Genomic DNA, 142550 nt, shown 5'->3' with positions numbered 1-142550 from the left:
CAGTGACCAAAAATCATAAGAACATTTGAAACATCATGCATGGTCTAGGGATGAATTTTCAAACATTTTTCGACAGGTGGTGTGCCTACGTTTTTGTTAAAAAGAAATGAAATGTGACTAGGCTCAAAAAGGTTGTGAAACACTGTTCTGGAAGATGTTCCTTACCTCAACTCTTGTTGTTACCATGCCGGTGAGTATTATGATTAGGTGGGCTGGGAGAGGTGAGGCCTTTGCTGGAGAAATTTCAAGGGGGAGAAATGATGAAGACGCCAGCTAAGCTAATAAAGAAGGAATATGGGTACACGGGAGAAGGTAAAAAAATAAATAAAAGTATGAGGTAACGCGCATGGAATTTTTATTTAAGTTTTTCTTCTTCGTTGTTGTAGATGCAGATGCAGGAGTTGATGTTGAAGGCACTGAATCAGGTAGTAGGTCTGGTAGCGGCTTCTCTACCATTTTGAAGAACCTCTCAAGGTTTGATTAAAAAGCCAACTTCTTCTCGTTCTCACGAATGTTCTTGAGACAACACAGGCTCTCCATAACCTTTTGAAAGACCTCTCATAAAAAAAAAGAAAATATGAAGTAGAGCATTATCTTTTTCAAGGATTTCTGCATCTTTGTGGTAGATATAGATGCAGCATGAGGTGAAGAGGGAGCTGATGTTGAAGGGACTGGATCAGGTTTCTTTGCCATTTTGAAGAACCTCTCAAGGTTTAATTAAAAAGCCAACTTCTTCTCGTTCTCACGAATGTTCAAGGGACAACACAGGGTGTTCATAACCCCTTTGGAAAGACCTCTCATAAAAAAGAAAATATGAAGTACAGCATGTGTATTTTTCAAGGATATCTACTTCTTTGTGGTAGATATAGATGCAGCATGTGGTAAAGAAGGAGTTGATGTTGAAGGGACTGGATCAGGTAGTGGGTCCGGTAACGGTTTCTCTACCATTTTGAAGAACCTCTCAAGGTTTGATTAAAAAGCCAACTTCTTCTCGTTCTCACGAATGTTCTTGGGACAACACAGGCTCTCCACAACCTTTTGAACGACCTCTCATAAAAAAAATACAAAATATGAAGTAGAACATGTATTTGTTTCAAGGAGTTCTACTTCTTTGGGGTAGTTATAGATGCAGCATGTGGTGAAGAGGGAGTTGATGTTGAAGGGACTGGATCAGGTAGTGGGTCCGGTAACGGTTTCTCTACCATTTTGAAGAACCTCTCGAGGTTCGACTGGAAGGCCACCTTCTTCTCGTTCTCCCAAATGTCATTGTAACAACGCAAGCTGTCCATAACCCCTTTGGAAGCCCTTTCATACCTGGCCACGTCTGGGTCTTCAGCCTGGAACTTGGCCAAGCCTTCCTCAATCAGCAAGAAACCAGCCGCTAAGTTCTTGCAGGTGAACCTCTTGAGCTCCAAAGTGGGAGCATCCTCCTTCTCAGTCTGGCTGGGTTCCGTCACTTGTTTCGTCTGAGACTTTAACAGCAAACCATCCGTCAGCATTTGTTGAGCACAACACTTGTCCACCCCCTCCTTGATGATCTCCGCCAAGGCTGTGGGGAAATCAGCCGCCGTCTCGGTCTCCTCGACGGCGGGTTCACCTTCTACTTTCATGTTGTGCAAGTTGGCGCGAGCTTTAAAACGCATAAACCAACCTCGGCTGGCCACGAAGGATTTGCCCTCACTGCCTTCCCCTTTTTGACTTTTTAAAGTCTCAAAAAGACGTTTAGCCTCCTGTTGAATGCGAACGAGGGTAACGGGGAGACATTGCTGATGTTGCTCCTCCAGCCAAATAAGCAGGAGTCTTTCCATCTCCATCATCAGGCCGCTGTTCTGCTTACTGATGATGGTGGATTTCATGTGCGGCGACGCTTTGACGTGCTCCAAGATGCGATCTTGATCTTTAATAATCGTAGCGACGGTGGAGCGACTTAAGTCGAGCACGCGACCGATATTCGTCGGTGTTTCTCCCCGCTTGGAGCGCTTCACTATGTCCAATTTCACCTCCATGGTGATGGCTTTTCTTTTCTTCGAAGCACGGGAGTCGGGTTTTAGTTTGGGGGCCATAAGGACGCGTGGGAAATCACTACGGGGAGTTAGAAACTAGTATATAAAAGAACAACGAACCAAAATGGCGAACGGCGGAAAGTGAGTGCCGTAAGTTGCTACTGTTATTGATGGGTCGTTTGCGAAAGAAACGGCTCTATGAGCTGGCTCAATGAAATGATCAACAAGAGCCAGCTCACCACTAGTAAGGAGTCGGCTTAAACTCTCTCTCTTTTTTTTTTCCTCTCTCTCTCTCTCTCTCTCTCTCTCCTCTTTCTCCTTTACGTTCCCTCTCACTTTCTCTTTTAAACATTGTCTCTGTCTCTCTCTTTCTCCCTGTTACTGTCTTTACATCTTGCTTTTTTTATTTTTATCTTTTTCCATCTCGCTTCTTTTGTCTTTCTTTCTCTCTCTTGCTCTGTCACCCTTTTCTTCTTTCTTTATCTCTCTCTTTCTCACTTTCTCCTTCCCTCTCTTTCTCAATTGCTTTTTCTCTCTGTCTTTCTCTTTCTGTCCCCTCTTATTTTTTTCTCTTTTTCGTTTTATTTCTCTGTGTCTCAACACCTTTCTCTGTTTTCCCTCTCTCTTTTTTGCTACCTCCTCATTTTCTCTCTCTAAACTTCTCTCTCTTTCTGCCTTCTCCTTAACTTCCTTTCTCTCTTATTTGCTCTCTTTCCTTTTTCCCTTACACTCTCACTTAATCTTTTTTTTCTTTCTCTCCCGTTCTATCACTCTCCCTCTCTCACTAGGGTAGGGGGCGGATGGAGCCCATCCCAGATCTCTCCTCCCCCCTCTCTCTCTCACTCTCCTCTTTCTCCTTCACGTTCTCTCTCACTTTCTCTCTTTTAAACATGGTCTCTGTCTCTCTCTTTCTCCCTGTTACTGTCTTTACATCTTGCTTTTGTTCTTTCTATCTTTTTTCACCTCGCTTCTTTTGTCTTTCTTTCTCTCTCTTGCTCTGTCACCTTTTTCTTCTTTCTTTATCTCTCTCTTTCTCACTTTCTTTTTCCCTCTCTTTCTCAATTAGTATTTCTCTCTGTCTTTCTCTTTCTGTCTCCCTCATTTTTTCTCTCTTTCTCGTTTTCTTTCTCTGTCTCAACACCTTTCTCTGTTTTCCCTCTCTATTTCTTTCTACCTCATAATCTTTCTCTCTCTGAGCTTATCTCTCTCTCTCTTTCGACCTTCTCCTTAACTTCTTTTCTCTCTCACTTGTTCTCTTTCATTTTTCCTACTCTCTCTCTCTCTCACTTTATCTTCTTTTTCTTTCTCTCCCGTTCTATCTCTCACCTTCTCTCACTAGGGTAGCAGAGAGGATGGAGCCCATCCCAGATCTCTCCTCCCCCCTCTCTCTCTTACTCTCTCTCTATCTCTCTCGCTCTCTTTTTTTAAGGCGCTGGTGACTGGTCAATATGAGTGTTATAAATAGTATAAGTAATGTGAAAGTTCAAAGTAGGTAAAATTGTATTTAAAACAAAATGCTATCATTATATCTTTAAAAAAAATCAAAATTATTTCGTTCGATGCATTACGTTTTATTATTATGGTGATATATCAATGAAGCTAGACGAATAAACATGACTTGTCTTTACTTGAAATAAAAATAAACATCTGGAGAATCATTTGGGATAAAGAAAAAAAAAGATTCGGCTCCTTTCATTGAGTCAAATCGAAAGAGACAGTTCTCTAAAAAAGAGCCGGAATCCCCTCACTAGTTCCTGAGCCACAACGCGGCGACGTATTCCGAATTCGTTTCTACGACACCGACGTAACTTTTTGTGCGAACTTCAGTCGTGCAAGAAACACTCTTGCAAAAAAAGCTACAAAGGAAAATAATCTTGATCCTAATCACCTTTACCTGTCGCGATGGATTTACACCAAATGTCGCACATGGAGTTATTACATTGAGTTCCGTTCGCACGACGTCATTTTCAGGGTTGGGTAGGGTTACTTTAACTGGATTACTTTCAATTACTTTTGGATTACTCCAATACCAAATATGCTAATAAGAGACAAAATAAACTAAATATGAATCAAATGACTACATTTTGTGCAGGTTTGGGGAGTAACGGAACACATGGAACGGCAAAAATGATGTTGGCAAGCTGTTGGGATTTATTTTCATTTTGTTTCTGTCGCATTTTATGTTAGTTTTGCCGGAGATCAAAGAGATCAAAGCCAGGAAAGAAAGCTTACCACGTGTTGTGAGTCATCATTTTATTCATATTTAGTTTCTTTTGTCTTTTATTAGCATATTTGGTATTGGAGTAATCCAAAAGTAATTGAAAGTAATCCAGTTAAAGTAACACTACCCAACCCTGGTCATTTTTAGGATGAACTTTGTATTAAAGAGACTTGACTGCTCTTGCTAGATGATAAATACAGTAAATAGCGTGTCGAAAAATTAAACCATCCAAATTAATTTGGGTAGAATACAATAACACAATACCACATTACCTACAACGCCGACGTAACTCGTCTACGTACGCATAGTGGTGATCTTGTCCTACTATAATAAAACCATACCTGTCAACCTCCAGAGCTCCATGCCCTTACAAACTGTCGTATTTTCCCTTACAAAATACAAAATAATCTTACACCATATTTTGTTTCAAACGTGTTTATTTATGTAGTTTAACATGATATATTGTACATGTGTTTCGTTATATCATATATATTGTTTATTTAACATTTTGTTGTGAGATCCTGAGTTGCTCGACATGAATGAGGTTTATTATTTAAAAAAAGTTCAACAATTAAGTAGCTTGGACGTTCACTGTCGAAGGAAAAAATACATGCAAATATAATTAACTAGAATAATACATTTTTTAATTCAAATTTTCTGCATTACATTATTGTTGGTAATATACTGATTAAAGGGATAACCACAAACCTGTCTTTTTTTATTTTCTGCTTTTATACTTCCTTTTTTCTTAACTTCTTTATACAACATAATTTGTAATATAATGCATCAAAGCAAGTGGGCCGTTTGAGAGCCGGCTCTCTTTAATGAATTGAGCCGAAAAAGCCGGTTCTGTAAAAAGAGATGGACTTTCTTTAACTACATCGAACCGCTCACTTCGTTTGCAACGAAAAAAAACGATACCGAGACAGAGGCTTCCGGGGCAAACTCGTTTGACTTGATTGATTTGCCTTTTGGTGATAGTCGGTGTATACCGGATAGTACCCATAATTGACAAATTTGCGTTTTTCGTACACGTCTTAAAATCCATTATAAACGTACTTTGTACGGCAAAACCGTACAGGTTGACAGCTATGTAAAACTTTGAAACAAAGGGGAGAGTTTTCGTTACTTTTGTACAGTATTCTCTTAGTCTAATTTTCTTCCAATCCCGCCGACCTATTTTATATATTAAAGTTGACACTTTATCTGCGTCTTATAACACATTAATAAATTCATTATTACAGCAAATAGTTGCATGAAAGAGGAAAACCTTTGGGCATAACTGTAATAAGCAATCAAATGTCAAGTCAAGTCATTTTTTTTTGTATAGACAGTAAAGATAAATAAAGGTTTTTTTGTTGTCAATAATTTGTCTTTGCAGTTGATAACCTATGGAAATTCAGTTTTTACGCACGTCCCTAAGCAAACCCGTGTTCTGCCTGAAGGGTTTTATACATTTGACTATAAAGGATTTTATACGATTGAATACAAACTACATTTAATGCAAAAAATATTCACTGGCTGGGCTGTGGTGTGAGGTCAGGGCACCCTCGTGGAAAAGTTTGTTTACAGGAACGGCCGGAACGGGACGTACGGCTGAAAAGATATCAGCACATCCAGACGCCGGTGACGCAGAAAGGCCCTGATGACGTAGAAACGCTCGGTGTTGTTTTGAGTACCCCAGACATCGGGACTCTTCTACGAGATGGTGAAGCCCAGGGGGCTTCCTTGGCACGCCCATGGTAGGAGTCGGCACGCCATTATTCGGGGAGAAGATGGCCAATAGGAAAAAGCTAAAGGACTTGAGAAAAAGGCTTCCCAGAGACGCCAACGTCGCAAATTCTTCCGTTTTTGATGGAGTACATTTGGTTAAATTTTTAGGGGAAATAAATCTGCCCCCGTGTGGAAATTTCGGCTTCCTGTTCATCTTTTCCCTCAAGAAACAAGCGCGCATAAATTGTTGGGTGAATGTAGATTGTGTTTAGTTAATAGAGTCAGATAACTAATTCGAACAATTTGGTAAACGGTATATTTTGATATTTAATTCCAACATGCCATATTTTCCTACTCGGGCGAATTTTCCTACCGAAGGCTATTTTGGCTATAACAGTCATATAACATTTTCATTATTCGCGTGTACTGTATTTTATGTAATGTGTGTGGCAGGTAAGTCAGTTGTTGTTTGCAGATGACACAGCGCTTGTGGCTGATTCTGAGGGAAAATGGATAAGGTTGGTAATGTCAAGTCAAGTCATTTTTATTTGTATAGCCTTTAATCACAAGTCTCTAAGGGCTTCACAGATTAGTACACTATGTTACACAGACTATTTTTCAGCCGACAAGAAGAGTAGGTTATTATTCATATGCAATGGAGTAGAAGTGAGTTTTAAGTTTAGATTTAAACATTTCCACTGAGGTTGCAGATCGGATCTCAGGGGGAAGAGCATTCCACAGCACCGGTGCCCGGATGGAGAACGCTCTCGAACCAGCAGAACACTTCTTTGCTCTCGGGATCACCAGAAGACCGGCACTCTCAGATCGTAGGCTTCGGACCGGGACATAGGGGCAGATCAGATCTGAAAGATAAGAGGGAGCAAGTCCATGTATGATTTTGTACAATACTAAGAGAACCTTGAAGTCACATCTTTGGCTAACTGGGAGCCAGTGCAAGTTAGCCAAAATCGGTGTTATGTGATCGTACTTTTTTGTCCTAGTTAAAAGCCTCGCTGCGGCATTTTGTACTAGCTGAAGAGACTTGATTCTGGACTTCGGGAGACCGGAGAGTAGTGCATTACAGTAATCAAAGTTCTCTTAGTATTGTACAAAATCATACATGGACTTGCTCCCTCTTATCTTTCAGATCTGATCTGCCACTATGTCCCGGTCCGAAGCCTACGATCTGAGAGTGCTGGTCTTCTGATGATCCCGAGAGCAAAGAAGTCTTCTGCTGGTTCGAGAGCGTTCTCCATCCGGGCACCGGTGCTGTGGAATGCTCTTCCCCCTGAGATTCGATCTGCAACCTCAGTGGAAATGTTTAAATCTAAACTTAAAACTCACTTCTACTCCATTGCATACGAATAACCTACTCCTCTTGTCGGTTGAAAATAGTTTGTGTAATATAGTGTAACAATCTGTGAAGCCCTTTGAGACTCTTCGTGATTTAGGGCTATACAAATAAAAATGACTTGACTTGACTTGACTTAATCGAGACGGGAGGTAACAAATGCATGAATTATAATTTCCGCATCAGACTGAGACAGTATTGAACGGATTTTGGCAATGTTACGAAGATGGAAGAAAGCGGTTCTAGTAATTTTCTTTACATGCATCTCAAAGGTTAGATCAGGGTCAAATATGACACCTAAATTTTTAACTGAGTCACTCTGTGTGATGTGACATTTGTCAATGTTCACAGCAGTTTTTGAGAATAAGTCACGGCATTTAGATGGACCAATGACTAACATTTCGGTCTTTTCAGAGTTAAGACGCAAGAAATTGAGTGACATCCACTCTTTTATCTCAGTGAGGCAGGCCTCCAAATTTCCACAGTTTAGTGTGGAAGATTCCTCCAACGGAAGATAGAGTTGAGTGTCGTCTGCGTAGCAGTGGAAGCTGATATTGTACTTGCGAATAATGTCACCTAATGGAACCATGTAAATGTTGAAAAGAAGGGGGCCAAGCACTGAACCCTGCGGAACACCGCAGGTAACATTAAAGGGCTCAGATGTCATTTCACCATATTTAACACAGTGCGTCCTATCTGAGAGGTAGGATCTGAACCACGAGAGGACGGTTCCTGAGAGACCAATCCATTTTTCCAACCGTTCTAGTAGGATATTGTGGTGCACTGTGTCAAAAGCAGCACTAAGATCCAGCAGCAGCAAAAGTGATGAAGCGCCAGAATCCATTGACATTAGGAGATCATTTGTTACCTTGATCAGAACTGTCTCAGTAGAGTGGTTAGCCCTGAATCCTGATTGCATGGATTCAAAAAGGTTATTCTCGGATATGAAAGCATTCAGCTGCTGTGCCACTACTCTTTCGAGTACTTTAGAGAGGAAAGGTAGGTTTGACACAGGTCTGTAATTACTTAATATTTCTGGATCAAGGTTGGGTCGTTTCAGTGTGGGTTTAATAACGGCGGACTTAAAAGCTGCTGGAACTACACCTGAGGAGAGTGATATGTTTATAATATTTAGAACTGAAGGTCCAAAGACGCCAAAATACTTTTAATAAGTGAACCTGGGAGCGGGTCGAACTGGCAAGTTGTCGGTTTGGCCGCATTTACCACCTGTTTGAGATCATCAAGTGACAGTTCACTAAAACCGGCCATTTTCCCAAGGCAGCCACTCTGTCGTGCATCTGTAAATTTCAGTCCTTTAATATGTGTGGTATTAATAATTTCTTTAGTAATTTCTTCCTGTAAGCATTGAATCTTCTTAGTAAAGAAGGCCATTAAGTCCTGAGCAGAGTGTGTCGAACTATCTGCGATAGTCTGTTGCCTTGTAAGCGATGCTACAGTGTCAAAAAGGGCTTTGGGGTTGTTCTTTTGAGACGCAATCACCTTCGAAAGGTAGGCCGATTTTGCAGAGGCAAGGGCCGCTTTATACTTTAACAAGCTGTCACACCAGGTTTGATGGAAAACCTCAAGCTTGGTAGCGCGCCATTTTCTTTCCAATTTCCTGCATTCTTGTTTAAGGGTTCTAGTTTCATCAGTAAACCAAGGCGTGCGTCTTTTAGGACGTGATTTTAGTTTTATGGGCGCTATTGAATCCAGCACACTAGTCAGGGTGGTATTGAACTCATTCATGAGTGAGTCAATCGAGCCATTGAATGTAGGAAAGGACGCAACTGCTCCAGGAAGGAGTTCAAAGAGCTCAGAAACTGTGCCAGTGCTTATATTGCGTCCGCTAAATACTTCAGCTTTTTTAACACTACACTTAGCTAGCACCTCAAATGTAACTAAATAATGATCCGAGATAACGGTAGTACACGGTAACACCATAATGTTTGAGGTTAAAACTCCTCGAGTCAGAATCAAGTCTAGCGTGTTCCCATTTTTATGGGTTGGCAAATCAACCAGTTGATTAAAGCCAAATGCATCAATTAGAGACCTAAACGCAATAGTAAGTGAATTGAGTGGGGAGTTCATATGAATGTTAAAGTCTCCCATAATTATAATTTTGTCTGCATAGGTTACTAGTTCAGACAAAAGTTCAGCAAATTCGTCTAAGAAAGTTGTGTATGGCCCAGGTGCACGATAGATAGTTATTACATAAATTGACAATAGAGAGGACCGCATCACAAGAGCCTCAAACGCCTTGTAATTATTAGAGGTACATGGATTAAATTTGAGCGATTTTTCAGAAATTAGCGCAACACCACCGCCCCTTTTCAACGTGCGTGCTATATGGCTACTCTCGTAGTCTTGGGGAGAAGCATAATTTAGCGCTAAATACTCATCCGGGCGTAACCAAGTTTCACACAGACCCATACAGTTAAGTTTATAATCACGAATAATGTTATCAACAAGTAAAGCTTTTGGAGCAAGCGATCTAATATTTAACAGACCAAATTTCAGCTTTGCTGAATCATTTGACTTAGCTGAACTCTTTGTAGTCTTTGTCGAAATCTTCAAAAGCTGCCGCTCTTGTGGCTTTTCGTGTGGGTTGTCCGGCGAGGGATGAATGGTGGAATTAGTTACATCCTCGCGTCCATCTTGCTGCTTAGACTTCGCACGCTTTACACATCTACCTGCACGGCAACCACGCTTCTGTTTTCTGTCCTTACGGCGCCGTTGCCGTCGTTTATTAAGCGGAATAGCCGTCCACAAGGATGCCGGGTCTCTTTGAAGTTTGCTCGGTATATCATAGGCGGTATAAAAAGTGCCCGAAAAGTCGAAATTTAGACGCCCACCCAACCGAATAAGTTCGTCCCTACTGTAAGTATTTTTGGCCACACATGTGTCCAAAAGTGAAAGCAAAAAAGACAAGAGAACGGCAATAAATAGAAGATTAGCTGGAGAGCAACGAGCCGCAAGCATGTATCCATGCGCCGCCATGTTGAAGCCCTAATAATTTTTTAATTTTGTAAAATTTTTTAAAATTTTAATTTTTAATTTTTTTTTTTAATGGAGTTTGGAAGAGTGTGTGATAAGTGCAAATTATGTGTGAATGTTGGGAAGAGTAAGGTGATGAAGTGTTCACGTGATGGAGTGGACATGGCGTTAGAAATAAGGTTGCATGGACAGTTGTTGGAAAAAGTTGAAAGCTTTAGGTACTTGGGTTGTGATGTGGCTGCAGTTGGTGGAATGGAGTGCGAGGTATTGCACAGAGTGAATCAAGGAAGCAAGGTTTTGAGTACGCTAAAGAGAGTAATGAGCAACAAGAGTATGAGTATGGATGTAAAGAGGGGACTGTATGAGAGTGTGATTGTGCCGACTGTGTTGTATGGTGCAGAGACTTGGAGCCTGAACGCAGATTTGAAAAGGAAATTCAATGTTTTTGAGATGAAGTGTTTGAGGAGTTTGTTAGGAGTGACAAGATTGGATAGATTGAGAAATGAAATTGTGAGAGACAGAACTGGAGTAGTAGTGGAACTGAGCAAGCGTGTGGATAAGAGAGTACTTGGTTAGTGTGGACACATGGAGAGGATGGATGAGGAGCAAATATTGAAGAGGATCTACAGAGGTGAAGTAAATGGAAGGAGACGAAGAGGAAGGCCGCAATTGACGTGGATGGATGGTGTTATGAGTGCACTGGAGGAAGAGGTTTAAATGTAGTGGAAGCTGGAGCTATTGTTGGTGATGGGAATGAGTGGAGAGGTGTTGTAAAAGGATAGTGGGATGTTTAGACGTGTTCTAAGGGATGGGCAGGCACCTGTATGATGCGGCAGGGGTAAACCAGCTGTCGGGCCCTGCTTTTGAACAGAAGAGTGTGTTGTGTCACCCTGACCCGAGTGACATGGCTACTTTCTTGTGTCCTGTTTCATCTGGAGGGACGAAAGCATGACCAACTTGGGTGCCGAGGTGCTTAACTTGTTTGGGTGTTTGGGCATTTGGGTTGGCCATGGTCCAAAACTTTTTGTGTGTGTTTTTTTTTTGCTACTTTTTCCCTTTTTTCATTTTCTTTGTTTTTGTATGTGTATCTGTTGGAACCACTCTTTCAGTTTGGCAGTTCCTACCCCAAGTTCCCCCTCTATCACAGGGTCCCCTGTGTATATATTCTTATTCCTATAACCACAGTGAGCAAAGGTTTCATCTGTTGCATAATTTACCTTAATTCAATAATTATTTTTCTTAAAATAATTCAATACAATAATATAAGTCCTCAAAATGAGAAAAAAATGATTTGCCAAAACATTCTAAGCATTGTGACCGCCTTCAAGTATTTTTCAAGAGTCCTCATTTGAAAAAAGTGTCTTTGTTGTCACGAAGCGGAGCGGGAAACAGGAAATAAGGACCCATTCGGGTAGACGTACTCACAATTTATTGGGAGAAGAGGAGGAGGGTGCGCACACTCGATCCAGGGATCGATGGCCGCGGAGTGGATTAGAAATCCACTTAAAAGAAAAGAATGTCCAAAAACAAACGGATCAGACCAAAAATAAAACAGGGTCAAACACAGGCAAATTTACAGACTAGGCACTTCTCAGAGTTAAACAGAACTTGCAGAAATCTCACAGAAGGTTCACAAAAATCTCACAGGGTTTAACAAAGTTTAACAAGTATAACAAACAAAGCACAGTTAGAAGGAACGCATTTAAGTACTCCAAAAATCAATCAGTCAATGCGCCTCAGCCGGTGTCCATGGGTGGGGCCAATTGGGCGCCGCGGCAACCACGCCACCCGGCTGGGACCGACTGGGCGGCATGGCAACCGCGCCCGACGTGACATTCGTAGATAAGAAGTGTCCAAGCTTTTTTAAGCATCAAGCTACTTTTTGTTATTATTAGCGCAAATGACACCCACTTAAACATTGGTAAACATTTCTAAAATAGCAACTTAGCTACTTGGCTTGCTAAATAGCTAAAAAGGTAGTCTGATAGTTAGCTAGAAAGGTAACAAGGTAAAAACCTAAAAGGGAGCAAGGTAGCTAGCAAAACGAATAAAAAGACAACTAAATAGCCGGATAGAAAGCTAGCTAGAAAGGAGGTAAATTTAGCCCGATAATTAGCAAAAAAGGTAAAATGTTGGCTAGATAGCACATAAATTTTTTTAAAAAGCTAGCCAGATAGCTTGCAAAATAGCTAAAAAGGTAAGAAGGTGGCTCGCTGCATATCTAATAAGGTAGCCATATAGCTCAAACCCATGAATGGGAATTCAGTTTGTATTTCCTGTAAAATGAATCAATAAAAAGATCAATTAAAATATTGTTTAATAAGTGCCTGGATTCACATTCTATTTTCTTAATTGCTTAAAATAACTCATACCTGATTTTTTTTCCATCAAGCCCATAAAATCAAATTTATCTATTCTAATTTCTAAAATAGCAACGTATCATGTTATTACTATGTTGTTACTACTCTATTACCGGGTTAATTATTAGAAACAGGGTTAAATAATGATTTTACAAGAAAATCAAAATGATTCAGCACTAGTGCCTGCAGTCTATACGTTGGAGACCCCTGTAATGTAGATGTAGGGCAGTGAGCGAAAAGCATCACTAGGGGGTGCTCTTACACTGTCTGTTGTTTTAGTGTTCTCTTTCAATCAAAGCAGGGGTTTTTATTTTCAAACTGTTTCGAGACCCCCACCCCTCCTTTTTTAACCTATGTCAGGGGTGTCAAACTCATTTTAACTCGGGGGCCACACGATAGAACAAACATTCTCTCGGGGGCCGAACTAGTAGATAGAGAGAGAGAGAAAAAGAGAGAGGCTGCGACAAAGAAAGAGAGAAAGGGGGAAAAAAGAGAAAAGAGAGCGAGAGAGTGAGGGAAAGAGAGAATGTGATAAATAAAATAGATAAAAAGAGAAATAGTGAGAGAGAATGAAAGAAAGAGAGGGAAAAAAATCCAAAGAGAAATAGAAAGAGAGAAGACGAGGAGAGAAATAGAGAAAGGGTAAGCAAGAGAGAGAGAGATAGAGAGAAAATGAAAAAAGGAAGAGAGAGCAAAAAAAAGGTAAAAAGACACAGTGAGAGAAATAAACAAAGAGGAACAAAGAAAGAGAAAAAAAAAGAGAGAGAGAGAGAGAGGAAGAGAGAGAAAGAAATACAACTACATCGTTTTTGTGAGAGGCACCTGGCTTTGGCAACATCAAATGGACATATTTCAACCTGCAGCTTGTTTTTCTCTTGCGCTTCCCTCAGCTTTGTCTCGCGGGCCGGATTCAATCCCTTAGCGGGCCTGATCCGGCCCGCGGGCCGCCTGTTTGACACCCCTGACCTATGTGTTCCTGTGGCACTCTTTTCGTGTCAATGTTCATTTTGGTTTGATAAGGTGAGGACATCCTCTTTTGCTGTCTACTATACAAAGATCCTGTGCATGAGATTTATGTTCATAATTTTAGTGCTGATAAGCCATGTTTGTACATTTTATTCCATAAGTTAAATTTAGAAATTAGGTGTTTTATTTTTGTTGATTATTATTTATAAATTATTTCTTCGGTTTGATAAGGAGGTAAAGGTAAATGTCACGGTTGCCATGGCACCCAATTGGCCCCGCCCGTGTTGCGCCAGCTGTGGCTTGTTGACTGATTGGCTTCCCTTCTATTCAAGCTCAGGGCTCTCACTCACCCTTTGTTAGTCCGTCAACGAACGTGGGTTTTTACTCTGTCCGGTTTCTTGCTTGTGTTTCCTGTCCGGTATTGTTCCAGTCTATTTTGTCCTGTTTAATATTGATCTTCAGTTTTGTTCCCGTCTAGTTTGTCCCGTTTAATTTCGATATCTATTTTTGATATCTCCTGTCTGTCCTGTCCGATATCGACCCATTCTGTCCGATATTAGCTCGTGCAGTTGGTATCGACTCGTCGGCCTCTGGCTTCCTGTCATTCCACGCCAGACTGCTGCCCTACGTCTTCCGCCCAACGATCGCCGAATCACTGGCGTTTGGGTTAACGTGCAAGACTGGTCCATTTCCCCTAAAATTAAAGCTTGTGTTAGAAACGTCACGCATTTGGGTTGTTCTCCTGTTCCGGTTCTTGACAGTAAATGTCTTAGCCACATTTTGACCTCCGCGCCTGTTTTTTCCGCACTACCAACCCAGAACACAACGCAGACCTTTAAAGTGTGCAGGCGGCCGCTACAGCAAAAAAGGGTGACATAGACAAGTTTCCATTACATTATTAGTCACTTAAGATCCAAAATATGAGTTTAATAAGTCACCCAAGAGCAATTTGTCATCATTATAAAGCTGTATCTTCTGCTACTTATTTGTGATCTGAAGGAGCTATACGGATTTGAAATTTTATTACTCTCTACCGACATCTCGTGGCTTGCAGATCATTCATGATGCGCATGCATGTACACGCATTTCTGTGACACAGTCCAAAACACTTTTTTTGATTCTTCATGGGATTTGGGTTGGCGTTTTGAGTCTACTTGAAACAGACCTCTTATTAATTTCACCATTTTAATGCAACACTTATCAGGGCTAGAACGGAAACAGGACCCAATTGCGTGAAGTTTACCACAAGTTTTATTGAAGGAAAGCGGAAGGGCTGCGCCCACGATCCGGTGTTCGCTGGACGCGGTAAGCAAGTCGCTCTTGTACTCGGATTGGGATCTGAAAACGGAAGTGGATCTTCTGTAGTGAGCGATGTCAGGGAGGGGTAAACTGGTCGGTAGCCGGGACTGGGAGAGCAAGGCTTGGTCGGGGTCGGAAACGAGTCGTAAGCCAGGACGGGAGAGTAGACGTAGTCGGGAACAAAAATGGATCATAAGCCGGGACGGGAGAGCAGACGTGGTCGGGATCAAAACAGGTTGTAGCTGGAGACAAACGGGAGCAAAAACGGGACAGGTGGAAGTCAAGGTTGAAAATAGCTTGCCATTTATACGCTGAGGTTCGCAGACGGACTGACAACAGGGGAATGTCAGGACTGGGTTAAACTAGGGACAGGGAGCCAATCAGAGCCTGCCACTGTTGTCCCAAATGAGCGGGCACAGGTGAATCACATCGGTAATCATGACAAAACAACCTGCGCGGACGACTAAGACCTCACTCTCCAGCAGCCACCCCAGCCCCATTCCTTCACCTTAATATGTTCCGTCCAGAAAAGTCTTGCTAAAAGTAAGAACAAAGCAGACAGACACAGTGGGAAGTAAGGAATTAGGGCTCTTTGAACTCAGTTGGGCATTGTTAACAGATAATTGAGAAAATATTCAACTATTCAAGAGACGCACCTCACCTTTAAACCTATTTTCATGTTATAATATATAGCATTTATTGGTCTTCTGTTTTCCCGTCAGGATAATGTTTTTCCCCCCATTTATGCATAAGATTAATAGATTTAGAGCTTAAATCGTGATCTCTCCTATATATATATATATGAAACACTTGCGTCACTGGGCGAGTGAGCAAGCGAGAAAGGTAGAGCGAGGTAGCGAGGCTGACGTGCAGGATGCTGTGTCCATCTGTGTGCCCGGCAACATTAAGTCGGATCAAATCCAGTCCTCCTCATCAGCATCATCGTTATCATGCACAAAATCACGTGAATGCATCTTGTCCCGACAGCCAGGTTGCCCGCCTAGCATCGCCACCTCTTCTCTCTCTCTCCGGTCCCCTCCTCCGTGCTCCCATAAGGAATTTATGAGCATCGCTCGGCGCTTCACCTTGCAGCACAACGCATGAAAGGTAAATTTCTACATCACTGTTGCATGATTTAGAAATAGATTTTAACAAAAGGCAGGGATAATATACTGTTTTGTGGTGGATGTGAGTCTTTCCGGATGCTAATTTACTTATGAATAATTCATATGACGATCGGATAAACAAAGGAGTATAGTGGAGAGTGGTCAAGGAGGAAGGGGGGTCTTACCTATCTGACCCTTTTGGGCTTGTCCTCATTGCTTCTGTCCTCCATTGCACTCAAAAGGAGGTCAGACTCTAATTAACATTGCTCAGGAATAGGACAGAGGTCCCAACTTAGTTCCTCAGCCCCGTTTGCAGACTCATGATGGCATCATCGGTGGACGTCAGGGGGATCGGTTCGTGGCGTCATTTAAAAAATGAAATATAAACAAAAAATAAGCCAAAGTAGCTAAACCCAAGAAACCCAACCACTAAGTGGCCAATCACCCGTTATTATTGATAGTTTTAAAGAAATTTCTATGTGTAGTCAATGGAAAAATGTTAATACTATCTAATTTAACTGGTATACGAAATCATTATCTCAACCAATGTATTTACATACTGCACATAACACATTCTTCATATTATTTCGTAATACTTCTGTCATGACCCGCACAAAGGGTAGACCCAATCGCGTAACGTTCCTTACAAGTTTATTGTGATAAAGAGGAAGGGCAGCGCCCGTGATCCGGTGCTCGCTGGACGCGGGAAGCAAGCCGCTCACAGAATCGGAACGTGTTCCGAATGCGGAAGTGGATCTTCCGGAGAGGGAGATCGTGGTGTCGAGGACGGAAAAAACAGGTTGATAGCCGGGACAGGAGAGGAAAAACGTGCTCGGGATCAAAAACGGGTCGTAAGCCGGGACAGTAGAGCAAAACAGGTTGTAGCCGGAGACAAACGGGAAAATCAGGACGGGTGGAAAACGGGTGCAAAAGGCGGGACCGACAGGAGTCAGAGTCAAAGTGCTTGCCTTGCAGAAACAGAGGTTTGCTGACGGACTGACAAGTGAAAAGAATGTGCTTAAGTAGGACAGGGAACCAATCAGGAAGCCAGCAGCGGCTGGCGCCAAACGAGCGGGCGCAAGGGAAATTAATATCTCATCATGACAACTTCTGTTACTAATTAGCCTACTAATCAACTATACATTTTTGTGATAGACCTACCTATTTCAGCCCGTAAACCTTGTAGCACTGGGGGGCAAACTTTTTGAGTCGCGGGTTGCTGTGGGTTGAAAAAAAAAGGCAAAGGAGCCGGGCCGGAGGAACAAATGGCTGATGGATGGCTCTAATTTCTTTTGGTATATGCCGATAGAGAGTCCTAAATCTAAAACATCGGCAATAGATGAGGAAAAAAGCTACCATAAACCAATAATTTTTTTTCTTGTTTGTATTTACCTATGCGAGTTATTTTACACTGTCAATTTGTTCATAAAGGGACAATTTCATTCAATTTGTCAGGACCAGAACGGAAATTGCGTTATGTTTCTCACAAGTTTAAATGGAGGAAAGAGAAAGGGCTGCGCCCACGATCCTGTGTTCGCTGGACGCAGGAAGCAAGTCGCTCTTGTACTCGAATGGTGCTCCGAACGCGTAAGTGGATCTTCCGTAGCTAGCGATGGCGGTGTCAGGGACGGAAAAAAACAGGTCGGTAGCCGGGACTGGGAGAGCAAGGCGTGGTCGGGGTCAGATGCGAGTCATAAGCCAGAACGGGAGAGTAGACGTAGTCAGGATCAAAACGGTTTGAAGCTGGAGACTGACGGGAGCAAAAAATGGGACAGGTGGGAGTCAGGGTCAAAAAAGACTTGCCTAGTGTTCACTGAGGTTCGCAGACTGACTGACAAAAGGGGACAGACAGGATTCGGTTCAAATACTGTTAGGGAGCCAATTAGAACCCGCTGCAGTTGGCACCAAATGAGCGGCCACAGCTGAGTCACATTAGTAATCATGACACAATTGGTTTCGAAACACTCAATATAAACAAATTCTATATTTATTTAGAAATAAAATATTTCATAAAAAATAATAGCAAAGTAGCATCTCCCTTTTTAGGCTCTAAATTTGATCATTTGCATTGAAAAAGTATGTGCAGCAGGAATACTTCAGGAGGGTTTGTTTTGCATGAAATTTGAAAACCCGATAAAGAAAATTAATTTATAAAAATTTAAGTAGGCCATGGGCATAATGGAAAAATATTTTTTGATGGAGTTACACTGAAAGGATAAAAGAAATCCAGGTGAGTGCAATCCAGGGAAGTGCAATGGTATTGCCTTAAACAGCACTTCCAAGACTTTTATTCAAAGTCAAATAACTTTGGGGTTGGTTTGTTTCTTCAAATTTTCTCTGGTTGATAAATTATAGTCAGCAAATACAGCTATAGTGTTGGTTTGGAGTGGCAGCTGGCTTTAGCGACATCAAGTGGACATATGTAAAAGTGGAGGTCATTGTCTGACGTGATGCAGTTTATTCTTCTCTTTAGTTTTTGGGCCAGATTAAGTCCATTGGCGGGCCTATTCTGGCCCGCAGGCAGTAGTTTACGCAATACTGCCTTATAGTATAGAAAAAAGATTGAAATGACGCAGTAACAACGTAGTAGTAACATGATATCTGAGAATTGCAGATAAAACCTTTGATCTAATTAGTAACAAAGTAGTGTCTGTCAGATTAGAAAATTGTGGTAAATGTAAATGGTTTGCATTTCTATAGCGCTTTTCGAGTGAATGAAGACCTCCCAAAACGCTTTGGGCGGCAGTGGCTCAGGAGGTAGAGCGCTCGTCTTGGGATCAAGAGATCCCAGTTCGAATCCCGACTCCTCCGTGTTACATATCGAAGTGTCCTTGGGTAAGACACTGAACCCCTAATGCCCCCAATAAGCAGGTTAGCGCCTTACATGGCTGCACGACCGCTATTGGGAAATGTGAAGCACACTGTAAAGCGCTTTGGGAAGTCATGACTTGAAAAGCGCTATATAAATGCAGATCATTTCATTTCATTTTACAATGTGCTTCACACTTTTCCCTTTTACACACTACCAAATTGATAGCAGCGTCAGCCATGCAAGGCAACTACCTGCTATCGGGGGCATCAGTGATTCAGTGTCTTGCCCAAGGACACTTCGACATATAACACGGAGGAGACAGGAATCGAACCTGGGACCTCTTGATACCAACGACCACATATCTAGTTGTCACATCTATCTTTCAGGCTATATTCCTTCTAATGTTCTTGGCTTGACTCTCAGTTTGGAGTTTGCGTAATAGGCCAACTGAGGTTTAGTGGGGAATTTATGGAGCGACAGCATCAGAGCCATCATCACATAGGCCCAGTCAAGCAGGAGAGGACGGATCACACCGCAATAAGTAGTAGTAAAACAAGAGACCTGGTAGAACCTGTGCTTCTCGTAATTATAACTAAAGGACAAGTAAGATTTTCTCAGCATTTATTGTATGATGTTCTGTGCAGGCTGATGGAAGACACAACGCAAAAAACACTCCTTCACGGTCCTAAAGTGCAACATGGATCCTGTGCATTAACCATACCAGGTTCACCTCAGAGCCCACCTGTGGTTGAACTTTCAGCGACTGCACAAGCCAACCACCCTGCACCCACGGCGAGAGACCAAACCCAAATGAACTCTTGGTCAGTGTCAGTGCCACCGGCCAGCATAAGCCGACCACGACCCACTGCTCTTGGGACTAAACCTACTCCCAGACCTGCCAAGATTCCTACCAATGATATAGATTTGATCTCTGATTGCATCCCCCGACCTCAGAGCACCACCGTCCTGCCCCGTTCCCAATCAGATTCCTTGGTGTCACCTCACAGAGCTCCAGTCACCCTGAGACCAAAATCCAGTCTAAGTCCCCCGCCAGGTGCCTCTACAACTCAAGCATATACCGACAAAAGCAATGGCGATAATAATAATGACTTCAGGTAGGACTATGCTCATTGACATTTGTTTATTAAGCACAGTCTGTCGAGCCGTAGTATATAACTGCACACTCTACTCCGTGATGTTTTCCAATCCTGCTACAGTAAGCAAGCTTATGCACGCCAGAAAGCTTCATGTAAATCAAAGTGCATCTTTCTTTAAAAGCTTCTTGCTGAGTGAGTGACGGGCCCGCATTATATCGACTTGGCACTCTTCCCATTGGCTTGCTTGACCATAAACAAAGCAGCACCTTTTTACATGGATGGATGTTATCAGGATCTACAGGTCCAAAATGGCTGCTACTCTTGATATAAAAAGTCTACACACCGCTATTTTACTGACAGAAAGTGGGTTATTGTCCCACTAAGACTTGAGGAGTTTACCCAAATAATAAAGTCTCAATTTTTTAAAAACAGAACATCAATCTGTCTGTCTGTCTGTGTATCTATCCATCTATCTATCTATCTATCTATCTATCTATCTATCTATCTATCTATCTATCTATCTATCTATCTATCTATCTATCTATCTATCTATCTATCTATCTATCTATCTATCTATCTATCTATCTATCTATCTATCTATCTATCTATCTATAGTATCTCTCTCTCTCTAGTCTCTCTCTCTAGCTCTCTCTCTCTCTCTCTCTCTCTCTCTCTCTCTCTCTCTCTCTCTCTCTCTCTCTCTCTCTCTCTCTCTCTCCAGTATCTCTCTCTCTCTCTGGTATCTCTCTCTCCAGTATCTATCTCTCTCTCTCTCTTTCTCTCTCTCTCTCTACAGTATCTCTCTCTCTCTCTCTCTCTCTCTCTCTCTCTCTCTCTCTCGTCTATCTAGCTATCTTTCTCCAGTGTCTATCCGTCTGTCTGTCCGTCTGTCTGTCTGTCTCTCCCCCGTCCATCCGTTTATGTCAATGTCTCTTTTCTGACCTTGGGCATTAAATGACCCCCCCAATTAAATTGGCAGTAAAAGTTAAAGTGTAGTAAAATTAGGTTTGTTCCACTGGGAGATAAGTTTTGCTCATTTCATGTATTATTAAATACAGTTTAAAAAGAACATGAAAAACAGGTTTAAAATATTGTCGAATTCAAAATTACAGCATAATTATTACCCAAAATAAATAACTGCACACAGTGACCACAAATAGTAAGAAAAACTTTGATCTGGTAATTTAGGCAAGGGAATTAATTTTTAAAACATTTTTCCTCGAGATTTTTGATGAAAAAAAGTGTGCCTCGGCGTTTAAAAAAAGTTGAAAAACACTGCCTTGAGCCATGCACAGGGAACATTTTTAGATCTCTGGATGAAAAGGGGGGATTAACCATGCTTAACCATTTTTATCCCTAAGCCACACTTAGAACTGCAGTTAACACGTTCACTTAGACTGAAATCCACTATTCTGCTTGTGGCCCTTTGCAGGGTTTACATCGCCACCTGGAACGTGGGCTCAGCCATGCTGCCTGATGATATCAGCGCTCTGTTTGGACCAAACGTGTCGGACGGGGGCGTTGACATGTTTATCATCGGGTAAGCGTGATGACCGTGCCAGCGTGCCAACACGCGCATCTGTTCTTCTTCTTTTGGCCATTTTTGGGGTTCCATTTTCAATTGTCGCACTGTGCAGGTTTCAGGAGGTGAACTCCATGATCAACAAGCGGCTGAAGGATGCTATTTTTTCAGACCAGTGGAGTGAGCTTTGCATGGACACACTCTGTCCATTTGGATATGTCCTGGTGGGTGACGATTCAACAGCTTAGTTTCATTTGTTATATTGTTATAAGAAACTAAATATGAATAAAACTATGACTCACAACACGTAGTAAGCTTTCTCTCCTGGCTTTGATCTCTTTAAAATCCGGCAAAACGAACATAAAATGCGACAGAAACAAAATGAAAATAAATCCAAACAGCTTGCCAACATAATGTTTGCCGTTCCATGTATTCCGTTACTCCCCAAGCCTGCACAAAATTTTGTAATTTTATTCATATTTAGTTTATTTTCTCTTTTATTAGCATATTTGGTATTGGAGTAATCCAAAAGTAATTGAAAGTAATCCAGTTAAAGTAACCATACCCAACCCTGTATGTATGTAAACAGAATTACTGTAGGGAACTGTACAACTCAATCTATCGTTTAAGGCGGTGTTTGTCATGAACCGGAACAGGATCAGGACCCAAACGCGTGACGTTTCTCACATAAGCCTTTTATTTTACGAGAAATGGGGAGTCATGCACGTTAGGCAGCAGTCTGGCGTGAAATGATAGAAGCCAAAGGCTGACGAGATCGATGCCAATTGCCCGAGTAGATATCGGACAGATGGGGTCGATACCAGACAGGAAGGGCCAGACAGGATTGATAATGAAACAGGATATCGAAATAAAACAGGACCAACTAGACAAGAACGAAAACTGGAAGAATAATAAACAGGACAAAAAAAGACAGGAACGAAACTGGAAACCGATATTAAACAGGACAAAAATAAATACCAACAGGAAACAGGAGCGAGTCAGAGACAACGTCTTGCGGGCAGAGGTTCATTGACGGACTGACAAACAGAGAGTGAGAGCACTGAGTATTCAGTGGGTCGGGGGCCTTTGCCTTGGCTAAGTAATACTAAGAAAAATCAAGATAACCGAGGGTCATTTAAACTCCTAAACAGTAGATGGCGATCATTCCCTGAAAAGGCAGTTGACAGTCGCAGCCGATGTAGTTTGTTTACACATACATTTGAGTATGGCCAAACCCAAATATCGATTTTATTCTATTGAAAACCGAGCCACTGAAGTGAAGTGTTTTGGATTTCATTTAAAATGCAGCTAATTGACCATCAAAGTCGTTTCGGTTGTGCTGGTCTTATATCATAATATATTTTACTATCTCTGGTTTTGACAGTATCATCCATTCTTTCATTTAAATTAATAAGTGGATTTTTTTTTTCATGATTTGGGTCGTGACTTGTAATTAGGATGGGAGGTTAATCCTTAAGTCAGACTAATTGAGAACGACGAATTATGCCTTCTTAATGTTTTAGATCTAATTCTTTAATCAGTTTTTTTAGTATGAGATTTAGTTTGATCCCAGTGTGCCATTGCATATGCCAGTAAACATTAAAAAGTTGTCTTTTCAAAAGTAGGAAACACATAGGTAGGGTTAGTGTAAAGAATTATGGGGTTATAGAAAAACATGAACAAAAAATATGTGCGCGTAAAACAATATGAATTTAGATAAAGTACAATATGTTGTTTTTTAATGATCAAAAAATACTAATTGATTTGCAAGTAACAAATAAATTCACAATAATATTGGAAAACATATTTTCAAAACTTTACATTTTAAAGCCATAATCTAATGTTACTACCTCTGGTAAGTACCTACCTCTACTAGTTCTAGTATAAAACATGCTTTTATATTAAAATGACTAAAATCAATAAGGCAGAGGGGCCAAAAACTACAGCCGCTTTGGCTAGTTACGTAGAAAAAAATTGCTTTAAATTATATTTATTTGGTTCATAATCTAATTTGGTGGTTACCAATTTGGCTAGCAGGTGGTGCTCCCGATTTACCATCGGAATTAGTTCACAAAACAGCTTTTTTTGTCTTTAGTATCAAGAAAGAAGCACTGATTACAACATATTGCAATCTTTGCTTTAAATGATTGATTTTGCAGTTCATTGATATGAATAATGATGGTTCAGTCCAAAAGAAAAATAATGTATACGCACTTAAATGCAAACGTGGTTTGATTTTGACATACTATGTTTTATTTACATGGCATGGAAAATTAAATTAAACAAAAGAACATTCTGTAGTAGGAATTAAAGTACTGATCAATAAGCCTGGTTTTAAAGGAATCAACTCATTTAAATGATCAGGAATATATATATATATATATATATATATATTTATATATAGGTTGCCGACCCCTGCTCTAGATAATTTAAATTGTATCTATTCCTCTTCTTAATAAAGTCAAGTTACATTTATTTGTGACGACCTTAATCACAAAATGTCTCAAAGGACTGCACAGGTTACAATTATACCATACCCTGATCTTAAACCAACATGCGGGCAAGGAAAAACTCAAAACTTCAATATGAGGAAAATAAGAAACATTGAAAAGGGCCTCACAAGTATATTTGTGTATTTCATGATGATATTTGTTGCTGTTTTGTCCTTAGGTGGCATCCCAACGGATGCAGGGCGTGCTGCTACTGGTTTTCTCCAAATTCGTCCATCTTCCATTCCTCCGCGGTGTGCAGACGCAGAGCACCCGGACTGGACTCGGCGGATGTTGGGTAAGTAACGATTTATGATCTTGCACAATTTGCTGCAGCTTCAATACGGCGGAGAAGTGAAGCACACCAGCAAGGGCTTCACGTTTGTGTTTATGTCAAAGCGTGACCTTCCTCACAGTGTCGATGTCGGCGTCACACCGGCGTGATGCAGCAGTCTCCTTCTTTTTGAGGTCATTGCTGCAGAGGGCGTCTGTTTCGAAAATAAGAGAGCTCAAAGGGGGCACAGACTTCCACCATGTCTTTAGCATTCATCAAGGCATGGTGTGTGGGATTTGTAGTGAATTTGGTGCATGGCATTTTTTTATGATGCTACATCCGATGGGCAAACCTGTGTGCTTAAGGCCTTTAGATCAAATAGTTTGCAGATAATAATAATAATAATAATAATAATAATAATTTCCTTGTATTGTCATTCTGTGTAACAATGTACACAGAACGAAATGTCGATTGCACCTGACCCGTTGTAGCGAGCCGATGCAGCCGCAGCCAACAGAGGGTGCCGCCGACCACTTTTTAAGTCTTAGGAATGACTCGGCCGGGGCGCGAACCACCGACCTCCCAGTCTCAAAGCGGGCGCCTTACCATCTAGGCTACTGAGCTGGTTAGATGAGGTGAAGCATAATATATTTATAATATTTTAACATAATTATGTAATATATTAATGATTAGATAATAATAAATACATTTTTATAATTATAATGTATTCAAAAAACGTTTAACCAATTAATTTGAAGGTACTGTGTGTATTATTTAGCGCCTACTTGTGGTAGATAAACCTCATTCCTTAAATAAGCAAAGAATATCGATTAAAATCAGAAGAAAAAAATACATATACTATCATGTAAACATGCATTTTTAAACATAGGCATTATTTGCATTTATCTTACATAACATGAGACTCACCTAGAGGAGCTGACTTCATTTTTGGCCATCTCGCTGCTACGGGTGAATAGAAAAACTTTCCTTGTGCGTTTGAGCGCTCATTTTTTGTTGCATGACATGAAACAATGATATCTGGTGGTCAAAAAATACACACTTTTCCTGTAAAAGAATATGAAATAGGTTTATTTGAACAATATCAACAATATTAATCATTTATTTAATTACTGTTGATAAGTCAATATAGATATTACAGAAAGTAAAAACTATTTGTGTCACGATTGCCCATGGCCCTCACCTGGGCCGGCTCATTCGGCACCAGCTGCTGCTAGTTGCCCTCCTATTTAAACTCGGTGCTCCCATTCACTCCCTTTCAGTCCGTCAACGAACCTCTGAACTTGCAAGACGTGTATTTTGACTCTGTCCGGTATCCTGCTTGTGTGTCAGTATCCGGTATCAATCCCGTCTGACCCGTCCTGTCCGGTATCTTGCTCCAGTATCCAGTATCCGGTATCGATCCCGTCTGTCCCGTCCTGTCCGGTATCTTGCTCCAGTATCCAGTATCCGGTATCGATCCCGTCTGTCCCGTTCTGTCCGGTATCTTGCTCGTGTATACAGTATTGGGTATGGATCCCGTCTGTTCGGTCTCTTGCTCCAGTATCCATCATCCGGTGTAGATCCCGTCTGTTCCGTCCTGTCCGGTATCTTGCTCGTGTATCTAGTTTCCGGTATCGATCCCATCTGTCTGATATTCTGCTCGTGTATCCAGTATCCGGTATCGGTCCCATCTGTCCCGTCCTGTCCAGTATCTTGCTCCAGTATCCGGTATCGATCCTGTCCTGTCCGGTATCTTGCTCCAGTATCAGGTATCGATCCCGTCTGTCCTGTCCGGTATCGATTTCGTCTCCCTCTGGCTTCTTGTTTTCCCGCGCCTGACTTCTCTGTCTCACTTCTTCCGCCCAGCGATCACCAAATGATGAAAAATGTCTAAATTAATAGTCCCTCTCCATAATATGTAATTATTTTGAATAAAAATGCCACTTGGTGATTTTAATTAAAACAATTTTTTGTTAATCAATTACATTAAATGCAAATAACTAAAACATTTTTGGTCTGAACTTCAAGGGCATTGTACTGCTCTTTCTGGTGTACACAGTTTGCCCACATGGGGACAGTATCATACATATATCTTGGATGCTCAAAATGTACACTTTTGGCGAATGCAATTTTCTTTCTTCACATAGGATAAAGAGCATCCAAACACCACGACACAATAAATAAAAAAGACAATTGTAACAGAATATTTCAGAAAATATCCATTAATCATCTTCACCGCTTATTCTCAGTAGGGTCACAGGGGTGCTGGAGCCCATCCCATCTGTCCTCGGGCAGTGGGCAGGGTACACCCTAAACTGGTTGCCAGCAGAGTCGCAGGACACACAGGGACAGACAAACCACTCGCTCAGTCACACCTAGGGACAATTTGAACCTGCCAATTGACCTGACTTGCATGGGACGGGGAGAACATGCAAACTCCACACGGGGAGGTTGCGGTAGCTGGACGTGAACACTAAACCTCTGCACCGTGGGGCTTGTGCGCTAACTACCCAGTCGCCGTGCCCCATTTTAGAAAATATTTTTAAAGAATTTATGTTAAATAGAATAATGCCCATCAAAGCAAAACAAAAATGCATTTGTGTTGGTGTTTTTCATGCTTTTTAGATTCAGATTCAGATTCAGATTCAGATCTACTTTATTGTCATTCTAGTACACGTGTATACAGAACGAAATGTCGATGGATCTGACTCCCACAGTTTCCCTCAGTGTCCTTCAGTGTACAGATATAAATAAAGCTGTATTGTGTTATTTACCATAGTGCCGATAGTGCAAGAAGAGACGCTAACCAGATGTGCAAGATGGGCAGTCAGGTTAACAAGTCAGGTACACAGTACCATTATATTGTAAACAATAACACTGTAAGTAATAACACTGTAAGTAACAATAGTGCAGAGATCAAATGTGCAAGGAGTGGCAAGCTATAAAAAAAACTGCCACTAGTGCAAAAGTCAAATTAGCAGCCGTTTAGATTTAAGTTAACTATATGTTAGATTGACCATTTAACAGTCTAATGGCCAGGGGGACTAGACTATTGCGGAGCCTGGTGGTCCTGCACCGCACACTGCAGTACCTCTTCCCAGAGGCTAGCAGAGTGAATAGTCCATGATGGGGGTGAGAGGGGTCCCCGGTAATGTTCTTAGCATGGGATAAGCAGCGCTTCTGGCCAATGTCCTGAATAGCTCTCTGCACTTTATGCAGGGTAACAAAGGCGGCGTGAGTGCAAGGATGAGCGTGTTTGGACACCCCGTTTGCTTCCTCAACTGTCACTTGCCCGCTCACATGAGGAACCTGGAGCAGAGGATGGAGGACTTTGAGAGCATCCTGCAGCAGCAGCAGTTTGAAGGGGGGGTTGCCACTGGGGTGCTCGATCACGAGTGAGTATATTTTGTTGCAGCTGCAGAAAACAACAAATAGTTCAGATTTGACCTGTGAATTGTTTTGGTTTTTCTAGCGTTGTGTTCTGGTTTGGAGATTTAAACTTCCGGATCGAAGATTACGACATTCATGTGGTGAAATGCGCGATTGACAGTAATAAGCTTCCTCTGCTGTGGGAGCGAGATCAGGTGAGCTTCATCATCTTCATCAACAAAATGTAACGTTTGTTTATTTTATATTTGTATAGCCCTCGATCACTCAAAGTCTCAAAGAGCTGCACAGAGCAGTTTTTTTTGTTGTTCCATCCACTAGTAAAACTGTAAGACCCCTCCACTATATTTGAGTGTCATGCTGCAATGAACGGATGATTACAATTGGGATTTAAGATACCATTGTTTTCATAGGGATTTAATACCGATACTCAGTTCGGTCGTCAAGTCAAGTGATGTTTATTTCTATAGCCCTTACTCACAAAGAGTCTCAAAGGGCTGCACAGACCACAGATTATTGCAAACCACAGACAATTATTACACCATCTACTGATCTAAAACCTACATGAGGGCAAGGAAAAACTCAAAAACCTCAACATGAGGAAAATAAAGAAACCGTGAGAAGTTAGTTTCAAGGGAGGCTTTTCAAATGCAGAAGGGAAGTTACAGTTATTATTAACCACAAAAAAACAGAGATGAGGCTTCCACGGGTGGCACAAGCTCTTTGTGGGGAGGGAGCCAGGGCCCGTATTGCCCGCCCTTACCCAGCTAATACCACTTGGTGAAATCAGTTAACCCAAAAAACAAAACTCAGGAATTTAGAAAATATCTGGAAATCCCAACACAATAATGTATTTTTAAAATGACAAAAATTTATGACCGGATAATATTACATGTCCAAATTACAGTTCCTGGTTCTAATACGGCCATATTACCCTAAGAACGCCGATCTCATCCAAATATGGCCACTTGAGGGCAATTGATACCGTTATCAGCAGGGATTGCGGATACAAAGTATGGGTTCTTGCCTATTCCAAATTAAAGAAACAATTTATTGTGAATAACACTGATTAATAAGCGATGGATACATTTTACGAACAATGCCTAATTATTATTTTTAATTATCTTACAGTATTGAAATTGTACCCACCAGACAAATCATATTCATAAAATCTGCAAAAAAAGTGTGTACTACAAGTTAAATACATTTTATTTGCTCAAAAAACAAAATCAAAAACGGAATTATATTTACTATGAAGAAGCTTAAGTGATGCAATTTACTTTAATGAAAAATAAGATTAATAAAATGAAATAAAATAATTAAGATACAAACGTAGGGCCGGAATGATCGAATATTGAATATTTTCAGAAAAGTGCATATAATTTTGTGAATCTAATTGAACCTAGTGAAAAGTGTACAGATATGTTACTAAACGATCAGATAGATAAAGCAATATTTTCATACGGCACTGCCAGTATCTTCAATAGGCCCAAAATACAAATTTCCCACTATATGAAATGAAATTAAATGAAAAAAGGCGTTATTATACAGGCGTCATAAGTATTTTATATCATAGCAAAAGCGTGCTTAAATCACTTTAAAGAAATAAATAATAGCAATTCTCTATCATTCACCTAACCAGTGGTTTTTAACCACTGTGCAGCACAGTAATTCGTTGTCGTACTGTGCTATGGGGAATTATTCAATTTGTGTGCCTGCACGGTCTAGCGAAAGCTATCTTTCATTTGGATTTACTTTTACTGACGATGCATCGGCACTGACCAGTGGTGTCCCTTGGGATATTTTTCAATGAAGCTATGAACGAAATGTGCCTTAGCTCCAAAAAGGTTGAAAACACTTCAAAATAAAGGAAAAATATTGTAGTTAAAAAATACTCAACGAATTCAGGTGTAAGATTCGATAATGAATCAAGATTACCTCAAAAGTGGGGTAGGACCTTCTCAGGGGCCAGCTGTGCGGGCCTTGGCTTTGTTATAAGTGGATTTTGTGCTCAAATTTAAAAGTGTAATTTTTATATCTAATCGATTACTTGACAACTCATATATTTTCAAAATAATCGGCCAAAATTTTTAATAAAATATGTGTTAGATTGTTGTTCTGTGGGCTTAATGTTCAGTGTCAGGTTGGAAAGAGTGAAGAGAAATGACTGGTGAATGTTATTGTGTTCTTGACCCTTGACACCTCCCACAATGGGTATATGGCTTTGGTATATGGATGGATAGATGCATGGAAGGATGGATGGAAAGACAAGTCCAACATTTACAACTCTTTCACAATACCAGAAAAAATGGCCAAAGTAAAATACCCATTTGCAAAGGTTTCATTGTTGTAAACTGGTCGTCTCCAAATGGGGATTTTTGAAAATGCCAAAACCTACCCTTATGGTCTCATCTGTTTTCCAGCATTTGAATGCAAAAATAAATCAGGCGAGAAAAAAAAACTATTTCTGTGTGTTACAACTCAGATTACTCAATGTTAGTATTATTTCAGTTCAGGACCAAACTTCAGAGTCTTACACTTCAAAAACCATCCATATTCTCTAAACGGTTCAAGAACCGGAATCAATTTACTTTGGGTACATCTTGGATATGGATTTTTGGCAAATTTTACAGGCACGTTAAGGGAATGTTCTGACCTTGGTAACAGTTTAGCACGCTACAGCAGATGGCAGTAAAACAGGCTTCATCTTGACAAGTATTGTACTGCTATAACATGTCTAGAACCTAATCTTCTGCCTTTTGCTCAGCTCAACATGGCTAAAAGCACGGAATCCATCCTGGAAGGCTTCTTGGAAGGTCCACTAAAATTCCCGCCGACGTATAAATTTGATGTGGGCACGAATATCTATGACACAAGGTTTGCCCCTCGTCACTCTCCTGAATCTGAACTCGACTCTTTGAGCTCTTGTGCAGACTTCTTAACTGCAATTTTTTATGATTGCACATGTGTTTCAGTGCTAAAAAGAGGAAGCCTGCTTGGACCGATCGTATCCTCTGGCGCCTCAAGCGCACCGGATCTCCCGTGCCCACCCACAATGCAGCACTTCAGAGGGGTTTGACTTCCTGGCTTGGCGGTGCCACCAAAGTGACACAACACACATATGAGAGTCACATGGGCTTCAGCATCAGTGATCACAAACCGGTGTCGGCTTTGTTTTCTCTACAAGTGAGTGAATAGTCGCATACCTACAGGTAAGATCGGTCCTAAGAAAATCCAGCCCGACCCAGCCTGTGCCCGATGTATTAACTTGATTTGATGGACCGAGCCTGAAGAAAACCTGAATTTTCATTTTTAATTCATGAGGGCCGCGACGCTTACTTTTTTTGAAAAAGTGTGCTTCTGTCATTGTTATCTGTTCCTTTTTCTGTGTGTGGCGCGGAGGAGGATCCACGCGATTGGATGTAGTACCCCATGCGCAGCGCCGAGCACGCGGCCAAGCGCAGCGACACAGAAAAAAACAAAGAACAATGATGGGAAGACAATTGAAAAAAAAGTCAGCAAGAGAGAAGCCCGGCCCGAACCCGAACGCAATGATTGACATTTAGGCTCAAAATATGGGTCGGACCCAGGTCGGGCTTGGGCTCAAAATCTTACCTCTACTTGGAGGCCACATCAAAAACTTGACTTTAACTATAAAATACTTTAGTGATTCAAGAATGGAAAGATCCACAACAAAGTTATATTTACACCAGTGGTTCTCCAATAGGGGGGCCCCAGAGTGGGCGCAAGGCTCAATCAGGGGCAGGAGGGTTCACATAATGAACTTTTTGGTTTTTTTGCTGTCTTAGAATGAAGTGCAATTGCACGTCCTTTACATTAGGGGGCAGTGGAACTCTCATTGGAAGAGTGTGCTCTCAGCAGTGAAGCATTTGCGCTTTTCACACACATAGCGCAAAGAATGAATACGACGTGTCGGCACGAACTGTTGCAGATCTACAAGTAACCTCATTAAAAAATATTTAACGGGGATGAGGAGATGGGCGGAAGGGACGGGGATAAAGACGAAAATGAAGCTAGGACGAGGATGTTTGACAAAGTGTATGTAACGCATGCTTTCACTGCCGACAAAGAGGGGGGAAGGTAAAGGATACAGTCAATATTCAATGTAAATGATTTCAATTTCAGAAGGAAATTATAAACAACATCATAACGGACTCCAGACGTTAAGAGTCCCTTCAAAGACAAACAGGCTCAGAGACAGTTTCTTCCCCAGGGCCATCACCACCCTAAACAAGCGCACAAGACTATGATGAAATACATCTCAAGCCTGTGTATAGGAACATTTTTACAGTATTTGTACATTATTTTTCGACTTATTTTGGAAATATGTCACCACTTTTTATTGCACTATAGTTCTGATGCACTAACGGATATAATCTCATTGTAAACGATGTTCACTGCAATATTAATGACAATAAAAACAATAGTACTTCTATCTACTATCTACCCTGGTCATATCCCTCAAGAGCGGTGACCGACAACAAGACAAATACATACACAAAAACATAGAATAGAAAAAAGGAAAAAGTAGCAAAAAACACAGAAAAGTTGATGGCTTACCCAAATGCCCAAACGCCCAAACAAGTTTAGCACCTCGGGCCCCAAGCTGGTCATGCTTTCGCCCCTCCAGATTAAACGGGACACAAGAAAGCGGCCACGTCACTCGGGTCAGGGTGACACAACACACTCTTCTGTTCAACAGCAGGGCCCGACAACTTTCACTGGTTTACCTCTGCCGCATCATTTGGGTGCCCTGCCCATCCCTTAGAAAGAGTCTAAACATCCCACTATCCTTTTACAACACTCATTCCGATCACCAACAAGAGCTCTAGCTTCCACTATATTTAGACCTTTTTCCTGCAGTGCACTCATAACACCATCCATCCACGTAAATCGCCCCTTCCTGTTGGTCTCTTCCATTTACTTCTGCTCTGTAGATCCTCTTCAACATTCGCTTCTCATCCATCCTCTCCATGTGTCCAAAGCAACCGGGTACTCTCTCTCTTATTCACACACTTGCTCAGTTCCACTACCACTCCAGGTTTGTCCCTCACAATTTCATTTCTCAGTCTATCCAATCTTGTCACTCCTAACATACACCTCAAACACTCCATCTCAAAAACATTCAACTTCCTTCTTAAATCTGCGTTCAGGCTCCAAGTCTCTGCACCATGCAACACAGTCAGCACAATCACACTCTCATACTTTTAGAAGCCTAAATCACATAAAATAGCCACTGCCAGCGTATAAATGCTCTTGTACTGTTGCGTAGTTTTATAATATTACAACGTTTGATCTAATGCTGCAACTTTATCAGGCAACAATGATACATTTTGAGAAACTGGTCTTTCAGCCCATGCTTCTTTACTGTAGTTCCCATTCAGGGTGGACCTGCCACTGGTGGAGATAGAGGCCAACAAGGAATGGTTCAAAGTCTCCGATGCCACGGTTAGGTTTACGTTTGCGTCTAATTACCACCGCAGTACATGGGACTGGGTGGCAATATACAAGGTAAGAAGCGTTGTCCTTTACAGGATTTTGATTTCATGGCCCTTTTTTAATGTTCATGTCTGCACGCAGGTTGGATTCAGACATTACAAAGATTACCAAGCATATGTGTGGGCCAAAGGGGAACATTCAGGGCAGGTAGGCCATATTTTGATTTTTATTACTCTGGCATGTGAGATCAGGAGTCATTTCTGTTCCCCAATTCCAGGTGTGTTTTGCAGAGGAGGACTTGCCGAGAGAGGATTGTGACTACATCCTTGGCTTCTACAGTAATAACATGAACAGCATTGTTGGATTGTCAACAAACATCCAGGTAGAATGTACAAACATTTTATTCTTCAATTTATAGGAAAACAGAAAGAATGCTAGGTTGGGTTGAGGTGGTTTTTGATTCAGCATAATCAATATGCTAAATAGAAGAACTTATTTAGGGTAGAATAAGGGCATATCCAATTGAGTCCGTTTTTATGGAGGAAACAATTTAGAGATTCTACGATTCGATTGCGATTCAACGTAATGCAATGCAGCTTGGTATGTAAAATTGTACAAATTTTTATATTTACATTAGGTTTGATACAGTACAAAAAATGAACATGTCAATCCTGTAAATGCAGGCTCAGCCCAAGCCTTCATAGGGCCCTAGGCAAACTTAGATTTGGGACCCCCTATTACTTGATCATTTCTATACCCATCATAACTCATTCCATGTTCTACTCCAGGGATGGGCAACTGTTTGGAGTCAGGGGCCGCGTGTGACATGTTATGCTATATATATATATATTATTCAAATAGATTAGTTTCATCAAATTGGTTTTGAAACAACCACAATTAGAGTAAAGTAGTATATTAGGTCCTTGTTTTAAGCACTGCATTTCTTGCTTAGGTTTTAAGTATTACCGTAGGGTTTTTTTATTTAGTATTTCTGAAGTCTGATTTTTATTAAAGTTCTGTAGTTTTTTTGTATTGTTACTGTAGTTTTATTTTTGTACTATTCTTGTAGTATTTCTGTTGTACTTTTGTTGTATTTCGAAAGTAGATATTTTTGTTGTATATCTGTAGTATTTTCGTAGTATTTCTGTATTATTACAGTAGTTTTATGATTATAGTATTTTTATAGTATTACTGTAGTATTTTTTTGGTAGTTTTGTACTATCTCTGTTGTATTTTGTAGTATTTCCAAATAAGAATGTTTTTTTTATATCTGCAGTAATTTTGTAGTGCAGTGTTACTGTAGTTTTATTTTGGTAGTATTTTTGTGATATTTCCATAGGAGCATTTTTGTAGTATTGTTACAGGTGTAATTTGTAGTATTTCTGTTGTAATTCTCTTGTAGTAGTATTTTTGGAGTTATATTTCTCTAGTATTTTTTATATTATAGTATTATGTATTGGTATTTTTTTTTATATTTCAGTAGAAGTACAATTGATGTATTTCCAAGGCAGTATTTCTGTAGTATTTTTGTAGATTTTTTTGTAGTATTTCCATAGTTATATTTTTGTAATATTTCTTTAGTATTTTTGTAATATTGCTGTAGTTGTCTTTTTGTAGTTATTCAATCATATTTTTTTAATTTTCAGAATGGAAGCAAAATAATATATCAGGTCCCTGTTTTAAGCACTCACTGTTTTATATATTTAATTTTGTAGTTATTGTGTGGTATTTTCGTTGTATTTCTGTAGAAGTATTTTGAGTGCACACAAAGTGGGGACAATGTTGGCACCAAAAAAGTTAACCACCCCTTGGGGGCCTCCTAGTGTTCGTGGGGCCCTAAGCTCCGTGTGAATGTTCCAAGGAAAACATAGTATATTCAATGAATAAAGGGTTAATTCTGGTGGGCTCGAATTGCTATTAGCTTGATAATCTCATCTCATCTCATTAGCTGCACCGCTTATCCTCAGTAGGGTCGCAGGGGTGCTGGAGCCCATCCCAGCAATCATCGGGTAGTGGGCAGGGGACACCCTGAACTGGTTGCCAGCCAATCGCAGTAGCTTGATAATACTATCACTAATTATATTGCTTGGGGCTAAAGTGTGCGCCAAATCAGAATTCTTGATCTCGCTATCGCCCTCTGCCCCGAGCCAAGGGAATTACATGCTTTATTCTGGATCTGCGGACACTCAGCACTTTAATTTGTTACACACTGCAATTTTAAACTAGAAGATTAATAGATAACTAATCCTCCAAGTCCATGCAACGAGAAACATTTTTACTAGATAGTTCGACTCTAGGGTGGCTTGCTAATTCAATCACTTATTTTATTGTTGACAAGCATGAAACTGAGAGACTACAGCTGATGTGTAAGCACTTACTACACTTAAAATTAAAGTTACTGTTACTTTAAATGGACGTTCATACAAAAAAAGGTTACAGCACAATTTTTGGGCCTGTTGTAGTTTGCATGCGCAAACTGGAATGCCGATGATGGTGGTGAGTGGTCTTGAGCGGTCAATAGTGGTAGCGTCTGGGGATGCTTGTTACCTGGATTTTCTGTCCTATGCTGAGCCTGATTTTTCTTCCAAAAAAAAACACATACAGTATATCAAAATTGTCATGTTTAGAAGTGCTCGCATAAAGAGCTACCACAGTATTGTTGGTACAGTCCATGTGTTGTTTTAATATTAAGATGTGGACACCACGATCATAACCCGCTTTAAGTTTATTCTCATCCCGGGCAGATCAAACTTCCAATCCACAGCCCCTCGGCGCACCGCTCGGAGAGTTCTGAGCCAAGCTCGGAAGACGACAGCACCCTGGTCCTTCTGGGTCCGGATTCCCGCAGCCCGAGTCCCAAACCCATCAAACGAAATCCACGCCGCCACCGTCGTAGCCGGAGCCCTGCCGTCCAGGCTCTCTCGTCCAACCCTCTCCCATCCCTGCAGAACCTGGGCCTGTGCCCGTTGCCCAAAGAGACTGGCAGCCGCTCACCTTGTTCCACCGCTAAAAAGGAACGACTTATTTCCGGCGGCTCTTTGCCATCCCCGTCCGTCAGCCCGCTCAGTCCCCGGAGCCCCCTTTCTCCGAGCGGCGGGGTTACCGCGCCCGAGGCTCTGATTGCCGCTATTTTAGGAGACCATAGACCCACTCAAGTATGCCCTATTGGAGTCAGACGTAATGGACATACAGGGGGGAATAAACCTTTATAGAAAAAGATTTTAAAAAAATGAAGGAATAGGCAACCCTGTTATTTGTCTCTTTCTGGAGCAACTTCACTGTGTTTATCTGAGGGTGGCATCTCTCTAACAAGTGCTTTTTAACACTCACATGCCCCAAAGTGTAGAAAAAAACACATATTGAATGTGAGGTCAAATATGCAGACAAGTCCAAATCAATCAGGTGTGTTGTGGAGACTATGTATGCGTCAGCCTTTGTCTTGAACCGAATGTCAATAAAAACAGTGGTCGGCATCTACCAAATGACCCGCGGACCGGTCGCCCAAAAAAAGAATTGCCACATTTTTTTTGCTTATACCATATCTATTCGCATATCTAAAGAACATTTCTCACATCCAGAAACACTTAGAGTGTGCGTTATTAGTTGTTCTAAGGTACTATGTCACTGTCATTGAGATACAACTGAACATTCAAGAAATATCGCTGATCTCATTCGCTCAGCATTGGAGACAACAGGAATTGAACCGAGATCCCGGGGGTGAGAGCGCAGAATCTCAACCGCTAGGGTTACAGAAAGTAAAGGCATTAGATTTTATCTCATCATTGTCCCTCATTTTTATTCACGGTGCCACGTTGTACAATGTTGTAACGGGGCATTATGGGAAAGAGTTCAGCCAAAACAATGTTGTTCAATGCAGTACCATGAGTAAAAATGGTGTGATTATAAGATAAATAATAATGTTTTTTTCTATGGAATTTATGTTCCTTAGTGGTCTAGTGATTACACAGTGGATTATTATTGTAATTATTGTTAATAATATTAATGGGCCGGGCCGCAAGAATGTAGAATACAGTAATTAAACCAGCCTGTATTATAAGATTGCCGACCACTGAATTAAAGCTTCCATTTGGGTTTAGGTGATAGGGTCAAATTTTACCATACTTGTTCATTGACGTTATTTGTTTTTATTAAATGTCTAAAATGTACACCCTTGGACCCTTGTACTGAGGGTCTTCCCATTTGGACAAACCTTCAATCCCCTCAGCAAAATATTTGAAAACATCATTTAGGGTCTTCCAAATTGGAACAGTTCATATTATACCTACGTATTTTACCTTATCTTTCATTTTAAAGTAAAGGTCCAAATTCAACTGCGTACTTTGGGACCCCTTCACAGTATTTTTTTTTCAGTCATGCTTGTGGTTGTGATACAATTAGCATTCATCAAGTAAAGCTTTTTTTTAATCTAATCAAGTATCGGTACTTAAATGGAACATAATCCCCCCCAAAAAACACAGGGATATGAACTACTACAGTGTTTTATCGTTTTAAAAGAGCAAATTATTAAATAATTTAAAGCTTATATAAATGGCTATCTACTTGTTTTTATGATAAAGGGCCGTTCGGGCTCTTTAAAGGGAATTGTGTACTCTTTAGCGCGTCAGAGTGGAAAAAAACATTATTTGAAAAAAACAAAACAATATTGATTTGAATAATTAGCAAAAATACATAAGCTATCATATAAATGTGAATTTTTTTGAAGACTCAGAGGTCGAGAAATTCATATTTATTTTACGTAATAGGAGGCTCACCTACAGGGAGCTTGCCCGCCATCTTGCTGCTAACAGTACCCTCTAAGACACCGGTGTCAAACAGGAGGCCCGCGGGCCAGATCAGGCCCACCAATGGTTTAAATCCGGCAACACAACAGTGAGAGAAGCGCAAGAGGAAAATGAACTGTAGTTTTAAATATTTACATCGGATGTCACCAAAGCCAGTTAACACTTGCAAAACAATTGTGGTAGTATTTCTCCATTTCTCTCTGACTCACTTCTTTCTTATTTATTCCTCCCTCTATTTCTTTCTTCTGTTCATTCTCTCTTTCTCTCTCTTTCTCTCTTTTCTCTCTTTCTCTCTTTCTTTTTCTCTGTCTTGCTCTCTTTCGATTTTCTCTCTCTAATTTACACTTTAATTCTCTTTCTTTCTATTTTTCTCTTTCTTTCTCACCCTCTTTCTTTCCCTTTTTTGACCTCTCTCTCTCTCACCTCACTTTGTCTCTTCTTCTCCTGCTGACTCTTTCTTTCTGTTGTTTCACTTCTCTTATTCTTTTTATCTTTCTCTTTTTTCACTTTCTTTTTCTCTCTATATTCATTTCCCCCTTCTTCTCCATTCATATCTCTATTCTGTTCTCTCTTTTTCTCTCACTGTTACTCTGTCTCCCTTGTTCTCCCTATCTGTTTATCGCTCTCTTTTCCCTCCCTCTCTTTCTCTGTCTTTTTCTCCTTCTCTCTTTCTCTTAAACTTACTAGTCCGGCCCCCGTGAGATTTTTTTATAGCATTTGTGGCCCCCAGCTAAAACGAGTTTGACACCCCTGCTCCAAGAGCTAATACCCTGTGAAAAGCAGAGCATTAAACGAAGAGCGGTTTAGTCGCTTTGAGTAGTTTGTATTCTTTCTGGCGCTTTTTGCAACACTCATTTTCGGTTGCACTATACAATACAGCGACATCTTGTGGTCAAATATTAGACAGGGACCGAATAAAAGTTAGCCGAGCCTTGTACTTATCCAAAATATACCTATACATTTAATAAAAATGGGTAACCCTCGGGCATATTCAGTATATGATGGTTAAGAGCAGGGGTGTCAAACCTATTTTAACTCGGGGGCCACACGATAGAAAAAACATTCTTTCGGGGGCCAGACTAGTAGGTTACAGAAAAAGGAAAAAATAGAGAAATAAATAAGAAAAGAGAAAAGGAGAGGATGTGGGACAAGGAAAGAGAGAAAAGATAGAGAGAGAACGTGAGAAACAGAAGAGATGAAAAGAGAAAATAGTGAGAGAGGGGGAAAAAAGGGGAAAGAAAGAAATCTAAAGAGAAATAGAAAGAGAGAAAAAGAGAGAGAGAGAGAGAGAGAGAGAGAGAGAGAGAGAGAGAGAGAGAAATACAACTACAGTATCTATGTGAGAGGCATCTGGCTTCGGGAACAATATGGATTTGAACATGTAGCTCGTTTTTCTCTTGCGCTTCCCTTAGCGTTGTCTCGCGGGCCGGATTCAACCCCTTAGCGGGCCCGATCTGGCCTGCGGGCCGCCTGTTTGACACCCCTGACCTATGTCAATTAGAGAGTCATCATGTATGACGTATAAAAGGTGGTGTGCGGACATCAAACTTTGTTACTCTTTGCCTTAAAATCATAATGAATTTCTTAGACGTGCTACAATAAAATCCTCTTTTTTCGTGTTTTGGGGGTTTGGGTTGCCCTTTGGACTATTCGAAACAGGCCTTTTAATGTCATGAAACGGATCGGGAAGCAGGAAGTAGGAACTCATTCGCGTAGACGTCCTCACACTTTAATTGAGAAAGAAAAGTTGTCCGAAACACAAACGGGCCAGACCAAAAAACAAAACGGGTCAAACACAGGCAAAACTACAACTAGGCATTTCCAGAATTAAACAGAACTTGCAGGAATGTCTCAGAATGCTACACCAAAGTGCAACAAAGTCCAAAAAGTATAACCATGCATAAAGAAGTTTTCAACAACGATCTGGCAAAGCGCAGTTTAAAAGAGGACGTTTAAGTACCCACAGGAGTACTGTAAATTCCGGACTATAGAGCGCACCTGATTATAAGCCACACCCACCACATTTTAAGAGGAAAACCGATTTTGTACATACACAAGCCGCACCTGTATATAAGCCGCATGCGCCCACATTTAAACATGTAACCCAAACCCGACTTCAAGTCCCGCGATTGAAACTAAATGTCCTTCATTAAAGTCCACAGTCCAAAAATCACAGCCGGCAAAATGAACGGAAAATAATACCCGTACTTAAGGTTTGATGCAGACCTGCAGAGTCCGGGTCCCGTTGAAAGTAATCCAAGGAAAGAAAGTGTATATTTCCAAAGGTAAAGGTGGGAAAAATATATCAGATGAACACATTTACTCACGCAACTCCTAACCAACTTTTTACTCCCTCTTCTTTCCTTGTTTGTCCCTCACCTTTAGCGGTCCCCACTTAAACCCGGCTCCCCGCGTTTGTTCCGCCCTTCACTTTTTGTTCACTCGTGCAAAACATATTAGAGTATGTGCCTAAAATAAATACAAATAAATACCATACAAAAATATACAGTTGCAAATACATATTATATATGGGTTACACATATTTACAAAGAAAGACGGTACACCGAGAGAATTTTCAAAGCTTTAATAATAATAATAATATAGCTTTCATCCCAAACTGTGCCTGTGACAGGGCAGTTAATGGTAGCAACACTCGAGCGCCGCTGGCGGCCGTTAGAAAAATTACATAAATTGGTCGCATCACTGAATAAACCGCAGGGTTGAAAGATAGGGGGAAAAGTAGCGGCTTATAGTCCGGAATTTACGGCAATCAGAAAATGCGAGTCAGCCGGTGTCAAGGGGCAGTGCCAGCTGGGCGCCATGGCAACCGTGCGGAACCTGACATTTTACAATTTTTGAGCTACACTAACAAAAAACTTCAATGACGAGCATTAAGTCTCCCTCTTTCTCAAGGTTTCTTCATTTTCCTCAAGCTGAAGTTTTTCCCTGCCCTCATGTAGGTTTTAGATCAGGGGGTGGTCTGTGCACTTCTTGTAATTAATTGTAATACAAACAGGACTTAACTTGACATTCAAAGGGGGGAAAATATCTAAATCGTGTGAAATCGGTGTACACGTCACGTTACGGATGAGCCTACCGCGCCGTGTTTACATGCGCACACCCATCTGCGCACATGTTAAAACTAGCAAGTTAATAGGCCGTTCATGATCCTGCCCCCTTTCTTGAAACGACCCCAAGAAGTCCAACCAGTTCGCAGAGCTTTAACAGCGCCGCGTCGCCTGGAGAACAACGCGGGGTTTTCGCCAACATTTACCCGGTCGGAACCGCGTACAAAACTACTAACCACGCCGCGTTTCCGCTTTATTGCTAAGAGGCTATTCGAACGGCTAGCTTATCGGCTAACAGTGAGAAAGATGAGCGGCCAGCTGAACGGTTTCCATAACAACTCGGCGGTCCACGACGATTTCTTTCTCTTTACGTCCGAATCTGTCGGAGAAGGACATCCTGGTAAGTTTGATTATGGTTTTTAATTATATTTTTACAAAGTAAACTCATAGTTTTAATATACACGTGAACGACACAAGGGCACATGGCGTCTCCTTTGGAGTTTTCACGCAACTTTTTATGTCTGTGAAACACATATTGAACATGTGCCGTTCTCCACCACATACACTAACCATCTTTGGCGGTAACTAGCTACCCAAGATAGTTTGAAGTTTGATACATCCATTATCTGCACCGCTTATCTTCAGTAGGGTCGCGGGAGTGCTGGAGCCCATCCCAGCTATCTTCGGGCAGTGGGCAGGGGACACCCTGAACTGGTTGCCAGGCAGTCACAGGGCACACAGAGACAGACAACTCACTCGCTCATTCACACCTAGGGACAATTTGGACCAGCCAATTAACCTGACATGCATGTTTTTGGAATGTGGGAGGAAACCCACACAAGCATGGGGGAGAACATGCAAACTCCACATAGGAGGTTCGATCTCTTGACCTCAGAACTGTGCCGCACATGCGCTAACCACTGCACTGCCGTGCTGCCCAAGTTTGATACGAACAAATGTCAATCAATAATACCTCTTTTTATTGCCGTTGACTACGTTTTGTGTTTTGCTACCCACTGCAACATTTGTTACAGCTTGGTCATCTGGAAGCTTTTTGTGCGGCCCCATCTCAAGGTTTTTTATTAGAATAGAATAGAATAGACCTTTATTGTCATTGTTACAAAATGGGTTAACATATCGTGACAACAAAATTGGGCATGACACTCCAGGTTCACACATTCACAGTGAGGTAAAAAAAGCCAAGAAGATAAAGGAACAGAGAAGATAAGGTTATAAAACAAGGAGGATAAGGTTATAGTTATAATTTACACAATTTTTACACAAGAAATGTCGGCATGTAGGATGTTACATACAGTTTGGTATCGTAATACAGTTTGGTATCGTAGGGGTTTGTGCAATTATGCATTTGGTGCAGAAATAGTCATCATAGTGCAAAAAATAGTCAACATTGTGCAAGGTGAGCAGTAAACATAGTGCAGTCAACATGTGCAAGAAACATAGACATGAGTACCATTTTACGTTCGTATGAGGTAGTGTTTTTGCAAGAGTTTTTCAGTTTTTTGTGCGGTTTCTGTTTAGGCTGGTAATGGCTCTGGGGAAGAAACTGTCTCTAAGTCTGTTTGTTTTTGTTATGTATTATCTTCATGTTGAGGTTTTTGAGTTTTTCCTTGCCCGCAGGCCGGTCTCAGACCAGGGGATCGTGTAATTATTGCCTGTGCAGATCTTTGAGACATTTGCGTTTAAGGCAATTGACACATTCGAGGGGAGTAACTATCAAACCCGAAATATGTAACCCATGACGAAGAAATAATTGGGTTATGTCATCATGACATTGTAACTCCTACCGTTTTCACCACTCTTCAGCGTGTTCATTTCCTCCTTAATAAATGTCACTTTGCCTTCATTTACGTCATTGTTTTTTTACGAGTGCCCTCAAATTGCAGAGTAGTTTCCTGTCACATTAACTGGGTTAAAGCTTTGAAGTTTTAACACATGCATTAGTAATTATTTTCTCGCTGTTGTCATACTCACACTACTGCCATAAGTGTCAAGTCATGTTTATTTGTATAGCCCTTAATCACAAAGAGTCTTAAAGGGCTGCACAGACCACAGATTATTGCAAACCACAGACTATTATTACACCATCCCCTGATCTAAAACCTACATGAGGGCAAGGAAAAACTCAAAAACCAACAAGAGGTAATCCCCCTTCCAGGATGACAAGGCTGCAACAGATGTTGCAATAACAAATAATACACGGATATTGTGAACATGAAATATAGGTTGTTCATATGCTATAGAGTAGAAGTGTGTTTTAAGCCTAGATTTAAACAGTTCCACTGAGGTTGCAGATTGAATCTCAGCAGGGAAAGCATTCCACAGCACTGGGGCCCGAATGGAGAACGTTCTCGAAGTATTAGACACAACTGCTTTTCTTTCCTTAAAACTGCTATGGAATTAATAAAAATCTACCACTTTTTTTCAATTTTAAACTACATAAAATAATCTTAAATTGAGACCAGTATTTTAGCTAACAGCTGCTTTATTTCGAAGCAGGTATAAATCGCTCCAACGATCGCCTTCGATTTCCATTTTTGGTAAAAGCTTGCCGGTTTTACACATGTAGATTTTGCTGTCGTTTTATTAATTAGCTGGGGATGGATTGTGTTTCGCGTGTGAGATTGGGTGTGCGATAAAATCTACCGCTCTGTCATGTCAAAAGTTTGGCATGTTTGTGTCATGATCATAACATGTACATTCTTGTCAGACGTGCACTCTGTAAGAACTGCAGTGTTTAAAGGGACAGTGGAACTGCTATGGTTACCCCCCAAAAAACAAAAATATAAATATAGGCTGGGCAAAAAATAGGAGAAAAATGTCGCACTTTGATGATCACTTTGAGCTTCTGTAGTTTGTATTTTCCTTTTTAGCACTTGTACTTTGTTGCACTTAATTTACAATGCAATACAGTGCCATCTTATACTCAAATAATACACACCGTCCTCTAAAGTACTTTCGTGTCCTTTAATTGTTTTAAAGCTTCGAATTTTCTTTCTCATAGAGTATTATAATTTTTAAAAATTCTTTTCAGGGATTTTTTAAGATTGATCTTCTTAGTAAGAACTACAATGTTTAAAATTAACTACAAAATAAATTCTGAATTTGTCAGAGTAACATTTGAATAATTTCATTTCAATGATTAAGTAAATAAGAGGGGTGCTTGAAACTTTTTTTTCTACGGCCAATAAATGTTTAGCAGTCTTTCATAGGGCTAAATTTGCGACACATTTGACAAAGTAAATGCAACAATTATTTTGTACTAAATTTGGTCCATGGTTGATAGGCTAAACACAACCAATTTTAGACAACTATCCTTGGACAAAATCATGGACGAAACAGGATTTAGCCCAAAATCCACCGTTCAAAAGATGTGCTGGCCCAGTTAATACTGATACCACATACTGCATAAGTAGATAAGTTTCCCTGCCCAAGATTTCCAATATGATACTTTTAATAAGACATTAATTTAATGACAAGTTATGAAATGAAATGAAATGATCTGCATTTATATAGCGCTTTTCAAGTCAATGACTTCCCAAAGCTCTTTACAATGTGCTCCACATTTCCCAATAGCGGCCTTGCAGCCATGTAAGGCGCTAACCTGCTTATTGGGGGTAATAGGGGCTCAGTGTCTTACCCAAGGACACTTCGACATGTAACACGGAGGAGCCGGGATTTGAACTGCGATCTTCTGATCCCAAGACGAGCGCTCTACCTCCTGAGCCACTGCCGTTATCATTCCTTCAATGTTGGGTTCCTTATTGGTAAATGGCTACACCAAGGCTATCATAAATGGTAAATGGTCTGCATTTATATAGCGCTTTTCAAGTCACTGAAGACCTCCCAAAGCGCTTTACAATGTGCTTTACACTTACCCATCCACACACACACACACACACACACACACACACTCACACACCGATAGCAGCGACAGCCATTAGTTCAATGTGGCAAAAGAAAATGCAGGTTTTTTTTTGTTTGTTTTTGTCATTTTGATGTTAAGTAAATCCAAATTTTAGTTTACTGGGTAAAATATTAAAAACCTCTTTTCTAAATTAAAGTATTTTTTTCTTTTCAAGACTGTTGTGGCCACACTATAAACACTGAATTTTACTGTCGTTCATTGTTTCTATGAAATAAAAATATGAAGGTTACGTTTCTGTTCAATTGTTTTCCGATATACAGTTAACCATGCAACAAGCGGGAGAGAAGATGCACCTCGCTGGTGGGACCGGCCCAGAGATCTAATGCCGGATCGAACCCTAAAACCCTGTCGCGCAAGACAGAGTTTTATTTATATTATTTTTATTTATGGACTTGCAATAATGGTATCAATATCTTCACAACAGGCATTAAAATCGCATTTAGTAGATATTCACCGTTTTTGAAGTCAAAACAGATGAATTGTATAGATCCAAGGACAACATTTTTGGAGTGGGGTGCGGGAATTCTGTGATAAAGCGGAGTGGATCTGGTGTTTGAGGTAAATCATTGTACCTCGCGTGGGCAGTCCTACTGTATTTGTGTGTAACGTGTTGTAACAATTTGTCTTACCATTATCACACTATTTTCATTCACTGTACCAAAGACTCATGTTAGAGAATGGAGAAAACATTAAGTCGTCCCGAAAGAAAGAAATAAACCTAAAATAAGCACAACAAGGGAAACAACTCTTTGATGTATCTGATGATGAATTGGAATTTGAAAGAAATGAAATAAATACTGCACATTGTAAATTTTTTTGTAGGTATTGTGTTTATAGTTGTCAATGGATTTTAATCAAGGCTGCGTGTATTCAACAACGTTTGTCACTTTCAGTGCTTTTTTTGATCTGAGAAAAAGTTTAAAAAAAAAAAAAAAAGGAAGTATACTAGGGGTGCGCATTATACACAAATACATACAGTATTTCTTCCTCACAGTTCTAACCTTTTTTGACCCATTCTCATGGCTTTCAAAAAAGATAGTATCAGCTCTCACGCACACCTTGTAAATGCACACATAATTGTCAGCCTCCTACTATACAAACACTCCCTAGGTGTCTTTACGAGTACAAATTATGATTATCCGTCTTTGACATCTCCAATCATCCATCCACTCCTCAAAATATGTTAAGGTTTACCTAAATACCTTTCTGCAGAGGGTTATCCGTGCTTACATTGACCATTAAAGGCCCGGTCACACAGCCTTTCACGGGCGTATCGAGGCTGAATCACGGCCAGAAATTTCTGCCCGTGAAGCAGACGTTGTTGGACGCTTTTGAGATTGCGATAAAGACGAGATACAGCCGTGCTTTACGCGCGGTAAGAAATTCACACGCGGTTGGCCGTGCGAAAAAGTTTTGCGCTGCTCAAAACTTTAGACCACGGGTAACCACGGGCGGCACACCGATGCCGCCGCGGTTACCAGCGATAAGGACGCGGAACAGTCGCCGGAAGGACACGGAACAGTCGCCGGCCAATTTTGCACATTTTCCACCGCGAGCAACCACGGGCAAAAAAAAATCGCAAAATTTTACCCGCGATACAGACGCAAAAAAGGCTGTGTGACCGGGCCTTAAAGAAGACAAAAAACTCAGAAACCTCGTTGTCCTGATAGATTGGGATCTGACTTTCATCAAATAATTGCCGTCTGACAAACCAGATTAAAGGGATGCACGCACGCTCCGAGAGGACTACGAAGAGCCTGGTCATGCTTTTATCTCCAGGAGACGTGATTATGATAATGGTGCTCACAGACTGTAATCCCCTCAAGTGAGCATAAAACAGACACAGCTCATTCAGGGATCTGACCAGAACATACAGATAGGAACACTATGTTTTTTTTCGTTAAGGCGTTGCTCATTTAAGTCCTTGAATACATTAAATAAATGCTAACGATGTACAAACCCAGTTGTCCTTGAAGGTGTGCAGACTGACTTAGTAGTGCCCAGAGGGTAAGGTATAGATCGTTAATCCGGATCTAGCTGTAAGACCTTTTTTACATTTTTATTTATTTATTTATTTTAATGGAGTAGTGTTCATCCACTGCTGCTAAAACCATGCATTTGGATCATAAACTGAAGATCACATAGGTCAAATCAATGTGACATTATTGATTCCAGCCAGCGTGTCAGCCGCATGCACGCACTGCGAATGTGATTGAAAATAAAAATATTGGTTTGTTGTATTTTTGTTTCACGGATTTCAACACAGTCTTGTGACAGTTGTTGCGATGCACAAACAACTCTGTGGAGTGCAGCTGGATAAACATTGACATTTAAACTCCACGTTTAAGGTCCCACGCGTGATTTTCTCTTATCTGGTGTGAGAAGACGATTCACTAGTAACTATCTTCATTTGAAACCTGGAATGTCTCGATTGAGTTGACAAATCTATAGGAGACAGCAGTTTCACCTGCTCAAAAGCCGAGTATACTTGGAGTCTGTAATAATGTGTATTTGCAACACGTTAAGACCAAGGAAAAAGGCATTCTGCTTAAATATGATTAAAGTTGTGTGACAACTATGAAGGTACGGATGAAAATTGATTTTAAAAGCTTCAAAAAAAATAGTTATTTTTATTGTTTAAAAAAATGTAATTAGCCACAATAACAAGACTGGTTTGATTCTATTTACACCGAACATCTTAATGTGCTTTTTCTTTCTACAGATAAAATTTGTGACCAAATTAGTGATGCTGTTTTGGATGCACACCTTGCCCAAGACCCAAATGCCAAGGTAGCATGTGGTAAGTTCTTTCAGTTAATGATAAGACCCAGTTCTGATAAAAATGTAGTTTTAATCTCTGTAAGAACTGTTTTTCTGTGTTTTTTTCATCACTAGTCCAATTGAATCGTCATTGTAGTACAATTTTGGTTGTATTATCACAACTTCAATTTTATACTGGTTTAATACTTTTATCAAACTATTAGGATTCGAATTGTATTTGTCATTGGAACCATGTGTTTTATCATTGGTTATTCTCTGTATGAGTTATTTTAAAATACTGTTGAGGAAATGTGTACGTTTATTGCTTTAATCACAAAAAAACGTTTTGGAAAAGATGTTTCTTACAACAAAGGCACCAGGATCTTTTTAAGAAGCTCTAAATTCCACTTCATGCTTTTTTGAATCATGAAATGAAATGATCTGCATTTATATAGCGCTTTTCAAGTCAATGACTTCCCAAAGCGCTTTACATTGTGCTTCACATTTCCCAATAGCGGCCGTGATCTGTGCAGCCATGTAAGGCGCTAACCTGCTTATTGGGGGTATTGGGGTTTTAGTGTCTTACCCAAGGACACTTCGGCATGTAACACGGACAAGCCGGGATTCGAACTGGGATCCCTTAATCCTAAAACGATCGCTCTACCTCCTGAGCTACTGCCGCCCCATTTAATGAGGACGGAAAATGTCCTGCAGCACAAATTCCCAACGTCAACGCCTTTCTTTTACTAAAAGTTTTCCTATTCCTTTTTTACTTTTAACGGTATGAAAAAGTGTTTTCAGTTCCTTTTCAGCCCTCCTTAAAATGTTCATTCTAAACAGGCCTTATGTTCTGCATGTTTTAACGCTAAAATGTTGTATGTATTTGTTTTTTTTAACGCTGTTGTGTTTCTAGAGCAGGGGTCTCCAACGTGGTGCTCGCAGGCACCCGGTAGCCCCCTAAACATCTGCGTAGCCAGTGTACAGGTTCTAAAAGTGATGAGTTATTGCAATTTTCTAGCAAATTTGAACTTATAACTGACTTGTTGTTTTAGTGGTTGACTTAACTTTTAATTATTACAACCTGGTAATAACACAGTAACAACAGAGTAATAGCATAAGTTGGTATTTTAGAAATGTATGTCATAATGGTAGCGCTTTGCGCAAATCAGTAACAAAAAGCAGCTTTCAGCTTTTAAAAATTGTGGCCCCTGTTCTAGAGTGTATTACTGTACGTGAGGATGTTTTTAGATTTAAGTTAATCTCTGTCACCCTACCAGAGACAGTTGCTAAAACAGGGATGATCCTGCTGGCTGGGGAGATCACCTCTAGAGCTGTGGTCGACTATCAGAAGATTGTGCGTGAGACAATCAAGCAAATTGGCTATGACGATTCTTCAAAAGGTAAACATACAGTGGTGTTCAAAATATTAGCAGTGCAATGTGACTAATCAGAATATCCCTGGTTTTTAGTACAACAAACCAGACCCAGCAGTCACAATAGGCACACTCTGAAAGCTGTGCAATTAGGCAAATAGTTCAAAGGGGTGTGTTCCAAAAAATAGTAGCGTTAGCTGTTGACTGTAAGAACTCAAACTATTTTGTATTTCCATAAAAAGGTAGGATATAGCAATCCTAATATTTAGTTGCATGACCACAGTTTTTTAAAACTGCTTTACATCTGTGTGGCATAGACTACACCAACCTGTGGCACCTCTCAGTTATTTTTCTCCACAATTGCTTAACAATATTCCACAATTGATTTATACTTCTTAGTTTTGCTTCACAAACAGCATGTTTTAATACCACCCCCCAAGTTTTCGATTGGATTGAGATCTGGGGATTGGGCTGGCCACTCCATATTATTAATTCTGTTGGTTTGTAACCAAGACTTTGCTAGTCTACTGGTATGTTTGGGGTCTTTGTCTTGTTGAAACACATTTCAAGGGCATGCCCTTTTTAGCATATGGCAACATAACCTGATCAATTATCTTGACATACACAAACTGATCTATAATTCTTATGTATGTGGTCGCCATAGCGATTATTCAAGGTTGGAGTTTAGAAAATATTCCACTAATTAATGAAATAACAAAATGTTTTCTGGGGATATGTTAGAGCACTCTACCACAAAAAACAATTATTATTTAACAACATGTTTGTCTGACGAACAAAAAAATCAATAAACACATTTAAAGTGGTCCTTTAATCTAGGGGTTTTAAAGCCGTTCCTACTTATAGTGACAAAGACGAGAGAGATCGTTTTTGGCTTTATAATTACCATATTTTCCGCACTATAAGGCGCACCGGGTTATAGGGCGCACCCCGAAAAAATAGTTTTTGGTCCTATTTTTGACATACATAAGACGCACCAGATTATAAGGCGCTACAATGGGAACGTTGACAAAACGGATAGTTCAGTCCAACTTATTACCCCCTTAACATTCCGAAAGCTTGCAAAGACGCAAATACGTGTCGAGAACACGTGCGGATGCAGTGTCCGTACGATGTCACTCAAATGCATCGTTCCATCATTCGGAAGGTTAAAGTCTTGGGATTCAAGAAATGCCAACCATTCCTTAGTTTCTATTTTCTTTTTCGCTCGCAACTTTACTGTGCATATGACAATAAACACTTGGAATTTAGTTTAATTTAAAAATAGACACTCCATTCCATCCATTATCTGCAACGTTTATCACAGAAACATCGAGTTCAGTATGAAACAAGATACAGGGATAATATAAAACCCGGAGTAGCTCACCGAAGTTGTGTTCATAATAATGTGCAGCCAATGTCCTCTTATATCCGTGAGTGTAGTAAATCCAGGAGAAAAAAATATTTACAAATACAGAATAGTAAAAAATGCTTTCTGTATGCCGTCAACCACGTGCTATACACATTCATCTTTTTCGGCCAATTGCAGGCTTTGTTTTGCCGTTTAAGCCAATGCCAGCCTGTAAATGATAAAAAGGATCCGCCCTTTGACCTCCGAATAACTTTAGCCAATAGTGATCGATTCAACTGATGATTGACACATCTTTTTCGGCCAATTGCAGGCTTTGTTTTGCCGTTTAAGCCAATGCCAGCCTGTAAATGATAAAAAGGATCCGCCCCTTGACCTCCGAATAACTTTAGCCAATAGTGAATGATTCAAATGATGATTGACACATTGGTTAGCCAATGAAACGCCGGTAAATAAATCCCAGCATACACCCCGTACTACTTGGCGTTCGGGGGAAAATCTAGTCGGCGGCTGCAAGTTAGTTGGAAGACTTTGCGACTTAATGTTGATCCATAAATAAGGCGCACTGTATTATAAGGAGCATGGTCAGCTTTTGAAAAAAATAAAGGCTTTTAGGTGCGCCTTATAGTGCGGAAAATACGGTAAACTCAAAATACAGTAACCGCCATGCGCTTGGAGCTACAAATGGTACTGAAGAAATAATTGATCAAAAGTATTCAGAAAAAATATACAAGATCATCGATTCATCCGCCGGCCTCTCTTTTTGCGACAGAGCATTGACATTAACGATTGACCCAAATGATCGAGGCTTGCTATTCAACTGTAGGTTTTGACTACAAGACTTGCAATGTGCTGGTGGCGCTAGAGCAGCAGTCTCCTGACATCGCTCAAGGCGTTCACTTGGATCGCAAAGAGGAGGATGTTGGAGCTGGCGACCAGGTCTGATTCCCGCTTCACCCAATGTCGTGCGATTGTGATCAGTGATCGATTCCGACTGGTGTCGACCCTCACTATTTCCGCTCTGAGGAGTGACTGATCCCAGTGATGACTCCCACAGGGTCTGATGTTTGGCTACGCCACTGACGAAACGGAGGAATGCATGCCTCTCACTATTGTCTTGGCCCACAAACTCAACGCCAAAATGGCCGAGTTACGTCGTGACGGAACGCTGCCGTGGCTCCGACCGGATTCCAAAACTCAGGTTGCATACAAACTATGAGTAGTGTTTCTGTCTGTACATTCAAAAGAGGACAATTTGGGATTTATTCATCACTTTATAAAGTAATGTGTGAGTTTTAAAAAAATGTGCTTTACATTTTCTGCTCTACTGCAGTGCTCTGCAGCCTTTTCTGGACCACGGACCAGTTCGTTGTCTGGCAATTATTTTACGCCCGGCTTAAGGCAGCATTCAACATGTTTGTACTTATATAAAATACTTACTATGATAATAACAACAATTATAAGATTTATAATATTAACGTTATTAATAATAATGAGTGTAAATCCATTGTGTAGTCATGTGGCGTATTTCGATGTCCCCTTAACATCAGACCAAAATCACATTCATTTTCTGAACCATTTACCCCGTGGGCCGGTTCCGACCTTTTGGATGATAGTATCTGATCCAGCATAAATTTCCGAGTCTGTCTTAAAAAAGAAGCAAGTCCCTAGGTAATTTCTACCAAAAGGTATGATTTCTTTTTAAAATACATTTAACGAAATACTCTCTCGTTGGCTGCTAGAGGGCAGTGTTGAGTTTGTAAAGTGCTGTGTGTTGGTTCTTTATCCACTCCTGTTAAATAAAGCAGTTAACACATATCATGCCGAGCATAAAAATAGTTCCCCCCCTTTTGTTGTGAATAAATGCATACAAGCCACCCTATTGTAATTAAAAAGCAGTAGATTTTTATCGTGCGCTCTACATTTACACGCGAAACACAATCCGTCTCCAGAATATAAAAAAAAGTGCTTGTTTAAAACTGGAAGTAGCAAACTTACCAAAAATAGAAATCTAAACCTATCGTTGGACGCGCAGAAGGGTATGTACGTACGGGTGCTTAAAATCCTTAAAAATAATTGAATTTTAATGTTGTATTTTCAAGGTCAGGCAAATGCTTGAATTTTGGGTGAAGTGCTTTAAAATGTTGGAAATTATTTCAATCGCCGCGTTTCCTGGCAGTCTGACTCGATAGACCTGGCTTTTAAATAAATCAAAATAAAAAATAAAAAAAGTGTGTAGAAATGACGCCGATTGTGTCTCCAGTCCTCGTTATCGAGTTGTCATGTGTCGCATCATAGGGGACAGGTTTATCAGACTAGTCATGGGAAATCGGTCTCTTTTTAGAGATGCGGCTCTTTTCCGCTTTTTGTGATAAATTATAAATAATAATAAAACATTAGGCACCAAATTATTTAATACTTAGTCTTTTCATATGTTTTTAAAAGTGAGACTTAGTCGCGCTTCAAAATAACGCAGCTGTAGATCAAAATATTAGCCTCGAATCAAGATTTTTGTTTTTCAAATTTAAGAAAAAAAAAGCGCTAAGCGATTTTTAGAGGGCGAAAAGTGGTAGTGTAATGCATAAATTGTGTTGTGTTTAGAAAAGTTCCTCATCATCCGTGATTATTATATGTAAGGTAGGTTACTAATTTAGGCTGAATGACAAATTATAAAACTAAAAAACAAAGCTTAAAATTTGATGTTAACATTCTTTTACTGATCTGGCCTGTCTGAGAATAGAATGTATAGGTTTAGCTCCAAAGCCAAACTTAGCTTATCCTAACAAGGAATCGCAGGCCCATCCCAGCCATGTTTTTGGATGGTGAGAAGAAACCGTATTTACAGGGGGAACAGGCAAACGTCACACAAGAAGATCAGTAGCTGAAATTTTATTCAAGAACTCCTAAATGTGAAGTGCACGTGTTAATCGCAACAGACTCTGGTCCCTATTAAAAACATATAACGCAAAACAGCACAGCGATCCACCTGCATAGTAGTTAAAAATAAAAATGTGCCATATGAACCTCCCCCACAAAAACCTTGATGGTGTGTTCTGTGTGGTGTTCTTAAATTGGGGCATACTCCAACTTCCTTTGCTAAAGTCTTCTAGCAGGATGAAGTTGACCATACTCCACGCTGATTGATTACAAGCGCAAAAGTTTGGTTTGATTCATCCTTCACTGTGTCTTTGGCAGATGTGAATCCTTGTTCTCAACGAGACAGTTACACTGCCCTATAGGCAACTCCACAATCAAGCTTATTTTAATTCAAACCAACCACCTCAAAGACCCGCTCAAAGTTCAGTCTGGAATGTAGCAGTGTTAGTAAAACAAGAATAGGTAAAAATAAATAAATGAATAAATAAAAATAGAACTTGTTTTTTTTTCTGTGTGGCCCGGTACCAGTTGCAGCTCAGTAGTTGCTGCCCACTGCTTTACTGGACCTGATAAAACATAGTTGGCTTCATTTGTCCCTGTCTTTGCCCATTTTTTTCTCTTGCCAACAGGTGACGGTCCAGTACAGACAGGACCGAGGTGCGGTCATTCCGATGCGCGTCCACACCATTGTGATTTCCGTGCAACACGACGAATTCATCAGTCTGGAAGAGATGCGTCAAAGTCTGAAGGAGCAAGTGGTCAAGGCGGTGGTCCCTCTACGCTATCTGGATGAAAGTACAATCTATCACCTGCAACCCAGTGGTCGCTTTGTCATTGGGGGCCCACAGGTAAGACATGATACATAAATGATGATTGTTATCATATTGTTGCCTTTGCAATTATTCCTAAATATGTTATGCTTCCTTTAATCAGAAGATTGATCACTAGTTCACTGCCATCCCAGTTAGTATATCTTTGACGTCTATGTATCTATCAGTGGCTCTGAATTAAATAATTTTCTAATGGCATTTTTACTTGAGAACATACTGCTTTCACAATTCAAATACTTGTTTATCTTGAACAAATAAGCTTCACATCTTATACCATCCCCCTAAGCGCCCTTAAGAATTTCACATATATGCACGCGGAAAAAGGCGCTTGTCAGAGGCTGCAATGATGATTTCAACCAGAAGATACATAGAATACTTTGAAGTTACGATCACCAATTTAAATACATTAATTTTGAACATATTCTTTTCCTCATAAGTCCCATTGTTGTTGAAGTATTTTAAGATGTATCAGGATACTTATGTTGTCCAAATAAAATTTGTGCATATCATTAATGATATATCGTGGGGGTGGTGTTCCAATGCGCAATAACACTAGCTATCAGTATTTGGGGGAAAATGTCAAGTAAACTGATACAATACTCAACTTCAAAGCTGCCTTCAATAACTATACCAACAATACATAAGCCCTCGCCCACAAAATAAGGACTTTAAATCAAATTCCTAATTCTATTTTTGCTGAAAATTGCATTAAATAATTGTATATACAGTATCATTTGTAAAATTTTGATTATTTTTTAAATTTCATTACAAAACAGTCACTAGCAGGGTTTTAAGATACTGGTACTTGCTACAGTCTCAAATCTTAATACAGTCGCCCCTTACATACGAGATTAATTCGTCCCCGGATCAAGCTCTTTTCTAGAATTTCTCGCATTTTGAACACATTTTTCCCATAGAAAATAGCTAAAAACCAATAATACATTCCCGGCCTCCCAAAAACATTCAAGTTAACGCTAATAAGGTTTGATACATCTCCCTGATCACTAAAAGCCTATTCAAATTGTAAGTGAACACAAAAATTGAGTAAGAGATACAGCGTATGCATGCGATGAGCAGTTTCTAGCATTCGTCCCTCTAGTGGTAGTGTCTGGAAATTGTTATACCAGGAACTTTGGAAAGTTTTTTTGCTTAAAATCAACTGGTGTCTACATAAATATCTGGTATTGGTATGTAAAAAACAAAGAATATATCTGAGTAAATATTGCTTCTCAATTATTTTGTTATGCCCCCCCCCAGGAAAAAAAACCCTGTTTTGCTGAAGTAGGAGTCAAAAGTGGGATGATTGGTGGCAATATTTAAAACCCAGGACGTAGGTTTGGGGTGGGCAAAAAATAAGTCTAGCATTAAAGGGGAAAGGCAGAATACATTGCTACTCTGCCTCAGCATTTCAGGCGAGAATGTGGTTTAACCATTTCTGCACTGCTAGGTGAACAAGACGTTGATAAGTCAACCTTTAAGGAAAAAGTAAGTTATTTAATGTGATCACATAAGATTGGTAGAGACAAAACACTGATCGCTTGATATTAGTGGGGGCACGTCACCTCTGTCCATGCCAAATCTACCCCTTTTGATTGGCACGTTTTCGCTGAAAAAAACCTCAAACAGCTTGTCTGTGGGATTCTCTGTGTAACTACTTTAAGTGACATATCAATTCATCTGGCTTCATGCTGTCTGCTGCCAACATTTTTAGACACCATAAGAACCAGGCATTTATTTGTCTCCCATCCTAGTCATCAAAGCGCTACATACACTTCGTCATATTTTCTAGGCTTTTCGGGTAACTTTTGTTTTTCTCTTTATCTCCATCTCCCTGTGCCTGTCTTCTTATCCCTGGTAACTATTTTTTTTCATGGTGTCACTTGAGGGTCTACTACACTTCATGTCTACACTTCATACTCATGCAATGTGCAAAACGTGGATGCTCAGCGCAAACAAAACCCATACACCAGTTTACGCACACTCTGCCAATGAAAGCGCCACTGCCCCCTAACATAGTGGAAGTGCAAATTGCATTTTATTCTCGTACAGCTAAAAAACAAAACACATGCCGCTATTTGAGAAGCACTGTGTTTCAAAAAGACCACTAATCAATTATTTACCTTTATAATATGATATGCTTTCTTGAGTTAAAAAAAAGTTTCTATTCTATTCCATCATGTTTAACACCATTTATATTTCTTTTCAGGGTGACGCCGGCCTGACCGGGCGCAAAATCATTGTGGACACTTACGGGGGCTGGGGTGCTCACGGAGGTGGCGCTTTTTCAGGCAAAGATTACACTAAGGTGGACCGCTCGGCAGCTTACGCCGCTCGCTGGGTGGCCAAATCACTGGTGAAGGCAGGACTTTGCAAGCGTGTTCTGGTTCAGGTACAAGTCTAGCATAACGTAGTACAGAGGTCGGGAACTTTTCTGATTCAAAAGAGCCATCAATGCAAAATATTTAGGGTAAATATCAAGACAAGATTTTTAAAAAGGTTGCTACTCTTAATCTCCAGACAAAAGCCAACTCTTCAGTGTGCCATTCGGTAATTTTATGAAATATATGAAATGATGGTAATGTCAGGGCCTGCATCTCATATCAACAAATATGCCACTTAAAATTTGCCTCCCTGCCACAGTTACTTATTATTGTTGACATTTTTCTTTTTTGTCATGCATTATGATTTCAAAACAAGGTGCGAAGTGGGAGTTCTTTGGTAAAAATGTCACCAAATACTGCAAACGAAAAGGATACGGATTTATTTACCTTCAGCTATGTGGACATGGTCACTGTTCTAACCTAAGGATCGAGTGGTCATTATTTGTCTTCCATTCCATTTTTTTAAGGGTTAATCTTCAACATTTTTTTAAATTTACAAACACTCGTCTTAAATGTCCACAAGCACATTGATCATTTGTCAATTTTTAAGAACTTGCGCAAACTACACGCTTATGAAAATAACCAATAAACTGACAAAAGCGGATGTCGGACACTCATGCATGTTGTGATGCATCTCATTGGCTAAAAACATGGAAATAATCCTAATGATATATATACATTTTTAGCCATAATGGTAGAAAAGTGCCACAGTGCTCCTGCCGCTAGTGGTGGAAACGCAGTATTGCACTCCCGCCATTGAGGCATTAAAATAGTGAATAATATTTCCAAGCCAGATCTACTAATGAAAAGAGCCACACCTGGCTCGCGAGCCATACGTTCCCGACCCCTAACATAGCATATGAAAGTCCGGGGCTAAAACACTTTCTGAAAACCGCTCTCAGGTGTCGTACGCCATCGGGGTGGCACACCCACTTTCCATCTCCATCTTCCACTACGGGACATCCCAGAAGAATGAGAGTGAGCTGCTGGACATCGTGAGGAAGAACTTTGATCTGCGTCCTGGAGTCATCGTGAGGTAAATTTCCCTTTTTTTGGTTTCGATTGGAATCGCAGGCTCAAGATTTGTAACGTTTTGTTTTTTATGGTAGGGAGCTGGAACTAAGAAAGCCAATCTACCAGAGCACTGCCGCTTACGGGCACTTTGGCCGGGTCCTCTTCTCATGGGAAGTTCCTAAAGAGCTCAAATACTAATCCCTCTTCCTGTTTCTCCCTGCTTTTCCGCATTTTCCTCGACACAAACTAGCCCCACTTCCAGTAGGTACTTCACTTGGCAACCGTTTTGTCCACTGGTTTGACTTCATTTTTGTGAGAATTCCCGTAAATTCCAGACTACAAGCCACTACTTTTTTCTCTCTATATTTGAAACACTGCAGCTTACAATACAATCGGCTTGATTTTTTTTTCATTATACGTGCAGGAACGTGTTACTAACTAATGAGGAGTATTCAAAAAAATTCGGGCTAAACGTTACGAAGCTACTAACAGCCTTTAGGGATCAGCGTTTTCGTCCACACTCAAATATCCTAATAACTAACACTACTTTTTGGAAAGATTCTTATAATTCATGTATAATAAGTATTTTTTGTAATAGTAGCAATACTTGGTCTCCTCAATCACTTTGTCACGTATGCAAGGGATTATAGACTTTGGAACCGTCGCATGGATCATCATGCGACAGGCTCTTGTGATTGTAACGAGGTCTAAATTTTAGTCAGTACAGTACATTGAGTTTTGTTTTGAGAATGTTTTTGTTGCACTCCTGCGTATATGTCAATGCCAATTTAATTAGTATTGATTGCTATAGTTGATTGAGATTGACAGCCGTGGACACAGTCCACAAACAACTGTCTTAAGCGTGGGACAATGTGTTACTTTTCTGTACTGGACATTTCCCCGCTATTTTAAGAATGTAAGAAATGGACGTAAATGAGTCTTATGTTTATGGCCGTTCAAGCCCACGGCTTAAAATCTAGTGCGACTTGTACAAAAACAAAGCTGAGTTTCTTGAATTTACACATGCAGCCTTTAATAAGGTGCATTCTGTAGTCTGTAATTTATGATGGTTTCTGCTAAAAACACTTGAGCGCACAACTGCCTTGGGTTCCTTCTCCGTGCTGTCCCTTCACGCCATTTCTGACGTTGTACAGAGAAGTCAGAAGCTGCTAATGACCGTTTTGACTGTGTTGGGCTTCACGTTAACTTCACCTTTTTTTTAACTTATTTTATTTCGTCATTATTATGAATGTCAGGGAATCACTCTAAACAATGTGAAGTTGGTGTCATTTAGCTTACCTTGCCTGTTGCGGGACCAGAATTGTTGCCAACAGTAACTGAATAGTTTATTTGTGTTTCGGCTCGTTTTGAACTGTTGATCTGAATTTGCGATAATTGCCTTACGCCCAGCTAAATTTGACATGTTACGCCGCCAAAATATTTATTTATTCAGGTTTTATTTTGTATGTCAAGCAAAGCTAAGCTAAATCTAAAACCATGTTCACTCCAAAGAGATTTTTCATCTTGTTCTTGAGATTTTCAGCATTTTAAAATGCTCTTGGCCCCTTACCAAAGACAATCTTGTTGATATGTGTCAGTAAAGTTTTACAGGGATTATCAGGCCATGTGAGGCTAAACTCTGCTTCCGCCTAGTGGTTTCCAAAGTTTACAAAGAAACGTTAGTTTCACACTCACGAATAGATTACATAAAGTAGTACATATACCTGTACTGAATTAACAGATTAAAAGAAAATACTTCCTATTACACCCATAAAGTTGTGAGAGACCCTAATTTGGTTGGTGTTGTACAGAGAAACCAGCCTGTTTACGTAGGATCTCCATCAGTTTCTTTAATCGTGAAGAAGTTATTGCTTGCCGGTAGTTGTAAGTGCCTTTATTCCTCATTTTTTCACACTCCTTTTCCTTAGTTGTTCACTGTTGCACCCTTTCAACGTCTGACCTGCTGTTGATCTCTCCTCTCAAACCCTCAAAATAAACTGTGTGCTCTGCACTTGTATTACGTGTTCCATCTTTTCTTTACACAAACGCTCCCAAACTTGCGAACATTCCAGTTACGAATAACTGAAGACACAAACCTTTTTTTCGGGGAGTCGAAAGATTCTTGGACGTTGCTGTAAGTTAGATTTTGTATTGTACACCTTTTTCAGAGTACAGGACATTACTGTAGTGCTTCTTTCCGCCGCTACCGGCGTGTGGCGCTTTGAGAGCTCACTCAGCATCCAACCAGAAGAAGAAATCCGGCTTCCTCTTCCTAGTTCGTGTGTAAACATACTACACTCTATCTCCAACTTTGACATTTTTATTGTTTACTATCACATGCATTTGTTCAGTATGGTTGGTGTAAAGTGTAAAGAAGAGGCGAGCTGTTTTTTTTTTTTTAAATGAAATTGGAATAAGAAAGCTTGTTGCGGTTGAGAAAATGGTTGGATCCTTTTTTCCCGGCCACTTGAAGCTCATCTTCCAAAAGTAAGTTGAACTTAACTTTATTTATCTTTATAAAGCATATTATTTTATGAAATGTTTATTTTTTAGTACAAAACAATACAGGTTAGTTATACAAGCCTTAAAGACACTTAAACATACATTCCATACAAAACATTGCACTGAAGCAACTTACAAACAAATTCAAGTTACAAACGATCATCGTTTGTAAGTAGTGCAGCGTCTGTATATACAAATGGGTGCATGTCAGTGTTTCCTAAAAAATGTGTTTTCTGTTGCAGAAAAATTACACACAGACTCCAAATTTGAATCCAGAACTTTACATGGAAAGCAGGAACTAAGCTCTCTTTTTATATCAGAATCCGAAATCACTCAAAATTAGAATTCAGTTATGGGGGTCATATCAAGTTTTATTATTCAATGATGTAGGCAATTACAGACCACAAAGAAGGTGTACACACACTTAATACCTTGAGATAACAAAACCCGGAAATATTACAGGAGTTGACACAAGTACTTTTTTTTCTCCTTATAGCTTCACAGCTAGCTCACGCTTTAAGGCCTGACAAACAAACAAAAGAGAGAGAATTTAGGTTTTGGATTTAATCATTTAATTGATCACAAGCTTCGGTCACCTACTTGACAACCCTTCAAAGAGTGTTGTCGTTGTGTGTTTTCCAGGCAAATCTTTGACAGTAGAACAGAGTCTATATGGAATGGGAGAAACCTGCTTAGACATGTACGTTTTATTCCCTCATTATTGAGTAAAAAAGACAATGCACAAATTTGAATTGCATCGGGTCCATCAAAGAGGCAAAAATGTATCATAAATTCAAAGCAGGTATCTTTAAGTCGGTGTTTCTCAATTTTTTTTAAGCTACGGCACACTTTCTTATTTTTCATTTTTAAAAAAACTGCAGGCACACTGTTTTTTTTAAATATTTGCACCAGTTTTTTTTTGATCTTACACTATCATGTTGCCTAAATTGACAGTATATGGTGGTTATCATTAGTTGTCACCCTGGCTCAGAAGGTAACACAAGTTATTAATTTAAGTTTGCTGTAGTTTGTGTTTTTACTACATTTTCACATGTTTATTTCCAGGAAAAAACAAAAAGATCATACTTCAAATGGACAGATAAACCTACTAGTGGAAACCATTTTCTGTATTTATTTTAGTAAAATAATATGTACAAGATTTTTACTTTTATATATTTTTGCAGTGCCATCTTAAACGGCTTAATCAAGCAAAGTGAATTGTTTAATGCATTTCCCGGTATTCCGTTATGAGCAGATCAGTGCAGAGTTGGGTAGGGTTACTTTAACTTGATTACTTTCAATTACTTTTGGAATACTCCAATACCAAATATGCTAATAAAAGACGAAAGAAACTAAATATGAATAAAATTACTAAATTTTGTGCAGGCTTGGGGAGTAACGGAATACATGGAACGGCAAAAATGATGTTGGCAAGCTGTTTGGATTTATTTTCATTTTGTTTCTGTCGCATTTTATGTTAGTTTTGCCGGAGATCAAAGAGATCTAAGCCAGGAGAGAAAGCTTACCACGTGTTGTGAGTCATAATTGTATTCATATTTAGTTTCTTTTGTCTTTTATCAGCATATTTGGTATTGGAGCAATCCAAAAGTAATTGAAAGTAATCAAGTTAAAGTAACCCTACCCAACCCTGGATCAGTGGTATATAAAGAGAAACCAACTAGTAATTTGCTGCAACCTACTGATATCGAGGAAAAGTACATTTACTTTGCTGACCACTGGAAGAAAGCAAATATACTGAACAATGTGATGTTTTTTTTGCAAAGATCGAATTAGCCGTTTTCCTACAACACACTAGACAATGCTTTGCGGCACACTGGTTGAAAAACACGGCTTCATATGAAAAAAAAAAAAACCTAAATTTATCTGTTAAAGGTATTCCCAATTTCTAAAACATGCAAAATGTGAGTAAATAGTACCTTTTTTTTGCATGAAATCTATATATCTTTCATCAGTATATTCAAATTATTTTCCATGATTATGCACGATAATATATATAAATGTAAAATTGTTGGGAGTAACACTACACGTTCTGTGCCTAATTGAAAAAAATATATATTGTTTTTTTGTGAGTTGTTGCATCCATCCGATAACTTACCCCACAATTCAGAGAGGTTTGGAGGTCCTTGCACCTGTAAGTTTCCAAAGTGCAGAGGTCTGCAAAGGGAGAATTTTACATATGCAGGGATTACTTGGCAGGATGACGTTTGGTTCTTAGGGCCTGAATTCTGCCCAACTTGGGCCAGCTAAATATGTAAACAGACATATAAGTCATCATAATCCAGTGGTGACCTGTGAGGGCCTGCAAAGCCTTCTCTGCTGGCCTAAAAATACCTGAATCATGTGATGTTAATTATATTTTATTCATGAATACATGTCACTTAATGGTTGATGCTGTTTTTTTTGTCCTGTGCCTAAATAAAGCTGCAAATGATGGACAGCATAGCATACGGTAATTCCAAATTGTCAGCTTCCTTTCATTGCTTCTCCCCTGCTTGCACTGCTTCCAGACAGGTGCTTTTTTGTTTAAGCATTTAACCAATCACGTTTCAGGATTACTTGTTGCGAGGCTCAGAAATCTGTCCAAACGCCTTAAATACATTATGTGCAGGCTTCCTGCAGCAAACAATAGCTTTAATACTGCTGTAGGTCTGGCCAATCATATTTCGAATTGGTTAAAAGGAGCCTGCATGAAGTTGCGGAGAAACGTTACAGCTTTCACAAAGTCACCGGGCAATAAGTCACTAAAACGATAGCGCCGATAACCTGCTGCAGGAGCAAATACCGTATATTATGTTGATTTAATGGCGTGAATGGACACCTGCAATGGCTGAAGGAGGAAAATAAATTGAATTGCTCACAGATATACTGTCAGACCATTTCAAGACAGATTTTTTGAGTTAAGCGTGATAATGTTAAGAAATGGCAACAAGGAAAAGGTTTTGTCCGCCACTTTCAGCCTACGGACTATGAGTGCTACATAAAACAAATGCATCTAGGTTGAGTTTTTTTTCTGTGCTGAGAGAGACACTGATTCATGTTACCACCTGTCCTCTAATAAAGTTTTTAGTGGGGCCTCACAAATCACTGTTCATCTGTTATGGTAGATGAGACGACAAACGCGAGTAACCGCAGCTTGCACTGGTTGTGCGTTGCGTGTCGAGGGGTGCATTGTCATTTGTGAAAATGATAGCAGAAGTAATCCGATGACACTTCTGATCTTATCCGATATTGGGTGGAAAATGAATATCCGGGCAAAGTTGTGGCACAGTATTAAATCTTCTGCATTAAATGAGGTACAGGCTAAAGGAGAGCGCACTGCCGGCTTCCTGAAATTTGTTTTTCATGCTTCACACATCTAATGGCATTTTACACATAACACGTTTAAAGTCAGCAACACAAAATCACTGAAAAAAAAATCGTTGGCTCATCGATCCTCATTGTTGGCGGACGACACAACACTAATAAATTCACTGCACGCAATTCTCATAATCATAGAAAATGAAAGTCTGACCAATAGGAAGTTCCTCCTGAGTCTTGCACAAGCGGATGAGTGTGCAGATGGTCTTTGGTGAGGCGTAGCTGAGGAGAGCATCCAGCAAAGTTTTGCTAAACTGGCCGACGACAACCTGGCACTGATCCCGGTAGTGGACCGGCACAATGCGGCAGACGTTCTCCATAGCCTCCACAACGGCATCCTACAGTGTAGTTTGGATATTATTGGTACAATATAATAAAGACTGAACTCTTTAGCGGTCTCACACATTTGTTTCAACTAAGCAAACACATTTTGGGGCATTTTCTTTTTTTCTCTGTACTCAACCCTTAAATATCCCTTATACAGTATCAATATTAATACCTGCGAAAAATTATTTTGAGAGAGAAAAAGGGAGCGGATTTGTAGGATAAGAAAATAAAAGTGAAAAGAGGAGGATTCAAAAACACATGACAATATAGTATTTTCCCCAAAAGTGGTGTCCTACGAAACTTCAGTGGAGAGCATTCTGTCCTTTTTTGCTATGCTGTGGGCACGGCAGAGGACAGGAAAAACTGGTAATCAACACAGCCCAAAACATCATCTGCTGCTTTCTGCCCAGTCTAGAGGACATTGCCGGCTTACATTACTGTAGCAGAGACATTAACGTTACAAAGGAAAATTCCGGCTGGACATGTGAGTGGAGAAGACGTAGGTCAGGGGGAGCTCCCGCTACACATAGTTTAATCGGCAACTTCATGTAATTCAGGTAAATTTTTGGGCTGCCAGTAACCAACATTGAAGGCTGAGGTTGTTTGTCTGAGGTATGAGTGGAGGAGGGAAAAAGCGAGGGTTCGTGAAAACACGGGAACAACTGGCTAGCAGCATGGCGGATGCTAACGCTACAGAACCAGAGGTGTCAGAAGAGCTGCAGGCGCTACGCAGACTGCTGGTCCAGGACATGAAAAAAATGATTCAACTGGTGATCGGGCCAATTGAACAGGAACCAGAACGTCTTGAGTGCTCCGAAGTGGATCACGAGCAGCGCATCATGCACCCCAAGGGAGGGCTTAACTTACAGCGACAAGATCGCCTCCTTGGAGGCTACTTGTGAGATGATAACTGCCGAAAACAAAACCCTGTGCGAGTGCGCTGAGGACCGTGGAAGGAGATTCAACTTGAGAGTGACTAATATTGACGAGAAGTATCCAGAGGTGGGTGGACAAAATGCTACACAATTCATGTCTTCTCAGAAGTACTCAAGTACTCAAAAGTTCCCCGCTCTCCCGATATTAGACATAGCCCACAGAGTTGGCCCCCTTAGACGAGACAAAACCCAGAGCGATGATCGTCAGGTTACCTCCAGGATAAAGTCAAGGCCCTAACTGGGAACCCCAGAGATCTGGAATGGCACGGAGCCAAGGTCCCTTTTTCACCGACTACAGACAATATACTTCCAAGAAACACGCCGCCTTTAGAGAGGTGAAATCCCTACTGCACCACAGGAAGATTACATTTCGCCTTGTCCACCTTGCGTTGCTTCGGGTGGAGCATGGGGATCAAATTTGCGTCATTAAGTCAGCAGAAGCAGCCCAACAGTTCTATGACCAACACTCCATCCGAAGAGAGGATGTATGAGAGTGTGATTGTGCCGACTGTGTTGTATGGTGCAGAGGCTTGGAGCCTGAATGCAGATTTGAGAAGGAAATGAAATGTTTTTGAGATTAAGTGCTTGAGGAGTACGTTAGGAGTGACAAGATTGGATGGATTGAGAAATGAAATTGTGAGAGACAGAACTGGAGTAGTAGTGGAACTGGGCAAGCGTGTGGACAAGAGAGTACTCAATTGGTTTGGACACATGGAGAGGACGGATGAGGAGAGATTGTTGAAGAGGATCTACAGAGCAGAAGTCAATGGAAGGAGACCAAGAGGAAGGCCCCGATTGACGTGAATTGATGGTGCACTGGAGGAAAGAGGTCTAAACATAGTGGAAGCTAGAGCTCCTGTTGGTGATAGGAATGAGTAGAGAGGTGTTGTGAAAGGATAGTGGGATTGTGGACGCGTTCTAAGGGATGCTCAGGGCACCTGTATGATGCGGCAGGGGTAAACCAGTGAAAGCTGTTGGGCCCTGATAAACGATGCGCACGGGTAATTGCGATGTAGATGGATTAGTTCTCATTTCTGAGGCAGCCAAAAGATTGAGAAAACTGCAATATGACAATATTTTTTATTTCTACACTAGTAGTACTTTTAGATCGCAATATAAAATGCAAAATAATTCTTAATTTAAGGTAAAGCCTGTCTTATTTTTGTACTATTTTAAAATGTTCCTGTTGTAAAATAAGAGGAAATGATCCTTTTTCTCTGGTATAAGATATTTTTAAAGATTAAAAAATGACAATGAAATGCCACGGATAAGGTAATAGTTTCGTAGACACTCAAAAAGGGAGAGAAGACACCAAATGATTTTGAGCCTACTAGGAAAACGGTAAATGAGCGAATCGTGTGTTGATGACATGACTTACCTCAGTTCTCTCTTTGGGCAACAAGTCGTCTATTGTTTTGATGAATGAAATGCAGAATGAGCATGGAGATGTGGGTTCCTCCTAACAAAAAAGCATATGTAAATATTACCACCGATAAAATGTTCTATCTATGAGTGATCCTTATTAGTTACGAACTGACATTTTCCTTCATTGCAAGCTGGAAAGCCTTGATTAAATCCCCAAGCATCTTCTGCTGCTCGCCGGAACCGCACAAGCCCATGATTTTGCACATGTCCTCTGGCTTCTGGGGTCAGATACAGCAGGTGAGAACGTTGAAAATACATATTTTTTTAAAGATTAGTAGCCGTGTAACATACTACCACAACTGTAATTAAACTGATGGCCACTGGGAGGATTTTTTCCACCTCCTCCTTGCAAAAAGCTGCCATCCTGGCTCTCCCGGGCAGATGGTCACACAAGTTGCTGATGCCGTGTGTGATCCTTCTCTGAAAGAGATATGTGGTTTAGGGTTCTTTCACATTTAACTCTACATTTTGGATATTCTTTTTCTACATTTTCTTAATATGTTATGAATATTATGAATACAATCGGTATGTATTACTGTGCCGGGAGTGCAGATGCAGTGAGGCATGCAATTCTCTTGCCTCATGGCAGAGAGCACTAGTGAGACAAAGGATTTTGATTTGGGAGAAGAGAATTAGTGATAGTACAGAGACCCCTTCACTACTCTGCACTTCAGTTATCGTTGGTTTAATTCTTTGTTGGGAAAAAAAAAATGTAATTAAAAAAAAAGAATGAATTTAAAATAATCCAATGGATGCTTCCCACACCATTGAGGAATGTTTCGGGCAGCCAAGGTTCAAGTCAATTGGCCATTCAATATAAAAAAAAAAGATAAAAATAGAAAACCAACAAATGCTTCCTGCACCACAGAGGAACAGTCCGAACAGCCAAGATTCATGCTGATTGGCCAGCACTTCTTGACTTGGCCAATTAATATCGTAGTATCTTTCCTACTGTACTGTGACTGTACACATGCTCTGCGTTCTTCTGCATCTTGCTGAGAGGAGTTTGTGTGCCGCGCATTTTACCATGCCGTCTACCGAACCCTTTCTTTTTTCGTCTCTCTCTCTCCCTTTGATCTCTCCATCTCTCTCTCAGTCATCAAGTCATTCAATCAAGGTGAGCACCCCCCAAAAGATTGGCTAATTTACAATCTAAACCGTTTATACTGTATTTATTCTCTCTCTCTCTCTCTCTCTCTCTTTCTCTCTCTTACTCAGTCAGCAAGTCGAAAAGTCTTCTTTAATGATGACCGCAGATCTTAACTTTTAGCGCGTGGTTTGAGTTAATTAACTGCGAAAACCAAATGATCTTTATTTATAAGCAAGCTAGCAGCAAGTCAACCTATCAAGTAACTGTAGACTGTGGCCTTTTTTCCCATAATGGAAGATTACCTATCTATTGATGTTTTTATTCAAAAGGAGCAACACATAGACTTCATTTACAAGTTAAGGTTAAGACAAAATGTTTGTTATTACCATGCAACAGTTTATATATTGTTTTCTTAATAAGCTGTAGGTTCATTTATTTGTAATTCCAAACAGTTTTTGTCACTTTGCTCACACTGACATCAAGTTGTGCCAACCCAAATTCCAGATATTCCCTGTGAAATTTTCTCCCGATAATAAACAAATTCGGGTGTGAGTGTTCTGTGTACACGGATAAGGTCTGAAAAGGAATGCCTTTACCTGGAGTTCTGTGTTGGAAAGCAGGTCGATGAAGAGGCCGGTTATTTTTGTGCAGTCGTCGCAGGGACTCCCGGCCTGGCCGCAAAAATCACAGTGGAAATAATTAACGTTTTTATAAAATTAGCGCTATATTCGATTTGGAATTGTCTTCTTTCGTTAATTTGTCGCTGGTTAGGTTGTAATGTGTCCCATCAGTTGTAATGACACCCATCAGTTTCCACAGCCAATTGTGTCTTGTGCAGGGTTGGGTAGGGTTACTTTAACTGGATTACTTTCAATTACTTTTGGATTACTCCAATAGTAAATATGCTAATAAAAGACAAAAGAAACTAAATATGGATAAAATTACTAAATTTTGTGCAGGCTTGGGGAGTAACGAAATACATGGAACGGCAAAAATGATGTTGGCAAGCTGTTTGGATTTATTTTCATTTTGTTTCTGTCGCATTTTATGTTAGTTTTGCCGGAGATCAAAGCCAGGAGAGAAAGCTTACCACGTGTTGTGAGTCATCATTTTATTCATATTTAGTTTATTTTGTCTTTTATTAGCATATTTGGTATTGGAGTAATCCAAAAGTAATTGAAAGTAATCCAGTTAAAGTAACCCTACCCAACCCTGGTCTCGTGCAAGTTTTTCTTATTGTCATAGGCGCCTCCGCGAGCAGCAGCCTTTCCAGCAGTCTTTCCAGCAGCTCCGTGTTATTTCGCTCTTTTTGTGATTTATTGTTTTAAGTGTCTTTCAATCCAATTGTTATAGGTTTTAACGCACAAAAATGCGTTTATTCGAGGAATCAACTCCTTGCCCTGAAGAATTCTCGTGCCGGCATGATGAGGGGGCCCTATCGTGGATGCAGAGCCGGAGCTAAGGTGAAGGCTAAGCGGCTTATAAGCCTTCGGTACCGTCCGTAATCATGGTAAATGTGAACTCTCTACCAAATAAGACCGACGAACTGGCTGTGCTGGTGAAAAACATCAAAGCGTGCAGGGAGTGCAGTTTGCTGTGTTTTACGGAAACGTGGCTCACGTCCAGCATCCCAGACGCTAACGTGGAGCTACCCGGCTTCAGCGCTGTTAGGACAGACAGAGACACAAAATCCTGCGGGAAGCGGAGAGCAGGTGGACTCGCTATCTACGTGACCACGAGGTGGTGTAACCCTGGGCACAAATTTCCATCTGCTGCAGGTACGTCAAACATTTGGCCTAGCGTGTGACGTCATCCACTCCGCTGTTGCTAAACTACAACACAGCACCCCGAGGCCATCCTGTTAATCTGTTATTAAACAACAAAAGGATACTGCTGGAAGTGTGAATTTCCCTACGGGGATGAATAAAGTATCCATCCATCTATCATTAGCTTTTTTTGCATTTCTATATATACATCATTTTTTAACTACCGGTAATAGTTTTCCTCTTCACAGTTTCACAGTTTGATTTTTTTGAATATTTGGCGATCATGTATAACATTTTTAAATTGTTATTTTCACGAATGGTAGCACACAATAAAATCTTCTGGATCCAAATAAAAAACAAATCTTCCTCCATGTGTTTAAATTGTCATTTTGAACCCAATTTTTTAGGTTTTTATTCATTCCAAATTACATTATTAGGCTCTACACTCCTGTTGAATCCAATTTCCTGGATTGGAAGAGTAATTTTGGACCTATATTGTTCCCATATTGCTGTTGCGCATAAAGTAAAGAAAGAAACCAATACACATCATTTGAAAATATTATTCAACTTAAAAGGAAAGTGTATGTTATTTTACCACTATTTTACCACTTTGAGTTTTTCCTTGCCCTCTTGTTGGTTCCAGATCAGGGGGTGGTGTAATAATAGTCTGAAAAAATAGTGTGTGATAACCTGTGAAGCCCTTTGAGACTCTTTGTGATTAAGGGCTATACAAATAAAAATGACTTGACTAGATGTCGCTGTGTTGTAGTACAACCTAAAACGTGCGCTAAAAAGCTCAGGGAAAAATATAAAATAAGGACACTCGAAGTGGCAGAACTGCAAGTTTTTCTTCTCTTTTCTTGCCCAGCCTTTTGCAAATGTGGGGTTTTGGGGTACCCATAGCAGCAAGATGGCAGATAATTATGTAAACTTCCTTTTGTTGAGGGTCATTTCCTGATATAATTAGAAAACATTCTCTCAGGGGCCGGACTAGTAGATTAGTGAGAAAGAGAGGGAGAGAGGGCAGCACGACGGGGCAGAAGTTAGCGCGTGTGCGGCACAGTTCTGAGGTCATAAGATCGAACCCCCTATGTGGAGTTTGCATGTTCTCCCCGTGCTTGTGAGGGTTTCCTCCGGGCACTCCGGTTTCCTCCCACATCCCAAAAACATGCATGTTAGGTTAATTGGCCGGTCCATATTGTCCCTAGGTGTGAATGAGTTGTCCGTCTCTGTGTGCCCTGCGATTGGCTGGCAACCACTTCGGGGTGTCCCCCTGCCCACTGCCTGAAGATAGCTGGAATGGGCTCCAGCACCCCCGCGACCCTACTGAGGATAAGCGGTACAGATAATGGATGGAGAGGGGGAGAGAAAAGGAGAGGGTGTGGGACAAGGAAAAGGGGGAAAAAGAGGGAGATAAAAAGATATAAAAAGAGAAATAGTGAGAGGGGGGAAAGAGAGAGCAAGAAATCCAGAGAGAAATAGAAAAAGAGAAAGAGAGGAGAGAAACCAGGAAAGCGAGACAGGTAGAAAGAGACGAGGGGAAAGCAAGAGAGAGAAAGAGAGAAAAGGAAAAAAGAGAGCGCAAAAGAAGGTAAAAAGACATGGAGAACGAGACAAAGAGGAACAGAGAAAGAGAAAAAGAGAGACAGGGGGAAAGAGAGAGATAGTGAGAGAAAAAGGGAGAAGGAAAGAAATACAACTACAGCGTTTTTGTGAGAGGCCCCTGGCTTTGGCAACATCAAGTGGATATATTTCAACCCGCAGCTTGTTTTCCTCTTGCGCTTCCCTCTGCGTTGCCTCGCGGGCCGGATTCAATCACTTAGCGGGCTTCATCCGACCCGCGGGCCGCCTGTTTGACACCCCTGGTCCAAGTGGTAATTGATTATTGGTTAAAGTAGTTTTTGAATCACCCAATAATGCTTCAACGGTGTTCATTACGTTACTATTAATGACTATTAAGTCCATTTAACATTGGGACCTTGCTACTTCGCGGTTCCACGTTTGCGAGTTCAGAGCTTCGCATGTCTAAAACATAATAATAATAAAATAAAATAATAATAAAAAAAAAATTTCAAACATTTTTGAAGGGGCGTTGCTACTTTGCAGATTTTCACTTTTCGCGGGTGCTTTTGGTCCCCATTAACCGTGAAAACCGAGGGATTACTGTATTCTATTCGAAAAGAAACTTACTGGCATCAGTGCATCTGGTCCATGTTCTATGTCATCGCTGCTCAAAGTCAGAACTAAAAACCAAAACACTCAATTACGAATTTCAAATAACGATAATGAAATATGTTAAGCAGAAATACAGAACGTGATATTCTAAAAACAGTCTCACCGCATCCTTGGAGACTGACGATGAGAACCAATGCGACCGCGATGGTGTTCATCCTTGCTGGATTTTGAGAAGATGTCAAAAATGTCCTTGCTGAGCCTTTTGCAGCTTTTATGTGATAGAAACCACCTGACGCCTTTGAGCCTCCACCTTACTGGCTAAGGAAGAAGGAAAAAAAACATGTTTTTTTTGCTAAAGTTACTAAGGAATGTCCCCCCTCTTGTGAATGAGTCAGCGCGTAGTTATTCATTGCTATATTTGAAAAGAACATCTCTAAGAAATGCCTATTTAGCTCAGATAACGTGTACGGTATGCCGCGCTGCAAATTGATACAACACGATTTCCAGATACGGCGTTGGTAAAGTGTTGACAAAGCGGAGCTGCGCAAATGTCTGATATGCTCCTGCATAGTTGCGGTTACAGGAGTTAACCGAAAGCTAAGGTCCAAAGAATTGCAGTAGGGTTCGTGTCTCATACCTGTCAAGCTGTACGTTTTTGCCGTACAAAGTACGTTTATTATGCATTTAAGACGTGTACGACGTATGAGAAAATCTGTACGGAAAAACGCAAATTTGTCAATGATGGGTACCATCCGGTATACACCTACTATCACGAAACGGCAAATCAATCAAGTCAAACGAGTTCGCCGCGGAAGCCTCTATCTCGGTATCGTTTTTTTTCTGTTGCAAACGAAGCGAGCTGTTTGATGTAGTGAAAGGAAGTCCGTCTCTTTTTAGAGAACCAGCTTTTTGGGCTCAACTCATTAAAGAGAGCCGGCTCTCAAACGGCTCACTTACTTTGATGCATTATATTACGAATGATTATGTTGTATAAAGAAGTTAAGAAAAAAAGGAAGTATAAAAGGAGAAAATGAAAAAAAGACAGGTTTGTGCTTATCCCTTTAATCAGTATATTACCAACAATAATGTAATGCAGAAAATGAATTCATAATTTGAATAAGAAAATGTATTATTCTACTTAATTACATTTGCGTGTATTTTTTCCTTCTACAGTGAACGTCCAAGCTACTTAATTTTTGAATCTTTTTTATAATAAACCTCATTCATGTCGAGCAACTCAGGATTTCACAACAAAATATTAAATAACAATATATAAGATATATTGTACATGAAATGAAATGTTTATTGAAGGTATTGTTGGATACATTAATCAAAACATGACACAAAAAGAAAAACTAATGCTGAGAGTGAGCATGGCCAAATATGGTCACCTTACGCCCCCTCCCCTAAGGAAATTTGACAGATCTGTTTCTGCCAACCTTTGCTTAAAGGTTTGCACCGTATTTGCACTAATAACCCGGTCAGGCAAAAAATTCCAAATTTTTGGTATCCTGTTTCGTTATAACATGTTCAACTACCGGTAGGTATTATTCAACACCGGGTGGAAACATATGTTGGTTTTTAAAGGGATGGGCGCCTACAGGCTGTATTATCCCAAGACACACCACAGGAAACGGTGCCTCTACGACCCTATTGGTTAAGGGATCCACGCTACCACCCACCCACATATTATGAAGAGTGAAAAAGTTTATTGTGTGCCTCAATCTGCAACTGTTACATACTAACCGTGATAATAATATTCATGGGCGTCACCAGTCCATTTTGGGAGGTGCTCAAGCCCCCCCCGAAATCAAACCAAGCCCACCCAAAAGTCATAGCATTTTTAAAAACTCTATTTTCCTTAATAAAGGTCAGGATAGGCTTAAATATATTAGAAAACGCTAACTAAATTATAAAAAAAGTAAAACAAAACAAAAAATGTGAACAAATACTCCACTGCCTTTAAATGGTTCAGTCCTTTTTGATTCCTAGCACTGCTCTCACCCTCCGCCCTACTCACCTGTCACCCAGCTAGTGTCACTTGCGTCAAAGCGGCAGAGTCTGAGGAGGCTCTGGTGTATTACGGTGAGAGTATGTTATTACGGAAGCCCAAGAGTGCCATAATTCAATTTAAAAAAGGAACATTTTATTCGGAAAAAAAACAGCCTTAAAACAGAATTTTGATTAATAAAAATGTCCAGAAAATGATTGTTCAATTGATAAAAACGGCCTTTTAAAATAAAAAGCTTTTCGCAAAATATTTCAATTAAATTGTCATAATTGAATTTTACATGTTATATCACTTTAAGTGAAATGCAAAAAAAAAAATTAACCAGCTTAAACTCACCCCTGGTAATATTCATAATATCATGTAAAACATTCATCAACTTTGAAAAATAAAACCCTAAAATTTTGAAGTTAAATGAGAAATCATTTAAACACTAAATAAACATAAGCATTAAATCTATTTTTGATTTTGTATTTTCATGATGACAGGTGAGGCACGGCCTCACCTGCCTCCCCTGACTGAACGTTACTGGCAAGGTCTTCTAAGAGCCACTGTGTAGAAGAGACACTGAAACTCAAACCCGCAGCCCGGGAGCCAATTGCGGCCCCCGAGGTGATAGTTTGAGGCCCTCGCCTGAATATGAAAGTTAAAGGGACAGTGTGTATTATTTTCCCACTAGATGTCGCTGTGTTCTGTCTTGTTACTGAAAACGAGTGCTAAAAACACAACGGGTGAAGACAAAATACGGAGACTCAAAGTGAACAAAACACATTACTTTTGAAAATAAGAAATAAGTAAAAAATGACAAGAAAAGAAAAGAGAAAAATGAAAAAAAAGAAATAAGACAAAAACCAAAACTCAAGAACAAAAGTGAAATGAAATGAAATGAAATGAAAAATGAAAGGAAAATAAAAAGAGAATAACAGAAAAATGAAGAGAAAAAAGAGAAAATTGCTTTCTTCCCCTCAGTTTTTTATTCAATTCATTTGTTTTCTTTCTTTTCTTTTTTCTTTTTCTCAATTTTTTGCTCACTTTTCCACTACCTTTATTCCTAGTGTCCTTTTTTGTCTATTCTTCTTATTTCTTCTTCCATATTTTTATTCCTTTTAAAAAACGAATTTCCCCTTCTTTTCGTCTTTCTTTGGAAAAGGCTGGGGAAAAATGGAAGAAAAAGGTGCTTTTTGCTTACTTTCAGTTTCTGTGGTCAGTCGTTCGACTTTTTTTTGCTTACACTTCACATGACAGTGACATCTGGTGGACAAACATAAAACACTGTCCCTCTAAGACAGGGTTGTCAAACTCATTTTAACACGATAGAACAAACATTCAGTCGGGGGCCGGACTAGTAGATTAAAGAGAAAGAAAAAGACAGATAAAGAAATTAGAGAAAGAGGGAGGGAAAAGGAGAGAGAGCAGGCCAAAGAAAGAGAAAGAGAGAGAGGGAGAAAAAAGATAAAAAGAGAAGTCATGCGAGAGGGGGAAAAGAGGGAGAGGAAGAAAGAAATCCAAAAAGAAATAGAAAGACAGAAGGAGAGAAAAGAGAAAAGAAAGCACAAAGGGTAGGAAGAGAGAAAGAGAAAAGAGAGAAAGGAAAAAAGGAAATTAGAGCAAAATGAGTTAAAAAGACACAGAGAGAGAAAGAGACAAAGAGCAACAAAGGAAGAGAAAAAGAGACACAGAGAGTGAAAGAGACAGAGACATAGAGTGGGAGAAAAGGGGTGGAGAGAGAGAGAAATAAATACAAGTACAGTGTCTTTGTGAGAGGCACCTGGCTTTGGCAACATCAAGTTGACATATTTCAACTTGCAGCTTGTTTTTCTCTTGCGCTTCTCTGGTTGTTGTCTCGCTGGCCGGATTCAATCCCTTAGCGGGCCTGATCTGGCCTGCGGGCCGCCTGTTTAACACCTATGCTCCAAGAACAGTGGAACATTTCTATCAGCACTGTTTTTAATGGAAACCCCCATTTGGCCCAACCTCACCCGGATCCTAGCATCAGCCGCCACCAACTCAATTGAGTTTGATACCCCTGCTTTTAGGGTGTGATATACGCTATACCCAATCTTGCCAGCAAGGAGCGCTCGTGCTTACACTACTGGAAGTAGACACTCATTGAGTAAGATATCCATACAGCAGGGGTCTGCAACTGAATTAGCCTGGGGGCCGCTAGAAACAGAGTTCTTCATTATAATCCTGAAAAATCTAAGCCCGTTTTTCTTTTTCTTTTTCATTTTAAACTCTTATCACATTATCTTTCAACATAGTCATGGTAGATATTGCCAAAGTTTGGTTGTTCTGAAAAAAAGTCCCAAAAGTAATCACTCATAAGAATAGAATAGAATAGAATATACCTTTATTGTCATTGTTACAAAATGGGTTGAACATATTGTGACAACGAAATTGGACGTGGCACTCCAGTTCACATTTAACAGTGAGGATAAAAGAAAACAAAGAAAATAAAGGAACAAAGAAGATAAGGTTATAATTTACACAATATAAAGGAACAAAGAAGATAAAGGTTATAATTTACACAATATTTACGCAACAAATGTGGGCATGTAGGATGTTACATACAGTTTTGGGGTCGTATTAGTGCAAAAATGGTCAACTTAGTGTAAAGTGAGCATAGGCATGAATACAATTTTACATCTGTATGAGGCAGTGTGTTTGCAAGAGTTTCAGTTTTTTGTGCGGTGTGTGTTAAGGGTGGTAATGTCTCTGAGTCTGTTTGTTTTTGTTTTGTGTGACCTGTAGCGTCTGCCGGAAGGCAGCAGGTCAAAGAGGTGGTGGCCGGGGTGAGACAAGTCCTTGATGATGAGGTAGCAAGAGCAGGCATTGTCCTCCAGACTGGGTAGAGAGCAACCAACAATTCTCTGGGCTGTGTTGATGACCCTCTACAGTGTTTTCCTGTCTGCTGCCGTGCACCCAGCATCCCACACCGTAATGCAGTGTGTTAGAATGCTCTCCACAGTGGCTTTGTAAAAGGACACCAGCAGCGCAGGACAAAGACTAGGAACCTTCCCGTGGTGTCCTGCGAAGGGCTCTCTCCCGGGGGAGCCTTACGAATCCAACTCAATCCACTCAGACTCGCTCTCTCTTTCGTTCTTGGTCCTCTCTCCTTCTTTGTCTCTCCTTTTCTCTCTTCCCACTTTACACTCTTGTCTCTCATTTTCTCTATCCCTCTCTTTCCTACTCTCTCCCCACCTCTCTCACTCTCTTTTCCCCTTTTTGCGTTTTACTCTGTCTGTCTTTCTCTCTTTCTCTCTCTTTTACTCTACTCTCTCTGTTCTTCTTAGGGTGGGCAACTTCGAGAGCAACCCTGGCCCCCAGTCCAAATACCAGTGGTGCTTTCGAACCATTCGCTGCGACCACACCCCAATCACCTGTACTACCTGCCCACGGGGCTTCCATAAATCTTGCGCCGGCCTGTCCGAACGTACTAAGGACTTCAGAGGCTTCGTTTGCTTGGTTTGCTTGGGTCACACCCCGTCAGGCCTGGCGGCACAGGACAGTCGCAGCCCCCTCTCCTTTGAAAAACTACGGAGCCTCCCACGAGCGAGTCTAGCGCTACTAAGGATTACCTTAGGCGCCTTGAGTGACTCGACAACAACAACACCAGCAGCACCAGTGTATATTTTCACCGATGGTTCCACCCTCAACGGTACGGAGAATGGAGGAGCCGGAGTGGTCATCTGTAAAGGCAACACACTAATCCACTCCTGGCATGCGCCAACCGGGGCCTTTAGCAGTTCTTTTCAGGCCGAAATGATCGCTGCAATTGCCTGGCTAGACCACAATAACGACTGGTCCTCAGCCTCCATCATCACGGATTGCAAGTCCCTCCTCCAAGCTCTCTCCAACCCTAATATAACAGACCCCTCCCTCCTGTCCCTTAACTCCTCAATTGCGGCCTTCTCCCCATCCAAGAGCATTCGGCTTATCTGGGTCCCGGGTCACTGCAACCTCCCGGGTAATGACCTTGCAGACGAGCAGGCTAAATTAGGCTCGGCCCTCCCTCAACCTACCGCCCCGCTAGACCCACAAACTCGGCTCGCCATTATTCGCAGGAGCTGCAAAACCCCCCCATCTACCCACCCACGTCTCATTTCTCTTACCTCTTCCCACCACAACCCGGAGGAAGAATCCCAGCTCTCAAAGAAAGACCTTGTCGATCTTATACGATTCCGGTCCGCTCATCACCCCTCCCTCCGAAGATGGCAACATTTGACGGGGAAATGCGAAGACGATCGGTGCCGTCTCTGCGGTGAGAACGAAGAATCGGCCGAGCATCTCTGGCTACGGTGCCCTGCACTCCAGTCTGCCCGATACCACCGCCAGCTGGGATTCTCCATTGGAGAACTACGGAGCCTCCCACAAGCGAGTCTAGCTCTACTAAGGATTATCCTTAGGCGCCTTGAGTGACTCAACAACAACAACAACACCAGCAGCTGCTGTTTCAGATGATTTTTCCTGAGCACTCTCAGGAAATGGAGTCGCTGCTTCCCGACCACCGCTCTGGTGTTTGCAGACCAGGAGAGGTCATCGGAGATGTGTACACCCAGGAATTTGAAAGAGTGGACTCTCTCTACACAGTCTCCTTTTATAATGAGTGGTGCTTGGTTCCTGCCTTTCCTCCTGAAGTCCAGTATGGGTTCATAAATGGGTATAATGTGATTTCTGACTGTTTCTTGGACAAAATAACAAAATAGTTTCAGGTGGACTGTATGATACTTGGTCAATAAAGGGTTACGGAGGGACTGGCTAGTTGCAGGTTAGCATCAGTTACCCTCGAATTGAAGAAAGAGCTCAGCGATGATTAAAACAAAAAAAATAATAAAAAGAAAAACAAACTTTATGCTCAACAACACAGCAGGTGAGTGCAGTCGCAGCACAGTTCTGAGGTCATGCATTCAAATCCAGCTACCAGCCGTCCTGTGCAAAGTTTGCATGTTCTCCCCATGTTTGGGTAGGTTTACTCCGGGCACTCCGGTTTCCTCCCACATTCCAAAAAAATCAATTTGCTTGTCCCAATTAGCTCATGCTGTGAATGAGCAAGAGAGATGTATGTCTTGTGTGCCCTGCGACTGTCTGGCAACCAGTTCAGAGTGTCCCCTGCCCACTGCCCGAAGATAGCTAGGATGGGCTCCAGTACCCCTGCAACACTATTCAGGATAAGCCGTGGAGATAATGGATGGATGGATATGCTCAACAAATATAAAGTCAACAACACAGAATCCCCCCAAAAATGCACGTTGACCAATCATAAGAGATAAAAGGCGTCTCGGAGGTAAACAGCTGTTGATTGGTGGGTAGCCACCTCCCTTTGTTCACTTCCAAGGGCTTCATTTGCGAACGAAATGAGTCGAGTGCTGTCAAAACTCAGCCCTCATTCGCCTTTTCTTTCGGCGCATAGTAAATACTGCATTCGTTATCGCTATCCAACCATATTTTAGTCGCTATTTTGAATAGTGACATGAGCAAAAAACTGCGTCGCTGATAACTGCGTCAGGTGTATCAGGGGACACACACCGCCGTTGGCGTTTTTGACCACTTTTAATAGTAAGTAACGGTAACGGCGTCGTAACGGCGCAAAAAGTAATTAGTTACGTTACGGCGATATTTATAACTGTGTTATTCCTAACAGTACTATTTCTTACAAAGCTTTTAACTGCTCTTTGCTTGATGAAAATGTAGTTATTCAAAGACTGTCCTCGTACATTTTATTCCTCCTTGATTATGTCTTTGATTACGCCCCCCCTTAGAGGGTTTTTTTTAAGGGTTATTGATCTATCTTCGTTATTCATTATCCATTATCCGTTATCGGTCAGTTCATAATACGCTACAAAGCCTAGGAGCCGGGTTACCAACCGGGACACTCATTTCTAGTGTTTTCCCGGTATCTCCTCCATTCATTTTCTTATCAGGCGTCGAAACATGATGGGTTAATGGTCTTTTGTTTCCTTGTTATGTTCAGGAAATCGAATGAGTAAAACTGGTTTGATGTCTCAGAAATTGTGATAAATACGGGGCAATGTCCAGTGTCACTGTATTCATAGATGAGTGAACTTTGAGATCCGGCTCACTTATTTTTTTCTTCTCTTGAATGACAAATCGTTTCACGATCTTCCACAACGCCGCAGTGCAGAATAAAACAGGGTTGTTGAAACCTTAGGTTGTCCAAACTACGGCATGAGGACCATTTCTGGCCCCTTAGCATATAATGAAATTGATACTTGTTAAAAAAAAATCCCCCAAAATCTGTGCACTTAAATTTGGCGGAAAATATCCAAAGATGCCTCCATACTAATTTTAACTTTGAAGGTAACAATGACCGCCCCTTCCCCAAAAAAGAGACCTTTTGTCACGGTTGCCCATTGCCCCCAATGGGCCCTGCCCGTTTGGCGCTGGCTGCGGCTCGTTGACGGATTGGCTTCCCTCCTGTTTAAGCTCAGTGCTCTCACTCACCCTTTGTCAGTCCATCAACAAACCTCTGCACCCGGAAGACGTGTGTTTTTACTCTGTCCGGTATTCTGCTTGTGTATCCTGTCCGGTATCGATCCCGTCTTTCTCGTCCTGTTTGTTATCAAACTCCAGTCTCCTGTATCTGATATCAATCCTGTCCGTCCCGTCCTGTCCGATATCGACCCCATCCGTCCGGTATCTGCTCGTGTAACTGATATCGATCTCGTCGGCCTCTGGCTTCCTGTTGTTCCACGCCAGACTTCTGCCTTACTTCTTCCGCCCAGCGATCGCCGAATCACTGGAGTTTGGGTTAGCGTGCATGACTGGCCCATTCCCATAAAATAAAGCTTGTGTGAGAAAAGTTACCTATCTGTTCTGGTTCTGACACCTTTTTTCCAAAATTCTAAAATAAGCTTATAGATACTGCAGTTATTTGAATTTTAACTTGAAAATAACAACAAAATCAAGCCTATTTTTTAAATATATTTTAAGGTCTTCAAATATAAATATTCAATATGAAATATAATCTCAATAAAACTTGTAGTTCATTAAATTACATATATATAAAATTCTCGACATGGGACATTACACCTTAATTCAGGGTTTAATACGAGATAATGGATGTCACTTAACTTCTTGCGCCCCAACACTGAAAAGACTGAAATGTTTATTATTCTCAAACACTGCTCTGAACAATTTAATATAATCCAGAGTGACTCAGTAATACATTTAAGTGTCACATTTTCCTCCAGGTACACATCAAGCATATTACTAGAACAGTTTTTCTCCATATTCACAACATTGCTAAAATTCGCTCTATGCTGTCTCAGTCGGATGCGGACATTATAATTCATGCGTTTTTTACCTCCTGTCTCGATTACTGTAATGTACTACTCTCCGGTCCCCCAAGTCTCGCATCAAGAGCCTGCAGCTGGAACAAAATGCTGCAGAGAGGCTTTTAACTAAGACGAGATAGATTGATCACGTAACCCTCATCTTAGCCAACCTGCATTACCTTCCTCTCAGTTTATCATGTGATATTAAGATCCTGTTGGTATTATACAAAATTATGCATGGACTTGCTCCCTCATATCTTTCGGATTTAATTTCCCCCTTTGTCCCTAATGCTGAAGTTTTGAGTTTTTCCTTGCCCTCATGTAGGTTTTAGATCAAGGGATCGTGTATTGACAGTGTGTACTAGTCATTGGTCTGAGCAGCACTCTGAGACTTCTTGTGATTAAGGGACATACAAATAAACACAACTTCACTTGTCAAAAAAGTTACATACTTTTAAAAACAAAAATCACTGAATTAATAAAGAATTTAATGCTGATTGCAATTTCTTTGTTTGCCAAGATTTAATTGGAACTAGAACTGCAACAACTCACAGATTAATCAATATGAAGAATGTTAAGACTGTCAAGGTGACAGGACCAAGATAAGCTCTGTTTTTCCCATGAGCCCTTTACTTTATTTGCGTTTTTTTTCTTGGTTGAGCGGTTGGGAAAAAAATAAAAATGTCAAACAATCAATCAAAAATTAGTCTATGATTAAACAATCACAAATTTTGACAATCGTATAAACTTTGAAACTTTTTTCAGCTTATCCTCAGTAGGGTCACGGGGGTACTGGAGCCCATCCCAGCTGTCTTCGGGCAGTGGGCAGGGGACACCCTGAACCGGTTGCCAGCCAGTCGCAGGGCACACAGACACAGACAACTCACTCACTCATTCACCCCTAGGGACAATTTAGACCTGACTAACATGTTTTTGGAATGTGGGAGGAAACCGGAGTGCCCGGAGGAAACCCACGCAAGCATGGGGAGAACATGAAAACACCGCACAGGAAGGTTCGATCTCATGACCTCAGATCTGTGCCGCACATGCGCTAACCACTGTGCTGCCCTTCTTTAGAATATAAATCTCCCGAATTCTCTGAATTTGAATCCAAAAGATTCCTTATCTCAATTGTGAAAATAGCTAAATAATGTTTGAAAAACGAGTTGCTTATAGGGTCTCTGATAGAATGAGCAATTTTGAGGTAAAATGTTTGAGCCAAATTTTTGTAATTTGTTTTTATTTTGCATCATCGTTTTTACCGATTTTTTGGACTCAGATGCCTTTTTTCCACTAACAGGTTCTGGGCTTCCTCGCCTTGCTCAGCCTTCTTTGGTTTTCCATTATGAAAAAGTTACCAGTTCTTAGTCCCTGGGAGCCCGGTCTTAAGTATCTTTTTTGTTGAGGTTCTATACCTGGGACCAAGGACTTAAAACTTGCTATGTTTGGGCACTACCCACCAATGATTGTTCAAGTCAAGTCATGTTTATTTGTGACGCCCTTAATCACAAAGCATCTCAAAGGGCTGCACAAACCACAGATTATTGCAAACTTCAGACTATTATTACACCATCCCCTGATCTGAAACCTACATGAGGGCAAGGAAAAACTCAAAAACCTCAGAGAGGGTAGTAGAGAAAACAAAGTTCAGTTTGTTATACCCGACATTTTTAAAATAGTGTCGCGTGTTTGTATTTTGCAGCAACAAACACTATTTTAAAATTATGGCTACCCCATGAAATTCCGCCCTGTGGTCTTTTTACGGGGTGCAGTAAGATTTGTGCAAAATATGACACAGTCATGTCAAGTCATGTTTATTTGTGACTCCCTTAATCACAAGGAGTCTCAAAGGGCTTTACAGATCACGGATTATTGAAAACTACAGACTTTTATTACACCATCCCCTGATCTATAATGAAAAATGTAATATCCAAAGATGCCTCCATACTAATTTTAACTTCGAAAGTAACAATGTCCCCAATCTGCCTTTCCAGGTACACATTAAGAATATTACTAGAACAGTTTTGATCCACCTTCACAACATTGCAAAATTTTCCCCTATGCTTTCACAGTTTTACGCAAAGATTATAATTTAGCATTTGTTACGTCCTATCTCGATTACTGTAATGTACTACTCTCCGGTCCCCCAAATATAGCATCAAGAGCCTGCAGCTGGTACAAAATGCTGTAGCAAGGCTTTTAACTAAGACAGAACCGTGTAGAGATAAAGGAGCTTTAGAATGGCTCTTAGAATGACATACCCACACCAGTAGAAAAATTATGCTCTTCATTTCTAATCTAAAACCATTATCAACTTCACAAATTACGGTAATATAAACCTTTTTATCCGATCACATTCATCTACGAATAGTCAAATTTAATTACATTCCTAACAATCATTTGTTGTTGTTCTTCTATCTGTCCACAAAGAATAGTTACTGCCATCTGGCGCTGTTCCAGTCACGCATTCATTTTGCAATATGAGGAAAAAAACGTAACATAGCACGCAGGTACAATTGTTCGTCCCGGCTCGTTACGCTGTCTAATTATATAAAATTTTCGCATTGAACAAATAGAGAATGCTTTGAAACGTCGTTTCTTTGTTTTCAAAGAACAATAAATGAGTTAGCTGGGAAACGAAGACGCTGGTGAAATGTGACTTGCTACATGCTGAAATGTTAGCCAACGTGCTTTGAGAGAGAACCGCAGATTTCTGCTTTTTCGGGTCCTCTGAACGGGAACTCAAATAACTTTGACGCAACTCTTTGGGATGTTGCAAATAACGATGGGCAAACTGCTAGACATCGCTTATTTTATGAGGTATATCCGAAAGATGTATCTTTAATATAGAACGTATAAAGGAAGTGAATTTTTATAGGTCAGGATTGCTCAAAACATGTCTATAGATATAAGTGCATTAGTACTCAATTGATATTCTAGAAAGCATCAGTTATTTCTGTAGATCATAGATGCAACTCATACTGTTTTTTAATACATGTATCGCCATTCAGTCATTCAAATACCTAAATATTTTAATTGTAGATACAAAAATATATAAAATGCAAAGTCTTTTATGGGACAAAGAATCTTTAAAATGGCACAAAAGCAAGACATGTAACGTCATCGCCATGGAGTTTGTTTTTCAACAAAAATATGAAAGCCAAAAGTGATGTAATGCATATGGTGTCACGACCAGAAAGGAATCAAGACCCAAATGCGTAGCGTTAACCACACGTTTATTGATAGAAAGAAGAAGGGTAGCGCCCGCGATCCGGTGCTCGCTGGATGTGGGAAGCAAGCCAGTTACACGAAGTGGATCTTCCGGAGCGGGAGATGGCTGTGTCAAGAACGGAAAGAACAGGTCGATAGCGAGGACAGGAGAGCAAAAACATAGTCGGGTTCAAAAACAGGTCGTAAGCCGGGACGGGAGAGCAAATGTGGTCAGGGTCAAGAACAGGTCGAAGCCGGAGACAAACGGAGAGATCAGGAATGGACGGGTGGAAAAACAGGTGCAAAAAGCAGGACCAGCAGAAGTCAGAGTCAAAATGCTTGCCTTGTAGAAACAGAGGTTCGCTGACGGACTGACAACAGGAGAGTGAAAGGACTGGGCTTAAAAATGAGAGGGAACCATTCAGATAGCCCGCAGCGGTTGGCACCAAACGAGCGGGCACAGGTGATAGTGATCAGTAATCATGACATATGGTACAATGTGATACTTAAAATTTCAAAAAGAGCCGTTTCAAGTATCATTGTGTAAAATTTTGATATTTTTAGGTTGAGGTTAAAAACAACACTAAACTATCTATTTTGGGAAATTTGAATATTGTAGTTCTTGGAAAAATGCTCATTAACCAAACTGTATATTTGAATGAAGTAAATACTTGTTGTTGTTATCCCTCTATTATACAGTCTCTGCATTGTACAAAGTACGTTTATTATGTATTTTAAGACGTGTAGAAAATCTGTACGGAAAAACGCAAATTTGTCAATCATGGGTACCATCGCCGCTATCTCGGTATCGTTTTTTTCGTAGCAAATGAAGCGAGCGGTTTGATGCTACTGTGCGCATGCATCTGCCGCCTCTGATTTCATGTGGTAGTTATGTGAAAGGAAGTCCGTCTCTTTTTAGAAAACCGTTTTTTTTTGGCCCAACTCATTAAAGAGAGCCGGCTCTAAAACGGCTCACTTGCTTTGATGCATTATATTACGAATCATTATTGTTGTATAAAGAAGTTAAGAAAAAAAGGAAAAAATAAAAGGAGAAAATGAAAAAAAGACAGGTTTGTGGTTATCCCTTTAATCAGTATGTTACCAACAATAGTTTATGTAGAAAATGAATTAATAATTTGAATAAGAAAAATGTATTATTCTACATAATTATATTTGCATGTATTTTTCCCTTCTACAGTGAACGTCTAAGCTACTTAATTTTTGAACTTTTTTTATAATAAACCTCATTCATGTCGAGCAACTCAGTATCTCACAACAAAATGTTAGTTAACAATATATATATATATATATATATATATATATATATATATATATATATATATATATATATATATATATATATGATATAACGAAACACATGTACACTATAACATGTTAAACTACATAAATAAACACATTTGAAAAAAAAAATATGGTGTAAAAATATTATTTTGTATTTTGTAAGGGAAAATACAACATTTTGTAAGGGCATGGAGCCGTGGAGGTTGACAGGTGTGGGAAGTCCAGGGATCAATTACAGCTACCGCAGCTACCTTGTGCGGAGTTTTCATGTACTCCCCTGTGCCTGTGTAGGTTTTACTCCGGGCACTCCGGTTTCCAACCGCATTCCAAAAACATGCATGTCAGGTTAATTGGCCAGTCCAAATTTTCCCTAGGTGTGAATGAGCAAGTGCATTGTGCGTCTCTGTGTGCCCTGCGACTGACTGGCAACCAGTTAAGGGCGTCCCCTGGTATGGGCTCCGGCACCCCCACGACCCAACTGAGGATAAGCAGCACAAAAAATAGATGGCTGGATAGCCATTTTGTCAATTTCTTCATGAAGAACTCACAGCTCTGTTTGTATTCTTATTTTTTATTGTGATGAAAACCATAGCAGAAGTGCTTCACTCCAGTGCTTCTTTTACTCATTTAGTCTTGCAACCCAGATGTTGTTTAGAACCCGCAGAGAAGAAAAGCTCCCTTCCTTCACTACCTAGGATGAAGTATTCAGACAATACATCATGCATGGATGACGGACAACTACTAGGAAATCACAAACTGTATAATATGTTGAATTGTAATTTGCAGCACAACAATAACGATACATCAAATTTGGCAGTTAAAGGGATAGTGTGCATTATTTCCTTGTGGTAAAAACAAACTTCATTCATTTTTGTTAAAAAAGAACAACATTGATTTATATAATCAGCAAAAAAACATGAACTGTCATATAAACATACATTTTTAAAACACTCTTAGGTTTAGAAATTGGCAATTATTATATATAACATGAGCCTCACCTGGCCATCTTGTTGCAAAACAAAAACCTTGCAAAATGTTATGATTACTCATTACACTCACCTATGCCCGCTCGTTTGGCGCCAGCTGCTGCTGGTTACCTGATTGGTTCCCCTTCCTATTGAAGCTCAGTGATCTCAATCGCCCTTTGTCAGTCCGTCAGCAAATCTCTGTTTACACAAGGCAAGCATTTTGACTCTGACTCCCGTCTGTTCCTGATTTACCCGTTTGTCTCTGGCTACGACCCGTTTTTTTTACCCTAACCAGGTTCTGATCTCCTGTCCTGGCTAACGACCCGTTTTTTCCAATTTGACCACGCTACAATCCCCCGCTCCGGAAGATCCACTTCCACATTCCGAACACACTTTGATCTTGCTTCCCTCGTCCAGTGAGCACCGGATAGCTGGCGCTGGTTTTTCCTCTATAGCTCAATAAACTTGTGAGCAACGTTACGCATCTGGGTCCTCCTCCCGTTTTGGTCTTGACACAAAATGCTGGGTGCTGTTTAGTCCTTTGATTCTCCGTAGTTTGTGTTTTTGTTCCCCTTGTGCTTTTTAAAACTCGTTTTCAGTCGCATTACACAACACAGCGACATCTGGTGGTCAAATAATACACAATTTACCTTTAAAAAGGGTGAGAATTGGCTGAATTTAGATATCTGGCATCCTCTAGTTGTTTTGACTCATTTATGTCATTTTACAGTTTGAATTTTAAACCACTAAAAATCAACTTATGGACACATGTCCCTTCTTTGTTCTCAATGACCTTGAAGATCCATCTCTAAGCGCTCTATTCCATTTATATTATGCAATTAATTATATTTATATATACTTCCGTCAACCAGTTTCTTTCTTTATTGCCCTTAATCTTTCTCTTTCCTTGTATATTGATTTATTAGCGGTACTAATTTGTGTTGCGCACCACACTTTGATTGCTGTATTTTTTATGTTGCTAGGCGCAGCGTTGTGATACGAAGTAAAAAAATAACAAACATAGAGGAAATCTTATGTCTTGAGGTCCTCTTTTAGTAGATACTCTTATTAGATTTTATCACTCTCCTATTTTGATCGGCGACCATCCGGAAATGGAAAGAATGCACGCTCGTTTGTTTTTTTCTCCATCCCACAAAAGTTGAAGTGGAAACTTTTCCCTAAATCCAATAATTGTTGTATCTAGATGATACAGGGGAGAAGGTTTTGTGGTCAGATGAGACCCAAACAGAACTTTTTGGTCATAATTCCACCAAGCGCATTTGGAAAAAGAAGAATGAAGAGTACATTGAAAAATGGGGATGCATCATGCTTTGGGGTAGCTTTTGGGGAACAACCTCCTTCCCTCAGTCAGAGCATTGACGATGGGTCGTGGCTGGGTCTTCCAACACGAAAACAACCCGAAGCACACAGCCAGGAACACCAAGGAGTAGCTCCGTAAGAAGCATATCAAGGTTAACCCATAATAAAGTCATAAATTAACCGAACCTCATAAATGTTTTTGTGACAAAGAACTATCTGTTCCAATCACTCCAACAGAGAAAAATCAGAGTTGTAGAAATAACTAGAAACTCAAGAGAGCCATGACATTATGTTCTTCACAAGTGTATGTAAACTTTTGATCACAACTGTATATCTATGTGTGTATATTTACATATTTGTTTTGTTGTGTGAAGGGGTGAGCGCTAATAAGCTACGCTTCTGCTCACTCCTTTCTGAATATGTCTTTTGTTTTATGGTTTATGTAGCTTCTTCATTTGTTTTTCTATTTCACGTGTGTCATGATGACTGATTAGTATCACCTGTGCCAGCTCGTTTGGCGCCAGCCGCAGCGGGATACCTGATTGGTTCCCCGTCCTTTTCAAGCTCAGTCCTTTCACTCGCCTGTTGTCAGTCCGTCAATGAACCTCTGTTTCTACAAGCCAAGCACTTTGAATCTGACTCTGTCACGAACCAGGACAGGAAACGAGAATGAGAACCCAATCGCATAATGTTGCTCACAATTTATTGGGAAGAGGAGGAATGCACACACACTCGATCTGGGGATCGATGGTCGCGGAAGTAGATCGAGATCAGAACTAAGGAGTGAGTGGTCAAAATCAAACAGATCGGGCCGAAAATAAAACGGGATCAAAACACAGGCAAATTCACAGGACTTGGCATATCACACAGAGTCTAGCAGGACGCAAAACCGCGTTTAAGTAGTCCGGCAGCAATTTGTCAACGCGTTTCAGCTGGTGTCAGTGGGCGGGGGCTTTTGGGCGCCGCGGCAACCGTGACAGAACCTGGCGCCACACGGCGGGGACCAATTAGGCACCATGGCAACCATGACAGACTCCCGTCGGTCCCGCTTTTTGCACCCGTTTTTCCACCCGTCCGTTCCTGATTTCCCCGTTTGTCTCCAACTACGACCTGTTTTTGATCCCGACCATGTTTTTGCTCTCCTGTCCCAGCTATCAACCTGTTTTTTCCGTCTTTCCATTTCCGTATACGCAACACAATCTGATTCTGTGAGCAGCTTGCTCCCCGTGTCCAGCGAGCACCAGATCGCGCGTGCTGCCCTTCCTCTTTCTCTCAATAAACTTGTGGTTAGCGTTACGCATGTGGGTCCTGATTCCGTTCTGGTCGTGACGTGTTTTTGTTTTGAGAAATTGTTTGACAATAATCAGAAAGCCTTGCAATACTTGTAATGCACATCCAGAATAAATAATGACAACAACCCGTACTACATCATAAACAGTGAACCTTTTAAATAATGCATCATTTGATCCAGTTTCTAGTATATGGCCTTTCCGTCAATTCCAGATAATTTTATGACGTAACAGTATGCTACAAAATCGCATCTTATCAAGTTGTGGGAAGAGAAATATAATAAGGAAGAAGGAAAACGTGTCTTTTTCCTGACAATGAGAAATCTGAAGGGTTGAAGGGGCGAGGCCTCCACGTGCAAGCAGATAAAAACAGAAGGGCCTCATCACCGACCGTCAGCATTCTCACACTTGTCTGACAGGTAATGCTTTTGTAGCCTCAACTTGCACTTCCAGAATATTTAGTTACGTCAGCTGCTCAAATTGACATCTTGATTTGTGGTTACCTAATTTATCTCATTTGCTACCTGTGGTGTTTTCACTCATTTCCAGAGATGCTTTCCTCCACCTTCATCATTCTCGGCATCTGCCTGGTGCCGGCACACTTGACAACAACCGGTAGATAGAATATTATCTTTGTTTTCTTGTGGGTTTCATCCAAATTCAGGATTTTTTCCCTCACTTTTTCTTCCCTCTTTGTAGGACATCTTGGTAGCTCTCTTCTTCGAAAAAGCTTCGAGGATGCCAAAAAGATTGTTGACGATGCCTACACGTACTCCAGAGCAGAGTAAGTTACATGAATTTTTCATTTAGACTAAAAACAGTTTTCTGTTTCTGTTTTGTGTAAATATTTTGTTGTCAATTTGTGGTTGATGCTGTTTTTATTCTTTGTACCACGCTTGAATAAAATTCATTCATTCATCAATTGAACTCGGTAGGATGTAGACCCTTGCCAGGGTTCATTGATTTTAAATACTTAAACTTTAAGAAATACTACAGTTACAATTTTCAAGTAATAACGTACATTAACACGCAGTAGAATAAATTTATGTACCAAAACTAAAAGACATAATATAAAGTGAAACACAGTTGCTATTACGCGGTTTACTTTTCACTGTTTTGCTAATTTTCTGATTTGCATCTTGCGTTGAGTTCTGCTTTCGGATTGGCTAATCATTCCCCCGCTTAGTATATGACAGTACCGTGGTTATTTGAAAAAGAATAAAACATTTTTAGAAAAAAGGAAAAGTATGTACAAATTACATGTATTGGTGAAACAATTACTGCAAGAAGGGGTTTTCTTTGGTTTCAGTGGTTAATAGAATATTTAATTGTACAGTATATCATAAAGAAAAAAGGTTTATACCTCGCATATTATGCCTATCACAAGTTATTTTTTGAAAAGGTAACCCCTGCAAAAAACAAGGTATTACTGTAAATCCAATATTATTATTGTAAAATGAATCAAACAACATAAGCTTTGATGATTACAGCTAAATTCTACATTCATAAGTGCAAATGAATGGGTATAAAAATGTGTTTTATCAGCTTTAAATATAATACAGTACTTTATTTTCATAACGCTCATGTCCAACCAAAAGGCCATCAAAACTAATAGAATTTGTAAATGTTTGGGTATTTTTTGTAACAGGTTTCCCCCTGGCAGTTTTGTATTTTATATACTTTTTGGATTATTTGATGTATTTGTTTAAATTTATAATTTTTACTCATCATTCCATTGGTATATTTGTATGTAAATGTGTTTTGTTCAATAAAGCATTGAAAAAAATACATAAGCTTGCTTGCTACCATACATAGTAAGCTAGCTAGCCATTTAATGTTATCTGTGCAAAATTGACCAAATCATTTTATATAAATGCTTTGTATGGTTCAAGTCAGTTAATGGAACCGTTAATTCTGTACTACCCAGCGCGTCTAAAAAAAACAGAAATTTAGGCCGTTAATACAGTGAATAGAATCGAAAATGCATAAATACAATGAAACGCTTCTACATATGGTAACCTTTCATGAAGTTAATTTAGTAGTGAATCGGTATTTATGTTGTATGATACCCTCACTTTTTTTTTAAATCTGATGGGGTTTTTTCTACTGCAACCCTCACTCTCCCTGTAGCTTTAATTTCACGCCACTTATAGTCAGGTGCGCCTTTTATTGTATTTTCTGGACTACAAGACACACAATAATACGCATTAGCGACAGGGATGATCGGTTATAATTGCATAATATTAAATTCATCGCAATTCAAACCCTTATCTAGGCAGGGGAAATGCCATATTCTACCCATTATACCACTAGGCATGTTGATACACATAAAGACACTATTTTTAGTCATGTTGCTGGATATGTTTAACTTTTTCTCAGAATGGTAAGTGATAAAAGTTTTGAATATCTGCGGCCATTCGTTCATTTATATCTTTCAAGATGACCAAATTACTTCCCACAATGCCTTTCATTCAGTTTAGAATCTTGTAGCTTTCTTGTACCACGGACCAAATTAATGTCTGACAATATCCTCACTGCTCTGCCCAAAAATCAAATTTAACTATTCGGTGTGGTGACAAACAATAGTGTGATACTGAAACAAAACCAAATGCCTTTTCATGTGTCGTCTGTATTCCTAGTGGTCTAGTGGATAGGATCTGGCACACTCCACGCCGCGATCTGGGTTTGATTCATGTTGCATCCAATTGTCATCAGTGATATATCCTGACTGATCAACAAATGCGCAAAAAAATGTATTTTTTGCAACCCTAGCCCTTACAGTAGTTTTAATTCCATGCGCCTTATAGACCGGTGCGCCTTATATATGGAGGGAAAGAAAATACTGAAAGACTATATTTTGGGTGTGCATACAGTATATGAAAAAATAATTTAGAGAAGAATATTTTGAGGGTGCACCTAGTAGTCCGGAAAATACGGTAGTCATTATACTTATAACACAAGAATTTTAGATGGTGTTTTCGCGACTACATTTGACACACCAAACATTGTGGGTAACCCTTCAAGGATATTTCAAATCCTTTTCCACTTTCAGGAGCCTGAGGCGGGTTCGCAAGAATGTGGTGAGTCCTCATGATGCCCTTCGGATCTTGAAGCAACCTCGGGGGGAAACACGCTCCTCTGTGAGGGCCGCAGACTACATGGCGCAGACGCTCAAGCTTTTGCAGCAGAGAGTCAACCACATTCACAAACGCTCTCTCAACGCAACAGGTACGAGGCACAAAACTTGGATGGTCGGATGGGTTGAGTGCGACTGGCACGGCGGCTGAACAGTTAGCGCGTCAGGGTGCAGTAGTCCAGGATTCAATTGCAGCTACCGCAGCGTCCATGTGCGGAGTTTGCATGTTCTCCCTGTGCCTGTGTGGCACTCCGGTTTCCTCCCAAATTCCAAAGACATGAATGGCAGGTTGATTGGTGACTCCAAATTATCCTTGGGTGTGAATGAAAGTGAGTTGTCTGTCTCTGTGTGCCCTGTGACTGGTTGGCAACCAGTTCAGGGTGTCCCTTGCCCACTGCCCAAAGTCAGCTGGGATGGGCTCTGCCACCCCCACGGCCCTAGTGAGGATAAGCGGTGCAGAAAATGAACGGATGGATAGGTTTGAGTGCTTCACTGTAAATGATTTTGGTCATGGTTGCAGATTTGCTCTCTAAGGAGGATCTGGAGGCTCTCAGCAAGATCACAGGATGTGCCGCTCAGGTCAGGCCACCTTCGTGTAGCAGCACACAAAACCTGGACAAATATCGCACAGCTACGAGCGTCTGCAACAATGAGTAAGCGTTTTCATTCTTATTTTGTGTCTCTGTTTTTTTTTTACCACTGCAAATATTGAGATTTTCAAACCACAAGTAAGGAAGGTCTTGTTGAAACTCGACTGGGATACACAAGACCGGTGTTGGGCATGGTACTGAAAAAAAGTAATTAGTCACAGTAACTGTATACTTCATTTAAAAAGTCGTAACATTACCCCTACATTACTGACACCAACTAGCGCACTACTTTGAAAGTAACTATCTACTGTAATTAGAAATTACCATATCCACTTTCATCAAAGCCGACCGCCTAAAATTGCTTAAAAATAACCACATAATAAAAGAAATAGAAGAAACTTATGGTAGCGGTGAACCCTTCATATTTCTTGAATTGTGCCATATTGAGACACTTACTTATATCTCATGTCATTATCATCTCATTAGCTGCACCGCTTATCCTCAGTAGGGTCGCGGGGATGCTGGAACCCATCCCAGCAATCATCGGGCAGTGGGCAGGGGACACCCTGAACTGGTTGCCAGCCAATCGCAGGGCACACAGGGACAGACAACTCGCTCGCTCATTCACACCTAGGGACAATTTGAACTGGCCAATCCACCTAAAATGCATGTCTTTGGAATGTGGGAGTAAACCGGAGTGCCCGGAGGAAACCCACGGGGAAAAAAACAGACAAACTCCGCACAGTAAGTCTGGTAGCTGGATTTGAACCCACACAGGAGGTTCCCAAGACCTTAGAACTGTGCCGCAAACGCGCTAACCACTGCGACGCCGTGCTGCCCCACCTTACTTATATCCTTTTTTGTTATTCCCCATCAAAAAAAAACAAAAGTGTTGAAACAGCAGCTGTTGCTGTAACATATTGGTCCATTAGAATGATTACATTTCCGTTGAGGTTTCTCAAGAAGGGCATGTAAGGACGAAGGTAAGGATGAATGAGTACTGATACCAGGTATGGGTGCTGATGCCAGCTACTTTGGGTATTAATAGTATGATTCGGGGGTCAGCAACTTGTGGCTCTAGAGCAGGGGTGTCAAACTCATTTGAGCTGGGGGCCACATGCGAGAAAAAAAACCTCACGGGGGCCATACCAGTAAATAAAGAGAAGGAGGAAAATGGAGAGCAGGAAAGAGAGAGAGAACAAGGGTGACAGAGTAAGAGAGAGAAGGTAAGACACAAAAGGGAGAAAGAGTGAGAGAAATGGAGAGAGCGCATTAGAGAGAAAGAGAAAGGGTGGGTGAGAGAAAGAGATAGAAAAGGAAAAACAAAGAAAGAAAAAGATAAATAAAGTGAGAACTAGGGAGAGAAAAATCAGGCCCCGGTGCTGTGGAATGCTCTTCCCCCTGAGATCTGATCTCCAATCTCAGTGGAAATGTTTACATTTAAACTTAAAACACAGTTCTATTCTACTGCTAATGAATAGCCTATATTTTATGTTGACAATATCTGTGTATTATTTGCCCTCATGTAGGTTTTAGATCAGGGGATGGTGTCATAATAGTCTGTAGTTTGCAATAGTCTTTGATCCGTGCAGCCCTTTGAGACTCTTTGTGATTATGGGCTATACAAATAAATATGACTTGACCTGACTAGAAAAGAAAAAGAAAAGAGAGAAAGAGAGAGGAAAAGAGTGGGAATGAGAATGAGAGAGTGAAGGAAAGGCAGTGAGAAAGACAAAGAAAAAGTGAGAAAAAAAGGAAAAAATGAAAGAGAAAAATGAAAGAGAGAAAAATAGGAAAAAGGAGAGAAAGAGAGAGGGTGTGAAAAAGAAAAAAGACAAATAGAAAAAAGGGTGAGAAAGAGTGATTGAAAGAAAAGAGAGAGAAAGAATTAGAGAAAGAGTAAAAAGAAAAAGACAGTGAAAACAAAGAGAAAGAGAGAGAGAGCAAGTCAGTGAAAAGAAAGAGAGAGAGAGAGAGAGAGACAGTGAAAAGAAAGAGAGAGGCAGAGAGAGAGAGAGAGAGAGAGAGAGAGAGAGAGAGAGAGAGAGAGAGAGAGAGAGAGAGAGAGAGAGAGAGAGAGAGAGAGAGAGAGACTACTATAGTTGCTTTGCGAGTGGTACTTGGCTTGGCTGACATCAAGTGGACATATTTGACACTGCAGCTCATTTTTCTCTAGAGCTTCCCTCAGTGTCGTCTTGCGGGCCTGATTAGAATAGAATAGAATAGAATAGAATAGAATATACCTTTATTGTCATTGTTAAAAAATGGGTTAACATATTGTGACAACGAAATTGGGCATGACACTCCAGTTTTACACATTCACAGTGAGGTATGAGCCAAGAAGATAAAGGAACAGAGAAGATAAGGTTATAAAACAAGGGGGATAAGGCTATAGTTATAATTTACATGGTATTTACACAAGAAATGTCGGCATGTGGGATGTTGCATACAGTGTTGTCGTGATACCGTTGGTATCGTAAGGGTTGTGCAATATTGCATTTGGTGCAAAGTCATCATAGTGCAAAAAATAGTCAGCATATGCATTGGTGCAAACATAGACATCATAGTGCAGAAAAAGGAAATGGTCAGACATTGCGCAAGGTGAGCAGTAAACGTAGTGCAGTCGACATGTGCAAGAACATAGACATGAGTACCATTATATTCGTATGAGGTAGTGTTGGCACGAGTTTCCAGTTTTTTTGTGCGGTATCTGTTTTGAGCAGTGAACAAACATAGTGCAGACAGCATGTACGTGAGTACCATTTTACATTCGTGTGAGGTAGTTTTTTGCAACAGTTTTCAGTTTTTTTGTGCGGTGTCTGTTTAGGGTGGTAATGGCTGTGGGGAAGAAACTGTCTCTTGGTGGGCCTGATTCGGCCCACGGGCCACCTGTTTGACACCTATGCTCTGGAGTCACATGTGGCTCTATAGCGCTGCCCTTGGATAGACATAACATATTCATAACCATTCCGGATGCCTTAAGTATATTTCAAATAAATAGGCAGTATAATTTTTTTTAAATGTATGATTCCTTTTTTTGTATTCATTTAAAAAAGCGTTTATATGAGGATTTCCAGTTTTTGAGGCTCCAGACATATTTGTTATTGTTTTTTTGTCGGTTATGGCTCTTTAATCATTTTGGGTTACCCACCCCTCATTATGACTAATCAAGATTTGAGTTTGTTTATGTAATGTGAGAGCGAAATAGAATGTAGCTTTCTTCCTAACACTCCTGGCATTATAAATCTATAACGTGTCATATTTATGAATAATGATTGATTTATGACCCATCATATTTACGCAAAAAAAAGTTATAAAATTAGATTTGTGAATGTTATTACATGTGAAATGCCAAGAATGACCGGGATGGGGGTCCACGAATGCCAATAATAACATTCATAAATGCATTTCATAAATAATTTCCATAACTAGGACAAGTATATTGCTTTTTTTTACCTCAGAGGAACCCCACATTCCTAACTTTCCTAATATTCCTGGCATTCCAAGATGATGACGTCCCAAATTTCCTAACATTCCTGAAATTCATTTATGAATTCTGTTTGATTTATGACCCGTGATATTCATGAATCATGTCATAATTGTGCGAAAGACCTTTCAAATTATCATTTAAGAATGTAATAACATGTGAAATGCCAAAAATGATCGGGATGGGGTCCAAGAATGCATATACTGTAGGTTTTATTGCTTGTTTGACTTAATTGGATCCCATATTCCTAACATTCCTGGCATTTCAAGGTCATGATATCACAACATTCTCAAAAATCCTGAAATTCCCAACATTATAAAATTCCTTTATGAATTTTGATTCATGATATGTCATATTTATGAATTTTCATTTATTTACAACACAGCATATTTTTACAAAAGAGTTATGAAATTATGATTTACGAATGAAGTTACAGTATATGTGGAATGTCAGGAATGACCAGGATGTGGTCCAAGAATGCAATTAAATTCATAAAGCATAATTCTATAAGCAATTAGCATAAATATAATGGGTCAAATTCAGCTGACCCCATATTCCTAAAATTCTTAATATTTTTATGAAATATGATTCATTTACAACCTGTAATATGTATTTTTTTTTTATCAATTCATGACCTGTCATATTTATCAAAAATGTAACTATGGAATTATGATTTATGAACGTAAGTGTATGAATTATTAAACCCCTGTCCATGGCATTCTTGGCATTCAACATATAATTACATTTATCGAGCCATTTGTGTAGATAAGGCGGGTCATTGCAGCCTAGTCATCCTGAAAGTGGGGATTACCTGTGGCATCTTCTTGCCGAGTTTTTCCTTGCCCTCGTGCAGGTTTCAGATCGGGATGTTATATGGTAGCCTATTCAGTCTTTTGAGTAAATAAATATATAACTTGACTTCATTTATTATTCTGATGGGTCCTAAAACAATCATAATTCAAGTGGAATTACAGGAATGCTGGGAAGTTCAGGAATGTTGTGAATAGGTTGACATCATTAACCTGGAATGCCAGGAATGTTAGGAATGTGGTGTCAAAACAGCAATAAAACTTGGCAGGTTTACGACGTTTTTGACAAAAGCTACATTCAATATTTCTGATAACGAACATGGCCAGTGTCGGGAGTCACGTAACGATGGTAATCTAATTTTTCCTCCATTACAAGAGCGCGACCCTAGTAAGGATAAGCGGTGAAGAAAATACAGTGGGACCTCGATACTTCGTAGTTCCACGTTCGCAGGTTCAGAGCTCCGTGGGTCTAAAAAATTATAATAATAAAATAAAATAATTAAAAAATATATATATATTTTTTTTAAAGCATTTTTGAAGGGGCGTCGCTACTTCACGGATTTTCACTTTTCGCGGGTGGTTTTGGTCCCCATTACCCGTGATAACCGAGGGATTACTGTAGATGGGTTTGAATGCTTTACTGTAAACAATTTTGGTCTCTGTTGCGGATACGTATAGTACGTGTATTATTTTTGTTTTTACGTACGTTTTCTTGTGCACTATTACGTACGTTTTGTGTGTACTAACATAGGTTTTACGCGTTTACGTACGTTCTGTGTGTATTTACGTGCGTGATATGCGTTTACGTACGTTCTGTGTGTATTTACGCACGTATGGTGTGTACTGACGTTCGTTGTATGCGTTTACGTACGTTCTGTGTGTATTTACGTACATTTTCAAAGCATTTACGTATTTTGTGTGTACTAACGTACGTTGTAAGCGTTTACGTACGTTCTGTGTGTATTTACGATCGTTTTGTGTGTTTACGTTTTTTGCGTTTGTATGTTCATGCTCATAGTCAATGTTCCCTCTGATTTTCCACGGGTCTGAGCGTTCACACAAAGTCGGTGAGCAACGCTTGAAACAACAGTGAGCAACAGCAATCCCAAGTGTGGCAACTAAATCATTAGTAGTACGATACACAACTGTATTTAATCACATTTTTTAGTGGAAGTACAATGTTGGCAACATGATTGACTTGGTATAATTGGAAATTATTTGAATCCAACACAAACTTTTTCTTCTTTTTCCCTGTTTTTTTTTCTATTTTTTTTTAATTCCTTTTAAAAAAAGTCTCATTGTGTTTATTTTTTCCTAGCTGTTACTTTTTTCTTTTTGTTCTCTATTTACATTTTTTCCTTTGTTTATTTCTATTCTTTTTTTCTGGCTTTTTCTGAATTTTTCCTTCTTTCTTCTCTTCCTTTTGTTTCTTTTTTTTCTCAGCTTTTCACTACTTTTTCATTTTGGTATTTTTTTGTTGTTGTTGTTCTTTTCCCCCTTACTTTAAGTCATTTTGTGCATAATTTTACATAATATTTGGTCATATAGGGATGAAAGAAGCAAAAACAATCTGAAGAGCCGTTTAGGACCTGAAAGAGCCGGTTCCTTTTATGGAGCCGAGCCGAAGAAGCCGATTCTCGAAAAACTCACACACGCAGCTTCGAGGGAACATTGCGCTGGATAGATTTTCTTGTGCGCTGAGAATGTGCAGGCAGTGCGCGATTGTGCACGCGCGCAGTTTAGAGGGAACACTGCTCAGTTATTTCATGATATCGTTCAATTGTGTTGCCCTTGGTGCAAAAACATTACAAGGTTCTATACCACAACTACTGTATATGTCATCTTGAATTTCCAATTCTTCGACGTACAACAACTTTTTTAAAGTAACAGAAATACTTCCTTTCCCTGGCAACTACTTACTTTTACTAGAGAGCAATTCAGTTATTTTAGGGGAAACGTAGTGAGTAATTAGTTCATTTACCTTTTTAAAGTAACGTGCCCAACACTCAGGGCCGTAGCCCCGCAATCACATATAACGCGTCAAGTGCCCAGGAGGGCACCAAAAGAAAAGAAAAAGGACAAAGTGCTAATAATATGCCCTAATATGGTTAAACAATACAAAAGCAGCATAAACCAAATTTCCCGAGAAAAAGGGGGGAATCTGATTTGCGCCCCTGCCTATCCCCAGTCTAATGGTGCGCTCCCCCCCTCCCAAGTGGTATGTTCGATTATGCCTCATTTGCAATTTGGTGAACACCTGTGCGAATATGGCCACGGTAACAAGATTTTGGAGTCGAGAAAAGAAAAAACAAAAAGAAACGAGATGAAGCTCATACGTCGCTTGCCGGTAGTTAATGTTAAACTACAAAAAACTCATAATAATCCCTTTCTTTTCTCTCTCTCTCTCTTTCTCTCTCTCTCTCTCTCTCTCTCTCTCTCTCTCTCTCTCTCTCTCTCTCTCTCTCTCTCTCTGTTTTCACTGTCTTTTTCTCTCTCTCTCCCTCTCTCTCTCTTTGTTTTCACTGTCTTTTTCTCTCTCTCTCCCTCTCTCTCTCTCTTTGTGTTCACTGTCTTTTTCTCTCTCTCTCCCTCTCTCTCTTTGTTTTCACTGTCTTTTTCTCTCTCTCTCTCTCTCTGTCTCTTTGTTTTCACTGATTGCCCTCTCACTTTCTCTTTGTTTTCACTGTCTTTTTCTCTTTCTCTAATTCTTTCTCTCGCTTTTCTTTCAATAACTCTTTCTCAACCTTTTTTCTATTTGTCTTTTTTCTTTTTCACCCTCTCTCTCCTTCTCTCCTTTTTCCTATTTTTCTCTCTTTCATTTTTCTCTTTCACTTTTTCCTTTTTTTCTCACTTTTTCTTTGTCTTTCTCACTGCCTTTCCTTAACTCTCTCATTTTTATGCCCACTCTTTTCTACATCAATTTGGCGGACTGTTTTAAAGGGCGCACTTTCCTTGGTTCGATTTATTTCTTTGTCGGCTCATATGGCGAATACTGGCCAATTAGATGCGAGTCTCACGCGACCGCCTTTGGTATCAAAACAAGTGTGCGTATTAAAAAAACGAAGAAGAAAAAGCACTGGGAACAAAACTTGAGATTGATTACGGTTTATTCAAGTATTTATCACAATGTAAAACACCAGAATACTACAAAATTGTAAAAACAAAGCCCTTAAACTCAGATAGTGGACGATAGTGTTGGGCAGATAGTGAAAAGTGTCACTAGGAGGCGTGCTTTCACTCTCAGTGTCAGACTGACAGTGAAAGTTTTGGAATTGTCATACCTGTCATCCTGTACGTTTTTGCCGTACAAAGTACGATAATTATGCATTTTGAGACGTGTACGATGTAGGAGAAAATCTGTACGGAAAACGCAAATTTGTCAATTATGGGTGCCACCCGATATACACCGACTATCACGAAACGGCAAATCAATCAAGTCAAACGAGTTCGCCGCGGTAGCCTCTATCTCTGTATCGTTTTTTTCCTTGCAAACGAAGCGAGCGGTTTGATGCTACTGTGCGCATGCGTAAAGGCATATTCTATTCTATTCTATTCTATTCTATTTCATGTGGTCATTATGTAGTGAAAGGAAGTCCGTCTCTTTTTAGAGAACCAGCTTTTTCGGCTCAACTCATTAAAGAGAGCCGGCTCTCAAACGGCTCACTTGCTTTAATGCATTATACTACGAATTATTATATTGTATAGTATAAAGAAGTTAAGGAAAGAAGGAAGTATTAAAGGAGAAAATAAAAAAAAGACAGGTTTGTGGTTATTCCTTTAATCAGTATATTACCAACAATCATTTAATGCAGAAAATGAATTCATAATTTGAATAAGAAAATGTATTATTCTACTTAATTATATTTGCATGTGTTTTTTCCTTCTACAGTGAACGTCCAAGATATTTAATTTTTCAACCTTTTTTATAATAAACCTTATTCATGTCGAGCAACTCAGTATCTCACAACAAAATGTTAATCAACAATATATATGATATAACGAAACACATGTACAATATAACTTGTTAAACTACATAAATAAACACGTTTGAAAAAAAATATGGTGTTAGATTATTTTGTATTTTGGAAGGGAAAATTCAACATTTTGTAAGGGCATGGTGCCGTGGAGGTTGACAAGTATGGATTTGTGCACCCAAAATGTCTAAGAACGGCCCTACCAATACTGCTTTTCAGAATGAACCCCCGCTGGGGAGCCTCCAACACCCCCTTCACCCGTTGGCTCCCGGCCGAATATGACGACGGCATCTCGGAACCAAAAGGATGGCAGCCAAACCGGACCTTCAACAACTTCATGCTCCCATTGGTGCTCTTCAGAATCCAGAATCTCGCTCCTAACAAACTCACTGAAATGAAAATAAGAATGGTTTTTCGCTCTCAGGTGCGGCAGGTATCTAATAATATTCTGAGCACGAGGGACGAGGACGTGGTCAGCGACGGGGAGTTTTCGCATATGGTGACTTCGTACGGCCAATGGAACGACCACGATCTCACCTTCTCGCCCTTCTCGCCCAGCATCCGTTCTTTCAGCAACGGGATCAACTGCGATGAGAGTTGCGAGCGCACCGAGCCGTGCATCCCCATCCCGGTCAGTCGCCAAAAGTCAAAGATAAAAACAAAGTATTTGTTGGTTTTTTTTCCTAGTTTTGGGACATTTTAGTTTGTTTATCTAGTCAAATAAGAATAATTATAGCAGGGGTCTCCAACCTGGTGCCCGGCGGACCTGTTATGAAAGTAGCTCACCAGTACTGGGTTATGGTGGGTTTTTTTTGTTTTTTTTAGAAAAATGAGTCAAATTGTGCCTAATTACCGCTCTTCTCTTTCTGTCTGCCTGTCTTGTCTTTCTCTGTAGTCTCTTCTCTCTTTCCCTTCTTTGTCCATTTTTTTCCTTTTATCTTCCTTATTTCTTCTAAACTTCCTTTCTTTCTCTCTCTCCTCTTTTTCTTTATTTCTTTTTCTTTGTTTTTATCTGTATCATTCTCTTTTTTCTTTCTCTCCCTTTCTTTTTCTCTCTCTTTTTCTCTTTTCCTATATTTTTATCTTTATCTCCTTCTCTCTCAGTCCACCTCTCTTTATTTTCCCATTTTCTTTCTTCCTTTCCTTTATCTTTTTTTTATCACTCGCTCTCTCTTTTGCTTTCTTTTCTCCCTTGCTTCTTCTCTATTCATCTGTATTTAGCTCTTTCTTTCTGTCCTTTTTTCTCTCTCCTTCCTACTTGAAATAATAACATATGCTTCATAAAAGGTTACCACATGAAGCATTTCATTGTATTTATGCATTTTCGATTCTATTCACTGTATCATGGACTGTTCACTCTGCTAGCCTCTGGGAAGAGGTACTGCAGTGTGCGGTGCAGGACCACCAGGCTCCGCAATAGTCTAGTCCCCCTGGCCATTAGACTGTTAAATGGTCAATCTAACATATAGTTAACTTAAATCTAAACGGCTGCTAATCTGACTTTTGCACTACTGGCAGTTTTTTTTATAGCTTGCCACTCCTTGCACATTGCTCTCTGCACTATTGTAATTACAGCGTTATTGTTACAGTGTTAATGTTACTGTGTACCTGACTTGTTAACCTGACTGCCCATATTGCACATCTGGTTAGCTACTCTTCTTGCACTATCGGCACTATGGTAAAATACTACACGTAGCCAAAATACAATACAACATTATTTATATCTGTACATTCAAGGAAACTGTGGGGGTCAGATGCATCGACATTTCGTTCTGTATACACGTGTACTAGAATGACAATAAAGTAGATCTGAATCTGAATCTGAATCTGAATTTACGGCCCAAATTTCTGGCCATTTTTTGTTTTTTAGGTGCGCTTGGTAGTACAGAATGAACAGTTCCTTTAACTGAATTGAACTGTACAAAGCATTTATATGAAATGATTTGGTCAGTTTTGCACAGATAACATCAAATGGCTAGCTAGCTTACTATGTATGGTAGCAAGCAAGCTTATGTTTTTTTTCCAATTCTTTATTGAACAAAATACATTTACATACAAATATTCCAATGCAATATTGAGTAAAAATTATACATTTAAACAAATAAATGAAATAATCCAATAATTACATATTAACAAGAGTAGGTTGTATAAGATAAGTTATTAGTTTAGAAATTCATCTCAAAACTGGGTTCCCTTTGCACTAATAAATAGCAAAAAGTAGCTTAATGCTTCAAAAAGGATGGTGACCCCTGATTTAGGCTAACAGGAAAAGTGTTTATTATTTAGTGCCTCCTACTGGTAAAAAAAATCACTGAAAAGACAACATTCATACGAATCATTATCGCCAACGTGGTGCCCGTGGGACCCAGGTATCTCTAAAAAAACCTGAGTAGCCTGCTAACAGTTTTTGAAAATAGCTCAACAGTGATTGGTCATTGTGATTTTCCAGGGAATTTGTTTTCTCACTGGCTTCATGTTATAGTGGTTAACTGAGGCTATTTTAACTCAACATCTAATAATTACAACTTGGTAAAAGCATAGTAACAACATACTAGCATCCACGTGATAAGTAGTCATTTAATTAGTTGCCATTTATGCTAATAAGTAACAAAAAGTTGTGCTCAGCTTCATAAAGGTTGGTTACCCCTGATTGGAATAACCAAAAATATACTAATATTTTAAGTATGATTTTTCTTTTTTTTATAGAAACAAGCTAAAAATATCTTAGGATAAGAAAAATCATTGAAAGTAAGTAAGATTTTCTGCTGACGCTGAATACGTCACATAACTCATTGTATCAAATTTTACCCAGTTTAAATGAATATGGGGTATTATTTTGAGCTTTTACTGGTAAAAACACGTTTTTTATTTTAAAAAACAATGTTTAGTTGGATCCCTTAACCACAATATTAAGGGCATCATTTCCTTCGGTGTATTTAGGGCAGATACAGCCTGGTGGCGCCCATCCCTCTCCACAGAGCCGGTCTCGGCATAACACCGGCCCAAGGCAAAAGCGAGCTAAGCGGCTGCTTAGGGCCCCGCAGCCACTAGGGGGCCCCCAAGAGTGGCTAACTTTTTTGGTCTCCATTGTCACTGTGTGTCCACTCAAAAATACTTCCACAGAAATACAAGAAAAATACTACACAATAACTACAAAACTAAATATCAAATATAGTGCCTAAAACAGGGACCTCATATATTATTTTGCTTTCATTCTGAAAAAAAAAAATAGTATAGAATTACTGAAAGAATACTACAGTAATACTATATTACAAAACACTACTACAGAATTATTTACTCCCAAAGTACTACAAAAAGACAACTACAGTAATATTACAAAAATACTAAAGAAATATGACAAAAATACTATGTGAATACTACAAAAAAATCTACAAAAATTCCATTAAAATACAGCTTTGACAATACATCAATTATACTTCTACTGGTATACTAAAAAATACCCAAACATAATACTATAATATAAAAAACTACTAGAGAAATAATACTACAAAAATACTACTACAAAAGGTTTGCAACAGAAATACTCCAAATTACACCTATTGAGATACTACAAAAATTCTCCTATGGAAATAACACAAAAATACTACAAAAACAAAACTCCTGTAACACTGCAATACAAAAATACTATGGAAATACTACAGATATACAACAAACATTTTTTCATGAAAATTCTACAAAATACAACAGAGATAGTAAAAAAAATACTAAAAAAATAATACGACAGTAATACTATGAAAATACTATAATCATCAAACTACTGTAATGATACAATACGACAGACATACAACAAAAAGTGTAATTTTGAACTACAACATAAGTACTACAGAAATACAAATAAAAATACATGAGCTATCATATAAACAGATTTTTTTAAAGATCATATGTCGAGAAAATTGTATTTTTTTTTTCAAAATGTGACGCTTCCCGAGAGGTAACTTGTAAGAATGGGCAACATTTTTTTGCAGTTTGGTCACTTTGAGTCTTTGTAGTTTGTATTCTTCCTTTCGCTTTTTGCACTCGTTTTTTGTTGTCGTTTCTTCAATGAAGTTAGGAAAACATCCCCAAAATAAGCAAATGTATTGTATCCAGCACATGAAAGAACATTTGACTTTTTTTACGTATATTAGAAAGAAATACTTAAAATAAGCTAAATCTAAATGAGTTGAAACTGGCTGGCAACCAGTTCAGGGTGTCCCCTGCCCACTGCCCGAAGATAGCTGGGATGGGCTCCAGGCCCCCCGCGACCCTACTGAGGATAAGCGGTGCTGATAATGGATGGATGGATGGATAAATGAGTTTAAAACCATCTTGGGTAATGAGTGAGTTCAATTTGGCGTCTGCTCCCTTCTAAGGCTCCTCCCAATGACCCCCGCTTGCCCACTACTGGCCCCGAAAGCTGCATCCCCTCCTTCAGGTCAGCTCCGGCTTGCGGGACTGGCTTCTCGGCCTACAACTTCGGAGGAGAGCCAAACAAGCGCGAGCAGATCAATGCCCTGACCGCCTTCCTGGACCTGGGCCAGGTCTACGGTTCCGAGACCAAGCTGGCCCTCAGCCTCCGTGATCTCAACTCAGATGGACTCTTGCTTGTCAATTCCGAGTTTACCGATAACGGTCGGGAGCTGCTTCCCTTTCACCCGCTGCAGGTCAACATGTGCGCCACCAGGGGGCGCATCACCAACAACACCAACGCAAGAGAGGTCCCCTGTTTTATCGCAGGTCAGTCGTCTTCCAGCAAAATTACTTGAATTAAAGCAGGGGTCTTAGATCCAATTTACATGGGGGTCACTGGAGCCAGGGTCTGAATGAGGTAGGGCCAAATTGTGTTTTCCACAAGAAATCATTGGATAAGAATGTTCCACTGTTCTCAAATAAATATATTCTTCCTTGTGATTTTTAGCACTCATTTTTAGTTGCGCTACTCAATACAGCGACATGTTGTGGTCAAATATTAAATCGTGTCCCTTTAAGTAATTAAATATATTTTATTTGGTTTCTTAAATGAAGTAAGAAAAATATCCTTAAATAAGCAATATAAATACAAACAGAATGCGATCCTGGTTTGATTCCCGTGGCATCCAATGCCAACCTTAGGCCGGTCTGCAGGCCATTGGCTGCTGAACACTGTGTTATATGACCAATAGATGTTGCTGTGTTTTGTGGTACAACCAAAATCGAGTGTTAAAAAGTACAAGTAAGAACATCTATTACGGAGAATCAAAGTGACCAAAGTTGACTATTTTTATTGTCATTTCTGTGCCTAGCCTATCACAAAGAAAAAAAGAAATGAAAAAAAAAAGAAAGCAAAAATGAGCAAAAGAAAGAAAAAAAGAACCAAAAAATGGGTTAAAAAAGAAGAAAATAACATTTTGTGTTTTTGAGGTACAAAATACCATTACAGAATTATTTACTCGAAAAATACTACTATGGAAGTACTACAAGAACTCTAAAAAAATATTACTAAAATACCGCTTTGGTAATACATCAATTATACTTCTACTGAAATACTAAAATAACAATACATAATACTACTAGAGAAATGTTACTACAAAAATACTACTACAAGAGGTTTACAACAGAAATACTGCAAATTACACCTGTAGCGATACTACAATAAATTTACTATGGAAATATCACAAAAATACAGCAAAAATAAAACTACAGTAACACTGTACTACAAAAATACCACAGAAATCCTACACATATAATTTTTTTATGAAAATACTACAAAATACAACAGAGATAGTACAAAAATACTAAAGAATAATACAACTGTAATACTACAAAAATACTATATTCATAAAATGACTGTGATAATACAAAACTATTACGAAAATACTACAGACATACAACAAAGAACTACTCTCGAAATACAACAAAAGTACCTCAAAAATACTACTATTGAAATACTACGTAAATTTACTTCAGAAATACTACAAAAAATAGTAAAAATATAAAACTACAGTAGCCACAAAAAAACTACAAAACACAAATAAAAATCCGACTTCAAAAATACTCAAACAAAAAAACTGCAGTTATACTTTAAGACTAAACAACAAATGAAGTGCTTAAAACAAGGACTTAATATACTATTTTGCTCTAATTGGGGTCATTTCAAAACCAATTTGATGAAACTGATCTGTTTAAAAGAAGTATAACATGTCACATGCGGCCCCTAAATACAAATAGTTGCCCACCCCTGGAGTAGAGCATGAAATGAGTTCTAGTAGGTATGCAAATTATCAAGTAATAGGGGGCCCCAAATCTAATTTTGCTTAGGGCTCGATAAAGACTTGGGCCGGTCCTGAGTCACAGCATCTAAATGTCCCATTTTTGGACAAGATGATGATGATGAAATGAAATATGGTCACCTGAATGGTCACATGAACCTTTGTTCTTCTTTCTTCTAGGTGATATCCGTGTCGATGAGAACGTCGGTCTCACCAGCCTCCACACTTTGTTCATGCGAGAACACAACCGGCTAGCTCGTGCTCTGAAGAGGCTTAACCCGCAATGGGACAGTGAAACGCTCTATCAAGAGGCCCGCAAGATCATGGGAGCTTACTCACAGGTCTTGTTCATTTCACAATTTTATGGTCACGTCTCCAAATTACTTTTCAATTCTTTATTAGTCATTAGTTATAGTTACAAGCAGAGGTGGGTTACAGTAGCCAAAATTTCTACTCAAATAAAAGTACTGTTACTTCTGAATAATATGACTCAATTAGAAGTAAAAGGTAGTCATCCAAATAATGACTTAAGTAAGGGATATTGCACTTTAAACCGGGGTATTGCACCTAGAACCGGGACATTGCATTTTAAAACTGTTTGTCTGTTTGGTTCATTATGTTTTAACCAATCAACACTACAGTATATGTTTTGATGTGAAGGGACAGAGTTTATTATTAAGCCCCCCATAGTGGTAAAAAACAAAAAAAAACTGAATTATCATTGTAATTGGAAAAAACAAGCACGCAGTAATAATGAAATGAAATGCATTGTCGAGAATCGCATTGACCCCAAAACTAGCTAGTGATAAGCATTTTTATAGAGTACTTGAAGACCAGTATTGTTGCGCACTGTTGTTTGTTGTTTCGATCATTATTATTATGCTAAGGTTTTGAGTTTTTCCTTGTCCTGGTGTAGGTTTTAGATCAGGGGATGGTGTAATAATAGTCTGTAGTCTGTAATAGCCTATCCAGCCCTTTGAGACTTAAGGGCTATACAAATAAGCATGACTTGACTTGACTTAAAAGTAAAAAAGTACTTGGTGAAACAGCTACTCAAATACTGAGTGTCTTATTTAAAATTTTTAAAAAATCAATCGTATCATAAAATCATCAAACTTCATCCAATCAACAATAGACTGCATTTAAGTTAAAAATAAGTTAAAATAATCATTCAATTATTTAAATAAACAATACAATATAAGCTGACCCTCTTAAATTGTTTTAAAATAGTAACATAATGAAATGAATAGAGGAAAACGTGTACACCAGAATCAGAAGACGAATCACATTTGTTATCATTGTATTGTTTAAACCAAATAACGGTTGGCAAAATACACAATATTAAGACTAATAAACAGAAAACAGATTAAAAAATTCACCATAAATGTAAAGTACTCATATTTAAAATAATACAATCGGGATATTGCACTTTAACCTGTGGAGGGAGTGAAACCTTTATATTTCTTGGCTTTTGCAATCGCACTTAGCTGAGACACTCCATCTACATTTTGTCTCTGGGATTCAAACCACCATTTTATTTTATAGTTGGAAACTTGGCTTGGTTGCAAGTGTATATGGTATGGAGAATATCTCCATGATAAGAAATTCAGCGTCTTTGCTTGAGACTGCGCCACCATTATTATGTTCAGTTGTACTTTGTATTTAAATGTAAACAAGCCCACCTTTCTATTGGCTTTAGTGATGGATCAAGTGTTGTATATGACAACGTAAGAGAGAATAAAGTCTGATCTGCGTCTATTGAGTAGTGGAATAACGCAGCAACGCACCATGTGGTAACAACAGTAATGTTACAATATGTTATTGATAACGCGTGACTGTACAGTATCTTTACCGAAAGAAGTAATTGCGTTCCAGGGACCATTTTCTCTGTAACACGCTCGTCCAAACACTGCTTATCGATGTGTCTTAGGTGTTTGTGATCCGCGACTACCTGCCACACATTGTGGGCGACGACGCCATGCGCAGGCTGCTGGGGCCTTATCCCGGCTACAACCCAAACGTGGACCCTAGCATCTCCAACGTCTTCGCCACGGCCGCCTACCGTTTCGCTCACTTGGCCATTCAGCCCGCTTTGGCCCGCCTGGGCCCGGATTACAGAGAAGATAATCAATTCCCCAACGTCCCCTTGTTCAAGGCCTTCTTTACCCCCTGGAGAATCGTATTTGAGGGTGAGTTATTGTATATGAATGGAATTTGAGACAGTACATGGTTAAATTGCCCAGATTGTAGGTGTGTCTGGTCAAAGTTCTCTGTTTATATGCCGTGTTTTAAATAATCTGCAATAATACACTGCAAATAACGTAAATCGCATCCCATTTACAGAACATTTTGCCAATGTTAAGTACATTTTTTCTTATTTGAAGATTTTTTGGGCGGGGTTCTGGAAAAAAATTAGAAAAATCCGTCTTAAGATGAGAAAAATTATATTATTTAGCATTTGATAGACAATTTTATAACCACAAAGCAATCAACCACTAACTATATAAGACAATTTGGCTTATTTCAAGTATGCATCCTCTTATTGTACTAGAAAAACAAAAGATAGTAAAACTTGAAAAATAACACATTTTTTTCCAATGGGGTAAGACTTCTTTGCAGTATTCCATTTGGGTTCACGCTCACAAGGTTTTGTCATTTCAATAGTTAAGGCTAACTCGCATTTCTTTTACACGTTACATGAAATATTTTATTGGAAGGGTTACAAACGTGGTGCCCGCGGGCAACCAGGTATCCCCGCAAGAACACCTGAGTAGCCCACGGACTGCTTCTGAAAATTGTTCAACAGTGATGGGCGATTTTCGAGGAGAAATATTTCACACTGGCATGAAATGAAATGAAATGAAATGAAATGATCTGCATTTATATAGCGCTTTTCAAGTCAATGACTTCCCAAAGCATTTACAGTGTGCTTCACATTTCCCAATAGCAGCCTTGTATTGGAGCCATGTAAGACGCTAACCTGCTTATTGGGGGTATTAGGGGTTCAGTGTCTTACCCAAGGACACTTCGACATGTAACACGGACAAGCCGGGATTCGAACTGGGATCCCTTGATCCCAAGACGAGCGCTCTACCTCCTGAGCTACTGCCGCCCCGAGAAATGAGAAAACATTGACATTATAAGTGTCTTTGAGTCCATGATCAATTCTTTTGAAATTATTTTTAAAATGAGACTATAATTTATGTATGTGAATCACCCTGTCCCCTTATACATGGCAGATGTTTTAATGGTCGACTGAGCCTTTTATAACCGTATGTTAGCTCAGGAGGTAGAGCGCTCGTCATGGGATTAAGAGCTCGCAGGTTCGATTCCCGTGATATATGTCGAAATGTCCTTGGGCAAGACACTGAATCCCTAATGCCCCCAATAAGTAGGTAGGCGCCTTGCATGGCTGACTCCCTATTGGTGTGTGAGTGTGTGTGTGTGTGTGTGTGAATGGGTAAGTGTGAAGCACATTGTAAAGCGCTTTGGGAGGTCTTCATTGATTTGAAAAGCGCTACACACCGTTTACCATTTGTTATTTAAGAAATGCATATTCAACTGTTAGCCCTTAGCACTAATGAGAAACAAAAAAGTGATGCTCGGTTTCTGTTGTTATGGATAATACAAAATTATCTGCTCCCAACTGTCAAAAACAAGTCAAAATATTTGACAAAGCATTCAAGTAACATTAAACGACTGCTGTTTATATTTTGTTTTTTCTAGAGCTCATACTCAAAATTTGAAAATTCCTTAAAAAGTCCTCTAACCTTAATTAAATTATTTATGAATATTGGAAACAAACTCGATTGTATTATTCAATCTGATTTTTTAGATAAAAGGTAGATTTTTTATTTCATTTTAAGTATTATTTGCTATCAATATTTGAAAAATAAACAAAATTTTCTGTAAGATTGTTTTTCAACACATAAATGGGAATATACTTTGCCACTTTTGATCTAAAGCTAAGTAATTAATTGCAAAACAGTGTAATGTGATCTTTTTATAGAAAAGCATAATGCTAAGGTTTTGGGACTTTGTGAAAATAATACATTTTTTATGCACAATGCCCATTATAACACAGTATGATTCTTGGACATTCACAACGGAATGGACGTTTGGAGCTCATTTGAGACCCCATTGACTTATATTGCAGTCGAAGGCAGTTAATCAATTAATGCCCGATGGCAGCATAACAGTTAATGAAATTGCAGAACAAAAGTCGAGTCATGTTTATTTGTGATGCCCTTAATCACAAGGAGTCTCAAATGGCTGCAGAGGCCACAGATTACTGCAAACTATAGACTATTATTACACAATCCCCTGATCTAAAACCTACATGAGGGCAAGGAAAAATTAAAAAAACTCAACATGAGGAAAATGAAGGGGCCGCACATGAGGTAATCCCCCTTCTAGGATGACCAGGCTGCAACGGATCTTGTAATAACAATTAATACACAGATGTCGTCAACAGGAAATGCAGGTCATCCATAAGCTATTAGAATAGAAGTGTGTTTTAAGCCTAAATTTAAACATTTCCACTGAGGTTGCAGAACACATCTTAAGGGGCAGAGCATTCCACAACAGAAAAGAAGACAAACAGCCTCATCATGCGGTTCTCTTCTTGGCTCTTGGGATCGCTAGAAGACCAGCATTTTCAGAGCGAAGGTTCCGGAACGGAAGATAGGGGGAAATTAAATCTGAAAGATATGAGGGAGCAAATCCATGTATGATTTTGTATAATACCAACAGAAAAGAGAAACCACCTAGCACACCTCCATTAATCATCCTAAATAACATAATTTTTGCCGTGCTCATCTAAAGACTTCAAATTGTCCGTCACTATTCAGGTGGCATCGACTCCCTACTGCGTGGTATGCTTGGCAATCCTGCCAAACTGAACACACAAGACCACATGATGGTGGATGCTCTGAGGGAGAGACTTTTCCAGTTCTTGCACAACCTGGCTCTGGACTTGGGATCTCTCAACATGCAGAGGGGGCGTGACCACGGCCTGCCAGGTAATAAACATGCTGTCCTTCAGAGGTCTTGATTGTGTCTTTTTCTCATGTGTCATTATCACATTATCACCCCTCAATCCCTCTCTAGGCTACAATGCATGGCGCAAATTTTGTAACCTGTCGGAACCAAGGAACCAGGCCGAGCTTGCTCGGGTCCTGAACAATTCCGACCTGGCCCAAAGGCTCCTGCAACTCTATGGGACTCCAGCTAACATTGACGTCTGGTTGGGGGGCGTGGCTGAGCCATTTGTCCGTGGCGGACGTGTTGGTCCTCTGTTCGCCTGCATGATTGCTACCCAGTTCCAGAAGATCCGCCAGGGCGATAGGTCAGTCTCATGGATGGATGGATGGATGGATCAAACGTACCTCAACTAACAAAGCTCTCACCAAAAATCTAAAGGCTGTGGTACGAGAACCCCGGCGTCTTCTCGGCGAGACAGAGAGCTTCCCTGTCCAGGGCCACCCTGGGCAGGATCATCTGCGACAACACGGGCATCACTTCCGTCACCAGAGATGTGTTTCGTCTCAGATCCAACAGAAACCAACTTATACGCTGCAACAATGTGCGGCGCCTCAACCTACTGCCATGGAGAGAGAGAGGATATACAGATTTCTTAGGTGAGAACATGCCATTTTTCTTTTATCTTTGAAATACTATTTCATATTTGTAGTGTGAATTATCACGAAAGCTTTCGACATCTGCAAATTTTCATGACGCGTTTGATTTTGTAGATAACGAGTCTCGTTCTGATCTCCCACCTGACTATGAAGAAGTAAGTGCTTATATTATTTCCTACTGCACAATAAATCCAAATAAACTTTACCATTGTGCTCGCATTAAGTGTATGATCTCTAATTGTGGGTCTAAAACTAAACTATTATTTCTTTCTTGTCATACACTCCACAACGCCCCACAGGATGAGCTGGATAACGAGGTACTTTTTTTCCCCCCATTTTGTATTTCAACTGACTCATATGTTTTAGAAAAATATAGAAAAAAATAACACAAAAATAATACATTCAAATAATTTCCCATTTAGCTTCCCTGCCGTTAGTCTACTGTTTGTTAATTTTAAGCAGCCATAGAAATGCCATGAGTTGGCTTAGTCAATAATTCTACAATAGAATGGCTTCAATGTCAGCATAAAACAGCGGAGAGAGGATGTTTTTTGGCTAATCAAAAGAAAATATGCTTTTAAATAATAAATTGGAAATGGAATGCGCTAATTATCTACACTCTACATTGTAGAGGACCAATCTATGTGCTCGCTTTGGCATATGAATAATTTAGATCAGACTTTCATCCTTAATTGAAAGAGCCTTTCCCGTTTTGATATGTGTATTATAGTAAAAGTGCAGACATATACCTGATTTTAATCACCAATTTAATTACGCCAATAAAATTAAATCATTGCAGATAATAAGAGCCTGATTCGGCCTGTTCTTCCAGTTTGTTCATGTCTGGGACTTCAGCCTGGTGGTTCAGTGAGAATGATCAGAGCTGTCTGTCAGCAGGCTTTTAATTAACATTTAAACAATTTGATCTGGCAATGAAGTACTTGTATACTACCAGGAACTTATTTTATTAATCGTCCAAACTTTTTTAAAACAAAAAGTTCAAATACTTGAATCAAATAATACAATTCAACTGCGTTTTGAAGTCAAAATCCAATAAACCATTCTTTTGAAAATAAAATTCAGTAACTAACACACTTTTACTTTTAATGTGTATATCGGGTGATCTATAGGTATTGGGGTTTTATCTATATTTATTCTAAATATTTATGGATCTTTGTATTTTCTTTCAAACCTTCCTGTGTGGAGTTTGCATGTTCTCCCCGTGTTTGCGTGGGTGTCCTCCGGGCACTCCAGCTTCTTCCCACATTCCAAAAACATGCATGTCAGGTGAATCGGCCGGTCCAAATTGTCCCTAGCAAGTGAATTGCCTGTCCCTGTGTGCCCTGTGACTGGCCGGCAACCAGTTCAGGGTGTCCACTGCCTACTGCCCAATGATGGCTGGGATGGGCTCCAGCACCCCCGCGACTTTACTCAGGATAAGCGGTGTAGATAATTGATGTATGTATTTTCTTTTAAATGTGAATGGATGACTGGAAGTTGGTACGGCAGCGCAGTGGTTAGCGCATGCGCGGCACAGTTCTCAGGTCATGGGTTAAAATCCAGCTACGAGCCTTCCTGTGCTGAGTTTGCATGTTCTCCCCGTGTTTGCGTGGGTTTCCTCCAGCCACTTCGGTTTTCTCTCAAATTCCAAAAACATGCATGTCAGGTTAATTGGCCGGTCCAAATTGTCCCTAGGTGTGAATGAGTGAGCGAAATGTCTGTCCCCGTGTGCCGTGCGACTGGCTGGCAACCAGTTCAGGGTGTCCCCTGCCCACTGACCAAAGATAGCTGGGATGGGCTCCAGCACCCCCGCGACCCTACTGAGGATAAGCGGTGCAGATAATGGATGGATGGATGGATGGAAGGATGGGTGACTGGATGCTCTAAACGAAGTTTCATTGTTTTTTGACAATGACAATACATTTTCTGAACGGAACTGAAATAAACATAACAGAGCTCAGACTATTGTGTAGTGATTACAAAACAGTACAACAGAAAAGAAGACAAACAGCCTCATCTAGTTGCCTGACGTTGTTTTACATGTTCTCCCCTTGCAGCTTCCACAATGAGCACCCGATATTCTCAGCATTATCATCACCCTGGGTCCTTTCTGCCCTCATTATCAACAAATCTCTCTGGATGTGAATACTCCTGGCAAGGAGTCAACGAATAGTTCTGTGTGCCTGGCTTTCTTTGTGCTTAAAGACACCAGCATTTTTTTTTAGTTAGTTTCTCAAACGTGCACACAGGCAGTTGAGACTGATACTTGCAGCATTTTTTTTCACACATTTCCCCTCAAACTCTCTGTTACAGTATTCAATTTGTCGTTTTTGTTTGTCTGGTTTATGTTTTGAGATCAGCCCCGCGACCCTAGTGAAAAAATGCGGTTTGGAAAACTAATGAACGTATATTGAGATGATTATTTATGTAATGCGCAAAAGCTTTTTTAAAGAGAATCTTGCTCATCTGTTTCTGTTTTGCACTTATTAAAATGGAATTTAAGAAAAAATATGTGGTCATGTGTTTCAGGCCTGGGTGCTTAATTTGAAGTTGCCAAGTCGGATTTTATGAACTTTAAAAACTCAACACATGAAACTATAAGAGATGCGTTTGTTCATGCCCATACTGGAATCATTTGAGGACAAAAATATGATACATAATCTTCAGAGAGATCGAGAGAGAGCATGAGAAAGAGGGAGAGCAAGAGAGAGAGGAGGAGCAAGAGGAAGGGGGATAGCGATAGAGAGCAAGAGAGAGAGAGAGTGATGAATAGAGAGAAAGATAGATATAGAGAGTGAGAGAGATAGATAGATTGAGAGCAAGAGGGAGAGAGAGAGAGATGGATAGAGAGTAATAGAGAGAGCAATAGAGAGAAGGAAAGCAAGAGAGAGAGGGAGAGCAAGAGGGATGGGGATAGAAATAGATAGAAAGCAAGAGAGAGAGGGAGAGAGACAGAGTGAGAAAGATATATAGATTGAGAGCAAGAGGGAGAGAAAGAGAAAGAGGGAGAGAAAGAGAGACAGACAGAGAGTAATAGAGAGAGCAATAGAAAGAAGGAGAACAAGAGGAAGGGGGATAGAGAGAGAGCAAGAGAGAGGGAGAGACAGAGTGATGAATAGAGGGAAGAAGAGTGAGAGAGATAGATTGAGAGCAAGAGGGAGAGAAAGAGCGATGGATAGAGAGTAATAGAGAGAGCAATAGAGAGAAGGAGAGCAAGAGAGAGAGGGAGAGCAAGAGGGAGGGGAATAGAGATAGATAGAAAGCAAGAGAGAGAGGGAGAGAGACAGAGTGATGAATAGAGAATGAGAAAGATATATAGATTGAGAGCAAGAGGGAGAGAAAGAGAGACAGATAGAGAGTAATAGAGAAAGCAATAGAAAGGAGATAGAGAGGAAGGGGGATAGAGAGAGAGCAAGAGAGAGGGAGAGGGAGAGAAAGAGGGATATATAGAGTGTAATAGAGGGAGCAATAGAGAGAGGGAGCGAAAGAGAAAGGGAGAGCAAGAGGAAGGGGTTAGAGATAGTTGGAGAGAGGGAGAGAGAGATGTATAGATAGACAGAGTGATAGAGTGAGAGAGATCGAGTAAACAAGATGAAAAATAACCTTCAGAAACTAAAATGTTCACACCATGTGATCATTTCCAAATGAAATAACCAATGACTGATATAAAGATATAAGACATTATCATGTCTTGAAATGATTGATCGAAGAAGCGTCCAAAGTTATCGAGAGGACGTGTTGCCTCTAAGCATTTGGCTTCAATTTGTTATCTTATTTTGGGGGGGTGATTTGTCCATTTTATGAGGTGATGTTTGTTGCGAAATGCTTGGAAAAAAGTGAAAAAAACGATAATGTCATGATTACTCATTACACTCACCTGTTCCCGCTCGTTTGGCGCCAACTGCTGCTGGTTACCTGATTGGTTCCCCGTTCTACTTAAGCTCAGTCCTTTCACTCGCCTGTCCGTCAGCAAACCTCTGTTTTCACAAGGTAAGCATTTTTGACTCTGACTCCCGTCAATCCCGTTTAGTCACCTGTTTTCCACTCGTCCGTTCCTGATTTCCCCGTTTGTCTCCTGCTACGACCCGTTTTTTTTAACCCCGACCACGTTTTGATCTCCCGTCCCGGCTAATGTCCTGTTTTTCAGTCTAACTACGCTACGATCTCCCGCTCCGGAAGATCCACTTAAGCATTCGGAACACGCTCCGATCCCTTGAGTGGCTTGCTTCCCGCGTCCAGCGAGCACCAGATTGCTGGCGCTGCTTTTCCTCTATATTTCAATAAACTTGTGAGTAATGTTACGCAACTGGGTCCTACTTCTGTTCTGGTCGTGACAGATAAAACACAATACCTTTCTCCCTTCTCTCAGTCTCATCTGGTGTGATTTAACATATTAATCCCCAATATTTCCAGTCATCATATTTGACAATAAAATGATGAATACATTGTTTTGTAATTCTGCAAGGTAATTTTTGAAATGCTAAGTCTTTATGTAAATGTTATTTGGTTTCCAACGTTTTATCAGATGTTTATACACTTAACAAGTATTGGAAATGAGATTGGGATGTTTTTTCTGTTGAAAAATGAAAAATGATGGATACCAGTATTTGCTAATAGAAGGAATCAATACCGGACAGAATAAACCTGCTGTCCATATGGACCTCAAGGATAGCCTGTGCTGCTTTCAAGAGCATTCCCTGACGCCCAGAAATTATCAGCATGTCTTAAATCACAGATGTGCACGACTTTATCGTGAAGCAGACGTCGGACAAATGAGATCTCCCACAACATTCCTCCCTCTGCTTGTGAGCGGAACAGACACAGTGGAATTTTCTTTTGTCAATCCATAAATCTAAATGACAGGGGGAGTCCAAGCACTAGATATGTAAAGTACGCCAGGTTTTGCTTTCTCTCCTTCTCCTCCCCCCATGGTTTGAAAAGAGTGCCACGTCGTCCAGCCGACTGTGTGTAAGTGTGCCTGTGCTTGCGGTGCAGGCCCCCGACAAAGTGCTCCTGGAGTAATGGAAACCTAGAATTCATGAAACCAGAGGAAACATTTGAGTTATCTGCATCTGTTAGAGAACTTTGAGTTTGGCCTGAATGTATTTAAGTAAGCTCGCTTTCTTAGTAAAAATAAGTAGATCTAAAACGTAGCGAAAACAAAGATATTGTATAGCATTATGAAATGTGGTGGGCAGTCTCCTTTGTGCTTTGATTCTCATCTTTGGCTTTTTGTGTGGTGAACTTACGACTAATTTCAGTTTCCTCCAACGACCTATTCAAATCTTTCTTGTTTCAGATTTAAACGTATGAGTTAAAACTGTACCAGTGGTGGACAGAGGGAGGAATATATTTTGTTAAATCAGAAAAAATGCATCCAAAATACTTATTTTGTGATTTTATTGATAAAACTGGTATCAGTGGTGACGCCATGACACCTTCTAGCAGTAACATTCACAGGCCGAATCCGAATCCATGACGTCAAAATGTTGGACCTTGGATCAACCGACTTAGCCAGATTTTATTTTTTTTTTTACAAATCTGAGTCATTATCGTAAACTGTGTTAGTAATCATAATGAGCATTATTTACTACTAAATAACTACCTTTAATAAAATATCGTGCAAATACTGCAAGTACTACATGCAGAAACACATTTCATTATTTTAACAGTAGGTCGAAACTTTCCGATACCACATTCCACAGACAGATACTGAGCTAAATCTTAATTAGTCATACAGATACCACATTAACCTACCAATTGTACATAAATTGTTCCACGGACAGACTGAGGTGATCATTTCTTCCTCACGCCATGAGGCTCTTTAACTCCACCCAGGGGAATAAAAGCCCACATTAAACCCCACCCCACATTTGCATATTACCCTATTTTTATTCCAGTGTGTATTTTATGTAGCGCTATTTAAATACTCTAAATCAACACGTTACATTGGGTATCTATGAATTATATTCATTTTACTTTATCATATTTTATTTTCAACACAAGGATACTGTTGGAAGTGTGAATTTCCCTACGGGGATGAATAAAGGATCTATCCATCTATCTATCTATCTATCTATCTATCTATCTATCTATCTATCTATCTATCTATCTATCTATCTATCTATCTATCTATCTATCTATCTATCTATCTATCTATCTATCTATCTATCTATCTATCTATCTATCTATCTATCTATCTATCCATCCATTCATTCATCTATCCATCTATCTATCTATCTATCTATCTATCTATCTATCTATCTATCTATCTATCTATCTATCTATCTATCTATCTATCTATCTATCTATCTATCTAAAGTGACTGACATTTTTAAAAGACATACCTTTGCATCACAACATAGTTGTTTTTGTTATTCTGCATTTATTTAATGGATATTTACTGACCCTGCAATTTCATGTTCCTGAATTTTTAAGAAGGCAGCCGATACTACCATCGCGATTACCAACAATATCAATACCATTTTAAAATGGAAAGCCCGAGCATCATATCAACAGCAGAATCTGTTTTTAAAAGTCCTTGATCCTTTGAAAAGAAAATCGGGACAAAATTCCTCTGTCTGGACACTGGAGTCAAACAAAATGTCTGCCAGATGTTGACCCAACAAAGGCATTTTAAACTGATGTTAATTTTAGCATCAAGAGGAAATGAAGATCTATTTACTGGTTGTTCTCAAGCATATCTAATACAAGATGGCCTTTGTTCCTCCCTTTGCTTTGTTTTCTTTCAAAAGCCTTAGTGACGAAAACACATTTTGGAAGCATCTATCCCGAAAATAGCAATGTTCTTGGAATATGAGCAAGAAGGATCTGATTTTTTTTTCACTAAACATCTGATAGAGCGTTTATAACACGTCAGAGGGAAAGTGGCCCTACGCAACAACCCTGAGGAACACCACCTGATATTTGTATTATTTGAAAGGAAAGAACACACACGATGTGTTCTGCCAGATCTAATTCATCAGAATTGATTCAAATTCCTGCACCTCAATCAGACAGCCAAAAATGTGAACCTGAAGGTGGATTCCAGCAACAAAAGAACTCGGCTAATTCCTTGCAGATGTGTAAACGAGAAGGGAGAGTTCCGTGGATTTTAAAGAAGGATGAAAACACATCAACGGCCGGTTGCACACTGTGTCATGTTTTTCACTTTCTTAGGATGCAACAAATAATATATAATGTATACAATATTGTGATAACAACTGAGAAAAACAAAGCCGTTAACTCCTTTTTTCACACTGAACATTTCTCAAGCTTTTCTCCAAATCTGCAGAGACGGGTATAATTACCAAACATAAACTTATATTTATCTTGTGTGTGTTCAGTCCAAGAAGGAGGAAAGCTTCGCCGATGCTTCTGTGACTCCACTTGGCTTCCGTTCAGGCTCTCGGTTTGCGTAAGCCGGAGCGGCGGACTCACGTGACGGCAAATGATGATGATGTCTGTCCCGTCTGTTATCTGAGAAGCCCAAGTCGGCCTCTGAGTAATTTACCACTCGCTCCTCGCTACTGTTAACCCTTGAAATGGAATTTACTGAAGAGAGTTGAATCTCAGACTACACACAAAGGAAAAGTGTCAGTGTTAAAAGGTTAACACTAGAAACTGATTAAATGTGTCCAAGCTCACCAGTGTTAACCAAACACTTTCCAAAGAGAGCCTATCTTTTAAAACCAAACTGTTTTGAATTTCTATTTTAGTGACATGCAGCCAGGGGAGGCATATGAAGCTGTGCCTCACCCGTCATCGTGAAAATTGTCAGGACCAGAACGAAGACAGGACCCACTTGCGTGCGTTTCTCTTGGTTTTATTTGGAAGAAGGGAAAGGATAGTACACACGATCCATAAACCGCTGGTCGCGGGGAGCAGGTTGCTCAGACGAGGAAGTGGTATTTCCGTGGTGAGCGATCGCAGGGTCGAGAGCGGGAAAAAACAGATCTGTGGTTGGGACAGGGGAGCAAAAATCGTAGTCAAGTTCAGAAAATGGGTCGGAGCCAGGAAACAGACGGGAATCAGAACAGGAGAGAGTAAGGCTGGAAAAGCTTGCCTAGCGTAAGCTGAGGTTCGCAGACGGACTGACAACCGGTGACAGGAAGACGGGGGGTATAAAAAGTGACAGGGAGCCAATCAGCATCCAAGGCAGTTGCCGCCAAAGGAGCAGGCTCAGGTGCCTCGCATCAGTAATCATGACAGAAATATAAACTTAAAATTACAGTAATCCCTTGCTGTATTGCGGTTTACCTTTGGCGGTTTTGCTATTTTGGGGATTTTCGTCGTGCAATATTTGCTGCATTCTGATTGGCTAAACAAGCGTCCTGCCCCTTTTCTGTCTCTGTCTGCCTGTGCTTCAATAACGTTGCGGTCTGAGCTGTACAGATATGTAAAACAGTTTGACGAACCTGCTTTACATACGCGCAATTTTTAAAGCCCTTATGTCGAAAAAAATGCTCTAGGCAGACAAAAGCGCCAAGAGGCAGAGAAAGATGCTTCCTATCGCGGACAAAATTGGACGTCTCCAAATGCTGAAGAAAGGTAGAAGCATTTTTTACGGAACTGGTATTCCCCCAATAACATACGCATTAAATACACTGAGTGGATTTTTTTTTTGAGTTCATGCATTTTTTTTCAAACAAATGCAGCCCGCAACTCAAAAGGTTTGCTGACCCTAGACATAAACATTTTCTAGAGTTAATCTAACACCAACTTTACTAGTAATCATCTGGGGATTCCAAAATGTCCATAAATCAAGCCAGTGTTTGTCTTTAAAACGAATAGTGAAGCAATTAATCTATGACAGTTATACTTCCAACCTTTAATACTGCGATCAATTGTTATTTTCTGGGATGGATGTCTACTGTTAAAAGACATTGTGCCAACTGTTGCTGACAACTATAGTGGCAGTATTGATTGCCCTCTAGGGGCCATTTTTCACAAGGAACTAAAAATTTGAACATTAAATCGCTATTAATTTCTTTCAGTTTGAAAGAAAAAACATTTTGTCGTTTGGAATAGGTATTTGTAAATTACAGTTTCGTATCAGATTTAGTACCAACATCAGTTTTTCTCAGGGTATTGTTACTTACGACGGTGACCGACACCAGTATCCGCTGCCCTCCAGTGGCTGTTTAACAATCAAAACATAGAAATTAGAGGGATAACAAATTGAACGCAATATTAAGATAAAAGGTTGGGATTAGAAAGTATCACCATAGAACACAGGTGTCAAACAGGCGGCCCGCGGGACAGATCAGGCCCACTAAGGGATGGAATCCAGCCCTGGAGACAACACTCAGAGAAGCGCAAGAGAAAAACAAGCAGCAGGTTGAAATATGTCAACTTGATGTTGCCAAAGCCAGATGCCTCTCACAAAGACACTGTACTTGTGTTTATTCTCTCTCTCTCTCTCTCTCTCTCTCTCTCTCTCTCTCTCTCTCTCTCTCTCTCTCTCTCTCTCTCTCTCTCTCTCTCTCTCTCTCTTTCTTGTCCATCCCCTTTTTTTTCTCTCTTCATACCCTTCGCACTTTCCTTTCTCTTTCTCTCCTTCTGTCTTTCTATTTCTCTTGGGATTTCTTTCTTCCTCTCCCTTTCTTTTCCCCCTCTCTCACAACTTTTTATCTTTTGTTTCTCACCCTCTCTCCCTCGCTTTCTTTTTCTTTCTTTGTCCCGCCCTCTCTCCTTTTCCCTCCCTCTTTCTCTTATTTCTTTATCTCTCTTTTTCTCTGTCTTTAATCTACCAGTCCAGCCCCCGAAAGAATGTTTGTTCTCTCGTGTAGCCCCCCGAGTTAAGATGAGTTTGACACCTCTGCCATAGAAAGTGTCGACCCTGGCTGTTAAGAGATCTGTGAACTGTGAAAATGTGAAGTGATGTAATGTAATGTAACTGTGGTATCGGTACGCAGTATTGATAACAGTGGTTCGCCGATATTTGGGTATCGCTATCAAACTGAAAAAATGGGGTATTAAGCATTTCTTGCCTGGTATCATTATTATTGCCAGTACAAGTCTGATATTAACGTATCATTACTTACAACAGTGGCACTAACTGAAATTGAATGGGTACTATGTTAACATTAAAGAGACAGTATGTAATATTAAGTGTCCCCCATTGGTACAAAAACCAATCAATCAGTTGAAAAAAAACATTGTTTGATTTTATAGATGTTCATAGGTCAAGAAATTTTTACATACCTAGTACTTGGACTCCCCCTGCCATGTTTGTCTGGCATCTTGCTGCTATGTTGTGCTCGTTGGCACTGGTTTTAGTTCACATTAGACAATACAGTGCCATCTCGTGATCAAATATTACGCAACCAGGGTTGGGTAGGGTTACTTTAACTGGATTACTTTTGGATTACTCCAATACCAAATATGCTAATAAAAGACAAAAGAAACTAAATATGAATAAATTACTAAATTTTGTGCAGGCTTGGGGAGTAACGGAATACATGGAAGGGCAAAAATGATGTTGGCAAGCTGTTTGGATTTATTTTCATTTTGTTTCTGTCGCATTTTATGTTCGTTTTGCCGGAGATCAAAGAGATCAAAGCCAGGAGAGAAAGCTACCACGTGGTGTGAGTCATCATTTTATTCATATTTAGTTTCTTTTGTCTTTTATTAGCATATTTGGTATTGGAGTAATCCAAAAGTAATTGAAAGTAATCCAGTTAAAGTAACCCTACCCAACCCTGTACGCCACTTACCTTTAAAGCTAGGCTCTGAAACTGAATTTTATGTACAGTACTTGTGTTATCGGCATCTGGTATCAAATGCTAGTCGATGGTATCGGTATAAATCTGAAAAATGGTGGTGTCTTTTATTTCTATTTGTGTTGTATTCAGAAACCTTATGCACTATTTGGTATTGAGGATTTGACTATCTGTATAATTAGCAGTCTGAATTAAGAATTGCATCCAACCTCCCGAGTTGTTAAGCTATTTGTAAGAAACCAAAAGCAAATGAGAAGGAGCTATAGGATCTCAAGTTCACTGATTTTGTAATCAGCTCAGAAGAGGTGGGGGGAAATAAAACACTTCAACTCACACCACAACATAGACTAATCCCTCTGGAAAATTGGTGATTTTAAATTTCCCAATCTGATCAAATCTGCAAGGAACTCATAACTGCATGTCTGATTTTTGTCAAGTTCTTAAAAACAAACGTATAAATGAAAAATAACACCACATGAGTTGGAAATTTTGGCAAAAAGAATACCCTTCTTGGAACCAAGTTATCAAGATCGAGTGGGGACACCACATTTAAACGCAGGCTTGGTGGCCAATAGGAAAGCAGCGAGCGACTATGTTAATCGCTTGCAGGTTTTGTCAAAGCCTCGACTCTTCAATTGGTCTCTTCGGCTCACTTGTGGTCCGAAATGGAACTCTATCCCGGTTAAGTGGCACTTCATCAAAGACTTTGCATTCATGAATTGACCTAGTGCCTGTTATTTCATTGCAAAAATAAATAAATAAACTTCAGAGGGAACTCCTGAATGGTTTGTGAACACGTAGTTAAACAGAAGGACTTCCATATCCCATTTAGTGTCTTTAAGTAGAGTACGGTATCTTAAAAACTGCTGACTAGTGGCCATGATATCAAGTAGTCAAGTCAAGTCATGTTTATTTGTATAGCCTTTAATCACAAGGAGTCTCAAAGGGCTGCACAGACCACAGATGATTGCAAACCACAGACTACACCATCCCCTGATCTAAAACCTACATGAGGGCAGGAAAAAACTCAAAAACCTCAACACGAGGAAAATGAAGATACATTGACAAAGGACCGCACATGAGGTAATCCCCCTTCCAGGATGACCAGGCTGCACTGGATGTTGCAATAACAAATAATACACAGATATCGTCAACAGGAGATATAGGTCATTCGTAAGCTAGAGAATTTCCACTGAGGTTGCAGATCGAATCTCAGGGGGAAGAGCATTCCACAGTACCGGGGCCCGAATGGAGAACGCTTTCAAACCTGCGGTTCTCTTCTTGGCTCTTGGGATCGCTAGTAGACCAGCATTTTAGAACAAAGGCTCTGAACCGGAAGTACATCTGTGAACATTAACATTGCAGGCGGCGTCAAAATATTCAACACTGCCGCTAAAGTGTACAGTGTCTCTGATTGCTGTTGATTTGTGAGCAGCCACGTAAAACCAAAATTGCAATGACTGAGCCCAGGTCATCCTGCGGTGGCTCTATACTTTCTTCAAAAAATTAAAGGCTTTAATGTTTCTCAAGCACTATAAGTTAGCTTGAGCACTAACATCAGGGGCTTTAAAGGATTTAATATGATTTTGGTGACAAATCTGCTTTTTTATTTTTACCATGAATTCCGAACTACAGAGCGCACCTGATTATAGGCCGCACCCAGGCCATTTTTAAAGTGCATACCTGACTATAGGCCGCATGTGTCCACGCACGGCGGCTGAGTATTTATATATATATAAATGCATGTCAGGTAAATTGGCCAAAATATATATATATATATATATATATATGGCAGCACGGCGGCTGAGTGGTTATCTCGCGGTGTCATGAGCTCTCACTACCGGTAACCAGCACCAATCATCTCCCTGCTCTGTCACTGCACCCTTATCTGTTACACCTGTTTGTTCTCATTTACCACTAGCTGTTTTGAACTCCCTACCAATCAATCTGTATCTGTATTTAAAGCCCTTCCTTACAGCCTACCTTTGTCAGATCGTCTGCAAAGCCTACACCCGGAACCTGCTTGTCGGCGTTTCTGACTCTGAACCTGAAATTGTTTGACCCCTCTGCCTTCTCTTCTGCCCCAGTCTTCCAGACTCGTGGTGAGTGAGCCCGGACCCATCTCCTCCTACTACCCCCAACGCCACTCAGCCACTGGGGAACGCACACACAGACACGGACATTCCCTCCCGTTTCCCCCATCCCTAAATAAACTTGCTTAATGTGACACAATTGTAGTCCTCGTCTGTCTGATCCGTGACGTCATGAAATCTAACCTTCCTGTGTGGAGTTTTCATGTTCTCCCCCGTGTGTGCGTGGGTTTCCTCCGGGCACTCCGGTTTCCCCCCACGTCCCAAAAACATGCATGTCAGGTAAATTGGCCAATCCAAATTGTCCCTAGATGTAAATGAGCAAGTGAGGTGTCTCTATGTGCCCTGCGACTGGCTGGCAACCAGTTTAGGATGTCCTCTGCCCACTGCCTGAAGATATCTGGGATGGGCTCCAGCACCCCCGCGACTCTACTGAGGATAAGCGGTGCAGATAATGGATGGATGGATGTATATATATATAAAGTATGAGTTGACTTATAATGCATATATAAAGCTTTATATGTTTTTTTGGGTCAATAAGGTTCTTTGGACATTTTGGGTCGCCAACCCATGACTTAGGTGTTCTTTGGGGGCTACGGGTTGCCTTGGGCACCAAATTGATCGCCTCTGCGATGAATTATGAGCCTATATTGGGTGTGTTTCTTTCACCTGTTTTTGGGGGGGACAAAATGTTTTTGTTCTGAAAAATACTTTTTAGTTTGCTCACTTTTCAATTCCGTATTTTCTATCTCTGCAAAAGTGGCCAAGCAATAATTTTGCAGACACTCGTGGCATCAGACTCAGACTGAAGTCACGTATTCAGTTGTTATGTGACTCGAAACAGCCTTGTGTAACTTTCCTTTAATGCCAACTCACAACTCCGCCTCCTCCTCTTCATCTCTAAGTGCATGTGCAGGCTCCAAGAGTGGAGGGATGCGACTTGAACAATTTCCCTTCGCCTACTCGTTGCTCTCCGCTTTGCAAAGTGACATGGTGCATTTCTGAATTCCAACCAAGACAAGTGCCATCCTCGCAACATGGCATTACGCGTTGGCACGCCGCTTTGCGTGCTCCTGTGCGCTTATTTATTTGTCCTGACGCTTCGAGGTGCGCGTTGCCAGAGGAACTCGCCTTCCCCTCAAGGGAATAACCCCGGACCCGCTCCCAGACAGACACTGCAGTGGTCCCACAATGGTAATATTTTTAGTATTTTAAGCCACGGCGCGCAGTACCAACCTGCCAGGCGTCGCGGCACGCCGCAGGCGCAAGCGCGCCAGCGACCCATCACCATCATTAGCAGCGACGCCCAGCAGCGAGAAGCAGACGCCCAGAAGCCTCCCGCCGGTTCCGAGGCGCTCCCGTCCGCTCTTCAGCGGCTAGTGAGAGGCAGGGAACACCGCCGGGTCCAAGACCGGGTGCCGGAACCGATCGGGGAGCGCAGCAACGACACCCAGGCCAAGGTGACAGTCAGCCCGCCCCTGCCCAGGAGGGTGGACGGGATGGTTGGCGACGATCCCTACGACCCGTCCAAGCGCTACGATGTGGACCACGATAATCCTTACTACAATTACTACGACGCGTACGAGAGACCCAGGTCCAGATCGTCTAGACCTGGATATGGCACAAGGTACCATCAGTACGGTAAGAGGGAGGGCTCGGTTGGGCTCCGTCGAGAAAGTCCCCAAACGCATATTAAGTACGCAGGATTGGGTAGGGTTACTTTAACATGATTACTTTCAATTACTTATGGATTACTCCAATACCGAATACGCTAATAAAAGACAAAAAAACTAAATTAGAATAAAATTTCTAAATTTTGTGCAGGCTTGGGGAGTAACGGAACACATGGAACGGCAAAAATGATGTTGGCAAGCTGTTTGGATTTACTTTCATTTTGTTTATGTCGCATTTTATGTTAGTTTTGCCGGAGATCAAAGAGATCAAAACCAGGAGAGAAAGCTTACCACGTGTTGTGAGTCATCATTTTATTTATATTTAGTTTCTTTTGTCTTTTATTAGCATATTTGGTGCTTGCGTGGGTTTCCTCCGGGCACTCCGGTTTCCTCCCACGTTCCAAAAACATGCATTTCAGGTGAATTGGCCGGTCCAAATTGTCCCTAGGTGTGAATGAGCGAATGAGTTGTCTGTCCCTGTGTGCCCTGCGATTGGCTGGCAACCAGTTCAGGGTGTCCCCTGCCCACTGCCCGGTGATGGCTGGGATGGGCTCCAGCCCCCCCCCACAACCCCCCCCCCACCCCCCCCCCCCGCGACCCCAATGAGGATAAGCGGTACGGCTGATGAGATGAGATGAGATGAGATTTGGTATTGGAGTAATCCAAAAGTAATTGAAAGTAATCAAGTTAAAGTAACCCCACCCAACCCTGTAAGTACACACGAGCAATTAAAACAATGCACTGCAACCCAATCCCTAAACATGCTGTATTTTCCCAACATGATGGCGCACCACCCAAAATAGTCATTTGTCATATTTTTTTATATAGGGCGCACTGGACTATAAGAGAAGAGGAGGGGGGATTTTATAGTCCTGTGGTATGCTATTTTAAAGCACTTTTGGGGACATTTCTTTTTGCCATAAAATAGTTCCACAGATAAATTTGATTTGGTTTTGATAAGGTGCATGGCATTAAAACTACAGTAGGAGCTACCGAATTTGTGTATAACCGTTGCACATATGAGACACTTACGGTATATATTGGAGCAATGATTGATTCGTCAGAAAAATGTCACTGACCAAAATCACAACATTGTATGCAATGTGAATCGAACCCAGGTCACAGCAGTGAGAGCACCTAAACACTGGACAACTAGTGATACAAATGACATATGAAAAGGCATTGGCGTTGATCTCATTATCACACTAATTTTACCCACCGAGGCCAGAAACAAATGGAAGAAAATGGAGGAAGCAGAAAGTTATGCAAAACAGCACGACAGGGGAAAAACCTCTTTGGTGTGTCTGATGATGAATTGTATTTTGCCTTTATTATCTTATCTTTCTGTCGAGACCAGAACGGAGACAGGACCCACTTGCGTTGCGTTGCTCACAAGTTTTATTGGAAGAAAGAGAAAGGGTTGCACCCACGATCCGGTGATTGCTGAACGCGGGAAGCAGGTCACTCTGAATGCGGAAGTGGATCTTCCGTGGCGAGGGATGGCGGTGTCGGGAATGGAAAAACGGGTCAGTAGCCGGGACAAGAGAGCAAAAACGTAGTCGGGGTCGGAAGTGAGTCATAAGCCAGGAAATGAGAGTAGACGTGGTCGGGGACAAAAAGAGGTCGAAAGCTGGGACGGGAGAGTACACGTGGTCAGGATAAAAAATGGGTCGAAGACAGACAGGAGCAAAAAAAACAGGTGGGGGTCAGGGTCAAAAATGGCTTGCCTAGTGTCAACTGAGGTTCGTAGACGGACTGACAAAAGGGGACAGATAGAAGTGGATTTAAATAGGGACAGGGAGCCAATCAGAGTATGAGGCAGTTGGCGCCAAAGGAGCGGGCACAAGTGATTCACAACAGTAATCATGACACTTTCAGGACAAAATTTCTGTTTTCTCCATTCTCTAACATTCTTTTCTGCCATCATGAGTGAAAATAGTGTAAAAATGAGACGAAATCCAATGACTTTTCAATTGTCATATGTGTTATTGGTGGTCCAGTGAATAAGTGTCGGTGCTTGCATCGCTTGCATCTGGATTCAATTCCTGTTGAACACACTGCTTTGCGATTATGTTATACAATGTTATTCAACTTACCAATCATTGCACAAGTCAAGTTAATCACAGGGAGTCTTTAAGGGCTGTACAGACTACAGACGATTATTACGCCATCCCCTAATCCAAAACTTACATGGGGGCAAGGTAGGCTCTTAATTTTGGACTTCGGGAGACCGGAGAGTGGTGCATTACAGTAATCGAGACGGGAGGTCACAAACGCATGAATTATGATATCCACATCAGACTGGGAAGCACGGTATTAAACCGTAAAACCTTGTGTAGTAACACACCTGTAGAACTAGTGTATGCATTTTAATTCTTACCCATCATATTTTGCAGTACTGAAGCGCACCAGGTTATTGAGCGCACTTTCACATTTCTGGCTAATTTAGGGAGTTTAGGTGGGCCTTTTTTTTCCCCGAAAAATACGGTAATTGGTAATCACTGAGTCTAATGAATTAAAAGAAAATCCTATGTTACTCTTATGAATCAATCAATGAATTGAATTTCATAAATGTAAACCAATGTATTCATATAATTAGAGATAAAAATCTTTTTTTAAGGTGGTGTGCGTCGTTTGAAGTGTCCATAAAAAGTTGAAAGTAAAATATGTTTTAACAATGCCCAACTGAGTTCAAAGTGCACTTATGTTTTTTTTCCCCACCACACATATCTGATTGTATCTAACTTTTAGCCAAACTGTTCAAGACACTACACTTTAGGTAGCAGGAATGGTTAGGGGGAGGGCTGGAGAGTGACTTCATGCTCGTCGCCGTGTTTTTTTCTTATTCTATTTGTTAGTGTAGCATGAAAATGGTGAAAGTAAGAACAGACCGGTTTCAAGTTCAGTCAAAACGCCTAAGTAAGATGAAAATAGAAAAGATTTTTTGAGCACGTATAAGAAATGCACGTACTTGCCCGTGCAACATAAGGAGCTTGACAGCGGCTGCATTGATGACACAAGCCAGGAGATGGTGGTAGCGAGTAAAAAGGTTCGAAATTCCTTACAGCTCCTAGAAATTATAACAAAATTTAAAAATATATGCAAAACAAATGATAATGGTGTCTGCCACTGTCACAAGTACCAGTACCTTTAAAAAGTTTGTTTCGGAACCAAAACCAATACCTTGTATCAGTACTCGTCCTTCCCCAATCCTAAATAACACTTGTTACATATTATGAAATTATCAGTTAATAAATGATAATTAGAATTAGAACACAAATATCTAAGTAATAAGTGATAATGAGTAATGTTATTTTCTCATGACTAATATAATATATACAATTAATTATACTACGGGATGTTAAGAAATCCAATGGAAGAAATATTTAGTGAGTTATCATTAGTTTTTTTTAATCATACAAAAGAATACAATTTGAATACATACATTTGAACATAAAATATGCATTATAATAGAAAAACTTCTTAAATAACCAAAAATATCAAATGAAACATGAAAAAAATATGTAGTCATAAAACCCTTACATAATGTAATGAACAAAGTTATCCATCACAATTGTCTGTATTAAAGGGACAGTGTGTATTGTTTGACCACTAGTGCAACCGAAAACCAGTGCTAAAAAGCACAAGGAAGAATAGAAACTATGAAGACTCAAAGTAACCAAACCGCACCAAGTTTCTTTTCATTTTTTGCCCAACTTTTGGTGAGGTTTCTGTTTTTTGGGGAGATACCTGCAGCAGCAAGATGCCAGACAATTGTCAGTTCCCTCTAGGTCAGGAGTGTTAAATATCAGGCCCACTAAGGGATTGAATCTGGCCCCTCTCTCTCTTTCACTCTCTGTGTCTCTCTTTTTCTCTTCCTTTGTTCTTTTTTGTCTCTTTCCCTCTGCGTCTTTTTACTTTCTTTTGCTCTCTCTTCCTTTTTCCCTCTCTTTTCTCTATTTCTTTCTCTCTCTCTTGATGTCCCCTTCTCTTTTTTCTTCTCTTTTCTCTCCCTCTCTCTTTCTATTTTCCCTCTCTCTTTCTATTTTTCTTTGGATTACTTTCTCTCTCTTTCTTTACCCCTCTCTCACTACTTCTCTACTTACATATTTTGTTTCTCACATTCTCTCTCTTTTCTCCCTCTCTCTCCCTTTCTCTCTTTCTTTGTCCCAACCTCTCTCTTTTTCTCTCCCTCTCTTCCTCTTATTTCTCTCTCTCTAATGTACTAGTCCGGCCCCAGAGAGAATGTTTGTTCCATCGTGTGGCCCCTGAGTAAAAATGAGTTTGACACCCCTGCTCTAGGTGAACCTCATGTTATTTAAAACGAATACACATTCCTTGACCTAGGAGTATTTAAAAAAGAAATCACGTTTAGATGAAAAGTACTTTTGTTCATTATTCAAATCAATGTTTATCTTTTTCAAATCATTTATGTTTTTCCCTCTGGGAGGCACGAAATAATACAATGTCCCCTTAAAAATCAGACTTCTCACAAGGGTGTGGCCAACAGGTGGCGGTAATACCCTACTAAGATTTTGAGCAAAAACTGACAAGATGAAATACTGTCACTTCAATAAGGATTATGAAGGGATTATTCAAATTTACACACAAAATAATATATGTACAGACGCTTCCCGACTTACGAACGAGAAATGGTTTTGAAACGGAAAGAATGGATGCAAAATGATATGTCCCTTTCAAAAGCACTATATTAGGAAAAATGTGTTGAACTCAAAATGCAAAATGGCAAGGAAGTGTTTTTTTTCATTGCTCAATATTTTGTTTTTGAAGCGAAACACTTGGTTTTTTTTTTCTTTCCTTGATAAATAATAAGTACAGACGCTGCCCTACTTACGGAAGATCGTTCGTGAGTTGAATTTGTTCTTAGGAAACTTCAGTGCTATATTTTGTATGCTTAAGGCTTTTATAAGCAACCTGTATTGTTTTGTACTAAAATAAAATAATATGTTCCATAAAGATGAATAAAGTTAAGTTTAACTTACATTTGGAAGATGAGCTTTAAGAGTTAGGCGACTTCCTCCTTCGTGGTAGAAAGTGGCAAAAAAAAAAAGCGATCCAACCATTTTCTCAACCGCATCAATCTTTCTTATTCCACTTTAATTTCAAATTAAACGGCTCGTCTCTTTTTTACACTTTACACCAACCATATTTAATGGATGCACGAGATATTAAACAGTAAAAATGTCAAAGTTCTTAGCGCGCTGGATATACAGTACAGAATGTTTAAGCACGAACAAGGAAGAGGAAGAGGATTTCCACTTCGGGGTGGATGATGGGTGACCTCTCACAGCGCCACACGCCCGTAGCGGCGGATAGAAGCACTACAGTAATGTCCTGTACTCAGAAAAAAGTGCACACAATCTAACTTACAGCTATGTCGGATATTTTTCGACATTGTATTGCCACTTAAAGGCATTTTTTTCTTGAATTTTGTGATCGGGATACTAACAGACATGCCAGGCTGGAATTCCCCAAATGTATTTCAATAGACATCCTAACGTCTTGATTGCAGGTCTTCCCGACCTGGTGCTTGACCCATACTACATTCAAAACGCTGCTTACGTTCAGAGTGTCCCCATGTACAACCTCAGATGTGCATCCGAGGAGAACTGTTTGTCAAGGTAGGCTGTGCACTTTCGCCCCCACAGTGCGTTTCGGAAATAACAACAACACGGCAGTTAGTGCGATTCAGAGTCACGACCGTGACTTGAAAGCGCTTGCGGCCTCAGCGAGGAAGTAAACCGGGCCAAATCCTACCGGGCTGGCCTATAAGGCGGTTTGGAGTCGTTTTAATCATAGTTTGCCTTGTGTAAAAGAAACGGGGATGGTAAACACATCACTGAATCCAAACAATCACGTGCCTGTGTGCAATTTTCCACCCGCCATTTAAGCTCTGGTTGTGTCCCTCTGGTCAGGACACCGTTTTGGGAAAATAAAAACACATCTTTTCTTTTTTTGTAGCTCGGCCTATTCGGCTCGAGACTACGATAGCAGAATGCTGCTGCGATTCCCCCAGCGAGTCAAGAACCAGGGAACCGCGGACTTCAGACCCAGCAGGCCGCGCTACGCCTGGGAATGGCACAGCTGTCACCAGTAAGTTTACGCGAATGGTAGCATCTCATCAATGGCTTTTATATGCTGTCTGTTTTTGGTGGCGACTTGAAGATTTTTCTTCTGAGTATTTTTAAAATACAACGAGCACCACCCTGATCCTTACCCCAGGCGGCTAAAATGTAGTGATGTCCTTCGCGAATGTAACAGCTCTTTAAAGTGAGTGACGGGAGCCAGCTCCCCACCAATCAGGAGCCGGCTCCCTTTGAGACATGTTCCTTTCTATTAAAGCAATGTCTGAAAAAACGTCTGCCCGTCGGGCGTACAACTTACAAAACTTCTCCGCCCGGGTGGCCTACAACTTTTTCAAGAAAAAAAATAAAAATCTTTCGGGGTTTTTTTGTGTTTTTTTTTTCAAATCAAACGTTTGCTTTATTCTGATTTCGAAATCTTCGTTTGGCAATTTGCATACTTGGCAGTCTGCATCGAATAACTTCCTGCTTCCGGACTCTCCCAAGCGTTATGAGGTCGCGCATTTGCATTTGATTTTCTAATGTAGATGCACAGAGAACACGAGAAAATTGGAGAAGTGGTTAGGAATCAAGCCAAAACCTCAGCCCAAAGAAATATTCAAAAGAAGCGAACAAAATTAATAACACTAAAAAAAGTAAACGTACATTAAAAGCATCGTGGAAAGAGGAGTTCACGTGGCTTGAAGCAGACGACGCAATGCAAACATTGCATGAATGAAGATGAGTCAATACAGGTACATACTGATGGCAGATGGAAACCAGGGATGTCATATGCAGGTATATGCAATGAATGTTATAAGTAGATTTTTAATAAACTTAATTTTAAAGTGTTGTTCTGTTATATATTCCGATTATCAATCCTTAATACTTTGCAACAATGTTTTTTTTGCGATTAGTCGTCTTATTGTGTTTCAAGTTGGGAAAAATTGGCCAGCTGGACAGGCAACTTTTTAGAGTTGTCTGCCCTGCTGTACGGTAACTTTTTGTCATGAGTTTCAGACACTGATTAAAGGCGTACGTAATTGGTCAATATGCGTGAACTCGTCTCTGAGCGTACAATATGGAGGGAAAATAGGAACGTAAGTAAAAAAAAAAAATTTGTCCTAGCAGGAATAATAGCCAAATTTTGACTCAATTAGATAATTACACGTTTTAAATTATACTTTTTTCAAATGCTTTTCAGGGATTCTGTGTATTTCCAGTGTAAATTTGTTAATCGTTTAATAAAAAAAATTAGTTAAAAAATCTGTTGATTTTTTTAATAGCACTAAAGAGTATATTATTTGCATTTTTTCAGGAATTCTGTGTTGATTATTGTATGGACTAAAAACCGAAAATTGTTCCAATGGTGTATGTTTTTGCTCAAATTGCATTTTTCTCATTTTATCTGAAATAAGTTTTTTTTCCCTTGGAAAACAAATTATAACTGTAAAAAAAGAGAGTAAAGATAGGTAAAATGGGGGAAATAATACTGTATGACACACGTTTTCTTTTTGCAATCTATCATCCAACCATTCATCCATCTGTCAATCTTGACTATATTAAGTATAATTTTGATTTTTCTAGAATATTCAATTTTAGGGGGTTAACCTTGACTACAATGTTACATTTTTTTCTAGTAAAATCTGAAGAAAAAAAAACTTAAAATTCATGTCATGGTGCAGCACTGCGGCACAGTGATTAGCGCGTGTGTGGCACAGTTCTGAGGTCATGAGATCGAGCCTTCCTGTGTGGAGTTTGCATGTTCCCCCCGTGCATGCATGGGTTTCCTCCGGGCACTCCGGTTTCCTCCCACTTTCCAAAAACATGCATGTCAGGTTAAATGGCTGGTGCAAATTGTCCCTAGGTGTGAATGAGCGAGTGAGTTGTCCGTCTGTGAGTGCCCTGTGACAGGTTGGCAACCAGTTCAGGGTGTCCCCTGCCCACTGCCCGAAGATGGCTGGGATGGGCTTCTGCACCCCCGCGACCCTACTGAGGATAAGCGGTGCAGATAATGGATGAATGGATGGATAATGTAATGGTCTGATGATGGATGGATGGATGGATGGATGGATGGATGGATGGATGGATGGATGGATGGATGGATGGATGGATGGATGGATAGATGGATACATTTACAAATTGGTTTTAGTAATTAAATAAGAAACATAAATAAACGTGAAAATGAGCAAAGGTATCTGAAATTGAAAGGGCAAAAGGTAGATCATTTTCCTGTTTGAGGGAAAATGTTTTATCCATGCATGGACTTGCTCCCTCAAATCTTTCCCCCTATGTTCCGGTCTGGAGCCTTCGCTCTGAAAATTCTGGTCTACTAGAGATCCCAAGAGCCAAGAAGAGATCGGCAGGTTCGAGAGCGTTCTCCATTCGGGCCCAGGTGCTGTGGAATGCTCTTCTCCCTGAGATTCCATCTGCAACCTCACGGAAATGTTTAAATCTAGGTTTAAAACACATTTCTATTCTATAGCATATGAATAACCTCTATTTTATGCTGACAATATAAGGGGATGGTGTCATAATAGTCTGTAGTTTGCAATAGTCTTTGATCTGTGTAGCCCTTTAAGACTCTTTGAGATTAAGGGCGATACAAATAAACATGACTTGACTTGACTTGATTATAAAACGTATATCTGGCCGAGAGGCAGACAGACTGATAAATTAAGGTAACCATTGCATCTTTAATCTTTAAAATGGGAGCAAATAAGGTGTAAGGGCTTACGCATCTTCTCACCTTAAAACTAAAAAAATTACGTTGCAAATCGTGAGGATTGACAAAAAGCAATTGCAGAACCAACACTGACCCGTGAGGGTGGTTATGGTAATGGGAAACTCAGAGAAAAAGAAAATAGGACACGGCAAGGCTAGCTGTTAGCTTAGCAAGTACCACTTAGGCGTTTGTTTTGTTTTTTTTGTGTTTTACTTATCATTAGGCTATTATGTCCTGTTTGAAATATGAGCACACACATACATTATCATGGTTACCATTGCGCCCCGCCCGTGTGGCGCCAGCTGCAGCTTGTTAACAGATTGGCTCAGTCCTGTCAGTCCCCTTTGTTCGGTCCGTCTGCGAACCTCAGCTTACGCTAGGCAAGCTTTTCGACCCTGACCTTCTCCTGTTCTGGTTCCCGTCTGTTTCCCAGCTCCGACCCTTTTTCTGATCTCGACCATGATTTTGCTCCCCCATCCCGGCTACTGACCTGTTTTTTCGGCTCTCGACACCACCATCGTTCGCCACGGAAATACCACTTCCTCGTCTGAGCAACCTGCTCCCCGCGACCAGCGATCTCCGGATTGTGTGTACTATCCTTTGCCTTTCTTCCCAATAAAACTAAGAGAAACACATTCCAGTGGGTCCTGTCTCCGTTCTGGTCCTGACAACATAATAAAACAAATTGATGTATCGGTGAAATTACGTAAACATTTCCTGAAATATACCTTTTTTTTCAGAATAGCGAAATTCTAAATGCTCCAGTCCACTGCAACAATTGAAATACTTAAAAATTAGTAACCAATTGTCTGAAGATTGACAGCACAAGAAAATACAAGCGAACTTCACATGACCCGCCAGTTGTGTTCTTTCACTACGCAGACCCAGACATTGTAAAACAACAGACATAATGGAGCGTTTTCCCTTAATGGAAAAGTAACCGGCTTCTCCATTTCCACCCAAAAATGAGCTCACTTCAATGTTATGGGTGGAGGAGGAAAAAACTTTGTATAAATCCTTCTAAATAGTGAGCCTGTGGCTGTGTTCCCAACCACTTCTCATGCACAGTTTATGTCATTTGGTTTTTTTTAGAGTCAGCTGATTTTCTGATTTTCACATTTTTTGTTTACTTATACATGGTTGGTGGGTTGGTTGATTGGTTGATTGAATGATTGGATCCCTTAACCACTAGGGTGGTAGGGGCATAATTCCCTGCGGTGTGTCTTGGGCAAGTACAGCCTGGTGGCACCCATCCCTCTCCTGTCAGGACCAGAACGGAAACAAGGACCCAGTTGCGTGACGTTTACCACAAGTTTTATTGATCCAGTGTTCGCTGGACGCGGGAAGCAAGTCGCTCTCGTACTCGGATTGTGATCCGAACACGGAAGTGGATCTTCCGTAGCGAGCGATGGCGGTGTTAGGGATGGAAAAACTGGTCGGTAGCCGGGACTGGGAGAGCAAGGCGTGGTTGGGGTCGGAAACAAGTCGTAAGCCAGAACGGGAGAGTAGACGTAGTCGGGAACAAAAATGAGGTCGTAAGCCGGGACGGGAGAGCAGACGTGTTTGGGATCAAAACTGGTTGTAGCCGGAGACAAATGAGAGCAAAAACGGGACAGGTGGGAGTCAGGGTCGAAAAAGGCTTGCCTTGTGTACACAGAGGTTCGCAGACGGACTGACAACAGGGGATTGACAGGAATGAGTTTAAATAGGGACAAGGAGCCAATCAGAGCCCGGAGCGGTTGGCGCCAAATGAGCGGGCACAGGTGATTCTTATCGGTAATCATGACATCTCCACGCCAACATATATGTCCAGCCTGTTTCGAACCTGGGACCTTTCGCATATAGGTGAATGCTAACCACTGCACTACAGAGACCTGATAATTCATGTATTTTTGCTAATCATTTAAATCAATATTCTTTTTTAATGAATTACATTTTTCTACCACTAAGAGGCACTAAATAATTCACACTTTCCCTTTGAGTGCAGCCCTCACTGATGAAGGATTAATTCATCAACATATGTTTCCACCCTTAAGCCTAAATGAAAAAAATAAATTAATAAATGTTAAATGCCATAATACTAAAGCATTTTTCCTATAGAAATCAAGGCGTAAATTGCACAATGAAACATAATTAGAATACTAATTATACTTTTTAAAAAATGTGTTACGGTTACTGTTAAAATCTCAAAGAAAACATGTTGGGCTTGTTAAGGGTACTTGGCTGAAAAAATACTTCATAGGGGATATGTCACAAACAAAAAGGTTAGAACCACCGATTCAGAGAACACGCAATTTCGTTTTTTCAAATGAACCATTAGGCAAACTCTACTAATGTGATTTAATTGGACAGTGTGTATTCCTTGACCACTAGATGCCACTGGATTGTGTAGTGTACTCAAAAGTTCGTGCTAAAAAGCACAAGGAAGAAAACAGACTACGAGACTCAAAGTGACTGAACTGTGCAGTTTCCCTTCTCATTTTTTTGCCCAGGTTTTAGCAAGGTTTTTGGATTTTGGATACCAGTAGCAACAGGATGGGCTACAGTTATGTCAGCTCCCTCTAGTTGAGGCTCATGGTATGTAAAATAAATGCAATTTATCAACCTATGAGTATGGTTATAATGCATGATTTTGATAATTCATGTATCTTTTTTTGTTATTTATCATTGTTTTAATGTAGGCTTAAAAACACTTCTGTTCTATAGCTTATGAATGACCTCTATTTCACCTTGATAATATGTGTGTATTATTTGTTATTGCGACATCCGTTGCAGCCTGTTCATCCTTGGAAAGGGGATTTCCTTATGTGCGGTCCCTTCTCAAGGTTTCTTCATTTACCTCATGTTGAGGTATTTAAGTTTTTCCTTGCCCTCATGTAGGTTTTAGATCAGGGGAAAGTGTAATAATAGTCGGTAGTTTGCAATAGTCTGTGGTCTGTGCAGGGCTATACAAATAAACATGACTTGACTTGACCTTAATAATACACAATGTCCCTTTCATGTTCGTCATTAGGGATCTTGAGAAAGAGCTACCGGTAAATAATTGTCAGTGTGGCTTTAGTGGTCAAAAGTATGGACTGTTTCCGTAGTGCAGTGGTTGGCACATTTGCCTATTAAGCGAAAGGTCCCCAGGTCCAGACCGGGTTGAATCATATGTTGGCCTGGAGAGGGATGGCACAATCAGGCTGTATTTGCCCAAGACACACCATAGGAAAGTGGTTGAAAAATCCAACCAACTCAACTTAACTGGTGACACGTGTGTAATATGAGGTTTGTGTGAACCCACAGGCACTTTCACAGCATGGATGAGTTCAGCCGGTACGAGCTACTGGACGCTGCAACACAACATTCGGTTGCGGAGGGCCACAAAGTCAGCTTCTGCCTGGAGGACACTTCCTGCGACTACGGATATTACAGGCGCTATGCTTGTACCTCGCACACTCAGGTGCTGATCAACATCTAATGCAAGGCTGATTGCAGCCATTGCAAGGATCTTTGAAATGTTTCTCCTTCATCCATCCATCCATCCGGGTCGTGGGGGCAGCAGCCTTAACAGGGAAGCCCAGACTTCGCTATCCCCAGCCACTTCTTCCAGCTCATCCGACGGGATCCCAAGGCGTTCCCAGGCTAGCCTAGAGACATAGTCACTCCAGTGTGTCCTGGGTCGTCAATGGGGCCTCCTTCATTTGATTGAAAAAAAGTGTTATTTATTTTTAGTCTTTAAATAAGAGGTTTCATTCAAAATGGTTAGTAGATTATCATTCAATACCTATTTTACAGTCTGTCTCTCCGAAAATCTCTTCAGCTCATTTCAAATATTATCTTTATTATCTAGCGTTGTGCAGTGTGTATTGTTTGACCTCCAAATGTTGCCGTGTTATGTAATGCAAAGGAAAAAAACTAAAAAGCTCCAGGAAAATTGCAATCTACGGAGACTCAGAGTGACCAAACGCAACATTTTATTTCTCTTTATTTGACCATCCTTCTTAAGATTTTGAGGTACCCTTAGCAGCAAGATGTTGGACAATTATATCAGCTCCCTTTAAATGAGTCTACAGTAAGACCTCGGTTATCGCGGTTAATGGGGACCAAAACCACCCGCGATAAGTGAAAATCCGCGAAGTAGCGGCGCACCTTAAAAAAAAATAAAAAATAAAAAAATTGTTTATTTATCTTTTTTTTTTTTTTTTTTTTAGACCCGGTTAATGGGGAACAAAACCACCCGCAAAAAGTGAAAATCTGCGAAGTAGCGACGACCCTTCAAAAAAAAAAGAAACAATTTTTTTTATTTTTGTTTTATTATTATTTTTTAGACCCGGTTAATGGGGAGCAAACACATACATACTGGACCACCGCATATTTGAGAACGACTGGATTAGTTTATAGATGTTATTGCTAATTCAACACAAAGTACTAACAAATACAGTACTACAGATCTATTGCAGTTTAATCCACCAGTTTATAGCAAATTACAAATAAACACATATTTTATGACCCCTACAAAAATCAGAGGAAGGAGGGGGATCTATCAAGCAATACTCATTTTGTATTGACCATTTTGATTGTTACTTGATTATTTATGGTGCATTACTGTTATCTGCTGGATACTTGCAGTAACAGCAGGTTTGCTGTTCGGTTTAATATTGTCTAGTTAAGTCAAGTCACATTTATTTGAACATCCCTTGATCACAAAATGTCTCAAAGTGCAGAGGTTACAATAACACTGTCCCCTGATCTTAAACAAACATGCAAGCAAGGAAAAACTCAGGATGAGGAAACTAAGAACCACTTTTGTGTACAAAAAAGGAGCTCCTAAATGTTACTATGAAAACATTTTCAAAACTTCTTATAACGAATTTGAAATTTGATTCTCAATGTTGGGCAGCTCAGAACAGCATTAAAAGACAACATAGAGCCAGTTGCTAACCAAACCAGCAGCACATGCTATAGTACTGTAGGATGGTGCGGATGCACAATGCAGAAGCACTTATTAGCACAATCAAAAGGTTGTTTTTTTATTAGGGCACTGTTTGACACAAGGAAAGTCAGGCAGCGAGGCCACAGTGTCCAGAACACCAGAAGCAAATAAGCATTACCAAAAAGACAGCAAATTCAACAGTCCCAAAGCATAACGGGTGGGATTCATAGTCCGGTAGATCAGGCAGGAATTTTTCAACTCTTGACTTGACAAGAGCGTTGTGACAGGGGTGCGTAAAATGTGACGAGAAAGGCAATGAACTGACAATGAACCAAAAGGATAGAGTACCAATGATGGAAAGAGGATGAGTCATGATAGGAGGAAAAACCAGGGGGAAATCAAATGACAACCAATAGAATCCAGAAGCGACTGACCAAATAAGGTAAGGTTGACCGAGAGAGCAGAGAGAGAGCATACAGAGAAATAGGAATACGATTGTAAGTTAGTGACAGGAGCATACCTAAACATAAGAGTGCTGTTGTCCTGCACAGCATACAAGAGTTCAATAACATACTAAACAATGGTTACTCTAGACATCCCGTGTCAAAGTTTATGTTCCCAGGGAGTTTTGTGCCTTTTTAGTTCCAATCAAAATGTCAGTTCTTCAATGTTCTCCACAACTGCTTGTTCTCCAGGGTCTGAGTCCAGGATGTTACGACACTTACAATGCAGACATCGACTGTCAGTGGATCGACATCACGGACGTGAAACCCGGGCATTACATCCTCAAGGTGTGCTACGTGGAAATGTCAATTATTTCGTTTCTGCAGCCCCATCATTGTTATCATGTTCCCCTTTTTTGACTGCAGGTCAGCGTGAATCCTTTCTATCAGGTGCCAGAGGAGGACTACACCAATAACATTGTTCGCTGTGATGTGCGTTACACGGGCAACTACGCCTACTTGTCCGGGTGCCACATGGCGACGTAAGAATCCACTTGCAGAGGATTGTCCTAATACTCTAGAATTCTCCTGTTTATGATTCCATTTTACTTTTTAGGTATTAATGAAGAGCTGCTCACGGTATCTCAAGTGACATTGAGGATGACTGAACATCACAAGGAGCCATTGTTTAAGATTTTCAAATGTTGGAATACACATGTTATATTGTTTAGCCATAATTAGAATTTTTTGCCGTTGCATGCCATGAACCTACAATCAGTCTTTCTTAAGATTTAAAACTTAAATTTTGTTCTTTTCTTTTCTTGCTGACAAGCTTTTTGTTTTATATTTTATAGTTCTTATCTTTGGATCTTCTGGTCTTCTTTGTGAAAGTATCTTAAGAAGAGAAACAACGCGTTTTATATGATGCTTACAATTCGTACAATGACACGATGAAAGTGTACCAGTTGCAAAATGTGTTCAGCTCTAATCTTATTTGAATAAAGTTTGTGATACTGTGTAATGTGCAAGAAAGGTTGGTTTAGAGTGGTTCACCGACAGTGCTGTTCAAAATAATAGCAGTGCAATGTGACTAACCAGAGTATCCCTGTTTTAGTTTGTTTTTATTGTTACATGCCAAACAAGTTACCAGTAGGTCAAGTAGATCCTCAGAAAACAAACAAGACCCAACATTCATAATATGCATGCGCCGAAGGCTCTGCAATTGGGCAAATAGTTACTCAAAAAATAGCAGTTTCTGCTGTTGACTGTACAAACTCAAAACTTTTGTATTTCCTAAAAATCAGCAATCGTAATATTTAGTTGCATGACCACAGTTTTTAATAACTGCTTCACATATGTGCAGTCAACCAACTTTGATTGAGATCTGGGAATGGCTGGCCATTCCATATCTTTATTGGTTTTGAACCAAGACTTTGCTCCTCTATGTGCTATCTTGACATACACAAACTGATCCATATGTGATAAATGGGCCCAACACCAGAGTAGGAGTAACATGCCCAGACCATGATACTTGCACCACCATGCTTCAC

General features: G+C 40.2%; 5 protein-coding genes and 1 long non-coding RNA gene across 8 annotated transcripts; 4 read left to right on the top strand and 2 right to left on the bottom strand.

Moving 5' to 3' along the window:
* Positions 1-13484: 13484 nt before the first annotated feature.
* Positions 13485-37220, top strand: inpp5ja (inositol polyphosphate-5-phosphatase Ja). Its single transcript, XM_088319794.1, has 14 exons — positions 13485-13662; positions 15895-16014; positions 19470-19940; positions 21355-21462; positions 21560-21668; positions 24115-24231; positions 27427-27602; positions 27680-27791; positions 30362-30471; positions 30570-30780; positions 32989-33126; positions 33196-33261; positions 33332-33436; positions 35799-37220. Exons 3-14 carry the CDS (start codon positions 19474-19476, stop codon positions 36264-36266), a joined length of 2187 nt encoding a protein of 728 aa, XP_088175920.1. The 5' UTR covers positions 13485-13662; positions 15895-16014; positions 19470-19473; the 3' UTR covers positions 36267-37220.
* A 3765-nt stretch (positions 37221-40985) lies between these two features.
* On the top strand, positions 40986-59488 carry mat2aa (methionine adenosyltransferase 2Aa). Its single transcript, XM_088356232.1, has 9 exons — positions 40986-41324; positions 47593-47670; positions 48908-49030; positions 51196-51308; positions 51427-51570; positions 53876-54094; positions 56283-56465; positions 57360-57493; positions 57567-59488. Exons 1-9 carry the CDS (start codon positions 41021-41023, stop codon positions 57667-57669), a joined length of 1401 nt encoding a protein of 466 aa, XP_088212358.1. The 5' UTR covers positions 40986-41020; the 3' UTR covers positions 57670-59488.
* Positions 59489-60323: 835 nt separating this feature from the next.
* On the bottom strand, positions 60324-71441 carry sftpba (surfactant protein Ba). Of its 2 annotated transcripts, none has more exons than XM_088356177.1 (10): positions 71233-71441; positions 71085-71137; positions 67725-67799; positions 66330-66458; positions 66152-66256; positions 65992-66072; positions 63506-63689; positions 62090-62148; positions 60574-60641; positions 60324-60496 (listed from the first exon to the last, which is right to left on the bottom strand). In XM_088356177.1, the coding sequence occupies exons 1-9, from the start codon at positions 71282-71284 to the stop codon at positions 60585-60587; spliced, it is 795 nt and encodes a 264-aa protein (XP_088212303.1). In that variant the 5' UTR covers positions 71285-71441; the 3' UTR covers positions 60324-60496; positions 60574-60584. The 2 variants fall into 2 exon arrangements, with proteins under 2 accessions (XP_088212303.1, XP_088212304.1); XM_088356178.1 differs by having other exon boundaries at positions 66333-66458.
* Positions 71442-85465: 14024 nt separating this feature from the next.
* On the bottom strand, positions 85466-98504 carry LOC148350549 (uncharacterized). Its single transcript, XR_015853016.1, has 3 exons — positions 98465-98504; positions 85944-86050; positions 85466-85575 (listed from the first exon to the last, which is right to left on the bottom strand). It is a non-coding gene; the product is annotated as an uncharacterized LOC148350549 (long non-coding RNA).
* On the top strand, positions 88850-114853 carry mpx (myeloid-specific peroxidase). Its single transcript, XM_088355610.1, has 16 exons — positions 88850-88880; positions 89011-89076; positions 89161-89245; positions 91514-91689; positions 92118-92250; positions 100677-100806; positions 100882-101088; positions 104831-105194; positions 106886-107046; positions 108636-108894; positions 111556-111726; positions 111815-112052; positions 112127-112344; positions 112459-112499; positions 112644-112661; positions 114402-114853. Exons 2-16 carry the CDS (start codon positions 89013-89015, stop codon positions 114411-114413), a joined length of 2277 nt encoding a protein of 758 aa, XP_088211736.1. The 5' UTR covers positions 88850-88880; positions 89011-89012; the 3' UTR covers positions 114414-114853.
* An 11189-nt stretch (positions 114854-126042) lies between these two features.
* loxa (lysyl oxidase a) lies at positions 126043-142032 on the top strand. Of its 2 annotated transcripts, XM_088355723.1 has the most exons (7): positions 126044-126799; positions 132365-132473; positions 132814-132945; positions 138928-139084; positions 141253-141348; positions 141427-141542; positions 141617-142032. In XM_088355723.1, the coding sequence occupies exons 1-7, from the start codon at positions 126196-126198 to the stop codon at positions 141621-141623; spliced, it is 1221 nt and encodes a 406-aa protein (XP_088211849.1). In that variant the 5' UTR covers positions 126044-126195; the 3' UTR covers positions 141624-142032. The 2 variants fall into 2 exon arrangements, with proteins under 2 accessions (XP_088211851.1, XP_088211849.1); XM_088355725.1 differs by lacking the exon at positions 141617-142032 and having other exon boundaries at positions 126043-126799; positions 141427-141546.
* Positions 142033-142550: the final 518 nt, after the last annotated feature.

Source organism: Urocampus carinirostris, chromosome 16 (assembly GCF_059441175.1).
Source record: "Urocampus carinirostris isolate Australia breed hairy pipefish chromosome 16, RoL_Ucar_1.0, whole genome shotgun sequence".
NCBI lineage: Eukaryota > Metazoa > Chordata > Actinopteri > Syngnathiformes > Syngnathidae > Urocampus > Urocampus carinirostris.
The sequence above is the reverse complement of the archived record's forward strand: the minus strand, read 5'-3'. Positions and strand labels throughout refer to the sequence as shown.

What these genes read in the sequence shown, in the direction of transcription:
- sftpba (XM_088356177.1), bottom strand. Translation starts at nt 71,284, where the DNA reads ATGAACACCATCGCGGTCGCATTGGTTCTCATCGTCAGTCTCCAAGGA. An exon ending in CGTCAGTCTCCAAGGATGCG is followed by an intron (nt 71,138 to 71,232) that starts GTGAGACTGTTT and finishes TTTGGTTTTTAG; the next exon opens with TTCTGACTTTGAGCAGCGAT. An exon ending in TGCCCAAAGAGAGAACTGAG is followed by an intron (nt 63,690 to 65,991) that starts GTAAGTCATGTC and finishes ACTACACTGTAG; the next exon opens with GATGCCGTTGTGGAGGCTAT.
- mat2aa (XM_088356232.1), top strand. Translation starts at nt 41,021, where the DNA reads ATGATCCTGCCCCCTTTCTTGAAACGACCCCAAGAAGTCCAACCAGTT. An exon ending in ATGTTGGAGCTGGCGACCAG is followed by an intron (nt 51,309 to 51,426) that starts GTCTGATTCCCG and finishes TGACTCCCACAG; the next exon opens with GGTCTGATGTTTGGCTACGC. An exon ending in GCAAGCGTGTTCTGGTTCAG is followed by an intron (nt 56,466 to 57,359) that starts GTACAAGTCTAG and finishes AACCGCTCTCAG; the next exon opens with GTGTCGTACGCCATCGGGGT.
- loxa (XM_088355723.1), top strand. Translation starts at nt 126,196, where the DNA reads ATGGCATTACGCGTTGGCACGCCGCTTTGCGTGCTCCTGTGCGCTTAT. An exon ending in GAGGAGAACTGTTTGTCAAG is followed by an intron (nt 132,474 to 132,813) that starts GTAGGCTGTGCA and finishes CTTTTTTTGTAG; the next exon opens with CTCGGCCTATTCGGCTCGAG. An exon ending in GAATGGCACAGCTGTCACCA is followed by an intron (nt 132,946 to 138,927) that starts GTAAGTTTACGC and finishes GTGAACCCACAG; the next exon opens with GCACTTTCACAGCATGGATG.
- mpx (XM_088355610.1), top strand. Translation starts at nt 89,013, where the DNA reads ATGCTTTCCTCCACCTTCATCATTCTCGGCATCTGCCTGGTGCCGGCA. An exon ending in TACACGTACTCCAGAGCAGA is followed by an intron (nt 89,246 to 91,513) that starts GTAAGTTACATG and finishes TTCCACTTTCAG; the next exon opens with GAGCCTGAGGCGGGTTCGCA. An exon ending in GCGTGACCACGGCCTGCCAG is followed by an intron (nt 111,727 to 111,814) that starts GTAATAAACATG and finishes ATCCCTCTCTAG; the next exon opens with GCTACAATGCATGGCGCAAA.
- inpp5ja (XM_088319794.1), top strand. Translation starts at nt 19,474, where the DNA reads ATGGAAGACACAACGCAAAAAACACTCCTTCACGGTCCTAAAGTGCAA. An exon ending in GATAATAATAATGACTTCAG is followed by an intron (nt 19,941 to 21,354) that starts GTAGGACTATGC and finishes GGCCCTTTGCAG; the next exon opens with GGTTTACATCGCCACCTGGA. An exon ending in CGGCTTTGTTTTCTCTACAA is followed by an intron (nt 30,781 to 32,988) that starts GTGAGTGAATAG and finishes TCTTTACTGTAG; the next exon opens with TTCCCATTCAGGGTGGACCT.